The sequence below is a fragment of the Lonchura striata genome, chromosome 25 (assembly GCF_046129695.1).
Source record: "Lonchura striata isolate bLonStr1 chromosome 25, bLonStr1.mat, whole genome shotgun sequence".
NCBI classification, from domain to species: Eukaryota; Metazoa; Chordata; class Aves; order Passeriformes; family Estrildidae; genus Lonchura; species Lonchura striata.
This window is the reverse complement of record NC_134627.1, coordinates 7,891,511-8,025,882: the sequence shown is the minus strand read 5'-3', so window position 1 is coordinate 8,025,882 and position 134,372 is coordinate 7,891,511. Positions and strand designations below refer to the sequence as shown.

The window sequence follows — 134,372 nt, the reverse complement described above, 5'->3', positions numbered from 1 at the left end:
ATTGAAACCTGGATGGAAAACAGCGGGAAAAACCTCGGCATTCCCATAAAAAAACCGGGATTGGGCCGGACTGGGGTGGGACTGGAGGGTCCCTGCTCTGCTGGGGTTGGAGCCCAGGTGGAATTTCCTGGTTTTTTATTCCCAGAAAAAGGGATTTGTGACAGTCAGCGAGATCCGGGACAGCCTCAACTGGGAGACGGAGCGAGCCAAGCAGGCGCTGGTAGGTGGGAAACTGGGAATGGGAAACTGGGAAAATGGGAATGGGAAAGTGGGAATAGGAATGGGAGTGGGAAACTGGGAGTGGGAAACTGGGAATGGGAAACTGGGAAAGTGGGAATGGGAAAGTGGGAATGGGAATGGGAAAATGGGAATGGAATGGTAATGGGAACAGCAATGGCAGCTCAGCACATCCCAGTCCATCCCAGTCCATTCCCAGTCAGTCCCAGTCCATTCCCAGTCCAGGAGCACCTGCTGAAGGAGGGCACAGCCTGGCTGGCTTCCGGGCCCGTTCCCGTTATTCCCAATCCCAGTCCATTCCCGTTTTTCCAGGAGCACCTGCTGAAGGAGGGCACGGCCTGGCTGGCTCCCGGGCCCATTATTCCCGTTATTCCCAATCCCGTTTTTCCCGTTTTTCCAGGAGCACCTGCTGAAGGAGGGCACAGCCTGGCTGGCTCCCGGCCCCGTTATTCCCGTTATTCCCAATCCCGTTTTTCCCGTTTTTCCAGGAGCACCTGCTGAAGGAGGGCACGGCCTGGCTGGCTCCCGGGCCCGTTCCCGTTATTCCCAATCCCGTTTTTCCAGGAGCACCTGCTGAAGGAGGGCACGGCCTGGCTGGCTCCCGGGCCTGTTATTCCCATTATTCCCAATCCCGTTTTTCCCGTTTTTCCAGGAGCACCTGCTGAAGGAGGGCATGGCCTGGCTGGACGCGCAGGCTCCGGCCGAGCCGCAGTTCTGGCTGCCCGCGCTCTTCTCCGAGCTCCACGCCCAGGACGGCGCGGCCGGGCCCTGACGGCTCCGGGAATCCCCGGGAATCATCCCTGGAATCCCCGGGAATCATCCCTGGAACCTCGGCTGGAATCCCCGGGAATCCCCCCATGAATCCTGGCTGGAATCCCCCCTGGAATCCTTGGGAATTCTCCCTAGAATCCTCGGGAATCCTTCCCTGGAATCCCCCCAGGAATCCTCGGGAATCCCCCCTGGAATCTGGGCTGGAATTCTCAGGAATTCCCCCTGGAATCCCCCCTGGAATCCCCCTTGGAATCCAGGCTGAATTCCCCCCCTGAATCCCTCTTGGGATCCTTGGGAATTCCTCCTGGAGTCCTCGGAATCCTGGCTGGAATCATTCCCAGGATCCTCAGGAATCCTTCCTTGAGTTCTTGGGAATTCCAGCTGGAATCCCTCTGGGGATCCTCAGGAATCCCTCCTGGGTTCCTTGGGATCCCTCCTAGGATCTGTTCTGGGATCCTTGGGAATTCCTCTGGAATCTCTTCTGCAATCCTTGGGAATCCATCCCAGGATCCTTGGGAATCCCTCTGGAATCCCCCCAGGGATCCTCGGGAATCCTTCCTGGGGCTCCCTCCTGTCCCCGCAATCCCAGGGACGGCAGGATTGGGAATAAAAAGTTTTGTACCGAATTCCTGAGCTCGGGGAGTTCTGTGGGATCGATCCCTGCTGGATTCCGGGTGGGAACGGAATTTTGGCTCTGGAATTTTGGCTCCCAGCAGCGGGAGGAAGTCGTTATTCCGTAAGAATTCCCACTAAGGAACAGCCCAGGCTCTGTTCTGCCAAAACAAAACTTTATTGCACAAAGGAAAAAAAAACCAAAAAAAAACCCCTCCAAAAAAAACAGAAAAAACCCAAAAAAAAAAAAAAAAAAAAAAAAAAGGAAAAAAAAATCCCAAAAAAAGAACCGGAACTTTCTGTACAACAGAAAACCACCAGAGATCTCCGAGTGACTCGTGTGCATTTATTGTTCTCAGCTCCATTCCAGTCTCCAAAAATCCCTTCCTAAAACGCCTCTGCCCAGGGCAGCGCTGGAGGATTGTCACCGGGAAGGGACGGGCAATTCCCATTCCTGGAAAAGCTGGAAAAGCTGGAAAAGCTGGAAAAGCTGCCCAGCCCCGCCCCGGGGGTGACAAAGGTGACAGCGAGGAGGTGGCACCGATCCCTGCGGGAGTGGCAGCTCCGCCTCCCCTCAAGGGTTAAATCCAAACCAGCCCCGGCGTGGAGCAAGGGGAAACAATTCCCGAGATTTTGGGGAAAATTCCCCGTTTCCCAGCATGGAAATTCCCCATTTTCCAGCTCAGAAATTCCCATTTCTCAGCAAGGAAATTCCCCGTTTTCCACCTCAGAAATTCCCATTTCTCACCAAGGAAATTCCCCACTTTTCACCTCAGAAATTCCCCATTCCCCGTTCCTGCTGCTGCAATCCCGGGGGATTTGGGCTGGAATCCTCTGGGGGATTTGGGCTGGAATCGTCCCGGGGATTTGGGCTGGAATCGTCCCGGGGATTTGGGCTGGAATCCTCCGGGGGATTTGGGCTGGAATCGTCCCAGGGATTTGGGCTGGAATCCTCCGGGGGATTTGGGCTGGAATCCTCCGGGGGATTTGGGCTGGAATCCTCCGGGGATTTGGGCTGGAATCGTCCCGGGGATTTGGGCTGGAATCCTCCAGGGATTTGGGCTGGAATCGTCCCGGGGATTTGGGCTGGAATCATCCCGGGGATTTAGGCTGGAATCCTCCAGGGATTTGGGCTGGAATCTTCTGGGGATTTGGGCTGGAATCGTCCCGGGGATTTGGGCTGGAATCCTCCGGGGATTTGGGCTGGAATCATCCAGGGGGATTTGGGCTGGAATCCTCCGGGGATTTGGGCTGGAATCATCCAGGGGGATTTGGGCTGGAATCCTCCGGGGATTTGGGCTGGAATCCTCCAGGGATTTGGGCTGGAATCGTCCCAGGGATTTGGGCTGGAATCCTCCCAGGGCTTTGGGCTGGAATCCTCCAGGGATTTGGGCTGGAATCCTCCAGGGATTTGGGCTGGAATCGTCCCGGGGATTTGGGCTGGAATCCTCTGGGGATTTGGGCTGGAATCCTCCGGGGATTTGGGCTGGAATCCTCCGGGGATTTGGGCTGGAATCCTCCGGGGATTTGGGCTGGAATCGTCCCGGGGATTTGGGCTCCTGCCGCCCCTCGGGATGAGGATCCCGGCTGGGAATTTCTCCCAGCTCCAGCAGGATCCAAACTGGTGGGGTGGGAGGCGGGGGAGGACGAAATGTTCCATTTTTGTGTCCCCAGCGAAGCTCCTGCTGCCCCAACCTCTGCCACCTCTGCCACCCCTGCGTGCCACCCGCAGCTCAGGACCTGCTCCCGACATTCCCGGGGCTCCCAAAAACGCGGAATTTTACAATTTTGGCCGAGGAGTTTGTGCCAGAGTCCGGCCGGGGCTGTTCCTCCTCCCTGCGGCGTCTCCGTGGGGTGGTGGCAGCAGGGAGGGGACAGGAGGGGACACTGAGGCAGGGCGGGGAGCAGAGAATTCCAGGTGAGGAAAAACCCTCCCGGAAAGGCAAAATCCCAACGGAGGCTGACGGAAATAAACGCAAACGGATCCGGGAGCGCTCCCCTCCTCTCCGGCCGACGCATTCCTCCTCCTCCTCCCCTTCCCCAAACCTCCAGGGTGAACAAATCCACGGATTCCTGCAGTTCCCACTTGCCACATGAAGTCTCCAAAGTGCCCCCAGGGCTCGAGTAAAGCTTTGGGGAAGGAGCCCCAATTCCAGCAGTGAGAATTCCTTTATCTTTGGTCTGCCTAGAAGAAAGACACCAGGGAGGCCCCAGCTCTCCCAAATTCCACCTGGACACAGCCTGGCTCGTCCAAGCACCCCCGGAGCTGCGGGGAAGGGCTCCCTCCCTGCCCAGGGGCAGAAAAGCTCTCGAGGTTTTGCAGTCTAGAGCTCATTCTTTAATCGAATGGAGGGGAAAAAAAAAAATAAAACAAAAAAAATAAAACAAACCAAAAAACCTGAAAAAAAAAAAAAAAAGAGAAACAAAACAAAAAAAGATACCCCAACCAGTGTAGATGTTCTCCAAAAAAACCCCCAAAAACAACCTGATGCCACATGCCAGGAAGTACCTTTGTCCAAGAGGAGCCTGTCCCGAGCTGGGCTCTGTCTCTTTTTGGGAATTCTCCTCGGGGCATCCTCGGGAGCTCTCCTGGCGCTCGCTCGGTGGGTCGCTCGCAGGGAGGAGGAGGAGGGAGGGAAGGAGCCCGCGGCTCTCCCGCCCCGGCCTGGCCGTGCCGCAGTCCCGGGCCAGTCCCGGGCCAGTCCCGGGCCGGGCGGCCCCGCTAGGCGCGGGGGCAGCCGGGGGGCTTGGGCTCCGAGGAGCACCCCTGGGTTCCAGGCTCCGAGGAGCACCCCTGGGTTCCAGGCTCCGAGGAGCAGCCCTGGGTTCCAGGCTCCGAGGAGCACCCCTGGGTTCCAGGCTCCGAGGAGCAGCCCTGGGTTCCAGGCTCCGAGGAGCAGCCCTGGGTTCCAGGCTCCGAGGAGCAGCCCTGGGTTCCAGGCTCCGAGGAGCACCCTTGGGTTCCAGGCTCTGAGGAGCACCCTTGGGTTCCAGGCTCCGAGGAGCACCCCTGGGTTCCAGGCTCCGAGGAGCACCCCTGGGTTCCAGGCTCCGAGGAGCAGCCAGGGGTCTCGGGCTCCAAGGAGCACCCTTGGGTTCCAGGCTCCGAGGAGCACCCTTGGGTTCCAGGCTCTGAGGAGCACCCCTGGGTTCCAGGCTCCGAGGAGCACCCCTGGGTTTCGGGCTCGGGCTCCGAGGAGCAGCCGGGGGTCTCGGGCTCCGAGGAGCAGCCCGGGGGCTCGGGCTCGGGCTCCGAGGAGCTGCTCTCCGAGTCCATGTCGGCGCTGTCCTGCTGCTGCCGCTCCCGCAGCCGCGCCCGCAGCGCCTGCAGCCGCCCCAGCAGCGCCTGGTAGTCAAAGTGCCCCCGCTTCTCCCCGAACGGGTCCTGGGGGGCAACGGCGCCGAGTCAGGGCTGGGGCCAAACGCCAGCCTCGGGGGGCAGGAGGGCGGGAATCCACCGGGGAGCATCCTGGAATTCCCCTGGGGAGGATCCTGGAACTCCCCTGGAGAGGATCCCTGAATTTCCCCTGGAGAGGATCCTGGAACTCCCCTGGAGAGGATCCTGGAACTCCCCTGGGGAGGATCCTGGAACTCCCCTGGGGAGGATCCTGGAACTCCCCTGGGGAGGATCCCTGAATTTCCCCTTGACAGGACCCTTCCCTTGCAGAGAATCCCGAAATTCCCCTGGACAGGATCCTTAATTTCCCCCTGGAGAGGATCCTGGAATTCCCCTGGGGAGGATCCTGGAACTCCCCTGGGGAGGATCCTGGAACTCCCCTGGGGAGGATCCCTGAATTTCCCCTTGACAGGACCCTTCCCTTGCAGAGAATCCCGAAATTCCCCTGGACAGGATCCTTAATTTCCCCCTGGAGAGGATCCTGGAACTCCCCCAGGAGAGGATCCTGGAATTCCCTCTGTCTCCTCAAATTCCCCCTGGAGAACCAGGACCCCATCCTTGAATTCCCCCTGGTGCTGCACATCTGTCCAGGCTCAGCGCCAGCCCCAGCTGTGCCCCACAGCTGTCCCCAGCTGTGCCCAGCTGTGCCCCACAGCTGTCCCGTGTCCCCAGCACTGTCCCCCTCTGTCCCCAGCTGTGCCCCAGTGCTGTCCCCAGCCCCAGCTGTGCCCAGCTGTGCCCTCACCTGCATGCTCTGGCCCTGCAGGTGCAGCCGCTCCTTGCACACGCCCTCGTAGAAGTCCAGGTACTCCATGAAGGATTTCTCCATCACACCCCTGGGGACACGGGGGACATGGGGACACGGTCACCGCAGCCCTGGGGACACTCGTGTGGCACCCGGGTCCTGCTGGCACGGCCGGGGAGGGGACAGAGCCGGGGGGGGGACAGAGCCAGGGCCTCCCCTGTGTGTCCCTCCTGGAGCTGTCCCCAGCCCCTCCCGGTGTCCCCAGCCCCTTGGTGCCCTCAGTCTCCCAGTGTCCCTGGTGTCCCCCGTGTCCCCAGCTCCCCGGATCTGTCCCCATCCCCCAGATCTGTCCCCAATCCCCCCCAGATCTGTCCCCAATCCCCCCTGGATCTGTCCCCATCCCCCCGGATCTGTCCCCATGCCCCCGGATCTGTCCCCAATCCCCCCCTGGATCTGTCCCCATCCCCCTGGATCTGTCCCCAATCCCCCCCTGGATCTGTCCCCAATCCCCCTGGATCTGTCCCCATCCCCCTGGATCTGTCCCCATCCCCTGGCCGTGTCCCCATCCCCTGGCCAGGTCCCCATCCCCCTGGCCGTGTCCCCAATCCCCCCGGCCGTGTCCCCATCCCCCGGCCATGTCCCCAATCCCCCCCTGGATCTGTCCCCATCCCCTGGCCGTGTCCCCAATCCCCCCGGCCGTGTCCCCATCCCCTGGCCGTGTACCCATCCCCCTGGATCTGTCCCCATCCCCTGGCCGTGTCCCCATCCCCTGGCCGTGTCCCCAATCCCCCCCTGGATCTGTCCCCATCCCCCTGGCCGTGTCCCCATCCCCTGGCCGTGTCCCCATCCCCCGGCCGTGTCCCCAATCCCCCTGGCCGTGTCCCCAATCCCCCCGGCCGTGTCCCCATCCCCTGGATCTGTCCCCATCCCCCTGGATCTGTCCCCATCCCCTGGCCGTGTCCCCATCCCCTGGCCGTGTCCCCATCCCCCTGGCCGTGTCCCCATCCCCTGGCCGTGTCCCCATCTCCCTGGCCATGTCCCCAATCCCCCTGGCCATGTCCCCAATCCCCCTGGCCGTGTCCCCATCCCCTGGCCGTGTCCCCACCCCTGTCAGTGTCCCCGTACCGGAGGGGCTCGGGGCAGGGACACTTTCCCTCCAGCATGTCGCACACGGCCACGCGGATGGTCTCGTGCCGGATGCACTCGTTGTAGTTCTTGCTGTCCCCGGGGTGCCGCTCCTGGGGACGGCGGCGTCAGGGCAGGGCTGGCCTGAGCTCGGCCTGAGCCTGGCCTAAACCCGGCCTGAGCCTGGCCTGAGCCTGGCCTGAGCCTGGCCTAAACCTGGCCTGAGCTCGGCCTGAGCCTGGCCTAAACCCAACCTAAACCCGGCCTGAGCCTGGCCTGAGCCTGGCCTCAACGCGGCCTGAGCCTGGCCTGAGCCTGGCCTAAACGCGGCCTGAGCCTGGCCTGAGCCTGGCCTAAACCCAACCTAAACCCGGCCTAAACCTGGCCTGAGCCCGGCCTGCCCTGGGCCCAGCCTGACCAGTGCAGAGCTGAGGTCCCAGTTAATTCCAGGCTGGACCTGCGGTTAGGCCCAGCCTGGATCCCAGTTAGTCCCAGTTTGCCATCCCAGCTGGTCCCAGGCTGTAACCCCAGTTAGTCCCAGTTTGCCATCCCAGTCAGTCCCAGTCTGTAACCCCAGTTAGTCCCAGTTTGCCATCCCAGTCAGTCCCGGTCTGCCGTCCCGGTTAGTCCCGGTCTGCCATCCCGGTCAGTCCCGGTCTGCCGTCCCGGTTAGTCCCGGTCTGTAACCCTGGTTAGTCCCGGTCTGCTGTCCCGGTTAGTCCCGGTCTGCCGTCCCGGTTAGTCCCGGTTTGCCGTCCCGGTTAGTCCCGGTCTGCCGTCCCGGTTAGTCCCGGTTTGCTGTCCCGGTTAGTCCCGGTCTGCCGTCCCGGTTAGTCCCGGTCTGCCGTCCCGGTTAGTCCCAGTTTGCCATCCCAGTCAGTCCCGGTCTGCCGTCCCGGTTAGTCCCGGTCTGCCGTCCCCGCCGGCGCTGACCTGCTCGAAGCCGGGCTCGTTGTGGTAGGGGTTCTCGGTCATCAGGGACTGGATGGAGATCAGCACCGAGGAGATGCTCTGCGCCGGGCTCCAGGCCGGGCCCGTCCACGTGCTGGCCAACCCACGGGCAATTAGCGAGCCTTAATTACTGCCCTCCACCAGCACTCAGTAATTAATCACTCATTTATTAATCACCTCCCCACAGCAGAGCCCAAACACCTGGGGGAGCACAGCTGGGCCTGACCCGGGCCTGACCCTCAGCTGGGCCTGACCCGGGCCTGACCTGGGCCTGACCCTCAGCTGGGCCTGACCTGGGCCTAACCTGGGCCTGACCTGGGCCTGACCCAGGCCTGACCCTCAGCTGGGCCTGACCCGGGCCTGACCCTGGACCTGACCCTCAGCTGGGCCTGACCCTCAGCTGGGCCTGACCCGGGCCTGACCCTCAGCTGGGCCTGACCCTGGACCTGACCCGGGCCTGACCCTCAGCTGGGCCTGACCCTGGACCTGACCCGGGCCTGACCCTCAGCTGGGCCTGACCCTGGACCTGACCCGGGCCTGACCCTCAGCTGGGCCTGACCCTGGACCTGACCCGGGCCTGACCCTCAGCTGGGCCTGACCCGGGCCTGACCCGGGCCTGACCTGGGCCTGACCCTCAGCTGGGCATGACCTGGGCCTGACCCGGGCCTGACCCTCAGCTGGGCCTGACTTTCCCCTGGCACAGTCTGAACTCTGCTGTCCTTCTGTCCGGGCTCAGCTGGCCCGGCCTTACCCCAGGCCTGGTTTACCCCAGGATGCTGAGGCAGACCCTAAACCCAGCTCAGCCCTAGGCCTGGCTTACCCCAGGATGCTGAGGCAGACCCTAAACCCAGCTCAGCCCCAGGCCCGGCTTACCCCAGGATGCTGAGGCAGACCCTAATCCCAGCTCAGCCCTAATCCCAGCTCAGCCCTAGGCCCGGCTTACCCCAGGATGCTGAGGCAGACCCTAATCCCGGTTCAGCCCTAGGCCCGGCTTACCCCAGGATGCTGAGGCAGACCCTAAACCCAGCTCAGCCCTAGGCCTGGCTTACCCCAGGATGCTGAGGCAGACCCTAATCCCAGCTCAGCCCTAAGCCCGGCTTACCCCAGGATGCTGAGGCAGACCTTGCCGTTGCGGTAGAAGTTGGGGTTGAAGCGCACGGTGTTGTTGCCCGTGGTCAGCAGCTTGACGCGGGGCGGGTGGATGGGGTAGTCCGGGGGGCAGCGGAACAGGAACAGGAAGAAGCCGCCCTCGTAGGGGGTGTCGAAGGGGCCCGTGATCAGCGCGTGGATCTGCGGGAACACCGGGATCCGGAGCCTGCGGCACTGCGGACCCCACGGGGACCCCGGACCCTGCGGGGATCCCGGACACTCCGGGGATCCCGGACACTCCAGGGATCCTGAACCCTGCGGGGATCCCGGACACTCCGGGGATCCCGGACCCTGCGGGGATCCCGGACACTCCGGGGATCCCGGACACTCCAGGGATCCTGAACCCTGTGGGGATCCTGAACCCTGCGGGGATCCCGGACCCTGTGGGGATCCTGAACCCTGCGGGGATCCTGAACCCTGTGGGGATCCTGAACCCTGTGAGGATCCTGAACCCTGTGGGGATCCCGAACCCCACGGGGACCCCGGACCCTGCGGGGATCCTGAACCCCGCGGGGATCCCGGACTCCGCGAGGATCCCAGACCCTGTGACATTCCCAAACCCTCCAGGACTCCCGAACCCTGCAGCATTCCCAAATCCTCCATGGCTCCAGCATTCCCAAATCCTCCAGCATTTCCAAGCTTGCTGGCATTCCCAAACCCTCCGGCATTCCCAAAGCCTCCATGGCTCCAGCATTCCCAAACCCTCCAGGACTCCCGAACCCTGCAGCATTCCCAAATCCTCCATGGCTCCAGAATTCCCAGACCCTCCGGCATTCCCAAAGCCTCCATGGCTCCAGCATTCCCAGACCCTCCGGCATTCCCAGACCCTCCGTGTCCCACGGCCCATCCCGCGGGCAGCCGGGGCCCGGCCGTTCCCTCTCCGGGACGATTCCAGGCGGGAAAGGCCCCGGATCCGGGTCCGGCCCTCACCTTGGTCATGTCCTGGGGGTCGGGCACCACGAACATTCCCGGCGGCGGCTCCTTGTAAATGGACATGATATCCCTGGGAAAGCAGCGGGATCAGCCGGGATCCCGGCCCGCCGGGGCCAGAACCGGGACCGGCACCGGGGATTGGAACTGGGATTGGAACGGGATTGGGAACTGGGAACCGGGATTGGATCCGGGGATTGGAACTGGGAACTGGGGTTGGAACCGGGGATTGGAACTGGGATTGGAACCAGGGATTGGAACTGGGATTGGAACCGGGATTGGGAACTGGGAACTGGGATTGGATCCGGGGATTGGAACTGGGAACTGGGGTTGGAACTGGGGTTGGAAGTGGGGTTTGGAACTGGGATTTGGAACGGGGACTGGAACCGGGATTTGGGAGGCTCGTGCCTGGCTCAGGGGAGCTCCCGGAGTGGAGCCCCAAAAGCAGCCCAGGAATTCCAGAGCACTCCTGGAATTCTTGGGAATCCTGGCAGGAATTCCCCCTGGAATCCTCAGGAATCTCCCCTGGAATTTCACCACCTCCAGCACCAGGAATTCCAATAAAAATGAAAATCCAGCGGAATTCCCGCTGTGAATTCCCAGGGGAATTCCACAGGGACCCCAGGCAGAAATTCCAGGATTCCCGGGCAGGGTTGGGAGGAACCCGGGATAGAGCAAAGTGTCCCTGCCAAGGTCCCCCCCAACCCAAACCTGTCCCGGGACACCGGGAGGGACCGGGACCTGTCCTGGGTCACCGGGACCTGTCGTGGGTCTGTCCCGGGACACTGGAGGCGTGTCCGGGGTCTGTCCCGGGTCACCGGGAATGACCAGGAGCTGTCTCAGGGATTTTCCCAGGACACCGGGAGGGACCGGGACCTATCCCCGTGTCTATCCCGGGACACCGGCAGGCCCCGCCGCTGTCCCCGGGCCCGTGCCCGGTGCCGGGCCCGTTACCGGCGGCGGGGCCGAGGCGAACGCCAGGCCGCGCTCCGTGCCGGTTCCGCTGCCGGCCCCGGTCCCGGTCCCAGTCCCGGTACCGGTGCCCCGCCGGTGCCGGTGCCGGTTCCGGTATCAGTCCCGGTCCCGGTCCCGGTGCCGGTCCCGGTGCCGGTCCCTGTTCCGGTCCCGTTCCTGTCCCTGTCCCTGTTCCGGTCCCTGTCCCTGTCCCTGTCCCTGTCCCTGTCCCGGTCCCTGTCCCTGTCCCGGTCCCCCGGTCCCTGTCCCTGTCCCATCCCTGTCCCTGTCCCTGTCCCTGTCCCGGTCCCCAGCCCTGTCCCGGTCCCTGTCCCGGTCCCCATCCCCGTCCCGGTCCCGGTCCCGGTCCCGGTCCCTGTCCCTGTCCCTGTCCCTGTCCCGGTCCCTGTCCCGGTCCCTGTCCCGGTCCCCATCCCCATCCCTGTCCCGGTCCCTGTCCCCATCCCCAGCCCTGTCCCGGTCCCGGTCCCGGTCCCCGAGCCGCTCACCGCTTGATCCGCAGCAGGCAGGCCGCGCTGGGCCGCTCGCTGTCCCAGTCGCCGCTGACCGTGGGGTCCCAGAACGCCGAGTGCGAGAGCAGCGCGGCCCCCGCCGCCGCCATCGGGGCAGCGCCGCCGCCGCCGCCCGGTGCCGGGGCAGCGGCGCCGAAACCCGCGGCCGCCCACAGCTCGGCGGGGATGAACACGCCGGGGCTGCCCGCGGCACCGGCGGAGCCGCCGCCGCCCGCCGGCAGCAGCGCGGCCGGGGCCGGGGCCGGGGCCGGGGCCGGGGCCGGGGCCGGGGCCGGGGCCGGGGCCGGGGCCGGGGCCGGGGCCGGGGCCGCGTCCTCGGCCGCGGGGCTCTCCGCCATGGCGGCCTCGGCCGCGCCGCTTCCGGCCTCCGCAGCACCGAGAGCGCGGCCCGAGCGGCCCCGCCCCGCCCGAGCGGCCCGCCCCGCCCCAGCGCCCCCTGGCGGCTGGAGGAACACGGCGGCGGGACCGGGGGAGCGCAGCGGGGACTGGGAAAGAGCGGAACGGGAAAGGGGATTGGGAAAGGGGATTGGGGAAATTGGGAAACGGGAAAGGGGATTGGGGATGGAAAAGGGGGGATTTGGGAAAGGGGATTGGGGAAAGGGGATTGGGGAAAGGGGATTGGGGAAAGGGGATTGGGGAAAGGGGAGAAGGGGAAAGGGGGATTGGGGAAAGGGGATTTGGGAAAGGGGATTGGGGAAAGAGGGGAAGGGGAAAGGGGATTTGGGAAAGGGGATTGGGGAAAGGGGATTTGGGAAAGGGGATTGGGGAAAGGGGGGATATGGGATGGAAAAGGGGGGAATTGGGGAAAGGGGATTGGGGAAAGGGGGATTGGGAAAGGGGATTGGGGAAAGGGGGATTGGGGATGGAAAAGGGGGGATTTGGGAAAGAGGGATTTGGGAAAGGGGATTGGGGAAAGGGGGATTTGGGAAAGAGGGATTGGGGAAAGGGGATTGGGGAAAGGGGGATTGGGGAAAGGGGGATTGGGGAAAGGGGGATTGGGGAAAGGGGGATTGGGGAAAGGGGATTGGGGAAAGGGGGATTTGGGAAAGAGGGGAAGGGGAAAGGGGATTGGGGAAAGGGGATTGGGGAAAGGGGATTGGGGAAAGGGGGATTTGGGAAAGGGGGATTTGGGAAAGGGGATTTGGGAAAGGGGGGAAGGGGAAAGGGGGATTGGGGAAAGGGGATTGGGGAAAGGGGGATTGGGGAAAGAGGGATTTGGGAAATAAGGGATTTGGGATGGAAAAGGGGGATATGGGATGGAAAAGGGGGGATTTGGGAAAGAGGGGATTTGGGAAAGGGGGATTTGGGACGGAAAGGGGGGATTTGGGATGGAAAAGGGGGATTTGGGGAGGAAAGATGAGATTTGAGAAGAGGGAAATTGGGAAAGAGGGAATTTTGGAAGGAAAGGGGATTTGGGAAGGAAAGCGGGGATTTGGGATGGAAAGAGAGGATTTGGGAAGAGGGGATTTGGGAAGGAAAGGAATTCTGTATCCCGGGAATTCTGCATCCCATTTCCCAGGAATTCTGCATCCCTTCCTGGGGAGTCTGGGAATTCTGTATGCCATTGCCAGGCACACCAGGAATTCTGTATCCAGGGAATTCTGCATCCCATTTCCCAGGAATTCTGTATTCCATTTCCCAGGGACACCAGGAATTCTGTATCCAGGGAATTCTGCATCCCATTTCCCAGGAATTCTGTATTCCATTTCCCAGGGACACCAGGAATTCTGTATCCAGGGAATTCTGTATCCCATTTTTTTGGGAATTCTGCATCCCATTTCTCAGGAATTCTGTATCCCATTTCCCAGGGACACTGGGAATTCTGTATCCCAGGAATTCTGTATCCCATTTCCCGGGAATCCTGCATCCCGTTCCCGGCGGATAACTGTAACCCAGCCCAGGTGCCAGCGCTGTTCCGGAACATTCCCACAGGGCTGTCCCTGTGCAGGGTCTGGCATTCCCGCCCGGAATCCAGGGAATTTCGGGAATTTCCCCTCTCCCCAGTCCCTTCTGTTTCCACAGCCAGCTGGCTCCAAACCTTGGGGCTTTCCGAGTTCTCCTCAGCCCCTTCAGGAATTCCACCCATCCAAATTCCCAGGAATGTCCCCAAGCAGAGCCACCATTCCCTGTGTCCCATTCCCATCCCTGTGTCCTATTCCGTGTCCTATTCCCAGGAATGTCCCCAAGCAGAGCCACCATTCCGTGTCCCATTCCCATTCCCCGTGTCCCGTTCCCATTCCCTGTGTCCCATCCCCGTGTCCCATTCCCATTCCAAGAATGCGCTCCCATTCCTGTGTCCTAATCCCATTCCCTCTGTCCTGTTCCCATTCCCATCCCCGTGTCCCTTTCCCATTCCAGGAACATGCTCCCATTCCTGTGTCCCATTCCCACGTCCTAATCCCATTCCCAATCCCCGTGTCCCAGTCCCATCCCCATGTCCCATTCCCATCCCCATCCCCGTGTCCATTCCCATTCCAGGAACACACTCCCATTCCCATTCCCATTCCCATTCCCATTCCCATTCCCATTCCCATTCCCATTCCCATGTCCCGTTCCCATCTCCGTGTCCCATCCCCGTGTCCCATTCCCATGTCCATGTCCCATTCCCAATCCCCGTGTCCCATTCCCATTCCCATGTCCCAATCCCATTCCCGTGTCCTGTTCCCATCCCCGTGTCCCATCCCTCTGTCCCATTCCCATTCCCTGTGTCCCATTCCCTCTGTCCCATGTCCCATTCCCATGTCCCATCCCCGTGTCCCATTCCCATTCCCATTCCCATGTCCCATCCCCGTGTCCCAATCCCATTCCCGTGTCCTGTTCCCATCCCCGTGTCTCATCCCCGTGTCCCATTCCCTGTGTCCCATTCCCATGTCCATGTCCCATTCCCAATCCCCGTGTCCCATTCCCATTCCCTCTGTCCTGTTCCCAATCCCCGTGTCCCATCCCCATGTCCCATTCCCATTCCCATGTCCCATTCCCAATCCCCATGTCCCATTCCCATTCCCATGTCCGATCCCCATCCCCGTGTCCCATTCCCATTCCCATTCCCATTCCCATTCCAGGAACGCGCTCCCCTTCTCGGGAAGTTCGCAGCCGCTGCCGGAGGCTCTGGGCACCAGGCGCAGCCGCGCTAATTAATTTAATTACTTCCAGCAGGTAACGAGCCAAGCTCCCTCGGGGCTGCCTCTCCCAGAATCCCGGGATTTGGGTGGGATTCCGGAATTTCTCCTCCCGGCTTTCAAAGGGACGCGGCGTGGAGCAGCCGGGGTGAAAATCCCCTCAGCTCCGGGGTTTTTGTGGGAATTCTGCTCCGAGGAGGGACAGGACAGCTCCAGCTCCGGGCTGGGAATTCCCAGAATTCTGGGAATTCCCGGGAATTTGGGTGGGGAGGGGCCTGGAATCCCAGGCAGGGACAACTCCCAGGGTGCTCCGAGCTGGCCTGGGACATTCCAGGGATGGGGCAGCCACGGATTCCCAGGAATTCTCCCCAGTATCCGACCCCAAATTCCTCTCGTGGAGCTCTGCTCAATTTTGGGGGAAATTTTTATAGATTTGAGTTGGTTCCACCTTCATTTTCCTCTCTTCCCATTCTCATTCCCATCCCACAGCCGGGATTTTCCAGCCAGGCCACGATCTGTCCCAGAATGTGAATAATAAAGGTAAAAAAGCCCAAAAGCAGCGATTTCCATAGAGAAATCTGGGAATTCCATCCCAGCCCCCTAACCCAGTGCTCAACCCCAACCTCTGCTTTCCCAGGGTCCAGATTTGGGGGGATTTTTGCAGATTTGAGTTAACTCCACCTTCGTTTTCCATGCCAGACCTGGGATTTTGCACCCAGGCCAGGCTCTCCCCCAGAACGTGAATAAGAAAGGTAAAAACTCCCAAGGCAGCGATTCCGGAGGGAATTCCGTGGTTTCCTCTGGGAATTCCATCCCACATCCCAAAGGGAAAGAATTCTCTCAATGTCCAACCCCAACCTCTGCTTTCCCAGGGCCCAGATTTGGGGGGATTTTTACAGATTTGAGTTTTCCACGCCAGACCCGGGATTTTGCACCCAGGCCAGGCTCTCCCCCAGAACGTGAATAAGAAAGGTAAAAACTCCCAAGGCAGCGATTCCGGAGGGAATTCCGTGGTTTACTGTCGGGAGAGGAGCTGTCACATGGCGAAGAGGATCAGGAATGCCACCATGAGGCAGAAGAGCCCCATGGCCTCGGACAGCGCGAAGCCCAGGATGGCGTAGGAGAAGAGCTGCTGCTTCAGAGACGGGTTCCTGCCGGGGAAACTGGGAATGGGAACGGGAACGGGACAGGGAATGGGGAATGGGGCAGGGAACGGGCCAGGGAAATCGGGAATAGGGACTGGGAACGGGGAATGGGACAGGGAAATCGAGAATGGAGACCGGGAAATCGGGAATGGAGACTGGGAATGGGGAATGGAAACCAGGAACAAACATCGGGAATGGGGGCCTGGAGCAGGGAATGATGCCCCAAACCGGGGAATAAAACCAGGGAATAAAACCCGGGAATAATGTCCCAAACCAGGGAATGGCCCCAGAGAATGGCCCCTGGGAATGCCCCCAAATCCCAGGGAATGGCCCCAAATCCCAGGGAACGGCCCCAAATCCCAGGGAATGGCCCCAAATCCCAGGAAATGGCCCCAGTTCCCAGGATAAGGCCCCCAGGAATGCCCCAAATCCCAGGAACGCCCTGAGCCCAGTGCCCAGCAGTTTGGGTCCCAGCAGCGGGGGTCCCAGCAGTTTGGGTCCCAGCAGCAGGGTCCCCAGCAGCGGGGGTCCCCAGCAGTGGGTCCCACACTTTGGGTCCCCAGCAGTGGGTCCCAGCAGTGGGTCCCAGCAGTGGGTCCCAGCAGCGGGGGTCCCACACCTTGGGTCCCAGCAGTTGGGGTCCCACACCTTGGGTCCCAGCAGTTGGGGTCCCACACCTTGGGTCCCAGCAGTGGGTCCCACACCTTGGGTCCCAGCAGTGGGTCCCACACCTTGGGTCCCAGCAGTGGGTCCCAGCAGTGGGTCCCAGCAGTGGGTCCCACACCTTGGGTCCCAGCAGTGGGTCCCACACCTTGGGTCCCAGCAGTGGGTCCCAGCAGTGGGTCCCAGCAGCGGGTCCCAGCAGTGGGTCCCACACCTTGGGTCCCAGCAGCGGGGGTCCCAGCAGTGGGTCCCAGCAGTGGGTCCCACACCTTGGGTCCCAGCAGTGGGTCCCCAGCAGTGGGTCCCAGCAGTTGGGGTCCCAGCAGTGGGTCCCACACCTTGGGTCCCAGCAGTGGGTCCCAGCAGTGGGTCCCAGCAGTGGGGGTCCCACACCTTGGGTCCCCAGCAGTGGGTCCCACACCTTGGGTCCCCAGCAGTGGGTCCCACACCTTGGGTCCCCAGCAGTGGGTCCCAGCAGTGGGTCCCAGCAGTTTGGGTCCCAGCAGTTGGGGTCCCAGCAGTGGGTCCCAGCAGCGGGTCCCAGCAGTGGGTCCCAGCAGCGGGGGTCCCACACTTTGGGTCCCAGCAGTGGGTCCCAGCAGTGGGTCCCAGCAGTGGGTCCCAGCAGTGGGTCCCACACCTTGGGTCCCAGCAGCGGGGGTCCCACACTTTGGGTCCCAGCAGTGGGTCCCAGCAGTGGGTCCCAGCAGTGGGTCCCAGCAGTGGGTCCCACACCTTGGGTCCCAGCAGCGGGGGTCCCACACTTTGGGTCCCAGCAGTGGGTCCCAGCAGTGGGTCCCAGCAGTGGGTCCCAGCAGCGGGGGTCCCAGCAGTGGGTCCCAGCAGTGGGTCCCACACCTTGGGTCCCAGCAGCGGGTCCCCGCAGCGCCCACCTGGCGTAGCCGATGATGAGGCTCCCGAAGACGGTGCCGATCCCCGCCCCCGAGCCCGCCACGCCCACGGTGGCGGCGCCGGCCCCGATGAACTTGGCGGCCGTGTCGATGTCCCGGGACAGCGCCGTGCTCCGGAACGGCCGGGACAGCACCGGCAGGGACAGCTGGGGACAGCGACAGTCAGGGACAGGGACAGGGACAGCCAGGGACAGCGACAGTCAGGGACAGGGACAGGGACAGCCAGGGACAGCCAGGGACAGCTGGGGACAGCGACAGTCAGGGACAGGGGACAGTGACAGCCAGGGACAGCCAGGGACAGCTGGGGACAGCGACAGTCAGGGACAGGGACAGGGACAGCCAGGGACAGGGAGAGATCAGGGACAGGGGACAGGGACAGTCAGGGACAGCCAGGGATAGCTGGGGACAGCGACAGTCAGGGACAGGGACAGGGACAGGCAGGGACAGCCAGGGACAGGGAGAGATCAGGGACAGGGACAGGGACAGCCAGGGACAGCCAGGGACAGGGACACGGAGAGATCAGGGACAGGGGACAGGGACAGTCAGGGACAGCCAGGGACAGCTGGGGACAGCAACAGTCAGGGACAGGGACAGGGACAGGGACAGTCAGGGACAGGGAGAGATCAGGGACATGGGGACAGTCAGGGACAGCTGGGGACAGCGACAGTCAGGGACAGGGACAGGGACAGCTGGGGACAGCGACAGTCAGGGACAGGGACAGGGACAGGCAGGGACAGCCACGGACAGGGAGAGATCAGGGACATGGGGACAGTCAGGGACAGCTGGGGACAGGGACAGTCAGGGACAGGGACAGGGACAGTCAGGGACAGCCAGGGACAGCCAGGGACAGGGACAGCGACGGACAGGGAACAGTGACAGTCAGGGACAGAGGACAGGGAGAGCTCAGGGACACAGGGACAGCCAGGGACAGGGACAGATCAGGGACACCTGGGGACAGGGACAGCCAGGGACACGGGGAGAGGGAGAACTCAGGGACAGGGACACGGGGACAGCCAGGGACACCTGGGGACAGGAAGAGCTCAGGGACACCTGGGGACAGGGACAGGGCAGGGACAGCTCAGGGACACAGGGACAGCCAGGGACAGCCAGGGACAGGGCAGGAACACCTCAGGGCTGGCACCCAGCATGGCAAGGGGGCATTGGTCCTGATCAGCAGCAGGAGGATGGAGATGAAGGATGAAGGAGCAGGACGGGGATGAAGGAGGATGAGGACGGGGACGAAGGAGCAGGATGGGGATGGGGATAAGGGATCAGGATGGGGACGGAACCCAAGCCCACCCGTCTCACCTGGGCGCTCTCCTCAGGCCTGCTGAGCACAGCCACGGACACCGGCCTGGCCAGAGCCCGGGAGCAGCAGCGGAGCTGCAGGGACAGGACAGGGATGGGACAGGGACAGGGACAGGGGACAGGGACAGCGGGTCAGCCCTGCCCAAACATCCCCAGCACAGAGAGCCTGTTTCCAAAACCCAGCCCAAACCCCTGCACCCCCAAACCCAGCCCAAACCTCTCTGCACCCCCAAACCCAGCCCAAAGCCCCCTGCACCCCCAAACCCAGCCCAAAGCCCCCTGCACCCCTAAACCCAGCCCAAACCCCTGCAGGGGTCCCCAAACCCAGCCCAAAGCCCTGCAGGGACCCCCTGGGAGCAGAGATCAGCGTTCCCAACCCTCAGGAACCCCAGAGTTTTTGTGGAGTGCTGGAATGCCCCTAAAACATCCCAAACTGACACAAAACCCGGAACCCAGAGCGCTGTCAACGCAGGGGGCTCCTATTGCAGCCCCCTGGATCAACCCCACACCCCCCGGGCTGAGCACAGCCCCAGAAATTCCCCTTCTCCCACTTTTCCACGTGTTCTCCTCCTGGGAAGAAAGGGATTCCCATGGAAATCCCGTGGAAATCTGGGAATTCCTGCTGGGAGCAGCGCTGGGCCTGCAGCCGAGTGCCAGCCACTCACATGGTGTCACCAGAGGTCACCTTGTTCCCTTCTTGCCTAAAGCAGGCTCAAAACCCCGGGATCCCAGCTCAGCAGTGCCACAAATCCCAAATTCCTGTGGGAATTCCCAGGGAAGCACCTACCAGCGCCGGGGAGCTGAGGAGAGCCACGGGGGCCGGCATCCTGCTGGGTCTGCGGGGGAAAAGCACAGAAATGTCACAGGAATAACCCAAAGGGACAGGATCCGTGTCACACACAGGGACAGGATCCGTGTCACACACACACAGGAATAACCCAAAGGGACAGGATCCGTGTCACACACAGGGACAGGATCCGTGTCACACACAGGAATAACCCAAAGGGACAGGATCCGTGTCACACACAGGGACAGGATCCGTGTCACACACAGGGACAGGATCCGTGTCACACACACAGAGGAATAACCCAAAGGGACAGGATCCGTGTCACACACACACAGGAATAACCCAAAGGGACAGGATCCGTGTCACACACAGGGACAGGATCCGTGTCACACACAGGGACAGGATCCGTGTCACACACACACAGGAATAACCCAAAGGGACAGGATCCGTGTCACACACAGGGACAGGATCCGTGTCACACACAGGAATAACCCAAAGGGACAGGATCCGTGTCACACACAGGGACAGGATCCGTGTCACACACACACCACAGCTCCTCCGCTGTCCCCTCCGAGGGGCACCAGCCCCAGGGTCGTGTCCCCAAGATTTTGTCCCCAGGGTCGTGCCCCCAGGGATTTGTCCCACTGACCCTCTTGTGTCCCAAGGTTTTAACCCCACTGTGATCCCAACTGTCCCCAAAGGTTTCACCCAATTGTGTCCCCAAAACTTTAATCCCATAGTCACTGTCCCCAAGGTTGTGTCCCCAGGGATTTGTCCCACTGACCCCAGCGTGTCCCCAAGGCTTTAACCCCACTGTCCCCAAAGCTTTAACCCCACCGTGTCCCCAAATGTCCCCAGGGTCCTGTCCCCATGGATTTGTCCCACTGACCCTCTTGTGTCCCAAGGTTTTAACCCCACTCTGTCCCCAGCTGTCCCCAAAGGTTTAATCCCATAGTCACTGCCCCCAAGGCTTTGTCCCCAAGGTTTTAACCCCAATGTCCCCAAGGCTTTGTCCCCAGCCATGTCCCTAGCTGTCCCCAAGGCTTTAACCCCAGTGTCCCCAGCTGTCCCCAAAGGTTTCACCCAATTGTGTCCCCAAAGGTTTAATCCCACAGTGACTGTCCCCAAGGTTTTGTCCCCAAACCTTTAACCCAGCTGTGTCCCTGACTGTCCCCAAGGCTTTAACCCCAGTGTCCCCAGCTGTCCCCAAAGGTTTCACCCAATTGTGTCCCCAAGGTTTTAATCCCACTGTGACTGTCCCCAAGGCTTTGTCCCCAAGGTTTTTACCCCAGTGTCCCCAACTGTCCCCAAAGGTTTCACCCCACTGTGTCCCCAAGGTTTTAATCCCACAGTGACTGTCCCCAAGGCTTTGTCCCCAAGGTTTTAACCCCAGTGTCCCCAAAGCTTTAACCCCACTGTGTCCCCAAAGCTTTAACCCCACTGTGTCCCTAAGCTTTTAACCCCAGCGTGTCCCTGACTGTCCCCACCGTGTCCCTAGGGTTTTAACCCCTCCATGTACCTGATTGTCCCCAAAGTTTTAACCCTCCCGTGTCCCCAAGGCTTTAACCCGCCATGTCCCCGACCCTCCCCAAGTCTTTAACCCCCTCGTGTCCGTGTCCCCGACCCTCCCCAAGTCTTTAACCCCCTCGTGTCCGTGTCCCCGACCCTCCCCAAAGCTTTAACCCCCTCGTGTCCGTGTCCCCGACCGTCCCCAAAGCTTTAACCCCCTCGTGTCCGTGTCCCCGACCCTCCCCAAGTCTTTAACCCCCTCGTGTCCGTGTCCCCGACCCTCCCCAAGTCTTTAACCCCCTCGTGTCCCTGACTGACCCCCCCCGTGTCCCCAAGTCTTTAACCCCTCCATCCCCCCCGTGTCCCCGGCTGTCCCCCAGCCCTCACCCTCCCCTCCCTCCCCCCTCCCCGTGAACCCCCGCTCGCTGCCTCCCCTGGCTCCCTCGCGGCTCCCCGAGCGCATGGCAGGCGCAGGGCCCGGCGGGGCCGCTGGGGGCCGGGCGGGGCCGCTGGGACCGGGCGCACCTGGGGCTCCGCTCGGGCCGGCGGCGGCGGCGCCTCTGTGGGCAGCGTCACCTTGGCCGTGTCCCCGCCGGCGTCCTCCGCGCCCATTGGCTGCCGCCGCGCGCGCGCGCCCGCGCCCGCCCTCCCCATTGGCCGGCCGCCGAGGAAGCCCCGCCCCCCCGCATCCGGGGCACGGAGATGGGGGAATGGAGGGAGGGCGGTGATTGGTGGGCTGGGGAGGGTGGGAGCGCGGTGATTGGGTGAGGCGGGTGTCAATCTGGCAGGGGGCGGGTCGGGATGGGGAAAAGGGCGGGAGGGGAGGGGAGGGGATTTGGGATTTGGGATTTGGGATTTGGGATTTGGGATGGGGATTTTGGGATCTGGGATGGGGATTTGGGATTTGGGGTTTGGGATGGGGATTTGGGATGGGGATTTGGGATTTGGGGTTTGGGATGGGGATTTGGGATGGGGATTTGGGATTTGGGATTTGGGGTTTGGGATTTGGGATGGGGATTTGGGATTTGGGATTTGGGATTTGGGGTTTGGGATTTGGGATGGGGATTTGGGATGGGGATTTGGGATTTGGGGTTTGGGGTTTGGGATGGGGATTTGGGGATTGGGGATTTGGGTTCTGGAATCGGGATTTGGGATGGGGATTTGGGATTTGGGGTTTGGGATGGGGATTTGGGATGGGGATTTGGGATTTGGGGTTTGGGATGGGGATTGGGGTTTGGGATTTGGGATCTGGGATCTGGGATCTGGGATGGGGATTTGGGATGGGGATTGGGGTTTGGGATTTGGGATGGGGATTGGGGTTTGGGATTTGGGATTTGGGGTTTGGGATTTGGATTTTTTTGGGGGGGGAATTTTGGGATGCTCAGAGCCCCTCCCCGATCCCACGGAGAGAAATTCCAATATTCCAGCAAGAGAAAATCCTTTATTTCGGGAAGGGAATTCCATGGAAATCCTGGAGCTACGCGGCCCTGCTGAGGAAAAACCCAAAATTCCCAAAAATCCCCCGGAATTTCCATTTAAAAAACCCCCAAAAATCCCCCCAATTTCCATTAAAAAACCACCCCGAAATATTTTAAAGGGTTTTTAAAAATGGGATTTTTAAAAAGGGGAATTTAATAAAAGGGAATTTTAAAAAAGGGGATTTAAAAAGGGAATTTTAAAAAGGGAATTTTTGAAGGGATTTCCTGCAGGACAGAGCTCAGGGTTCTGGGATTTTCCTGGGATTCTGCTCCTCCCATTTTCCCAGAATTATCCAGATCCCAAATATCTTATTCCCAATTTTCATATTATTTTAAATTTTTTTGTGTTTTTTTGGGGTGGTTTTGTGAGGTTTTTTGGTTTTGTTTTGGTTTGTTTGTTTGTTTGTTTTTTTAGTGGGAATTACCCAAAATAATTGTGGAAACTCAATCAAAACCCAAAATCCTGAGTTTGGGTTGGAAAAATCCCAAATCCCATCCTTCTTTGGGCACTCCCAAGGGGAAAAAAATTCCCAAAAAACCTCGAATTTGGGGGGATTTGGGGCATTTTGGGCACTCACGTGGCCCCGCAGCGCTCGCCCGACTTCAGCCGGGTCAGGAACTCCTGCTCCAAAAACTCCCCCAAAATTTCCAGAGCTGGAAAACTGCAGAGAAAAAAAAATAAAATTCAGTGAAAATGGAATTAAAGAGGAAAAAATTCCCGATTTTCATGTCCTAAATTCGGAGGGATTTTGTTGGGTTTTAATATTTCTCGCTGGGGTAACGACCCCGAAAATGTGAATTTTGTCTGGAAATTCGTGGGGTTTTGGGAATCCCAGGGTGGGGTTTGGCCCCAAAAGGGGAAAAAAGCTGGAAAAACAACAAATCCCCCCAAATTCCATAAAAAACGACAACCAAAAAATCCCAAAATTCTGTGAAAAAACCCAACAAATCCCCAAATTTCTGTGCAAAACACAACAAAATCTGCGAATTCTGTGAAAGAAGCAAATAAATCCTCTAAATTGTGTAAATCCCCCCAAAATCTCCACAAATTTTGTATAAAATCCAAATAAATCCCCTCAAATCCCATTTTAAAAAACCCCAAAATACCCAGAAATTCTGTACAAATCCCCAAATTCCATTTAAAAAACACCAACAAATCCCCAACAAATCCCCAAATTCCATTAAAAAACCCCAAAATATCCTGAATTTCCACAAAACCCCAAAATCCCAACAAGTCCCCAAATTCCATTTTAAAAAGCAAAAAAACCTCCCCAATTTCCATTAAAACCCGAACAAATCCCCAAATCCCATTAAAAAACCCCAGAAAAATCCCCCCAATTTCCATAAAAATCTCAACAAATTCCCAAATTCCATTAAAAAACCCGTAAAAATTCCAATTTCCATTAATATCCCAACAAGTGCCCAAATTCCATTTAAAAAACCACCCCCAAATATCCCGAATTTCCACAAAAACCCCAAAAAAATCCCCAAATTCCACTAAAAAAACCCCAAAAATCCCCCCCAATTCCCATTAAAAATCCCAACAAATCCCCAAATTCCATTAAAAACACCCCAAAATCTCCCAAATTTCCCCCAGTTCCCCCATCCCGATCTCCCCCCGCCTCGCCTCTGCTTTTCCCGGATTTTCCGGAGCCATTCCCGGAAATCTTCGGCTCCCGGCGCCCCCAGGTCCGATCTTCCCCCATCCCCGGCCTCGCTCCCGGGGTCGCTGGAAAGGAAAACCGGGAAAATCCCAAAATTCCAGCCGAGGCTGCCCCAACGTCGCTTCTCCAAAATCCCGCTCCGAGGAGGGAAAACTCCACGGATTTGGGGAAAAATGGGAAAATCCCAATCCCGGTGTTGGCCGAGGGAAAAACAGCCGGGATTGGGAATTTGGGGATTTGGGGAAATTGGGAATTCAGGAAATATGGAATTTGGGGATTTGGGAATTAGGGAATTTGGGGATTCTGGAATTGGGGAATTTGGGATTGGGGGGTTTGGGAATTCAGGAAATAGGGAATTTGGGGATTTAGGAATTGGGGAGTTTGGGAATTTGGGAATTGAGGAGTTTGAGAATTGGGGGAATTGGGAATTCAGGCATTTGGGGATTCAGGAATTGAGGAATATGGGAATTGGGGAATCCAGGAATCTGGGGATTCAGGAATTGGGGAAATTGGGAACTGGGGATTCAGGAATTGGGGCACGTGGGAATTGGGGATTTGGGAATTGGGGAACTGGGAATTGGGGACTGGGGATTTGGGAATTTGGAAATTGGGAATTGGAAACTGGGGATTGGGGAACTGGGGATTTGGGAAGTGGGGAAAGGGATTTGGGAAGTGGGAAATGTGGGATTTGGGAATTTGAGAATTCAGGAACTGGGAATTGGGGAACTGGGATTCGGGAATTGGGGAACTGGGAATTTGGGAATCGGGATTCGTGAATTGGGAATTCAGGAACTGGGGTTCGGGGACTGGGGATTGGGGATTGGGGATTTGGGAATCGGGATTGGGGAATTGGGAATTCAGGAACTGGGGTTCGGGGACTGGGGACTGGGGAACCGGGATTGGGGAATTGGGAATTCGGGAATTCGGGAATTCGGGAATGGGGAGCGGGCTCACGCGCTGTCCCTCTCGCGCCGCTCCAGCAGCCAGCGCACGAAGCTGCGGCCCAGCGCGCGCTCCACGCTGCGGCTGTAGTCGCTGGCCAGCGCCGCCTCCGAGTACCGGCGCCGCACCGGCACCGGAACCGGCACCGGAACCGAGCCCGGCACCGGAACCGAGCCCGGCACCGGCACCGCCGCCGCGCCGGGCCTGCGGGACCGGCACCGCTCAGCCCGCGGGTACGGGAATGGGGTCAGCTCATCCCGGGATGGGGTCAGCTCATCCCAGGATGGGGTCAGCTCATCCCAGGGGAGATCCCGGGAGATCCCGGGATGGGGTCAGCCCGGTCAGGGGTCCCGGGAGATCCCGGGATGGGGTCAGCTCATCCTGGGATGGGGGTCAGCCCGGCCAGGGGTCCCGGGGAGATCCCGGGTCAGCTCATCCCGGGATGGGGTCAGCTCATCCCAGGGGAGATCCCGGGAGATCCCGGGATGGGGTCAGCCCGGCCCAGGGGAGATCCCGGGAGATCCCGGGTCAGCTCATCCCGGGATGGGGTCACTGCTCATCCCGGGGTTTGGGCTGAGAGCCGATCCCATTGGGATTTGGTCACTCCCGATCCCATTGGGATTTGGTCACTCCCGATCCCATTGGGATTTGGTCACTCCCGATCCCATTGGGAGACCCCTGGACACATTCCCAGTTCCCTGCCCACCGTGGTGCCATTCCCAGTTCCCGGGGCCATTCCCGTTCCCGGTGCCATTCCCGGTTCCCGGTGCCATTCCCGGTTCCCTGCTCACCCCGGTGCCATTCCCGGTTCCCGGGGCCATTCCCGTTCCCGGTGCCATTCCCGTTCCCGGTGCCATTCCCGGTTCCCCGCTCACCCCGGGGCCATTCCCGGTTCCCGGTGCCATTCCCGGTTCCCAGTGCCATTCCCGGTTCCCGGTGTCATTCCCGGTTCCCCGCTCACCCCGGGCTCTCCTCCGCGCACATCACGCCCAGCCCGGCCAGCAGCAGCGGCAGCGCCCACAGGGACCTCAGGGACATTTCCCGGGCGGAATTCCTCGGGATAACCGGGATAACGAGCGGGATAACCGGGATAACGAGCGGGATAACCACCGGGATAACCGGGAGCTGCAGCGAATCCAGCGGGATCGGGCTGGGAATTCCCCCCGTGCCACGAAGCTCCCGCCCCTGGCAGCCGAATCCGTCCTTCCCAAAATCCTCCCAAACTCCTTCCCAAAATCCTCCCAAACTCCTTCCCAAAATCCTCCCAAACTCCTTCCCAAACTCCCAAAGCTCCTTCCCAAACTCCCATTTCCCCAGAATTCCCATTCCCCCAGAATTCCCATTCCCCCAGAATTCCCATTTTCCCAGAATTTCTCACCTCCCCAGAATTCCCATTTTCCCAGAATTTCTCACCTCCCTGTGCGGATTCCCGGCAGCTCTGCAGCCCCGGGGCCGCTCGGGGCCGTTTTTATCCCGATTCCAGAGGGTGACCAGGAAATCCAGGCGGGAATTGGAGCAATTCCCGCAGGAAATCGCCTCGGGAATTATTGACATTAACGGCAATTAAACATTTCTGCCTCAGGGCGTTAATCAGGCTGTTCCAGCCCTAATTCCATGGAAAAAAACCCCCCAGAATTCCCATTTTTTTCTAGGGAAAAACCCCAGCCTGCTCCTTCTCGGTGAAATCCTCGGATCCTGTCGCAAATCCAGGGATCTGCCAGCCCCAAATCCAGAATTTCCTCCCCAAAAATGGGAGCTGCAAAAGGAGATTTGGGATGGAGAGGGGCAGATCCAGTGTGGGATTGAAAAATCCCAGTTTGGGATTCCCAAATCCCAGTTTGGGATTGCCAGATCCCAGTTTGGGATTGCCAGATCCCAGTTTGGGATCCTCTTTTGGGATTCCCAAATCTCTTTATGGAATTGCCACGGATACCCCGTTCCCGGATCCCAGATCCCATTCCCAATCCCAGATCCCTTCCTGCTCCATGGATATCCCATTCCCAAATCCCAAATCCCATCTCCCAATCCCACCCTGTTCCCTGGATATCCCATTCCCATTCCCATATCCCATTCCCTGGAAATCCCATTCCCTGGAAATCCCATTCCCTGGATATCGCATTCCCATTCCCATTCCCCATTCCCATTCCCTGGATATCCCATTCCCATTCCCATTCCCATTCCCATTCCCATTCCCGTTCCCATTCCCATTCCCCATTCCCATTCCCATATCCCATTCCCATTCCCTGGATACCCGGTTCCCAGGGAACCCCGGATCCCGAGGAGCCTCCGGGGTGATTAATTGGGGTAATTAGTGCCTAATTACCCTCCGGGGAGCCAATTAACCCCGCTCCCTTCCGAGGCCCGGCTGGAAAAGCGGGAATGTTGATCCCGGGATCGTTCCGGCCATCCCGCTTTGCCCGGAGTTAATGGCGTGAGGAATTTCCAGCTGGAGCCCCGGAAACCCCCAGGTTGTTTTTGGGGGGTTGTTTCAGGGTTGTTTTTGGGTTGTTTTAGGGTTGTTTTGGGGTTGTTTTGGGGTTGTTTTTGGGGTTGTTTTTGGGGTTGTTTTGGGGTTGTTTTTGGGGTTGTTTTGGGGTTGTTTTTGGGGGTTGTTTTTGGGGTTGTTTTTGGGGTTGTTTTAGGGTTGTTTTTGGGGTTGTTTTGGGGTTGTTTTGGGGTTGTTTTGGGGTTGTTTTGGGGTTGTTTTTGGGGTTGTTTTTGGGGGTTGTTTTTGGGGTTGTTTTTGGGGTTGTTTTAGGGTTGTTTTTGGGGTTGTTTTGGGGTTGTTTTGGGGTTGTTTTGGGGTTGTTTTTGGGTTGTTTTTGGGGTTGTTTTGGGGTTGTTTTTGGGGTTGTTTTTGGGGTTGTTTCGGGGTTGTTTTGGGGTTGTTTTGGGGTTGTTTCGGGGTTGTTTTTGGGGTTGTTTTGGGGTTGTTTTTGGGGTTGTTTTTGGGGTTGTTTTGGGGTTGTTTTGGGGTTGTTTTGGGGTTGTTTCGGGGTTGTTTTTGGGGTTGTTTCGGGGTTGTTTTTGGGGTTGTTTTTGGGGTTGTTTTTGGGGGTTGTTTTGGGGTTGGTTTTGAGGTTGTTTTAGGGATTGTTTTGGGGTTGGTTTTGGGGTTGTTTTTGGGGTTGTTTTTGGGGTTGTTTTGGGGTTGTTCTCCAAGGCTTTTCCAGGGATTCTCCAAGGCTTTTCCAGGGGTTCTCTCTGGGTTCTCCAAGGCTTTTCCAGGGGTTCTCTGTGGGTTCTCCAAGGCTTTTCCAGGGGTTCTCTGTGGGTTCTCCAAGGCTTTTCCAGGGGTTCTCTGTGGGTTCTCCAAGGCTTTTCCAGGAGTTCTCTCTGGGTTCTCCAAGGCTTTTCCAGGGATTCTCCAGGGGTTCTCCAAGGCTTTTCCAGGGATTCTCCAAGGCTTTTCCAGGGGTTCTCCAAGGCTTTTCCAGGAGTTCTCTGTGGGTTCTCCAAGGCTTTTCCAGGAGTTCTCTCTGGGTTCTCCAAGGCTTTTCCAGGGATTCTCCAGGGCTTTTCCAGGGGTTCTCTGTGGGTTCTCCAAGGCTTTTCCAGGAGTTCTCTCTGGGTTCTCCAAGGCTTTTCCAGGAGTTCTCTCTGGGTTCTCCAAGGCTTTTCCAGGAGTTCTCTCTGGGTTCTCCAAGGCTTTTCCGGGGGCTCTCCAGGGGCTCTCCAGGGCTCGCAATTTTGGTGGTTATCCCACGAATCCCGTGGGTCATTCCCAGCAAAAGCCACGGGAGAACGTCGGGAGAGGAGGAGCCGCTGTGGGTGGGGGTTGTGGGAAGGCGGCTCCGGGCAGGGCCGGCGGCATTCCCAGGATCCCGGGCTGTCATTCCCAGATGGCGCAGCGCAAGATCCGGGACATCCTGGCGCAGGTGAAGCAGCAGCACCAGAAGGGCCACGGCGGCCAGAGCCAATCCCGGAGGAAATAGGGAACCCCGGAGGCCAAATCCCGGGAAAACGAGGACACGGCACGGCCGGGCCGGGCTCCGAGAGCTGGGAATCAGTGACCACAGGGATGGGGATCCGCAGGGATCGGGAATGGGCAGGGATTGGGAATGGAAAGGGATGGGAATGGACAGGGATGGGAATGGGCAGGGATGGGAATGGACAGGGATGGGAATGGACAGGGATTGGGAATGGACAGGGATTGGGAATGGACAGGGATTGGGAATGGGCAGGGATTGGGAATGGACAGGGATTGGGAATGTGCAGGGATCGGGAATGGGCAGGGATGGGAATGGACAGGGATGGGAATGGACAGGGATCGGGAATCCACAGGGATTGGGAATGGGCAGGGATGGGAATGGACAGGGATGGGAATGGACAGGGATTGGGAATGGACAGGGATGGGAATGGACAGGGATGGGAATGGACAGGGATGGGAATGGACAGGGATGGGAATGGACAGGGATGGGGAATCCGCAGGGATTGGGAATCCACAGGGATGGGGAATGTGCAGGGATCGGGAATGGGCAGGGATTGGGAATCCATACGGATCAGGAATCACTTCCACAGGGATTGGGAATTTCAACCCCCAGCGGAATTGGGAATTCCATTGGGAATGGAACACCAGACATTTTCCCTCATTTTTCCCAATTTCCCCTTTTTTTCTCATTTTTCCCAATTTTCTCTATTTTTTACCAATGAAAATTCCCACTGTGGAAATGCTCACCTTTCCTCATAATGAGGAAAATTAATCCTGGGAAAAACTTTCTCTTTTCCCTTTGGGAACAGCAATAAAACCACCCAAAAATTCACCAAAAAAACCCCCAAAAATGGGTAAAAGGGAAAAAAAATCCCCTTTTTTTGTGAAAAAAACATGGAATTCCTCAACTCCATAATCATAATTTGGGAAATCTGTGCAGGAGGGATTGGGGAGAGCTGGGCTCCTCATTCCCAAACCCATCCAGCCTGGAAAAAATTCCCAAAAATTTAAGGGCTAAAAATATTTGGTTTTTTTCCTGATTTAAGGGAAAAAAAAAAAAAATCCCCAAATTCCTCATTTCTGTGGGAAATTCCCAGTTCCCAAGGGAGAAAAATGTGGATTTTAGGAATGGCAGCGGGCGCTGATTCCAGGGTGGGGTTGGAAGGATTTGGGATTTTGGGAATATTTTGGGAAGTGCCCGAAGCTGCTGCTCCCCACCCAGGGCTGGGCTCCCGGAATTCCAGCCCCAAAAATGGGGATTTCCCGGGGTTTTCCCCCAAAATGGGGAGGACGGGAAGGGCAAATTGGGATGGAATTGGAGGAAAAGCTGGGAACGATGGGGAAAAATGAGAATTCGGGAGAAAAAGGGAAATTTGGGATGAGTTTGGAGGGACGGGAACGGCGGAAGGAAAGCTGGGATGTTCCCACGTGAAAAAGTGGGAATTTGGGGCAAAGTGGGAAAAATGTGGGGAAAAAAAGTGAAATCGGGATGAATTTTGAGGGAGAAGGGTGATGGGAGGATTCCCAGAAAAGACTAAAAATTGGGAATTTGGGGGAAAAAAAAAGGGAAAGTGGGATGAATTCTGAGAGAGGATGGAAGGGCTCCCAAATGGGGTTAAAAAGTGGGAATTTGGGAGAGAAAAAGTGAAAGTGGGAGGAGATTTTCGGGTGGGAGTGATGGGAGGAAAATCGGGATGAGACAAAAAATTTGGGAATTGGAGCCAAAGGCGGCCCCGGCCATTGGCCGTGGATTGAACGGAGCCCAGGCGGGAATTCCGGGGAATCCTCCCAAAAAAACGCCTGGAAAAGCAGGAAAAGCAGATCCAGGGAATTCCCTGGAATTCTGCCAATCCAGGGCGACAAAAAAAACCCGGGAATGACAAAAAACCACAAAAAAAGCTCAAAAAAAGCTCAAAAAAAGCTCAAAAAAAGCTCAAAAAAAGCTACCTCAGGTGCGATTACCTCAGCTATGGGATATTCTGATTTTTGGGGGCTGTTTTCACTTTATTTTGGGGTTTTTTCGGGGCTTTTCGCTGATATTTTATATAAGAGGTGCTAACGGGGAGATTTTATTTTTTTAATGAAAAAGAGAAAAAAAAAAGAGAATTTGTTGGAATTTTTTTAATTTTTAAAATAGAAGAATCCCGGCGTTCCGGAGAGAACGTCGGGAATTCTGGACCTAGTGGAAACGATGGCAGCAGCTTCCTTATTTTTGATATTTTTATGGAATTTTTCTGCCCTTTCCCAGAGGAATTTCAGCTCTCAGGCATCGTCGCTCTCCAAAAAAATCCGGGAAAATTCCAAATTCCATTTTCCCAGTGGAAAAAACTTGAATTTTTTTTCCTTCTTTTTGTTTTTCCTTTTTAAAAAAATGTTTTCTTTTAAATTTTTTTTTTTATTTAAAAAAACTATTTTTTAGAAAATTTTTGATTTTTTTCTGGGAATTTCAAGCCCGAACCCGGCGCTGCCTGAAAGGATTTTCCCAATCGGATCCAGCCCAATCCGTGAATTTTTGGGGGAATTTTTCCACTCCTGGGCAGCGTTTTCTATGCAAAATGGGGTAAAAAAAGGGGATTTTGATGCTGGTTTTATTTTCACACTCTCAGAAGCCATAAAGAGATTTTTTTCTATATTTGATAGAAAATTCCTAAAGATCCCAGAATCCCAAGGCGATCCCGGAATTCCAGGGGGACGGTGTCGATCCGTCTTCTCCACTATGGTGCTGTGAAAATGAAAATAAAAAATGAAAAAAGAAAACAAAACAAAAAAAACCCACCAAAAAATTTATTTTAAAAGAGATTTTTTTTTTTTTTGCCTCCGTTTTACCGAGGGGGGAAAAAAAAAATAATTAATTAAAGGAAGAAATGAATTCAAGAAAAATGAAATGCAAATGTTAATTTAAAAAAAAAAAAAAAAAAAAAGGAAAAAATTATTTTTAAAAAAGGGAAAATCATTTTAAAAAAAGGAAAAATCATTTCTTAAAAAGGAAAAATCATTTCTTAAAAAGGAAAAATCATTTTTAAAAGGAAAAAATAATCTAGAGAGAAAAAAAAAGAAAAAAGTAATTAAAAAAAAAAGAAAATAATATCTTAAAAATAGGGGAAAAAAGGCTTAAAAATATTCAAAATAATTTAAAAAGACATAGGAGGAGGGAGAGTAATTAATTAATTAAGGGATGAATTCCTTCGTTAGGCGGGAGCCCACCCAGCCCAGCCTCTCCCTGCTCCAGAACCTCACAGCTGATTGTTCCTGGGGAAATCCCAATTTTTGGTCAAATCCCAACTTTTCTTGGTCAAATCCCAATTTTTGGGTCAAATCCCAATTTTTCTTGGTCAAATCCCAATTTTTCTTGGTCAAATCCGCTTTTTCCTTGGTGAAATCCTGATTTTTCTCAGTAAAATCCTTTTTTTTTTCCCCATTTTTTTTAAATCCAAATTTTTGGATGAAACGTTCAGCAAAAAAAAATTCCCAAATTTCCCAAAGGAGCCAATTTTGGGGCTGTTTCCCCCCATCCCCATCCCGAATATTTGGGATTGGGGAATGTGGGATCCCCCCTCCGGCGGGGGGGGAGCGCTGAGCTTTTATTCCCAAAAAAAATTTTTGGGAATAAAATGAAAGGAGCCGGATTTGGGCTCGGCAGCTCCCGTCCCTCGGGGGCGTTTTCCCGGTTTTCCTTGGAATTTTTCCCAGGGAAAACGGGTTGGAATACTTGAAATTCCCGTTCCCGGCAAATCCCCATCCCAAATTTTCCCTCCCCATTCCGAGGAAATCCGGGAGCAGCCGTTCCCAAATCCCGTCGCTGGGATCTCTGGGAAGATCTCGACCCAAATTCCCAAAAATTCCGGGAATTTTCGCTGCTTTTCCCGCCCTTTCCCCATCCCCGCGTCCTCTCGGCGCTGTCGGAATTCCGAGGGGGAATTCCCAGAGGGAAAATTAATTTATATCCAAGAGATTCGTGGGAAGGAAGAGACCTCGGAGCATCTCCCGCTCTTCGCTGGAAAAAGCTGGAAAATCGGGAAAAGCAGGAAAATGGGAATGAGATGGATCCGGAATGGAATGGAAAACCAGGAGAAATTCCCTAAAAACAGCAGGAAAATGGGAATGAGATGGATCTGACTTGGAATGGAAAAAATTGGGGAAAATTCCCTAAAAACAGCAGGAAAATGGGAATGAGATGGATCCGCCTCTCGGGGTGAATTAAATCCGGGAAATCCGCGGGATCGACCGGAAGCAGGGCGGGAATTCATCCTCAGGAATCCACGATCGTCTCCTCGGACGCGCATCTGGATCCAGAATTCCTTGGAATTCCAGGAGCAAACTCGGCCTTGAGCCAGGACCCCGCTGCTCCAGGTTTGGGATCCGTGAAATCCCGGGAATCAGGAGGGGAGCGGGAGATGATTCCGAGAGTCTGGAATGTGCAGCGGTGCCCACGGAGCCGGGAATGATCCTGGAATGATCCTGGAATGATCCTGGAATGATCCCAGGATGATCCTGGAATGATCCCAGAATGATCCGAATGATCCTGGGAATGATCCTGGAATGATCCTGGAATGATCCTGGAATGATCCTGGAATGATCCTGGAATGATCCCAGGATGATCCTGGAATGATCCCAGGATGATCCTGGAATAATCCCAGGACAATCCTGGGAATCACCCTGGGAACAATCCTGGAATGGTCCCAGAACAATCCCAGAATTATCCTGGAATGATCCCAAGAATTATCCTGGAATGATCCTGGAATGATCTGAGAATGATCCTGGAATGATCCTGGAATGATCCCAGGATGATCCTGGGAATGATCCCAGAATGATCCGAATGATCCTGGGAATGATCTGAGAATGATCCTGGAATGATCCCAGGATGATCCTGGGAATGACCCCGGGAACGATCCTGGAATGGTCCCGGAATGATCTGGGAATGATCCCAGAACGATCCCAGAACAATCCCGGACTGGTCCTGGAATGATCCCAAGAATTATCCTGGAATGGTCCCAGGAATGATCCTGGAATGATCCCAGGAATGATCCCAGAACGATCCCAGAACAATCCCAGAATTATCCTGGAATGATCCCAAGAATTATCCTGGAATGATCCCGGGAATGATCCCAGGATTCCTCATCCACAACCAATCCCGATTTTTTATCTACCTCTTAGCCATAGGTGACTCTAGGTAGGGGCGACTCCCCGGGCGTAGTTTTAGAGAGAAAAGGAAAATTAAATAAAAAAAAATAATAAAAAAAATTTTAAAAAAAAAAAGCTTAAAAAAAAAAAGTTTTAAAAAAGTAAAAAAAAAAATCTACACTTTTTCCAAAGAAAACGTTCTTTTACAAAAAAATAGGATTTTAAAAAGCTAGGTTTTAAAAAAAAATAGGATTTATGGGATTGCTTTCCCTCAGGGAAAGTTGATTTTTAGTCCTTGGAAGCTCCAGACCTCACCAGTCCCAGATTTGGGCTGTGACTGATTTTATTTTTATTTTTATTTTTATTTTTATTTTTATTTTTATTTTTGTCTTTATTTTTAATACTCGATTTTTGTTTTGTTTTGTTTTTCCTTGGATTTTTCCTCCTTCCCTCTCACCCCTCCGGCCTCCCCGCAGGACTGGGGGAATCCCAGCTGATAATTTGGGTTTTTTTCCTATTTTTCCATTGGTTTGGGGTTTTTTTTGGGTGATGGCAGCAGGGGGGGAGGGGGTGGAGCTGAATTTTGGGAGCATCCAAAGGTGCTGCTTTTCCCAGGAAATTTCAGGCTCTTTAGGTAAAAATTGTGATTTCTGGGGTGTCGTTTTGCCTCTTTTTTGGGTTATTTTCACCTTTTTTGCCCCTCTTACCTCTCCTGATCCACGTCCTTCCCTTTTCCCGGGATTTGGGATGGATGCGGGCTCCGTTCCTTTTCCGGGGAGGAGGGTTTTCCTTAGTATTTTAATTTTTTTTGGCCACAAATCGCTCTATTTCCACTGTTTCGCTGTGAAAAAATAAAAGAGCAAAAACAGAGAAAGAAGCAAAAAAAAAAAAAAAAAAAAAAATTCCAAGTGTTTGTGTGGATTTGTGGGATTGGGGCGGGAAAAGGGGGAAAAGAAAAAATAAAGGGGATATGTAAAATTAAAAGGGAGACAATAGAGGGGAAATAGGAAAATAAAAGAGGAAAAATGGGAGGAAAAAAAATAAGGGGAGAAACTGAAAAAAAAGAAATTGAGGGGAAAATAAAGAAAAAATAGAGAGGAAAGAGAAATAATGGAGGTAATAAAGGGAAAAGGGATCAATATAGGGAAATTAGGAAATATAGGGGGAAATGGAAGAGACATAAAGGGAAATAGAGGAAAAAACTTTGAAAAATTGAAAATAGAGGGGGAAAATAAGGGGAAGGGAAGAAGAAAAGGAGGAAAAGAGGATAAATAGGAAAAGAAATAAGAACTGGAGGAGAAAAAGGAATAAAAAGAGGAAAATGGACGGGAAATTGAGAAATTAAGGGAAAACGGATTGCAGATGAAAAATAAATGGGGAAATGTTAAAGGAGAAATAGAAAGTTAAATGAAGGGAAATGGTGGGGGGGGAATAAAATAAAGGGGAAATAGAGAAATAAAATGGGGGAAAAACGGCAAATAGAGCAGGAAAAAGAAATAAAAGGGGATAAGGAAAGGGAATAGAGGAAAAACAGATGAATAAATGGAAAATGGAGTGGAAAATAAATAAAGTGGGAAATAGAGAAAAACAGAGGGAGAAAAGGGGAGAAATAAAGGAAAAACCCCAGAGGAATTAAGGCAGAAATAAGTTTAAAAATCATAAAAAATGAGTTTAAAAAGCCAAAAATAAAGGCGGCAATCAGCGTGCCGGGCACGAGGGCTGCAGGAGGGGCCGGCGCGGGGGGGGAACGGCGGCGGCCGCGGGATGCCGGGGGGGTTGGAGGGGCGGGGATGCTGGGAATTGCCGGGATTCCCGGGAATTCCGGGATTCCGGGAATTCCGGGAATTCCGGGATCCCGGGAGCGCCGCGCCCCGCGGCCGAGCACAGGGAGGCGGCGCGGCGGCTCCCGCTACACCCAGCGGTCCCATGGTGTAATGGTTAGCACTCTGGACTTTGAATCCAGCGATCCGAGTTCAAATCTCGGTGGGACCTCGCGTCTCTTTTTGCCGGCGGCCGCCGCCGCGGGGCCGAGAACGGGCGAGGAAAGGAGAGGAGCGGAGCGGAGAACGGGGACAGGCCGCGGGGGCCGCCCCGGGAGCGCCGCGCCCGCCCCGGGCCCGCCGAGCTCCATTTTGTGCGGGGGCGCCCGCGCGTCACGGCGCAGGCGCGGGGGAAAGACGGCTGATGGAAGCCCGAGGGCGCTCCCCGTGTTCCGCCGCTGATTGGCTGAGCGGCGTGTCACTCTGGAAATCCTGTATTTCTATTGGCTCGCTGCGCGCTTCGCCCCGCCTTCCACCGGCGAGGCGCGGAGCCCTCGGGAGATTCGCCGTCTCGGTTTTCCATCGCTGATTGGCTGTTCGGTCTGTCACTCTCACATGCTCTTATTTTTATTGGCTGAGCGCGCTCTTTGCACCGCCTCCTTCTTCCACAATCCATATCCCCCGGAGGGGCTTCGCGCTCTCCGTTTCCCACCTTTGATTGGCCGTATCTACTGTCACTCTCTCAACATCGCATTTCTATTGGCTGAGACCTTACTCTGCACCGCCTCCCACTTCAGCGAGCCCCCGGAGCGGGTCCGCGCCCTCCGTCCTCCGCCGCTGATTGGCTGAGCGGATGTCACTCCGCCAATGGCGCGTTGCTATTGGCTGGGAGCGCGCTTCGGCCCGCCCCCCCCTCAGCAGCGCGGAGCCCTCATCATGGCGGGTTCGCCCCGGATCCCTCAGAGGCGGCTTAGGCGGCCCTGACGCACCTTCCGGCCGTTTAACGGCGATTAACGGGACAATCCCTCCGGCCACAGCCCGGTTATCGCCGGGATTAGGGGCAGCTCAGGCCCCGGGAGGTCTGATCGCCTCAAAGCCGCGACAGGAAAATCTGGTTTTTAATTCTTTTTTTAACCTGGATAGCCCGACATGGCCTTGGAGCGGTGCCCACGAGAAGAAGCGGCGCCTTTGGGTGCGCCCCAAGTGAATTTTGGAGCATCTCGCGTTCGGCTCCGTCACCCCCCAAAAAAACCCACAAGCTCCATCGAAAAATGGGATTCTGCACTCCCAAAAAATCCCCCCCTCCAAAAAAAAACCCCAAAAACAAACAAAACCAACCAAACAAAAAAAACCAAATAAACCCCCGAAACCAAAACAAAGCCAAAAACAACAACCAAAAAAAAAACACCCAAAAAAACCCACAAGCTCCATCAAAAAATGGGGTTCTGCACTCCCAAAAAATCCCCCCCCCAAAAAAAACCCCAAAACAAACAAACCCCAAACAAACAAACAAAAAACCTAAATAAAGCCCCAAAACAAAGCAAAAAACAACCATAAAAAACAACCACCAAAAAACCCCACAAGCTCCATCGAAAAATGGGATTCTGCACTCCCAAAACCATCCCCCCCCCAAAAAAAAACCAAACAAAAAGTAAAACCAAAACCAAAACAAAGCAAAAATAACCACCAAAAAAAAACCTACAAGCTCAATCGAAAAATGGGATTCTGCACTCCCAAAAAATCCCCCCCCCAAAATCCCCAAAAACAAACAAAAAAACCCAAATAAACCACCAAAACAAAGCCAAAAACAACAACAACAAAAAACCAACCACCAAAAAAACCACACAAGCTCCATCAAAAAATGTGATTCTGCACTCCCAAAACCATCCCCCCCACTAAAAAAAAAAAAACAAACCCAAAAAACAAAACAAAAAAAACCCCAAAACCAAAACAAAGCCAAAAACAACCAAAAAAAATAACGACCACCAAAAAACCCCAGCAGAACCATCAAAAACTCCACCAAAAAGCAGGATCCAGCCCCACTGTGCACCCAAGTTTTAAAGGCAGTAAAAGGGAGAATTAAAAGAATAATGTCAGTCTCAGCTGTAGCGAATAAAATCCACCTCAGAGCAGAAAATAAACCCACAAATTCTGATTTTTTGGAGAGTATTTCCTGCAAGAAACAGAGGCCGTGGCGATGCTGGCGGGTTTATTGAGCAGCTGCGAGAAAGAGCAAAACCACCTCGATTTTGGGGGAGTTTGGGGGATTTTGGGGGGTTTTGGGGGTTCTGGCAGAACTGGGGGCTCCCTGCTGGAGGAAAATCCATTTTTTTCTGATTTTTTTCTCTCTTTTTAGGGTGTGGGGAGCGCTGGGGCTGAGCGGGGATCCAGAGGCAGAATTCCAGGTGGGATCCGGAGGGATTTCCTTGGGATTTACCGGGGCTGGGAGGGGAGGAAGAGTGGGACAGCACCTCGAGGGACTCCCAAATCTGAATTTCTGAATATCTGCTGCCTCTCTTTTGGGGTCGATGGTCTTGGGGCAGTTTTGGGAGAGTTTTTCCTCGAGATTAAATGGAAAAAAAAAAAAATCCGGGAATGGGATTTTTTTAAAAAAAAGCAAAACGTTTCCGAACAGCGAACCTACCCCATGGAATTCAGGAGCTGGCTGTGCCTGGGTTTTTTGGGTTTTTTTTTCTGTCAAGCAGGGGATTAAATATGAATTTATCCCAAAAAATCCCCGCTGGGGGCAGCAGGGATGCTGCAGGTCACAGCGCTGATTTTCCAGGCGTTTTCCCGAGGGAAAAGCCAGGAAAAAAGGGAAGTGAGGAGGAGGTGAGGCGGTGCTGGTGGCATCTCCCTCCTTCCCAGCCGGAATCGCGAGGATTTGGGGATTTTGGGGATAAATCACAAAGCTGGGATCCCCGCGGGGCTGTTTCCCCCATCCCCGCTAGCTCGGGCTGCTGAAAATGTGAAAATGCAGAAGTTTTGCCTTTTTTCGGTTTGTTTTTTGGTTTTTTTCTCGCGGGAAGCCCAAGCTCCGACAGCAGCGGGGTGGGTGGGGTGGGGATTTTGGGGCTGTTCCTGATCTTGTTTTCGGGGTGTGCTTTTCCTCCTCTCCAGGTGGAGCCGGGGCTCAGCTGATGGCGCAGCCGCCCTTCTCCTTGAAGGGGTTCTTGTCCTCGGGGACGCCCTTGAGCAGCGGGTCCTCGCCCGCCATCGACTCCATGTACTCCTTCATCTCCTTGCCCGTCTTGGACACCTGCCCGGGGGAGAGGCGGCTGCGGGGGATCCACCCAGGGGATCTGACCGGGATCTGACTGGGATCGGACTGGGATTGGACTGGGATCCAACTAGGATCGGACTGGGATTCACCCGGGATCTGACCAGGATCCGACTGGGATTGGACTGGGATCCGCCCGGGATCTGACTGGGATCTGACTGGGATCTGACTGGGATCCGCCCGGGATCTGACTGGGATCCGCCCGGGATTGGACTGGGATCCGCCCAGGATCTGACCGGGGATCCGACTGGGATTGGACTGGGATCTGCCCTGGATCTGACCGGGATCCAACTGGGATCAGACTGGGATCCGCCGTGGATCTGACCGGGATCCAACTGGGATCAGACTGGGATCCGCCGTGGATCTGACCAGGGATCCGACTGGGATTGGACTGGGATCCGCCCAGGATCCGACTGGGATCCGACCGGGATCCACCCAGGGTCTGACTGGAATCTGACCGGGATCCACCCGGGATCCGCCAGGGGATCCAGCCCAGGGACATCCACCCAGGGAACCCAGCCCAGGATCCGCCCAGGATCTGACTGGGATCCACCAGGGGATCCAGCCCAGGGATCTTCTGGGGGATCTGCCCGGGGAATCCGACTGGGATCCAGCCCGGGAACCCAGCTCAGGGATTCAGCCCAGAGATCCACCCGGTGGATCCACCCAGGATCCACCAGGGGATCCAGCCCAGGGATCTGCCCCAGGGATCCAGCCCAGGGCCACAATGGGCAAGTGGGACACGAGCCTGGGCTGGGGTATCCCAAAACCGCCCCTGGGGTGTCCCAAATGATCCCTGCGGAGTCCCAAAACCGCCCCTGTGGTGTGCCAGAACCATCCCTGGGGCATCCCAAAACCGCCCCTGGGGTGTCCCAAATGATCCCTGCGGAGTCCCAAAACCACCCCTGGGATTTGCCAGAGCATTCCAAATATTCCCGGGGTTGTCCCAGGGCATCCCAGAGCTTTAGGGGCAGCGTGGGTGCTCCTGCCTGGCTTTGGGGGTGGATTTCAGGGCCGGGGTTCTTTTCCTCCCCTCGGGTGGATTTTGGGCCTGGGGTTCTTTTCCTCCCCTCGGGTAGATTTTGGGCCTGGGGTTCTGTTCCTCCCCTCGGGTGGATTTTGGGCCTGGGGTTCTTTTCCTCCCCTCGGGTGGATTTTGGGCCTGGGGTTCTTCTCCTCCCCTCGGGTGGATTTCGGGGGCCGGGGTTCTTCTCCTCCCCTCGGGTGGATTTTGGGCCTGGGGTTCTTCTCCTCCCCTCGGGTGGATTTTGGGCCTGGGGTTCTTCTCCTCCCCTCCTTTTCCCTCCCTGCAGTGAGGGACTCACCATCTGCCTCTCGTTCTTCACCTCCTTCTTCAGCTGGTCCAGCTCCATCTTCAGCAGCTCCTTCTCGGTCATGTCCTGAGCCATCGTGCCCTGGAACTGAGGCATTATTTGGGTCATTGATTTTTGGGATCACTGCTGTGTGCCAGTGGATTGTGACCCCCCAGCAGCCCTGACCACTGCCTAGGAACATCCTCCCAGCTTTTTGAAGGAATAAAACATCTCAGCTTTCATTCCCCCAGCTTTTCCCAGCACGGCTCCTCCATCGCCCTGAGCTCCGTTATTTGCGCTGCCCTGAGAGTTTTTGGCGTGTGGAGGCTGGGGAAACCCAAATCTTTTTTCCCAAAAAAAAGAACGCGCCCAGACATCCCTGGGGACACCGGCAGCCCCGGGAGCTCCCAGAAGCGGGGGAAGCGGCTCCCGGTGCCCCGGGGCACTCACCGGGGCGCCGGGGCCGCTCAGAGCCCCATGGAGGCAGCGCAGAGGCTGCGGGCCGGCGCTGCCCCCGAGCAGCAGATGTCTTTGCTGCTAAGCTGATAATGGGCTCAGCAGCCTAAGCCGGTCAGGTGTTGGGAATTAGCCCCAAAGCCCGGCCTAATCGGGCCGGGGAGGGGCCGGGCCGGGGAGGGCCGGGGAGGGCCGGGCAGGGAGGGCGGGGGGGTCCGGCCGGGAGACCCCGGGAGACCCCGGGAGACCCCGGGAGACCCCGGCCCTGCACTGGGCAGTGTCCGAGCCCGGGGAGTGTCCGAGCCTGGGCAGTGTCCGAGCCCGGGGAGTGGCCGAGCGTGGGGAGTGTCCGAGCCCGGGGAGTGTCCGAGCCCGGGGAGTGTCCGAGCCCGGGGAGTGTCCGAGCCTGGGCAGTGTCCGAGCCCGGGGAGTGGCCGAGCCTGGGCAGTGTCCGAGCCTGGGCAGTGTCCGAGCCCGGGGAGTGTCCGAGCCCGGGGAGTGGCCGAGCCCGGGCAGTGTCCGAGCCCGGGGAGTGGCCGAGCCCGGGGAGTGTCCGAGCCCGGGCGGTGTCCGAGCCCGGGGAGTGTCCGAGCCCGGGGAGTGGCCGAGCCCGGGGAGTGTCCGAGCCCGGGGAGTGGCCGAGCCCGGGCAGTGTCCGAGCCCGGGGAGTGTCCGAGCCCGGGGAGTGTCCGAGCCCGGGCAGTGTCCGAGCCCGGGCAGTGTCCGAGCCCGGGGAGTGTCCGAGCCTGAACAGTGTCCGAGCCCGGGGAGTGTCCGAGCCTGGGCGGTGTCCGAGCCCGGGGAGTGGCCGAGCCTGGGGAGTGTCCGAGCCCGGGGAGTGTCCGAGCCCGGGGAGTGTCCGAGCCTGAACAGTGTCCGAGCCTGAACAGTGGCCGAGCCTGGGGAGTGGCCGAGCCTGTGGCAGGTCTGGATCCTGCCCGGAGTGGCGGGAGTGACCACTGGAAGTGACCCCAGGAGTGGCTACTGGGAGTGACCATGGGAATGAACCCTGGGAATGATCCCTGGGAAAGATCACTGGGAGTGACCCCAGGAGTGCCCCCTGGGAGTGACCCCTGGGAGTGACCCCTGGAGTGACCCCTGGAGTGACCCCTGGGAGAGATTCCTGGGAGTGACTGTTGGGAGTGACCCCTGGAACTGACCCCAGCACTGACCCCAGCACTGACCCCACCACTGACCCCGGTACTGACCCCAGCACTGACCCCCGGGAGTCCCGGCTGCTTCCCCCGGGTCGGGAGGGGTCCCGGGCCGAGGGGGCTCGGAGCGGTGCCGGGGCTCGGGGAGCGGTGCCGGGGCTCGGGGAGCGGTGCCGGGGCTCGGGGAGCGGTACCGGGGCACGGGGAGCGGTGCCGGGGCCGCTCGGAGCGGTACCGGGGCTCGGGGAGCGGTGCCGGGGCACGGGGAGCGGTGCCGGGGCTCGGGGAGCAGTGCCGGGGCTCGGGGAGCGGTGCCGGGGCACGGGGAGCGGTGCCGGGGCTCGGGGAGCGGTGCCGGGGCTCGGGGAGCGGTGCCGGGGCCGCTCGGAGCGGTGCCGGGGCCGCTCGGAGCGGTACCGGGGCAACCCGGAGCGGTACCGGGGCTCGGGGAGCGGTGCCGGGGCTCGGGGAGCGGTGCCGGGGCTCGGGGAGCGGTGCCGGGGCAACCCGGAGCGGTACCGGGGCTCGGGGAGAGGTGCCGGGGCTCGGGGAGCGGTGCCGGGGCTCGGGGAGCGGTGCCGGGGCTCGGGGAGCGGTACCGGGGCTCGGAGCGGTACCGGGGCCGCTCGGAGCGGTGCCGGGGCTCGGGGAGCGGTGCCGGGGCTCGGGGAGCGGTGCCGGGGCTCGGGGAGCGGTACCGGGGCACGGGGAGCGGTGCCGGGGCTCGGGGAGCGGTGCCGGGGCTCGGGGAGCGGTGCCGGGGCTCGGGGAGCGGTGCCGGGGCTCGGGGAGCGGTGCCGGGGCAGCTCGGTGCGGCACCGGGGCCGCTCGGAGCGGTGCCGGGACACGAGGAGCAGGAATTCCATCATTTCCCTCGGGATGGGCTCAGGAAGCGCCCGGCCCAGCGCTGGGGACACGGCCCGGGAGGCTCCCGGGGAGCACCTGGGGGAGGAGCAGGAGCAGAGGAGAGGTGGAGGGGCTCTCCGAGCCCCGGGGAAGTGGGAATTTCCTGCGGGGATGTGAAACGTCCCGAGCGAAGGACGCGCTGTCGCCAGCCATGGGGGCCGGGCACCTCGGGGGTCACCGGAGCGCCGGGAGAGGCTGTCCCGGGAGGGGCACCGGGAGCGTCCCGGCATCCAGGAACATTCCCTGCCCTTCCTTTCCCTTCCCTCTGCCCTCACCGGGCGGGCGAGGCGCGCAGCCAAGGGCAGCGAGAGCTCCTGAGAGCTCCGAGCAGTCCTGGATGTGCCCCAGCCCCGGGAGGGCGGCGCTGGCTCCTGGCTGGTGGGCACAGGTGGCAGGGCCGGGGCCGGGATGGTGTTAGGGTCGGGGTCCTTTGGGGGTCGGGATCCTTCTGGGGTCGGGGTCCTTTTGAGGTCTGGATCCCTCTGGGGTCAGGATCCTTCTGGGGTCGGGATCCTTTTGGGGTCTGGATCCCTCTGGGGTCGGGATCCTTCTGGGGTCGGGATCCTTTTGGGGTCTGGATCCCTCTGGGATCTGGGTCCTTCTGGGGTCAGGGTCCTTCTGAGGTTGGGATTCTTCTGAAGTCAGGATCCTTTTGGGGTCTGGATTCTTCTGGGATCAGGATCCTTCTGAAGTCGGGATCCTTTTGGAGTCTGGATCCTTCTGAAGTCGGGATCCTTTTGGGGTCTGGATCTTTTTGGGGTCTGGGTCCTTTTGGGGTCTGGATCCTTCTGGGGTCAGGATCCTTTTGGGATCAGGATCCCTCTGGGATCAGGATCCTTTTGGGGTCAGGATCCTTTTGGGATCAGGATTCCTCTGGGATCAGGATCCTTTTGGGGTCTGGATCCTTTTGGGATCAGGATTCCTCTGGGATCAGGATCCCTCTGGGGTCAGGATCCTTTTGGGTTCTGGATCCTTCTGGGGTCAGGATCCTTTTGGGGTCTGGATCCTTTTGGAGTCTGGATCCTTCTGGGATCTGGATCCTTCTGGGGTCAGGGTCCTTCTGAGGTTGGGATCCTTCTGAAGTCGGGATCCTTTTGGAGTCTGGATTCTTCTGGGATCAGGATCCTTCTGAAGTCGGGATCCTTTTGGGGTCTGTGTCCTTTTGGGGTCTGGGTCCTTTTGGGGTCTGGATCCTTCTGGGGTCAGGATCCTTTTGGGATCAGGATCCCTCTGGGATCAGGATCCCTCTGGGGTCAGGATCCTTTTGGGATCAGGATCCCTCTGGGATCAGGATCCTTTAGGGGCCGGCATCCCTCTGGTGTCGGGACCCTTTCGGGGTCACTCCCGCCCTGCAGCCCCGGTTCCCGGTGCCTCTCCGCCCTCCCCGCTGCCGTCCCCGCCGCGCCCCGGGGCTGCTGTCCCCACGGCCGCGGCCCCGCTCGTCCCCGGCGGGGCGGGGTGTCCCGGGGGCACGGGGACACCGCGGCGCCCGCGGGCCCTGCGTCAGCGCCGGCAGCGGCTTCAAAAGGCGGCCCCGGGGAGGAAGCGGCAGCGGAGCCCGGCGCGATGTCGGAGCTGGAGCGGCTGCGGCTGAGCGACATCCCCGCGGGCCGGCAGCGGCTGCGGGAGCAGCACGGCAACCTGCTGCGGGTGGCCGACTACTGCCACAGCAACTACCTGCAGGTCAGCGCCGCGCCGGGCCGCGCCGGGCCGGGCCGGGGCGATGCCAGCCCCGCGGGGCGGCGGCTGGAGCTGTGCCCCGGGAGCCCGAGCATCCCCGCCGGCTCCCGGCCCGGCCGCCCTGCGCTGCTTGCCCGTGCCTCGGGCTGGCCTCTGCTCCCCAGCAGCTCTCGCAGAGGTCTGGGTGGAGGGAGGGATCTCCAGGGCTCGGTGGAGCCTTGGCACAGGGCTGGGGAGGTGGCACAGCGTGTCACAGGGGCTGGGAGGTGGCACCTGGCAGGGCCTGCGCACGCAGGGCGAGCGTGAAGCTCTGCTGGTGCATCCCTCCTCATCCTCATCCTCCTCCTCATCCTCATCCTCCTCCCTCTCTGGCCCATGAGGGTCGAGTGCAGGAGCTCAGGCGATGAAGTCAGAAGGAAAATGCCCGCTCGGGCCCTCCCTGCCGGGCAGGGGTCCCGGTGTGCCCACCAGGGCCGTGGCCGTGGCTCCTCCCGGCCCCGAGGCGGCTCCCAAGGGCCCGGAGCCAGCGGGGCAGAACCGGAGGGAAATGAGCTGAGCTATTCCGAGAGCTGAGAGCCCCGGCACGGCCGAAGAGAGCCCCGGTTCGGCTGACAGAGCCCCGGTTCGGCTGAGAGCCCCGGTTCGGCTGACAGAGCCCCGGTTCGGCTGAGAGCCCCGAGAGCCCCGGTTCTGCTGAGAGCCCCGGTTCGGCTGACAGAGCCCCGGTTCGGCTGAGAGCCCCGGTTCGGCTGAGAGCCCCGAGAGCCCCGGTTCGGCTGAGAGCCCCGAGAGCCCCGGCTCGGCTGACAGAGCCCCGGTTCGGCTGAGAGCCCCGGTTCGGCTGAGAGCCCCGGCTGAGAGCCCCGGTTCGGCTGAGAGCCCCGGTTCGGCTGACAGAGCCCCGGTTCGGCTGAGAGCCCCGGCTCGGCTGAGAGCCCCGAGAGCCCCGGTTCGGCTGAGAGCCCCGGTTCGGCTGACAGAGCCCCGGTTCGGCTGACAGAGCTCCGGTTCGGCTGAGAGCCCCGAGAGCCCCGGTTCGGCTGACAGAGCCCCGGTTCGGCTGAGAGCCCCGGTTCGGCTGAGAGCCCCGAGAGCCCCGCTCGGCTGCTGCCACCCCCAGCTGTCCCGTGGCTCCTCTGGCTGTCCCCAGGGGTGGCCGGAGGCTGAGCCGGGCACTCGGTGCCCTCCGGCCGTGCCGGGGCATCATTCCCGGCAGGAACCCCGGGTTACCCCGGGCTGCTCCCCGCAGCCGGGGCTCAGCGTGAGGAGGCATTTGGAAAGCAGAAGCAAACTCCTCCGGCGGCGGCGCCGGGCGGGGAGGGCTCGTCCCACGGCCGGCCGTGTCCCCCGCAGGCCGGCGACAAGAGGAAGGCGCTGGAGCAGACGATGGCTCTGAGCACGCAGTCCCTGGCCAGCGTCGCCTACCAGGTCCGCAGCCTGGCCGGCGCCTTCCTGCGCCTGCTGGAGCTGCAGGCGGCCCAGCTGCGCCGGCTGGAGGCCGACATCGCCGGCGTGGCACAGGTGGGACCGGCCGGGGGCTGCGAGCGCCGGGGGAGCCACCTCCGGGACGGGCAGGGGTTGGTGCCGGGGCGGTTTTCCCATCCCAAATCCCAAACCGCCCCCGAGTCTCCGAGCGGGAGCTCAGAGCTCGGAGCATCGTCCTGCTGCAGAGCCCCGCGGCCACCCGGGCTCCTCCCGGCGCTGGGGCCGCCCCGAGCCCCGAGCCCCGAGCCTGTCCGGCCGCGGGAGGGGACAGGACCCTGCGGCCCCGGGGGTGGCTGAGCCCCACGTCCCCCTCTTGGGGCAGCGCCCCCCATTCCCGGCTTTGGGACGGGTCGGCCCCGCTGCGGTGACATCGGGGCTGTGCCGGGGCAATCCCGACCCCCATCCCCGCCCTGCCTCCCCCCCGGGCAGGGACACGGGGCTGGCAGGGACGGTGGCACCCGGGGCAGGGGGGGACAGCCTGGGGTGGCATTTTGGGGCCGGTGTCACCTCGGCAGAGCGTGGACGTGCACCAGGAGAAGGTGTCGCGCCGCGGGATCGGCGCGCTGACCGTCGCCACGAGGTTCCTGAGCTGCCAGAAGGTCGTGGCTCCCCCAAACCCCCCCGTGCTGGAGCCCTATTACAGGAAACCCCTCAACTTCAGCGTGCTGGACGGCATCGGCCACGGGGTCAAGGTCAGCACCGGGGGTCCCACAGGGGGCTTGGGTGGCGCTTCTCTGTCCCCGGTGTCCCCGGTGTCCCCAGCACCCCCTGAGGGGCTCACAGGTGGCTCAGGTGCCTCCTCCACGGGGCAGTGGGCTCTGTCCGTGCCCGCTCAGCTCTGGGGCACCCCACAGAGCCTTTCCCAGCTGGGCTTTGGGAGCCTCAGAGCCCCATGGAGCCTTGCCCAGCTCTGAAAGGTTGTCCACAGAAGGGTTTTGGAGGCCTCTCAGCCCCACGGATCCTCCCCCACTGAGGAAAACCCCACAGGAGGGCTTTGGAAGCCTTGCAGCTCCTTTGATCCTCCCCCACTCCAGAAGGCACCCACGGGATGGGTTTTTGGAGCCCCACGGATCCTCCCCACTGCAGAATCCCCCACGGGAGGGTTCAGAGGCCCCCAGCCCCACGGATCCTCCCCACTGCAGAAATCCCCCACAGAAGGGTTCACACGGGAGGTTCAGAAGCCTCCAGCCCCACGGATCCTCCCCACTGCAGAATCCCCCACAGAAGGGTTCACACGGGAGGTTCAGAGCCCTCCCAGCCCCACGGATCCTCCCCACTGCAGAAATCCCCCACAGAAGGGTTCACACGGGAGGTTCAGAGGCCCCCAGCCCCACGGATCCTCCCCACACCAGAAATCCCCCACGGGAGGGTTCACACGGGAGGTTCAGAGGCCCCCAGCCCCACGGATCCTTCCCCACACCAGAAATCCCCCACGGGAGGGTTCACACGGGAGGTTCAGAGCCCTCCAGCCCCGGCAGAAGCGGCGCCGCGGTGGCCGCGGTTCCCACGGTGCCGCTGCCTCGTGGCCGCCCCCGCGGCCCCGGCTCCTTCCGCTCGCTCCCCCGAGCCCGGGGCCGCTTCCCTTTTTGGGGGGAATGTCACAGCCCTGGCGTGCCCGAGGTCACGGGGCAGGGATGTCACCTGCGCGTGTCCCCGTGTCTGTGTGTCCTCGTGTCCGTGTGTCCCCGTGTCCCGTGTCCGTGTCCCGTGCCCAGGACACCAGCACGCAGCTGTCCCGCACGGGCACCCTGGCTCGGAAAAGCACCAAGTCCTGCTCGGCACCGGCTGCGGGAACGCTGGGGTGAGACGGGCCGGGGCGTGGCACCGACGGGGGTGGCACGTGGCGTGGGCTGTTGGGGTGCCATCGCATCCCGTTGATCCCATCCCATCCCAATGATCCCATCCCATCCCATCCCATAGATCCCATCCCATTGATCCCATCCCATCCCAATGATCCCATCCCATCCCACTGATCCAAATCCATCCCATCCCATTGATCCCATCCCACTGATCCCATCCCATCGATCCCAACTCATCCCATCCCACTGATCCCATTCCATCCCATCCCATTGATCCCATCCCATCCCATAGATCCCATCCCATCCCATCCCATCCCATCCCACTGATCCAAATCCATCCCATCACATCCCAATGATCCCATCCCATCCCACTGATCCTGATCCCTCCCATCCCACTGATCCCAAACCATCCCATCCCATCCTATTGATCCCATTCATCCCACTGATCCCATCCCATCCCATTGATCCCATTAATCCCATTGAGCCCATCCTATCAATCCCATCCCATCCCATTGATCCCATGGATCCCATCCCATCCCATCCCATCCCATCCCATCCCATCCCATCCCATCCCATCCCATCCCATCCCATCCCATCCCATGGATCCCATCCAATCCCATTGATCCCATTGATCCCATTGATCCCATCCCATCCAATCCCATGGATCCCATGGATCCCACCCAATCCCACGGATCCCCGGGATCCCATGGATCCCATGGACCCCACCCAATCCCACGGATCCCCGGGATCCCCCGCAGGAGGAGTGGCCGTGTCCCGGGGCCGGTGCAGCCGCCCGTGGTTCCCGGGGGGAAGCTCCCGAGCGGCTCCTGCAGCTCCTCCCCGCTGCCCCTCCGGTACGGGGGCGGCCCAGGGTGCGGGGTGGGGCAAATGCGGGGTTTGGGGGGGTTTGGTGTGCCTGGGACACAGGTTTGGGGCAAATGAGGGGTTTTGGGGGGTTTGGGGCAAATGAGGGTTTTGGGGGGTTTGCTGCCTCTGGGATGTGGGGTTGGGGCAAATACGGGGTTTGGGGGGGGGTTTGCTGCCCCCGGGGCACGGGTCTGGGACAAATACGAGGTTTTGGGGGGTTTGCTGCACCTGGGATGCGGGGTTGGGGCAAATACGGGGTTTGGGGGGTTTGCTGCCCCCGGGGCTCGTGTCCAGAGCAAGGGCGTTCCTTAGGGAGAGGGGGAATGGTGGGAAAAGGTGGGAAATAAATGGTGGGAAATGGTGGGAAACGGGGCACGAGGTGGGAGGAAATGCACGGGGTGGGGAAGGCCTTGCACAGCTGCAGTCTGGTGCCACGCGGTGCCACCTCGTCCTGGCACGGGACAGTGTCTGAGCCCGTCCCCGCTGTGACGCTGCTGCTCCTCACCCACAGCTCCGGCGGCGCCCCGGCAGCTCCCGGGGACGGAATTCCTGCCCCGCCACCTCTGCCAGGGCCACCCCCGCCTGCCAGCGCCATCCCAGCCCCGCCACCTCTGCCAGGGCCACCCCCGCTGGCACCGTCCCCTCCGGAGCCACCCCCGCCTGCCAGCGCCATCCCAGCCCCGCCACCTCTGCCCGGGGACCTGCTGCCACCCATCCCCGAGCCACTGCCACCCATCCCTGGGGACCTGCTGCCACCCCACCCCGGGGACCTGCTGCCACCCCACCCTGGGGACCCGCTGCCCCCTGTCCCTGGGGACCCGCTGCCACCCATCCCCGAGCCACTGCCACCCGTCCCTGGGGACCTGCTGCCACCCATCCCTGGGGACCCGCTGCCACCCATCCCCGGGGACCCGCTGCCATCCCACCCCGGGGACCCGCTGCCACCCTGGGCTGGGCCTGACTTTGGGGACCTGGACCTGCCACCGCCACCAGACACAGAGGAGCCTCCGTGGGCCCCAGAGAGCTACCTGGAGAAAGGTACAGAGAATCCTAAAATCCCTAAAGAGAGGTATGGAATATCCCAAAATCCCTAAAGAGAGGTACAGAATATCCCAAACCCCTGGAGAAAGGTACAGAGAATCCTAAAATCCCTAGAGAGAGGTACAGAATATCCTAAAATCCCTAAAGAGAGGTACAGAATATCCCAAACCCCTGGAGAAAGGTACAGAGAATCCTAAAATCCCTAAAGAGAGGTACGGAATATCCCAAAATCCCTAAAGAGAGGTACAGAATATCCCAAACCCCTGGAGAAAGGTACAGAGAATCCTAAAATCCCTAAAGAGAGGTACGGAATATCCCAAAATCCCTAAAGAGAGGTACAGAATATCCCAAACCCCTGGAGAAAGGTACAGAGAATCCTAAAATCCCTAGAGAGAGGTACAGAATATCCTAAAATCACTAAAGAGAGGTACAGAATATCCCAAAATCCCTAAAGAGAGGTACAGAATATCCCAAACCCCTAAAAAGAGGTATGGAATATCCTAAACCCCTGGAAAAGGTACAGACAGCTGGGAATGCAGCAGGGTGGGAGCTGATCCCGGGGGCAGTCCTGGATTCCAGCTCTGGATCCCAGCCCTAAATCCCATTCCTGGATCCCAGCTCTGGATCCCAGCCCTAAATCCCGTTCCTGGATTCCAGGTCTCAATCCCAGCCCTGGATCCCAGCCCTAAATCCTATTCCTGGATTCTAGGTCTCGATCCCAGCTCTGGATCCCAGCCCTAAATCCCATTCCTGGATTCCATGTCTCGATCCCAGCTCTGGATCCCAGCCCTAAATCCCATTCCTGGATCCCAGCTCTGGATCCCAGCCCTAAATCCCGTTCCTGGATTCCAGGTCTCAATCCCAGCCCTGGATCCCAGCCCTAAATCCTATTCCTGGATTCTAGGTCTCGATCCCAGCTCTGGATCCCAGCCCTAAATCCCATTCCTGGATTCCAGGTCTCGATCCCAGCCCTGGATCCCATTCCTGAATTCCCAGCCCAGAACGGGACCCTGGGCACGGAGCAGAGCTGCTGTCCCCGTGGGCTCCAGAGATGCTCCAGCCCCAAACCCCCACCCCAAATCACCCCCTGACCCCACCCTGCTGCTCCAGGGATGCTCCAACCCCAAAACCCATCCCAAATCATCCCCCTGACTCCACCGTGCCACTCCAACCCCATCCCTCAGCCCCCAGGACAGACCCCAACCCTGATCTGTCCCTGTCCCGGATCTGTCCCTGTTCTGGATCTGTCCCTGTCCCGGATCTGTCCCTGTCCCGGATCTGTCCCCAGCCCGGATTGTCCCCGGCCCGGCTCTGTCCCCATCCCTGATCTGTCCCTGTCCCGGATCTGTCCCTGTTCTGGATCTGTCCCCGTCCCGGATCTGTCCCCATCCCTGATCTGTCCCCATCCCGGCTCTGTCCCCACCCGGCTCTGTCCCCATCCCAGCTCTGTCCCTGTCCCGGCTCTGTTCCCATCCCGGCTCTGTCCCTATCCCGGCTCTGTCCCTATCCCGGCTCTGTTCCCATCCCGGATCTGTCCCCATCCCGGATCTGTCCCTATCCCGGATCTGTCCCTATCCCGGCTCTGTCCCCATCCCGGATCTGTCCCTGTCCCGGATCTGTCCCTGTCCCGGATCTGTCCCGGATCTGTCCCCATCCCGGATCTGTCCCGGATCTGTCCCCATCCCGGATCTGTCCCCATCCCGGATCTGTCCCTGTCCCGGATCTGTCCCGGATCTGTCCCCATCCCGGATCTGTCCCGGATCTGTCCCCATCCCGGCTCTGTCCCCATCCCGGATCTGTCCCGGATCTGTCCCCATCCCGGCTCTGTCCCCATCCCGGATCTGTCCCGGATCTGTCCCCATCCCGGCTCTGTCCCCATCCCGGATCTGTCCCGGATCTGTCCCCATCCCGGCTCTGTCCCCATCCCGGCTCTGTCCCGGATCTGTCCCCATCCCGGCTCTGTCCCCACTCGGATCTGTCCCCACCCGGCTCTGTCCCCACCCGGCTCTGTCCCCATCCCTGATCTGTCCCCATCCCGGATCTGTCCCCATCCCGGCTCTGTCCCCATCCCGGATCTGTCCCCATCCCGGATCTGTCCCTGTCCCGGATCTGTCCCTGTCCCGGATCTGTCCCCACCCGGCTCTGTCCCCAGCCCGGATTGTCCCCGGCCCGGCTCGGCCCCGCTCTCCTTTCTGCAATAGAGCAGCTCTGCCTCCGCCGCACCGATTTGTATCTTTAATTCCATGGCTTTGAGTTCCACACAGTCGAGGAGGAGGAGGAGGAGGAGGAGGAGGAGGAGGAGGAGGAGGAAGGACGAGGTGGAGGGGCTGGGACAGGGGAGGCACAACTCGGGGCTGCTTTGGTTATTTCCTGCTGGGGTTTGGGGGGTCAGGGCCGCCCTTAAGGCTGCGGACAAACCCAGGATAAACCCGGGATAAATCCAGGAGGAGCCAAGCCCAGAGAGCAGCGGGCCCTGGAGGTGCCCCCTGCAGAGTGCAATTAGAAGGGGTAATTAATATAATTAATACTGCGCTGGGGAGGGGGACACGCACGGCGCGGGGGGGGTTTGGCCTTTGGGGACCAGAAGTGTCCCCGGGGGGATTTTGGCACTGGCAGCGCCCAGGTCAGGGGGAATTCCCTGGGGATGGAGGGACCCGGCACGATCCAGGGAATGGCTCGGGGCAGGAGGGACACGGGGACAGCCCGGGACAGCCCGGGACAGCCCGGGACAGCCCGGGACAGCCTGGGGACAGCCCGGGACAGCCCGGGACAGCCCGGGACAGCCTGGGGACAGCCCGGGACAGCCTGGGGACAGCCTGGGGACAGCCCGGGACAGCCCGGGACAGCCCGGGACAGCCCGGGGACAGCCCGGGGACAGCCGGGGGACAGCCCGGGACAGCCCGGGGACAGCCGGGGACAGCCCGGGACAGCCCGGGGACAGCCCGGGACAGCCCGGGACAGCCTGGGGACAGCCTGGGGACAGCCCGGGACAGCAGCCGGGCTGGCACGGGCGAGGCCAAGCCCTGCTCCTGCTGTGCCCGCGGGACGGGGCTGGAGAGGCTCTGCCCCCTTCCCAAAGCTCTCCCGGTGCTCCCGGCACGGGTTATCCCGGGAATCAACCCCCGGGGACAGGCTTGGGGGGGCCAGGGAGAGGGGATCTCCCATCCGGAATTCCCGGTGAGATCGGGAGCTCAGGGAGCAGGGATTTCCCAGTGGGAGCAGGGATCTCCCAGCCAGAATTCCCAGTGGGAGCAGGGATTTCCCAGTGGGAGCAGGAATTTCCCAGCTGGATTTCCCAGTGGGATCAGGAGCCCAGGGAGCAGGGATCTCCCAGTGGGAGCAGGAATTTCCCAGCTGGATTTCCCAGTGGGATCAGGAGCCCAGGGAGCAGGGATCTCCCAGTGGGAGCAGGAATTTCCCAGCTGGATTTCCCAGTGGGATCAGGAGCCCAGGGAGCAGGGATCTCCCAGTGGGAGCAGGAATTTCCCAGCTGGATTTCCCAGTGGGATCAGGAGCCCAGGGAGCAGGGATCTCCCAGTGGGAGCAGGGATCTCCCAGTGGGATCAGGGATCTCCCAGTGGGATCAGGGATCTCCCAGCCGGAATTCCCAGGGCCAGGCAGGCCAGGAGGAGGACGGCAGGAGCAGGGACGTGCCCAGCCCACGGGGAGCCGGCTGCTGGATTTTTGGGAATTCTCTTTCGAGCTCGGGAGGAAAAGGAAGAGAAAACCGCCGCAGCAATCGGCAAAGGGCGCGGGGGCCGCCGGCTCCGGGGCCGGGCAGGGCCGGGGCCCGCGGGAAGCCGGAGCGGAGCTGGGCAGCGCCGGGAGCGCCCCGGGAGCGCGGCCGGGCCGGGCAGCGTGGCAGCGCTCAGCATTCCCCGCGGAGCAGCTCCTGCAGGTACCGCGCCACCTCGGCCGCCGACTCCCAGGGCACCACGGCGGCCCGGAAAGCGCCGGGCTGCTTCTCGCGGCTCTCCTGGATCAGCCGGTGCATGGGGAAGCCCTTCCTGGGGAACGCCACGTCGGCCGCCCGCAGCGCCCCGGCGGGGCAGAAGTCGTTGGCGCCGTCGCCCACGTAGAGAACGCTCCGGAACTCGGCGTCGTCGCGCGCCCGCTCCGCCAGGTACTCGCCCAGGATCTTCCCCTTGCACATGTTGGGCGGGCACCGCGGGCACGTGTGGCTGTGGTAGGGCCCCAGCACGAGGACGCCGCGGCGGTCGAAGCCGGCCGGGTTGCTGAAGATCTTGCGGAAGAGCGAGAGCGCGCCGGCCGCCCGCAGCTTGGCCTCGATGCCGAAGGTGTTGGCGTCGGAGATGAGCACCAGCTCGAAGTGCTGGCGGTGCTTGGAGAGGAACTGGAAGAGCTCGGCCACGCCGGGGGCCAGCGGGATGTTCTCGTAGACGGCGCGGAGCTCGGCGGGGCGCAGGCCCTGCTCGCCCAGGAAGGCCAGGACGCGCCGCATGTGCTCGTTGTAGGAGCCGCCGGCCGGGCCGTGCCGCAGCGCCGCGGGCAGCGCCCGGCCCCGCGCCACCGACTCGTCGCTGTTCTCGTCCACGATGGTCTCGTCGAAGTCGAACACCAGCAGGAACCGGGGCGGCCGCGCGCCAGCCATGCCCCCGCCCTGCGCGGGACGGACGGACAGACAGACACCGGTGTCACCGGGACAGACACCGCTGTCACCCAAACAGACCTGCTGCCACTGGGACAGACAGACAGACTCACTGTCACCGGGACAGACAGACACCGCTGTCACCGGGACAGACCCGCTGTCACCAGGACAGACCCACTGTCACTGGGACAGACAGACACCGGTGTCACCGGGACAGACCCACTGTCACTGGGACAGACACCGGTGTCACCGGGACAGACAGATTGACCCCACTGTCACTGGGACAGACAGACACCGCTGTCACCCAGACAGACCCGCTGTCACCAGGACAGACAGACACTGGTGTCACCAGGACAGACCCGCTGTTATTGCGGTATGGGACAGGCAGACCCTGCTGTCACCGGGACAGACAGACAGACTCACTGTCACTGGGACAGACAGACACCAGTGTCACCGGGACAGACAGATTGACCCCACTGTCACTGGGACAGACAGACAGACCCCACTGTCACTGGGACAGACAGACAGACTCACTGTCACCAGGACAGACAGACCCCGCTGTCATCGGGACAGACAGACAGACACTGGTGTCACCGGGACAGACAGACAGACCGACCCCGCTGTCACCGGGACAGACAGACCCCGCTGTCACCGGGACAGACAGACCCCGCTGTCACCAGGACAGACAGACCCCGCTGTCACCGGGACCTGGTGGCCACCGGGCCGACCCCGCCCGGGGCTGCCGAGCCCAGCCGGGCAGGGAGGGGTTAATCCCCGCCGCCAGGCCCCGCCTAAAGCCTCATCCCGCCGGACCGGAACCGGGACCGGGACCGGGACCGGGACCGGGACCGGGACCGGGACCGCCCCGCCGGGATAATCCGGGCCGGGAAGCCAGCGGGGACAGAGGGACAGAGGGACAGGGGGACAGAGAAGGGACAGGGAGGGGACAGAGGGACAGGGAGGGGACAGAGGGGACAGAGGGACAGGGAAGGGACAGGGAGGGGACAGGGAGGGGACAGAGGGACAGGGAGGGGACAGGGAGGGGACAGAGGGACAGAGGGACAGAGAAGGGACAGAGAGGGGACAGAGGGACAGAGGGACAGGGAGGGGACAGGGAGGGGACAGGGAGGGGACAGAGGGACGGGACAGGGAGGGGACAGGGAGGGGACAGGGAGGGGACAGAGGGACAGGGAGGGGACAGACGGACAGCCCCGCCTGCTCCTCCGGTGCCACCTCTGGGACAGGGGCGCGGCCCAGGGGGCTCGGGTGGGATTTTAGGGACGAGTTCCTCCTGCGGGGGATGGAACAAGCCCCGCAGAGCTCCCCGGGGATGCCCAGGGTGGGGTTTTGGGGTGTCCTGCAGGGCTGGGGGACCCTGGGGGACCCTGGGGGATCCTGGGGGATCCTGGAAGGTCCTGGGGGACCCTGGGGGATCCTGGGAGACCCTGGGGGATCCTGGGGGACCCTGGGGGACCCTGGAAGGTCCTGGGGGATCCTGGAAGGTCCTGGGGGATCCTGGGGGATCCTGGGGGACCCTGGGGGATCCTGGGGGATCCTGGGGGATCCTGGAAGGTCCTGGGGGACCCTGGGGGACCCTGGAAGGTCCTGGGGGACCCTGGGGGACCCTGGGGGATCCTGGGGGATCCTGGGGGACCCTGGGGGACCCTGGAAGGTCCTGGGGGATCCTGGGTGACCCTGGGGTCCCTGGAAGGTCCTGGGGGACCCTGGAAGGTCCTGGAGGTCCCTGGAAGGTCCTGGAGGACCCTGGAAGGTCCTGGAGGTCCCTGGAAGGTCCTGGGGGATCCTGGAAGGTCCTGGGTGACCCTGGGGTCCCTGGAAGGTCCTGGGGGACCCTGGAAGGTCCTGGGGGATCCCTCCCTGCTCCCCTCAGCCCTTCCCGGCCGCCCCAGGCTGGAATTGTGCGTTTCGGGGTCCCCTGGGGTGGCAGGAGGTGGCACTGACCTTAGAGAGGCATGGCAGCCCCAGGGCCGGGCAGCACCTCCTCATGGCAGCGCCATCCCCGCGCCGAGCGGAAAACCGGGAATTCCCTCAGGGCCGGGCTTTTCCCTGGATATTCCCGAGTTTCGGCAGCCTCTGGTCCGGGCTGGGGGAGCTGCAGGAGAGCGGGACCCGCGTGAGGCTCCGATCCCCCCGGATTCCCCCTGAGGGCAGCGGGGGAACAGCGAAAAAAGAAAACAGAAAAACCGGGAAGAGCAGAAACCCTGGGAAGAGCAAAAGGATGGGAGCAACAGCAGCAGCAACAACAACAACAACACAAAAAACCCCAAACAAACAAGAAAAAAACACACACACACAAAAAAAAAAAAAAAAACAAAAACAAACGGGAACAGCAAAAATAATAAAAAAAAGGAAATAGCAAAAATACTGGGAGCAGCAAAAAAATGTGATTAGCAAAAAAAACTGGGAACAGGATAAAAGTGAGAATAGCAAAAAAAGCCGGGAATAGAAAATAATAATTAAAAAAAAAAAAGGAAACAGGAAAAAAATGGGAATAGCAAAAAAACCTGAGAACAGGAAAAAATGGGAATAGCAAAAAAAAAAAAAAAAAAAAAAAAAAACCCGGGAGCAGCAGCCCTGCTCCAAACCCCTCGGTTTTCCTCCAGTATAATTAATTCGGGGTGTTCCATAATTAATTGGATGGAGCGATTCCCCTGGGATGACACCGGAGCGGAATTCTGCCTGGCGGTCCGCGGCGAGGGGAAACCTCTCCAAAAATCACAGAGCCGGCTGGAAATTGGGGAATTCCCGCTGGGAATCGGGCCGGGATTTGGCAGCAGCTGAAGGGGATTTGTGCGGGATTTGCTGGATCCGAGCCCGGCTCGGATTTTGGGCACGAACGCGACCTGGAATAAAATCCCGCGGCTGCGGCGGCACCTGGGCGGGGAAACCGAGCCCGGGCTGGGACCTGGCCTGGAAATGTTGGAAAAAATCTCTTTTTTGTGAGGCCGGGAACCGCACGCTGGGTGTTTCTTTGCTAAAAAAAGCCCCCAGAAGTTGAGGGTTTATTTACAGACAGAATCTGGAGCCAAACAACGCCACAGCCGGGCTGGGAGATGGAAAAAAATAGGGATTAAACAGGAAAGGGGAACTGGGATTTTGGGCACTGCTTGGTCCCAAATAGTTTGGGATGAAGCCTCAGGGAGAGTCCGTGGTGCCGGGGGACACCGGGGACACCGGGGACACCGGGGACACCCGGAGCTGCGGGGGCAGCGGGCACGGGGAGTGAAACCGCCCCAAAACCTCCTCGGGGCCCCAGGGTTTGGGGTTTGTGGGGTGGGAAAAATTCCAAAACTTGGGATTTTGGGGCCGGTGAGGTCACACAGAGCCCCTGGGGACCCTCCCACGGAGCCTCTCCCGGGGGCTTGTCCCGGACATCCAAACCCGGGCCGAGCTGGGCCAGAGCGCCCCGACCCCCCGGCCGGAGAGGATCCCAAATTTGGGTCTGGAATGGGACAGCGAAAAGGGAAATCCCGGCCGGAGAGGATCCCAAATTTTGGTCTGGGATGGGGCAGAGGGAAGGGAAATCCCGGCGGGAGCGGATCCCAAATTTTGGTCTGGGATGGGGCAGAGGGAAGGGAAATCCCGGCGGGAGCGGATCCCAAATTTTGGTGCGGGATGGAGCAGCCGGGAGCGGATCCCACACAGGAATAAAAGGGGCGCCCCGGGAAGCGAAGCTGCCGCATTCCCCCAAAATCGCGCAGCCGGAGGGACGGAGATCAAACGGGATCCCTGCTCAGGAATAAAGGTTTCAACGCCCCGAGCTCGGGCTGAGGTCGGAAAGCGGCCGGGAAGTGCCGGGAATCCTTTCCCGGGCCCGGTTTCGGGGTTTCGGGGTCCCCCTGATCCCCGCGGTTCCCCGAACTCGGCCCCGCCGCGCTCGGTCCCGCCCCGGTACCGGAGAGCGGCGGCCGCGGGGAGCGGGACCGGGATCGCTGCCGGGGCCGGGCAGTTCCGCGCCTGGAGGTGCCGGGATCCCGGGAGGATTCCCGGGGCAGCGGCGCCCTGGCCCCGGCGCTCTCGGGCCGCGCCCGGTTTGGAGGTTTTTAACCCCAAAGCCGATGTCGGTGCGTTAAATATTCGGGATTTTATCGCACTCAAACGCCGCTTCTGCCCTCGAGCGGATCCCAGCTCCGGGGCAGAATTCCCGGGAAACCGAGCGGGGGGATGCCCGCTGCCCCAAAAACCGCGAGGGGAGAACCGGGACCGGGACGCGATCCCGCTGCAATGCAACCCGCCCGGCTCCCGAAAGAGGACAAAATGCGGGAATTAACGGGAACCCCGGGAAGGAGCGCTCGGAGCGGGTCCCGCCAGCCCCGGGGTCCCCTCGTCCCTTCCCGGGCTCCGCTGTCCCGGTGAATCCCGGCACGGGCGCGGGCAGAGCCTCCCGGGTCACCCCGGGTGACGGGGCTGCTCCGGCGTTTCCCGGTGCTTGTTCTTCCTGCCGGGAACCCGCGGCGCTGCCGCAGCCCCGGATCCCGGATCCCGCCGCGGCTCTGGCCTCCAGCGGCAGCGGCTCCGGTACCGGCACAGCCCCGGTACCGGCATAGCCCCGGTACCGGCACAGTCCCTCCCCGATCTCCGCCGCTCCCCCCGGTACCGGAGGGACTGAACCGCGGCCGCTCCGTGCCCGGGTGGCACCTCCCGGTACCGGCAGCAGCCGCAGCGGGACCGGCAGGGTCCAACCGGGGGGGGACCGCCCCGGTACCGGCAGGGTCCAACCGAATCAGGACCCCCCTGTACGGGCAGGAGCTGCAGGGTCCAACCGTATCGGCACCCCCGGTACCGGCACCATCCGATCCCGGCAGGGTCCAAGCAGGGAGAAACCCGCCGGTACCGGCGGCAGCCGTGGCGGATCCGGCATCTCCCGGTACCGCCGCGGTGCCGCCTCTCGCCTCCTTACCGGGTCGGAACCTGCCGGGATGTCCCGGCCCGCCCCGGTGCCGGAGTGCGCGGGGGCGGCGCGGGGGCAGCCCGGGCTCGGGGCCGCTCCGGGGCCGCTCCGGGGCCGGTGCCGCCGCCGCCGCGAGCGCGGCCCCTTTAAAGCGACGCCACCGGGGCCGCGCGGAGCCGCCGCAGTGCGCCGACGTCATCGCCCGCGCAGCCAATGGCGGCGCAGCTTCCCCGCCGCGGAGGGGCGGGGCCACGCGGGGCCACGCCCCCTTCCCGCGGGGCGGGGGGAGCGCCCGCGCGGGTCCCGCCCCCGCCCCGCTGCCAAAAGTTGCCAAATCGGGAAAAACCAACAAAAACCAACAAAAACCAACAAAAACCAACAAAAACCCGCGGTCCCCCCGCCCCCCGGTACCCGCTCCCTGTGTGCCACCGGAGCCGGTTGGGGGGGGGGGTCACCCCCGGAGCCAAGCGCGGCGCCGAGGCTCTGAGTGAGCAAAACGCCCGAATTGTCCCCAAAATAACGGCGGGGACGGGCGGGGCGGCCCGGCCCGGCCGCAGCGCTAATTCTGGCAGCCGGGCCGGGCGATTGCAGGGTGGCGGTGCCAGGGCACAGCCGCCGGCCCCGCCCGGGCTCCGCCGGTATCGCGGCGCCGCAGGAGCCGCCGAGATGAGAGCGCCCGGGCGGCGCCCCGGGGCCACCGGGAGCGGCGGCGGCAGCGCCCGAGCCCCGCGCAGCCCGCGGCTTTTTGCTGGTTTTTAATTAAAAACCTCCCGGAGGGGAAAGGCGCGGCCGGGATTCCAAAGGTCGGGAGAAGCCGCGGGGCGGCCGTGCCACGTTGTCCCCGTGCCGCGGGCAGAGCCCCAAACTCGGGGTTTTGCTCCATTTGGGAAAAATTTTGCTCCATTTGGGAAAAATTCGCTCGCAGGGCAGAGCTCGGAGCGGTCCTGGGAACTTCCCGGTTCCCCCGACCCAGCGCCACTGGGGAATGGCAGGGAATTCTGTCAGGGAATTCTGTCAGGGAATTCTGTCAGGGAACCCTTTCGGGCAGTTATTTCTGGGAATTCTTTCGGGGCGTTCTTTTATTCCCTCCTCAGCCCGGGACTCTCCGGCTCCGGGATTCGCTCCCGCTTCCCCCGGGACATTTCCCCGCCCTGGAGTCGCTCCAGCCCCGAGAATCCAAAGGGGGAATTCCCCCAGGGCTCCTGCCCCTTCCCACCGGGATCCAGGGGGGCGAAGAGCACCCCGGGATCATCCCGGATCCATCCCGGGATCATCCCAGACCCAGCCCGGACCCATCCCGGGCTCATCCCGGACCCACCCCGGGTTCATCCCGGGCCCATCCCAGACCCAGCCCGGGTTCATCCCGGACCCATCCCGGGATAATCCCGGACCCATCCCGGGATCATCCCGGATCCATCCCGGACCCATCCCAGACCCAGCCCGGGATCATCCCGGATCCATCCCGGGATCATCCCGGATCCATCCCGGGATCATCCCGGATCCATCCCAGACCCAGCCCGGGCTCATCCCGGACCCATCCCAGACCCAGCCCGGACCCAGCCCGGGATCATCCCGGATCCATCCCGGGATCATCCCGGATCCATCCCGGACCCACCCCGGGTTCATCCCGGATCCATCCCAGACCCAGCCCGGGCTCATCCCGGACTCATCCCGGATCATCCCGGGCCATCCCAGTCCCGGGAGCCCGGGCCGGGCGCTCCCGGTGATTTTCCACTGCGGAGAGCCGCGGGGAGCAGGCGAGGACAGAGCCGGGCCGGGCGCTCTCGGCAGCTCCTGGGAAGCCACGGGAACCTTTCCCAATCCTTGGAATCTCCTGGATTCCCGCAGGGGCCGGGCCAGCCCCGGAATAGCCACGGGAGCCTTTCCCAATCCTTGGATTCTCCTGGATTCCCGCAGGGGCCAGCCCCGGAATAGCCACGGGAGCCTTTCCCAATCCTTGGATTCTCCTGGATTCCCGCAGGGGCCAGCCCCGGAATAGCCACGGGAGCCTTTCCCAATCCTTGGAATCTCCTGGATTCCCGCAGGGGCCGGGCCAGCCCCGCTGGCTCCAGGTTTGTCCTGGATTTTGGGATCGCGGCCGCTGTCCCCGCGTCCCCCCCGAAGGTTTGGAATCCTGGGGGTCGGTGGGATCAGAGCTCCCGGGGCTTCGGAGGGAATTGAGGCTTCCCGAGGGAATTCCTGCGGCTCAGGGAGGGATAAGGAAAATTCCAGCTGCAGCCACTCCCCTCCTGCCGCCACCAAAACGACTCCAAAATCCAGGATTTCCATTAGAGCAGCACATTCCCGGCGGCTGGATAAAATTCCCTGATCAATAGGAGGGGAAAAAACTCCGGAACTGGCAAAAAAAAGGGCAGAAAATTCCGGGAATTCCCGAATTCCCCCAATTCCCCCTGCGGAGCTGGGGTTCAGTCAGGGCCCGCCGGGAATCCGAGTTTTCCATGGAATCATGGAATGGTTGGGGTGGGAAGGGCCTCAAAGCCCACCCAGGGACAATTCCCAGCACCCCAGGGTGCTCCAGCCTGGCCTGGGACATTCCAGGGCAGCCACGGATTCCCTGGGAATCGCATCCCAAAATCCCGCCCTGCTCTATCCCCGTTTGTTTTCTGCCCCACCAAACCCCCGGGAATCGGGAAATGATGGATTTTATCCCTCGGGAAGAGCTCCGAGCCAGCCCCGCATTCCCGGTTCGCCGCTCCGGCCGGGAATGCTCCTCCTCCATGGGAAAGGCAGAAACCTGGGAATTCTCCTTCTCCTGCCGCTCCTCCAACACCTGGAGCACATCTGGATGCGGCAGGGCCGGCCGGGGCTGCTGAGAAATTCGGGAGAAATTCGGGAGGAGAAGGAGCTGCGGGATGTGCCCGCGGGAATTCCCAGGAATTCCCGGCCTGGAGGGAATTCCCGGAATGTCCCGGCTGGGATTTAGGGTCCCTTCCCACCCAAACACGCCGGGACTCCCCGAGGAGGAATTATTTATTTAGGAATCATTTAGGAATTCTTTAGGAATTCTTTAGGAACATCGGGAACGTTCCCGAATCCAGGGAATGCTCCAGGAGCGATCCCGGTGGCTCCACCTCCCCAAAATGGGGCTCGGGGTAAATCCCAACCCTTGGATTAAATCCCAACCCTTGGATTAAATCCCAAACCTCGGGGTAAATCCCAAACCTCGGGAAGGAATTCCCGGGAAAAGCGCGGAGCTCTGGGGGAGCCGATCCCGGGTTCCACTGGGGAATAAAATGGGGAAAAGCAAAATAAATGGGGGAAAAAAAAGGGGCAAAATAAATGGGGACAATAAGGCAAAGTAAAGTGGGAAAATAAAGCAAAATAAAATAGGGGAAAAGCAAAATAAAATGGGGTGAAAGCAGCAAAATAAAATAGGAAAAGAAAGCAAAATCAAATGGAAAATAAAGAAGTGGCAGGTGCAGAAAGGAGGGAACACCCGGAGAAATCCTTTGGAGTTTCCCATCCCTGTGGAATTCTGTGGCTGCAGCAAAAATGGAAATGGAAGGATTAAGAAACCACAACAAATCCCAGCCTTGGATTTCCTCCGTTTTAAACCAAATTTCCCCTTTTTTTTTTCTTTTCCCTTTGGAAAGGATCTCCCCCTGCCCTCCCAGCACCTCACACCACGGCCAGACCGGGAAGAGGGGTTGGAATTTTTAATCTTCTTCCACAGAAAGGAAGTTCATAAATTCTCAGAATGATCCGATACAGAGCGGAGCTGAAGAGCAGGAAAAAAAAAAAACCAAAACCAAAACCAATCCCAGATTCTGGAATTCTTGGAAGAGCCGCCTGGAATGCTGGAGAATTTATTGAGGAAAAAAAATGGCTTTGGAAAAACCCAAACAGAAATGATGGATCGTTCGTTTTGGGGCTTTTCAGCATTTAAAAATGGGATTATCCCAGGTTATCCCGAGCAGGAAATTGTGGCACCACTGGAGGCTGCAGGGGGGGAATGCAGAGAATTCCAGGGAATTGCAACGGTTGGTTGGGAATTCAGGATTGGAATTTTTTCCTGCCAAAAGGGGAAGAGGGGGATGAAAAGCATCTGGAGGAAATGGTTAAAAAATGGCATTTCTGTCATCGGGAGGGGCTCATTGTGGAAAACCCGAGTCCAGGATTAGGAAAAGGCTGGGAAAAAATCCAGGGAGGAGCAAATTCCAGAGGTTTTCCCCACGCAGCTTTGTCCTGGGGAGAATTCCACCTTTTCTGGCTAAAAATGAATCCCAAAAGCCAGAGCAGGGCAGAGCTCGCCCTGAGCGGATCCGGGAAAAGCGGCACAAGGAGGAGGAATTCCTGGGAATCCCCGGGAATTCGGGATAAAGAGGAGGAATTCCCGGGAATCCCCGGGAATTCGGGATAAAGAGGAGGAATTCCCGGGAATCCGGGGCCTGGGACAGCTTCATCCCTGAATCTCCCAAACCCCAGGCAGGAGCTCCCGGGAATTCTCAGCCCTGATCCTCCCCCTGGAATTCCCTCTCCCCATCCCACTGCATTCCCTCTCCAGGAATTCCAGGAATTCCCTGATCCCACTGCATTCCCTCTCCAGGAATTCCAGGAATTCTCTGATCCCACTGCATTCCCTGCTCCAGGAATTCCCTGATCCCACTGCATTCCCCTCTCCAGGAATTCCAGGAATTCTCTGATCCCACTGCATTCCCTCTCCAGGAATTCCAGGAATTCTCTGATCCCACTGCATTCCCTGCTCCAGGAATTCCCTGTCCCTGATCCCACTGCATTCCCTGCTCCAGGAATTCCCTGATCCCACTGCCTTCCCCTCTCCAGGAATTCCCTAAATGCGGAGAGCAGCACTGGATTAATCCCTAAATTCACGGATCCCATGGAAATCCTGACTCAGGAGACGTCGCTTCCCCCTGCTGGCAGATCCCGCTTTTTCCCGGCCTTCCCTTTCCCAAATTTCCCGAATTTTCAGGACGGAATCCCCCAAACCCCAGTAAAATTCCCGCCCATTCCTTCCTGGAGCTGCATCCCCAACAGCTGAGGAGAAACCGGGAAAAGGGAAATAAAAAAAACACCCCAAAAAAGCCCTAAAAAAATAAATTAAATCCAGGAATCGCCGCCGGTTTTGGGTGACTTTTCCAGAAACCTCTGGGATTTTTTTTTTCCTCTCTTCTCCGAAGCACCTTGGAGTCGTGGAGTCGGGGAATTTGGGAAAAGCATCTTTGAGGAATCACATTGGGGCCGATTATAAAAATTTCTCTATTGTACAACAGAGGTGCAGCTACACTGAAAAAAATTACACCGTTTATGGAAATACAATTATTATTATTATTATTATCATCATCATCATCATCAAGTTTGTTTTTTTTTTTTTTGGCTTTTTGTTGTTTTAGAAACAGACTCTACTAAATAGGATCTATACAAAAAACCTCTAAAATAATTTCTGTAGTAAAATAAAGAAGTGTGTTAGGAGAGCTACACAAAAACAACGGGAGGGGTTTTTTTTTACTTTTTTGTTTTTTTGTTTTTTTTTCTTTTTTGCTTTTCTGGGTGAATGCTCCGAGCTCGGGGTGCTGAAAGGAATCATTACGTACACAGTGATCATTAATGCTCTGTATTAATTAACTCACAGCCTTTCCCATTAGTACAAAGAGCCCGGGCCCGCCTCCTCTTTGAGGAGGGGCCGGGGTATAAAAGCCAAGCAAACCTCGTCAGCTGATACGGAATTAAAAACCCGCCGGGAGTCACGGGAAACTCCGATTTGGGCGTTCCGGTGCCGGGGGGAGCGGGGCGGGAGGGACCCGGGTCGGATCCCGGATCCCAGAGCTGGATCCCAGAGCAGGATCCCAGAGCAGGATCCCGGATCCCAGAGCTGAGTTCCAGATCCCAGAGCTGAATTCTGGATCCCAGAGCTGGATCCCGGATCCCAGACCCAGATCGGATCCCAGAGCTGAATTCTGGATCCCAGAGCTGGATCCCGGATCCCAGAGCTGAATTCTGGATCCCAGAGCTGGATCCCAGAGCTGGATCCCAGATCCCAGACCCGGATCGGATCCCAGATCCCAGATCTGAGTTCCGGATCCCAGAGCTGGAATTCTGGACCAGATCCTGGGTCCCAGAGCTGGATCCCAGAGCTGAATTCTGGATCCCAGAGCTGGATCCCAGAGCTGGATCCCGGATCCCAGAGCTGGATCCCGGATCCCAGACCCAGGTCGGATCCCAGAGCTGGATCTCAGATCCCAGATCCCAGATCTGAGTTCCGGATCCCAGAGCTGGAATTCTGGACCAGATCCTGGGTCCCAGAGCTGGATCCCAGAGCTGAATTCCGGATCCCAGAGCTGAATTCCAGATCCCAGAGCTGAATTCTGGATCCCAGAGCTGGATCCCAGAGCTGAATTCTGGATCAGATCCCAGAGCTGAATTCCAAATCCCAGAGCTGAATTCTGGATCAGATCCCAGACCCAGACCAGATCCCAAAGCTGGATCCCAGATCAGATCCCAGACCCAGACCAGATCCCAAAGCTGGGTCCCGGATCCCAAACTGAGATCCCAAGCACAGCGTGGGGTGGCAGGAGGGCAGATCTCAGACCCCATCCCAGATCCTGGATCCCAGACCTGGATCTCAGACCAGGTCTCAGTCCTGGATCCTGGATCCCAGACCCAGATCTCAGTCCTGGGTCCCAGACCCAGATCCCATCCTGGATCCCATCCTGGATCCCAGATCCCACCCCAGCCCGTGGCCGTGCTGGCCTGGCCTCGTCCAGGTGTGCCCGAGGTGGTTCTGGGGCTCGATCCCGTCCCAGATCCCAAACCCTGACCCCAAGCACCAAGTGGGGCGGCTGGAGAGCAGATCCCGGATCCCGAGCCGGGGTGGCAGAACCCAAACCCGGATCCCAGAGGGGATCCCAGAGCCCGATCCCAGCGCGGCCGTGCCCGGCTGGCCCCGCCTTGGTGCCACAGGGAGCCTTTGCTGTGCTCCAGGGTCTGGATGCCATCCCAGATCCCAAACCCGGATCCCAGAGCCCGATCCCAGCACGGCCATGCCCGGCTGGCCCCACCTTGGTGCCACAGGGAGCCTTTGCTGTGCTCCAGGGTCTGGATGCCATCCCAGATCCCAGACCCGGATCCCAGAGGGGATCCCAGGGCCTGATCCCAGCACGGCTGTGCCCGGCTGGCCCCACCTTGGTGCCACAGGGAGCCCTTGCTGTGCTCCAGGGTCTGGATGCCATCCCAGATCCCAAACCCGGATCTCAGGGCCCGATCCCGTGCCCGGCTGGCCCCGGCTGGCACCGCAGGGAGCCCGTGCTGTGCTCCAGGGTCTGGATGCCATCCCAAATCCCAAACCCGGATCCCAGGGCCCGATCCCGTGCCCGCCCGGCGCCGCAGGGAGCCGATCCCACAGCGGCTCCATCCCCCGGCAGATCCCATCCCGGATTCCAGAGCCCACAGCCGGATCCCAGCTGCCGGCCCGTGGGAGCCGTGCCCGCGGCGCTCCAGCCCCGTCCCGGAGCCCGTCCCGGAGCCCATCCCGGCCCCCAAACCTGGCTGCCGCCGGGGTCAGTGCGGCTGTGCCGGGCCGCCCTTGTCCAGGTGCCGCAGGAAGCCGCCGCCGTCGCCGTGCCCGTGGCCGTGCCCGCGGTGGTTCGGCGGCTCGCTCTTGAACAGGGCGGGGGGCGGCGGCAGGTGGGGCACGGGGGGCACGGGCAGGTGCTGCCCGTGGGCGCCGTGGGCGTGGGGCGGCAGCGCCAGGGCGCCGTAGGGGTGCGGGACGGGGCGCGGGGCCGGGCCCAGCCCCAGCGCGGCGCCCGCGGCCGGCGGCGCCGGGCAGGGCCCGGGCAGCAGCGCGGGGCCGGCGGGGCCGGGGCTGGTGCCGGGGCTGGTGACGCGGAAACATTTCTCCTTGTGCGCCTTGAGCATGTTGGAGAAGCGGAAGCGCTGCCCGCACACGTCGCACGGGTACGGCTTCTCGCCCGTGTGCGTGCGCCGGTGCCGCTTCATGTTGGGCCGGCTGGTGAAGCTCTTGCCGCAGATCTCGCAGATGAACGGCTTCTCTCCTGGGCCGGCACACAGAGAGGGGGTCAGAGCACCTGGAGAACCCCTGAGGTCCCGGAGAGCCCCTGGGAAAATCGCCTCATCCCTGGAGAACCCCTGGGAAAATCGCCTGAGCCCTGGGAGAACCCCCTGAGATACAGGAGAATCCCTGGGAAAATCATCTCATCCCTGGAGAACCCCCTGAGGTCCGGGAGAGCCCCTGGGAAAATCGCCTGAGCCCTGGGAGAACCCCCTGAGATCCAGGAGAATCCCTGGGAAAATCATCTCATCCCTGGAGAACCCACTGAGACCCGGGAGAAACCCTGGGAAAATCGCCTGAACCCTGGAAAACCCCAAGATCTGGGAGAACCCCTGGGAAAATCATCTCATCCCTGGAGAACACCCTGAGATCCTGGAGAACCCCTGGGAAAATTGCCTGAGCTCTGGGAGAATCCCTGGGAAAATCACCTGAGCTCTGGAAAATCATCTGAGCCCTGGAGAACCCCTGGGAAAGTCGCCTCATCCATGGAGAATCCCAGGGAAAGACCCCTGACCACTGCCTTTGGGGATCAACAGGGGTCTAGGAAATCCTGGCTCCCCTGAGGATTTGGGGTAAAATGTTCTGGAATCCTGGCTCCCCTCAGGATTTGGGGTAAAATGCTCTGGAATCCTGGCTCCCCTCAGGATTTGGGTTAAAAGGCTCCGGAATCCTGGCTCCCCTCTGGATTTGGGGTAAAATGCTCTGGAATCCTGGCTCCCCTCTGGATTTGGGGTAAAATGCTCTGGAATCCTGGTTCCCCTCTGGATTTGGGGTAAAATGCTCTGGAATCCTGGCTCCCCTCAGGATTTGGGGTAAAAGGCTCCGGAATCCTGGCTCCCCTCTGGATTTGGGGTAAAATGCTCTGGAATCCTGGCTCCCCTCTGGATTTGGGGTAAAATGCTCTGGAATCCTGGCTCCCCTCAGGATTCGGTCTAAAAGGGGCTTCTCCAGACCAAAACACCCAGGCAATAATTCCCATTTCCCCCCATCAAGGGAACCCTGCTCCGGGCAGAAAGGGATCCAAGGCAAGGAGTGAAGCTCTCCCAGCCGCTTTTCCAGCCCCAAATCCCGAGGGAATGAAAGCTGTGGGAATGTCCCTGCAGGGGCTTTTCCCAGCCCTTACCAGTGTGGGTTTTCATGTGCTCGTCGAAGTACTGCTTCATGTTGAAGTCCTTGCCACACCACTGGCACATGAACTGCTTGTGCCCGATGTGGATGCTCATGTGGGAGCGCAGCTGGTACTTGTACTGGAACCTCTCGTCGCAGTTCTGCCGGGAAAAAACGGGAATTCCGGGAATTCCGGGCATTTGGGAAGCTGGGAGCCAGCCCTGGAGGGGCTGGGCAGCAACAGCTCAGGAAAAAGAAGGGATGGAAATGATTCGCTGAGGGCTGGAATGAAGGTTTGGATCGGGAGGGTGGAAGGGCTGGGAATGTGTGGGAACAGCTGGAATTGTGTGGGAACAGCTGGGATTGTGTGGGAACAGCTGGGATTGTGTGGGAACAGCTGGAATTGTGTGGGGACAGCTGGGATTGTGTGGGGAAAGATGGAATTTTATGGGAATAGCTGGAATTGTGTGGGGAACAGCTGGGATTGTGTGGGAACAGCTGGAATTGTGTGGGAACAGCTGGGATTGTGTGGGAATAGCTGGAATTGTGTGGGGACAGCTGGGATTGTGTGGGGAAAGATGGAATTTTATGGGAATAGCTGGGATTGTGTGGGAACAGCTGGGATTGTGTGGGAACAGCTGGAATTGTGTGGGGAACAGCTGGGATTGTGTGGGAACATCTGGAATTGTGTGGGAACAGCTGGAATTGTGTGGGAACAGCTGGAATTGTGTGGGAACAGCTGGGATTGTGTGGGAATAGCTGGAATTGTGTGGGGACAGCTGGAATTGTGTGGGAACAGCTGGGATTGTGTGGGAACAGCTGGGATTGTGTGGGGAAAGATGGAATTTTATGGGAATAGCTGGGATTGTGTGGGAACAGCTGGGATTGTGTGGAGAACAGCTGGAATTTACCCCATGGATTTATCCCATGGATTTACCCCATGGATTTAACCCCTCAATCCCCACAGAGACCCCAGCGGAGGAGCTGTGCCGGCACCACCCCTCGGTGATGGGAATTCCCAAACTCTGACGGAACCGCCCCCGCTCCGGCCCATCCCAGGCCATTCCCGGTTTCCCGGGGCCGTTCCGGGCCGGAGCAGCCTCACCTCGCAGCGGAAGGGCTTCTCCCCCGAGTGCTGCAGCGAGTGCACCTTCAGGGACATGCTGCGCTTGAAGGACTTGCCGCAGGTCTCGCAGGTGAAGGGCATGTCCTTGGTGTGCGCTGCGGAGGGCAAATCCCGGGAAAAGCAAATCCCGGGAGAACGGCGTGGAGCGGCGCTGCCGAGGCTCCCACGCCCTCGTTATTGACACCTCGCCACGCGGTTTATGTTCCACACGTTATCTTAATTCCCCCGGTTATTTTAATTCCCCCGATTAATTCAGTTCACCAATAATTTTAATTTCCCCCCCCAATAATCTCAATTTTCCCCCCAGTAATTTTAATTTCCCCCCCAATAATTTAAATTTTCCCCAAATAATTTCAATTCCCCAATAATTTAAATTTTCCCCAATAATTTCAACTCCCCAATAATTTCAATTCCCCCCAATGATTTCAACTCCCTGATAATTTCAATTTCCCCCAATGACTTTATTTCCCCTGGTAAATTTAATTTTCCCTGAATATTTTAATTCCCCTGAATATTTCAATTTCCCCCAATGACTTTATTTCCCCTGGTAAATTTAATTTTCCCTGAATATTTTAATTCCCCTGAATATTTCAATTTCCCCCAAGGACTTTAACTCCCCTGGTAAATTTAATTTCCCCTGATAATTTTAATTCCCCTGAATATTTCAATTTCCCCCAATGACTTTAATTCCCCTGGTAAATTTAATTTTCCCTGAATATTTTAATTCCCCTGAATATTTCAATTTCCCCCGATGACTTTAACTCCCTCAGTGATTTTAATTCCCCTGATAATTTTAATTCCCCTGAATATTTCAATTTCCCCCGATGACTTTAACTCCCCTGATAATTTTAATTCCCCTGAATATTTCAATTTCCCCCGATGACTTTAACTCCCCTGATAATTTTAATTCCCCTGAATATTTCAATTTCCCCCAATGACTTTAACTCCCCTGATAATTTCAATTCCCCTGAATATTTGAATTTCCCCCGATGACTTTAATTCCCCTGATAATTTCAATTTCCCCCGATGACTTTAACTGCCCTGATAATTTCAATTCCCCTGATAATTTCAATTTCCCCCGATGACTTTAACTCCCCTGATAATTTCAATTCCCCTGATAATTTCAATTCCCCGCGGTGATTTGACTGCCCGGTAATTTGGATTTCCCCTGCCAGCCACTCACCAACCATGTGTTTGCGCACGTGGGCCATGGTGTAGAACTTCTTCTCGCAGATCTCGCAGGAGAATTTCTTCTCGGCGTAGCCGTGCACGATCTTGATGTGCTCGTGGAGGGACCAGAGCTTCTTGAAGGATTTGTTGCAGGACACGCACTGGGCGACACAGAGGGGAGCCGGGTTAGGGGAAACTGAGGCTGGGAGCGCCAAAAAAGGGCCCAAACGGTGAAAAAAGTGCCCGAGATTGTGGATTTGGGGGGTTACACCTGGGAGGAGGCAGTGAGAATGGATTTTGGGATTACACCTGGGAGGAGGCAGTGAGAATGGATTTTGGGATTACACCTGGGAGGAGGCAGGGGGAATGGATTTTGGGATTTACTCCAGAGGGGAGGCAGTGGGAATGTGGATTTTGGGATTACACCTGGGAGGAGGCAGTGAGAATGGATTTTGGGATTACACCTGGGAGGAGGCAGGGGGAATGGATTTTGGGATTTACTCCAGAGGGGAGGCAGTGGGAATGTGGATTTTGGGATTACACCTGGGAGGAGGCAGTGAGAATGGATTTTGGGATTATTCCTGGGAGGAGGCAGTGGGAATGTGGATTTTGGGATTACAACTGAGGGGGGGCAGTGGGAATGGATTTTGGGATTACACCTCAGAGGAGGCAGTGGGAATGTGAATTTTGGGATTTACACCTGGAAGGAGGCAGTGGGAATGTGGATTTTAGGTTTTACACCTGGGAGAAGGCAGTGAGAATGGATTTTGGGGATTTACACCTCAGAGGAGGCAGTGAGAATGGATTTTGGGATTACACCTGGGAGGATGCAGTGGGAATGAATTTTGGGATTTACACCTGAGGGAGGCAGTGAGAATGGATTTTGGGATTACTCCTGAGTGGGGGGCAGGCACTGCTGGTGTTCCGGTGCCTCCTGATCCCCAAAATCCAACAGCACGGGAGGGGCACGGGGACAGCTCCACAGGGCCTGGGAGAGTCCGGCCCTGGAGAGGGAAAATCCAAACCCTTGGACAGGGAAAATCCAAACACTTTGTGAGAAGAATCCAAACCCTTGCAGAGGGAAGGATCCAAACCCTTGGCGTGGGAAAATCCAAACATTTTCAGTGAGAAGGATCCAAACCCTTGGAGTAGAAAGAATCCAGACCCCCTGGAATGAGAAGGATCCAGACTCTTGGAGGGCAAAGAATCCAAACCCTTGGAGTGGGAAAATCCAAACCCTTGGAGAGGGAAGATCCAAACCCGTGGTGCAGAAAAAAATCCAAACCCTTGGAGCAGAAAGAATCCAAACTCTGGAGAGGGAAGAATCCAAACTCTTGGTGAGATAAGAATCCAAACCCTTGGAGTGGGAAAATCCAAACCCTTGGAGTGAGAAAATCCAAACTCCTGGAGAGGGAAGAACCCAACAGAGCTGGATGAGGCCGACACTGTAAATTCCCAAAATCCCATCCAGCCCTTCCCAAATGCAGGTGGGCCAGTCCAGGCTCTCCCATCCCTCTGGATCTCTGTGGGAAGCAGCTCCCATCCCGCCGGACGCTCCGGGATCAGCTCCTCCTGCCGCGCTCTCTGCGTTCACTGAAGGTCCAAAGTGGCACTGGAGGGTGAGAATTCCTTCCCAAAACTCCTCTGGGATGTCCAGGGAATCGCCCCCGCCAGGATTTCAGGCAGCTCTTCCTTTTCCCAGCAGCTCTTCCCAAAAACTTCCTTAAAAATTCCGTGTCCGGTGCGGAAATTCCAGGTGGAAGTCCCGGCGCGCGAGGAAACCGGATCAGCTCCAGCTGGGAGGGCACGGGGAGGAGCTGTGCTGCTCCGGGGATTTTTTGGGATGTTTGGGGTTTTTTGGGAGAGCTCCACTTCCCAGCCCACCCATTCCCACCCTTCCCCCACCGTCGGGAGGGCTGGGTGCTGATTGATGAATTAATTAATCCGTTCTGCTCGTCAGGAGCTGCGCTCCTCAGCGGGTTTGGGAATTCTGCTGCTTGGGAGGGCAAAAAATTCCGGGAGAGCAAAGAAATTCCAGGGAAGCATCCCCAAAATGCTCGGATTGACAGAGGAAGGAGCCCGGGGAGGGGCCAAGCCCACCCCAGAATTCAGGATTTAAATCCCAGCACAGAGCTCATGGTGACGACAGAAACCGGGTGAAGGTGGAAAAAGCAGAAATCACCTGGAAAAACAGATTTATTCCATCCCCAGGATGGAAAACCGGGAGGAGCCAGCCTTGGTTCTCCTTTCAATCCGATATTAAACCAGTTTTATTCCAGGACAAAGCTCCCCCTTGACACATTTAACCCCGAATTAAGGGAAATTTTTAATTTTCCCTCAATCCTATTGGCAACTGGGATAAAACCACAGCAACAGGCAGCTGGAAAACGCATCCCAAAGGTCAGGACAGAACAAGAATTGCTGGATTTAGTCTTGGATATTGAGGACCTGAAGGTGACTCTCAGTGCTGCTGGCACTGGGACGTCTCTGGACCAGATTCCTCTGAATTTAAATCATAATTTCTATAATTCCTCCTTTTCTTGTCACTTTTGGACGCACGTGTAGATGGATACAGGATATTTCACCATTTTATGTGTTCAAAATATTCACAAATTCCTGATTACATTTTTAATTCCTGCTTAAATTTTTTGCTGTGAATGAACCCCCTGCATGCTGGGGCATCTCTTGAATTCCCATTTAAACCCTCCCTGCTGCACTGAATTTGTCAAATATTTCTTTCAAAAGCTGCAAAAATGAAATTTATATTAATAAATCCTTCCTTGAGCTGAAACTTATGGGGAAAAAAAAAAAAAAAAAAAAGCAGCCCAGAGCTACACAGAGCTGGGAAAAGAGCTTGGAAAAGAGAAATTGCAATAAATATTCCACGTCTCCCACGCTGTGGGAGCTGAGGATCAACCCAGTTCAGCATTGAAAGCAAACAAACAATGAAAAATATTCAATCCTTGCGCTCCAACTCTCACACAAAAAACCCTCCTTGCCCTACAAATTCCAGCTGCCCAGAAATCCAACCGGAGCCGCTGCTGCTGGCAGGATTTCTGGGGGAGGTGGGTGAAAATGAGGCCAAAAAAGCAGATTTGGGGTGCCAGGGAAAGCAGCAGTGCCCTGGCATGGAGGGACCAGGAGCTCTGGAGTTCTTCCACAGCTCCCAAAACCTCCCAGCAGAGCTGCTCCTCCTACTCCTGGGAGAAATCAGCACTGCTGGGGAGAAAAAATTGAGATTTTTGTGGTTTGGGGGAGATTTTCTGGTGTTTCCTGCCGGGGAAGGGGCAGGCTCGGGGTGCAGGTGCTGAATTCCAACCCTTGGGAACCACTCTGGGAATTCCCGTGGTCTCAGAGGAGTTTAAAGCCCATTTTAACCCCAGCTCAGATCCTGACTTTAGGTGAAAAAAAAAACCACCAAAAAACCCCAAAAAACCCAACCAAAAACCCAAAACCAAAACTGCTGCTTCCCTGGGATCTCACAGCTTTCCCATTCCAGGCAATCCCTGGAATTCTCTGCCCTGGAAACCTCACCTGGCCACCGTGGGACAGTACTTCCAGACACTGGAATTCCAGACTGGAATTCTAAACTCAGTGAGAGCTGCGGTGCTCGGCAGGAGCAGGAGGAGGATTTACCACAGAACTTCGGATTTTTGGGACCAGTTACTCCAGATTCCGACCCAGCTCAAGGAGCTTTGTGTTCCCAACTCACAGTTTACTCCTGGAGTAACTGCTCAGAGCAGCTGAGCACTCTTTTCCCTGCCATCCCCTCCTTTTGGGAGACCCCGGAATGTGGGAGAAGGCAGAGCCCAGGCCCGGCTCAGCACCCGGGGCCGTGCAAAATGAGATTTATTTTTTTTTCCTCCCCCGTGAAGCGTCCACCAGGCGGATCCAGGGCACGCCAGGAGGTGTGGGGACCTGGCCAGCAGGCGAGCAGACCTACCTGGATGTTTTTTTCACAGTCAGTTTGCTGGTGGAGGGACAGCTCACTCTCTAGCACAAATTTCTTCCCACATTTGTCGCAGATCTGCATCCGCCTGTGGGTGACGTTCATGTGCTTCTCCAGGTACCAGCGTGTGTTAAACACCCTGGGGCACTTCTCACAGGTCAGAGTCTCCTTCTCTTCACACTTGGATTTCTGCACAGGTGCCTTGGGCTCCTTGGCAGCTTTCTTCTTGCGCTTGGGGGGCTCCGCGCTCTTCCTGCGCCCCCGCGTCGCTCGGGGCGCCGGGGAGGCGGCGGCGGCCGCGGCGGAGGCGGCTCTCCTGCTTCTCCTCTGGCCAACACTGACCTTCTCCACTCTCTTCTCCTTTTTCTTCTGCCTCTCATTCTCCTCGTAATCATTACTGTCTTCCGTGGCCTCTTCCCCACTGTCACCCTCCTCTTCCTCACTGCTGCTCTTAAGGACAGCAGTCTCTTTGGACTGGGAGGGGACACCCTTCTCCCCTTTGGACACATTTAAGGTTTGGTTGTTAAGGTTTACCTCCACTATAATCTGCTCCCTTTTGTAAGTCACTTCATCTTCCTCCTCTTCCTCCTCCTCAGAGTCGTCAGAGTTTTCCCTGTCTTCTTTCACAGCCCGGACCTCTCCTACCGCTCTGCTCTCCCTGAAAAACGGCTGCTCCTCCCTCTCGTGGAGGTGGCCCTTGCTCACTTTGCTGTCCACCAGCACCGAGAAGGGGCTCCCTGACTCCCTCTTGTACACCTTGGTGGACAGGTCGAGCTCCTGGCTGGGGTAGAAGGCGGGCGGCCCCTCCTGCGCCATGCCGGCCCCGGGGGGCTCCCCCTTGGCTGCCTGGCTCATCTGGGGGGGCTCATGGGGCGCCCTCCGTCCCGCGGGGCTGCGGCTCGCGGGGGCTGCTCCGGCCCGGCGCCTCTTCCATCGGAGCCCGGCGGGGTCGGGGGTCCTGGCTGGGCTGGGGGTCGGGATCACGGCAGGGCCAGGGCGGGGGGGGATCTTCGGCAGCAAGCGGAGCCCTCCAGCATCTTATCTGCAAGAGAGAGACACGGAGAGAGCGGCGTCAGCGGGGAACGGCGGGGGCTGCTCTGCGGGGACAGCCCGGGACAGCCCGGGGGATAGCCCGGGACAGACCGGGGACAGCACCGGGACAGCTGGGGGACAGCCCGGGATAGCCCGGGGGATAGCCCGGGACAGACAGGGGGCTGCTCTGCGGGGACAGCCCGGGATAGCCCGGGACAGACAGGGGGCTGCTCTGCGGGAACAGCCCGGGATAGCCCCGGGGATAGCCTGGGACAGCCCAGGGACAGCCCCGGGACAGCCCAGGATAGCCCAGGGACAGGCCGGGGGACAGCCTGGGATAGCCCAGGTCAGTTTGGGACAGCCTGGGGGCAGCCTGGGGCAGCCCGGGGACAGCCCAGGATAGCCCAGGTCAGTTTGGGACAGCCTGGGGCCAGCCTGGGCCAGCCCAGGACAGCCCGAGATAGCCCGGGGGACAGCCCGGGACAACCTGGGGACAGCCTCCCTGAGGAGCTGAGGGTGCCAAAGGGAGGGACACACAGCGGGGAGCAGAATTCCCAGCAGGAATTCCCAGCAAGGAATACTCTCCATCCACCAGAGATAACCACAACTATTCCTCCTGGATTTTTGGGAGCACTGACAGCTCCACAAACAGCAAAATCCAGCAAGGAATACTCTCCATCAACTGCTCCACAAACAGCAGGGAGCAGGAGAATTCCCAGCAGCAGGCTCACAGGGAATGGAGATCCAGCAAGGAACACTCTCCATCAACCAATCCTCCTGGATTTTTGGGAGCACTGACAGCTCCACAAACAGATTGGCAGGAGATTCCCAGGGAATGAAAAGCCAGGCAATGAATACTCTCCATCCACCAGAGATAATCACAATCATTCCTCCTGGATTTTTGGGAGCACTGACAGCCCCACAAAGAGCAGGGATCAGGGCTGGCAGCAGATTCCCGAGGAGGGGAAATCCAGGCAAGGGATGTTCTCCACCCCCCAGACCAGCACAGCTGTTTCTCCTGGGTTTGTGGGAGCCCTGCTCTGCCCCACAGACACGGGGCACACCCACCCCAAAACACCCCGGATCCCCCAGCCCATCCTCCAGAGCCACATTCCAACAAGGGAGGAATTCCCTGAGGAATTCCCTGAGGAATTTCAGCGGAGCTGTTCTCACCTCCAGCACTAGACCAGGCCGGGAACACCCCGGAGATGCTGGATTTTGAGGGATTTGAGGAATTCCTCCTTTGTCTCTCCCTCCCTTCCCCCAGCTCCTTAATCCCCAGGGCACAGTTTTGCCCATCCAGGTTTCCCGGGCGGTTTTCCCAGCTGGAATTTGCCCGGGACTTTGCTGCCACTTCCTCCTGCAGGAAGCGCCACGTGTTCCCTCATGGACACAAAGCCGTCAATCCCTCACGTTTCTCTTTTTTTCTTTTTCTTCCCACCGGGACAATTCCAGTTTGGGAGCTGGGGATGGCAACGGCGAGCCCAAAGTTTTGGGCTGGGCTGATCCCATCGGGAACAGCCTGGGAATTCCTGAGCTATACCCAGAGCTAAAGCTGGGATCAGAGGGTGCAGGGGAGAATTAAGGACAGGGACACCCCAGGATGGGATAAAGGGACAGCAAATCCCACCCAGGAGCACCTTCCATGATCCCAGAGCGCTCCAGCCTGGCCCGGGACACTTCCAGGGATGGAGCAGCCACAGCTTCCCCGGGAATTCCATCCCAGCCCGGAATTCCTGCCCAAAATCCACCCAATCCTCCTCTCTTCCAGAGATTCTTGTGTCATCGTTTCTGTTCCACCAGAATTTCCCTGCCTTGGGAGTGAATTTTAACTGGACAGGAGATGAAGTAACCAGTGCCTGAATAAGTAATATTAATTATTAATAACAATAAAGAGAATCTTTGTGAAGTGGCACACTGGGGAAAGAAAGGGAAAAAATAACCAGTGCGATGATGAACTTCATTAAAACACTCAAGCACTTCTCCGGGGTTTCCAAATTACTCCAAATTAATTTCCTGGAGGTGCCTGGCAGCGACGGCAGCCTCAGCAGCACAGCAGGGCCCATTCCCACTGCTCCATCCTCAAATCCCACAGGAAATCCCGGGAGATGGGCTGCTCATTCTGGACTGTGGGCACAACCCACATTCAGATGGACAAAGCTATAAAAAATTATGAAATCAACTGGTTTTGGCCAGATGGAATTCCCAATCCTACACCCAGGAAGCTGTGGGAAGGATGAATCCCAGTTTAGCGTTTTCTTTGAGTGGGATGGATTATTCAGGAGCTCAGGAAATTCCCAGTTCCGTGTAGAAAATACCTGATTATTTCCTCATCATATCAGGCATCTCTAGGAAGCTGCAGAAGGAAATCAGGAATTCCACTGCACAGCCAGGAAAGCACAAAACTTACCAGGAAAAGGAAATTTCACCTTTTCCCCCATTGACCAAACAGCAAAAAATTCCTGCCAATATTTCACCTTCACTCACTAAAGGGATATTGTGTGTAAAAAAACCCCTTTTTATCAAGAGGTACTACCTCAAATCAAGCCCACAGTGGAGTTTATTCTGAATTATCAAAGCTGTTTGCTCTGAAAACCACTTCACTCTGCAGCATCAGCGGCTACTGTGGCTTTGAACCTTTCACTGCCACCCTCAAGGGACCCACAACTTCCAAAACCATTATTTAAATAAAAAACAAATCCCTCCTTGGCCATTTAGTACAAACAGCAGCTCTGAAATACTGCCCTAAAAACGCTCTTAAAACACATTTCCTCCCCACTTTTAAATTTCTACTCCCAAAGCAGCGTTTGGGTGTTTTTAATCCCAAAGCACCCAAGGGTTTTGTTGTTGTTTTAAAGGTGAATTTAATTTTGTCAAGGCAGATTTTTCCACAGACCGAATTCCAGTCACGCTGCCAAATGAGAGATGCAGGCCGCGATTAAGATGTAAAAAGGAAACAAGAGTTTCAAAGCGATTTTTGATGCTTATCAAACGCCAAACCTGGGGAATATCTGCAGCAATCAAAGGTTTGCAAAGACTCTGAGGCGAAAAGAAAAGCTCGAGCTCTGAAGAAAATAAAAGAAAAGCACAATTTGCAGACAAAAGAGTGGGTGGAGGAAGCTGGTGAGTGTGTGGGAGCAGCTTCACACCGAACTTCTGAAGAAAAACCGCAATTTTTGGTGTTACCGGCGCTAAAAATAGAGAGATTTGGGCTCGGCCCGGCCTAGGCCCGGCTCGGGGAGTGGGGAAGGAAAAGGTGAGGAAAAACTGAGGGAAAAATGGGAAACTGAGGGAAAAGTGGGGAAAACTGAGGGGAAAGTGGGAAAACTGAGGGGAAAGTGGGGAAAACTGAGGGGAAAGTGGGGAAAACTGAGGGGAAAATGGGGAAAACTGAGGGGAAAGTGGGGAAAACTGAGGGGAAAGTGGGGAAAACTGAGGGGAAAGTGGGGAAAACTGAGGGGAAAGTGGGGAAAACTGAGGGGAAAGTGGGGAAAAGTGAGGGGAAAGTGGGGAAAACTGAGGGGAAAGTGGGGAAAACTGAGGGAAATTGGGATTTCAGGAGAAGGTAAGGGTGTGAGGGAGCAGGATTTGAGGAAAAGTGAGGAATAGCTGAGGAAAAACTGAGGGTGTGAGGGAAAAACTGAGGGAAAACTGAGGGTGTGAGGGAAAAATCTAGGGTAAGAGGGAAAAATCGAGGAAAACTGAAGGTAAGAGGGAAAATTTAAGGAAAAACTGAGGGTGTGAGGGAAAAATACAGGAAAAACTGAGGGTGTGAGGGAAAAATTGAGGAAAAACTGAGGGTGAGAGGGAAAAATTGAGGAAAAAGTGAGGGTGTGAGGGAAAATTTAAGGGGAAAAAAAAAAAAAAAAAAACAACCAAAACTGAAAATCTGTTTTTAAGTGGGGAAGTTTTGTCTCCCAGAGCCGCACTCCGGTGCTTTTGCATTTCCATGGGAAGTGCTGGAGCTGCCTGAGCCCATGGAAATGCAAAACAAATGCAAAATAAATGTAAAATAAAGCGCTGAGTGCTGCTAACGACCCTATTCCCATTCCCAAAGCTCGGGACCCACCCGAGCAGCTCAGCAGAGCCTCAAATCATCAGGAAAATGAGAAATCCCATTTACTGGGAATGGTGCTGGAGCAGCATTCCCAATGCCTGCGGGAAAACAGGGACATCAGAACCCTCCTGGGATTCCCAGATTCCCTTGGAACAGCTTTTCCTTCCATTCCAGAGAGCCCTGGGGAAGAGGGGATAAATCCTATAAATCCTGTAATTCCAGAATTTACACAATTCTGTGTTCCCACCGCACCTGACCCTTTTTTTCCAGCTTTTTTCTTTAGCATTCCTAAAATAACCAAGGGTAGGGGCAGGAGAGCCTGGGCAGGGACACAAAACCCTGGGGAAGAGGGGATAAATCCTGTAAATGCTGGAATTCCAGCTCCCACCTCATCCCGCTGCTTTTTGGCCATTCCCAAAATAACCCGGGCTGGGTATTTTGCTGACTAAGCAGGCTGCACATTTTTATTTTCATTTTTATTTCCCCCTCCACTCTGTCTGGAGCTGGGAATTTCCTTCCACGTGTTCCACAGGCTCCTGGAAAATCAGATTCCCAAATCCCAGAAAAACACCTATGAAATCCTGCCACTAAAAGTGAAAAACCACGAGGAAGAGCCCCTCAGGGTTTTCCCATTTTTCCAGAGGAACAATCAGTCTGGCTGCATCCAGATTTTTGGGAGACACAAAGCCTTTCCAACCAGCGGTTCCTGGATTTTTTTCAAGCATTATCTCCATGAGAAATGCGTTCCAGAGGTTTCCATCTGGGAATTCAGCATTAAAATCCCTCGGATTTTGCAATAAACGAGTGGTGTTTTATTGAATCTAAAGGAGTTTGAGATCTAACAGCCTCAAACTCAACGTTTTTCTCAAAGTAGAAAAAAAAAAAATCTTAAAATAACTTCGAGCTTTTTACCCTCAAATCACAACTCCAGGCTCTTCCCACCACCTGAAATACCTAAAAATTAAAAACATTGTGACTGAATTAGGAAATTCCAGGTATTCCAATCTATTCCTACATCTTTTAATGCAAAACAAACAAACAAACAAACAAAAAAACCCACCAAAAAAACTGAAAATAAGATTAAAACACATCCAGATGGTTCCCTGGTTCACATTTTCCATTTGTCACTTATCTATATTTGATCATTTTTAGATGAAAAAAAAAAAGCTTTTCATGACCATATTAAAAGGTCTTTTAACCCTTTAAATTTGTAAAATTGTCCAAATAAATGCCAAAATTCCTCTTTTTCCTTTAAAACCTCTTATTTTCATCCCTCTCTGGTGATGTATCTTCAGGAAAACTAAAGCTGCACTACGATTTTATACAGATTTTATTTCAATTATGGCACTTCCCATTGAGCACCGCTGACCCCGAGGTCCAGGAACGGTGGAAGCTCCAAAAAGGAAATCTGTCATCAAGATCTCTTGCCCAAAATTAGCATTTTTCCCCCCAAAGAGGCCCCGGAGGTGTCTCTGTGTCCTTGGATATGCAGAGGTGTAAATGAAGTGTGAATACCCTGCCTCAAAGCCACCTTGGAATTCCTACCTGGACATTTCACCGGCAGGAAAAATCCTATTTCTAGGGGGGAAAAAAATCCCTATTTCCAGGGGAAAAGAAATCCATTTCCAAGGGGAAAAAACACCCATTTCCAGGGGAAAAAAAAAAAAAATCTCATTTCTGGAGGGGAAAATTCCCGTTTCTAGGGGAAAAAAAAAATCCCATTTCCAAGGGGTAAAAAATCCTATTTACAGAGGGGGAAATCCCATTTCCAGGAAAAAAAAAAAAAATCCATTTCCAAGGGGAAAAAAACCATCCATTTCCAAGAGGGAAAAATCCCATTTCTGGGGGAAAAAATCCCATTTCCAGGGGAAAAAAAATCCCATTTCCAAGGGGAAAAAAATCCCATTTCCAAGGGGAAAAAAAACCCCATTTGCAGAGGTGGAAAATCCCATTTCCAAAGAGAGCAGGCCCAGCAGAAGGTGCTGGAAAAGCTGCCGGGAATTGCTGGGAAAATCCCAGTGCGAAACCTCCCGAGGGAAGGGTGTCGGGAAGGGCAGGAGCTGCTGCTGGCACCTGCCAGGGTTTCACTCCCTGCTTTTTATTTATTTAATTTTTTTTTTCCTCTCCAGGGAGGAGCAGCCCACAAAATTCCAGGTCCCAAAGCAGCTGGAAAACGATGGGAATTTGGGAATTGGGCCTGGGAGTTTGGGGTTGGAGGGAAGTCTGTCTCTCGTGCTGTGCTGACTGGCAGAAAAACAGGAATTCTGCCCCCAAATCCTGGGAAAACTCCCTGAAAAGGCACAAATTGGGGTGGAATTTGCCTCGTTTCTATGGGGACGTGTTAAAAAAAATCAGGTTTTGATTTAAATGCTCTTTGAGGCATCAAAGCCCTGACAGATCCCACCCAAAACACCCCTTGGGTCCAGATTTTTAAATTTTGCCCCAACCCAGGAGCTGCTGGAAGGGATTTTAAGGCCTTGTGTTTACAGTTGGGAACGAGGCACTGGGATCCAGGGAAGAATGGGTTAAAAAACCCGCTTTTTTGGGGGAAAACACTGGGAAAATTCAACCTCACATTCCCGTGAGGGAGCTCAGGACAGAGCAGGGCGATCTCACCTGGATCTGCTTTAATATATAAAGGGTGAAACTTCAGGAGAATAAAATGAACTTTGCAGGACAAAAAAATCCACATTTTTCCCTCATTACTGTGGGGGAGAAACCTCCAAATACTCACTTAGTAAAATTCTGAAAGGACAAACAGCACAGATCTAGCAAAATGCAAATGAATGCTGTTTTGAAAAGTAAAATTATCTTTAAAAATTGACTTAATCTCCCTTTTAGAGGTCCTGGATCTCGCAAGGAGAGAGCAGAGCAGGCTGAGAGTCTGTGCTGAAGGAACTGAACCAAGAAAAGGAAAATATTATATTTTATACGCCATGCATCATACAATATATGACAAATTATAAAGAATATAATACATAATATATAGTATATAATGTGTAATATATTATCTCTCTAATAAATTATATATTAACATGTAATATGCAAAATATAATGCTATATATTAAATAATAATAAAATAATTATTGACAGAATATCAGAGAAATCTCCCTCTCCTCAGCTGCCTGCTGCCTCTTTTCAGTTCTGCCTCTTCCCTTTTTTTATGGAACCAGGAATAAATTGAATTATTTTTTTGGCCAGGCCCCTGAGAGCTGCAGAGAGAAATAGGTCAGCGAGGAGAGGAGTTTTGTAAGCACCTGAAATCCACCTGTGCCATCCCAGGTGTGCTCTGGGCACGTCCCTGCTCCTCCTGTTTACTGCAAAAATCCATCTCGGAGCTCTGGGAATCCTCCCCAAGGCGTTCCCACAGGGAATCTCCTGCTCTGAGCCCAAAAGGGGTCTCTGGATAGATAAAAACTTTACATTTTTAGGTGAAGTTGCAGCTCTCGGGGTAAAATCCCCGCATTTCGTGACTCTGGCAGAGAGGAGGAAAGCACAGCACCCCAATATCTTCTATTTTTTGGATGATTTAGCCCCATTTCCTCCCTTCCCACAGCAAGATTTCCTCTGAAAACATCACTCAAAGGCTCCCTGTGGCATTATTAGATAATAAAGTCAATGAAACCCTTCAAAACTCACAATCACCTCCAACACCAAAGCATCTTCTGATCAGATCAATATTCCAAAGGTGTTTTACCAAACAATCCCAGGGGTTTAATTCCTGCAAATCCCATTCCTGCAGCAGAAAATAAAAATTCCAAAGCAGCCCTTGACCCCCTGGCAGCCCAGGAAACACAACAGCTTAGCTGGAAAAACCAAAAAAGCCGTCATGAATTTGCACTTTTCTTTCACACAGCCTCTGGAAAAGCTCTCGGAATCCCGTCCCTGTTTGCCCTGCCGGTTTGTACCAAGATTTTGGGATCACATCTGGAATTCCTGCCCGGGGCAGGGATGGGCTCCGCATCTCTCCAGGCTGCAGGAGATGGGGTAAGGTAAAAACCCACAAAAGCAGCAAAGAAAATCATGCAGGTAGGGAGGTGTAAAACCAGGCTAAATTATCAGGTGTGATAAACACGAGGGAAATGATCAGATATCAGAGACACAAAGCCCTTTGTAAAAACACACTTGGCAACCCCACAGCCCTTTCGAAACCATCTTAAAAAAATAAAAATAAAATAAAATCCATTTTTTTAGCAGAGATCAGGCGGCGAGGGGGAGAACCAGAACAGAACTTCCAGCTGGGAAGAGCCCGGGTGCTTCCCAAAGCTCATCCCCCAGCGCTGCCGGGAGGAGCAAAAGCTCCCATCCTCACACCCCCGGCACCTCCGGGGCTTCTCCCTCCACCCGCTTCCACCCAGCTCGGCCGCGGTTGAAGCTCTCCGTGCGACCCGGCCAGCCCGAGCAGATGCCGCTGTCGCTGCCCCGCACCGGGACACCCAGAGCGGCGCGGAGGGCGCTCAAAAACCACGGCCAAAATCCCAACCCCGGGGCGCACGCAGCGCACCGCGAGCCGGGAGCGCAGGGAAAAGGGGAAAAGAGCTGAAGGAAAAGGCTGCGAGCGAGAGGAACCCCCCCCAAAAAAAATTCACACCCGGAGCACGGTACCGGGCACCGCCGCCGAGCCCCCGAGCCGAGCGCGACCCCCGGGGGGCACCGGCCGGGCACGCTCCGCGTCCCGAGCTCAATCCCGCAGGAATGCGGGGCTGGGACAGAGACCCCCGAGCCCCGGGAGAGCCCCGGGGCTGGGACAGAGCCCCCCGAGAGCCCCGGGGCTGGGACAGAGACCCCCGAGAGCCCCGGGGCTGGGACAGAGACCCCCGAGAGCCCCGGGGCTGGGACAGAGACCCCCGAGAGCCCCGGGGCTGGGACAGAGACCCCCGAGCCCCGGGAGAGCCCCGGGGCTGGGACAGAGACCCCCGAGAGCCCCGGGGCTGGGACAGAGACCCCCGAGAGCCCCGGGGCTGGGACAGAGACCCCCGAGCCCCGGGAGAGCCCCGGGGCTGGGACAGAGACCCCAGACCCCCGGGAGAGTCCCGGGGCTGGGACAGAGACCCCCGGGAGAGCCCCGGGGCTGGGACAGAGCCCCCAGACCCCGCACAGAGCCCCCCGACCCCCGGGACAGAGCCCCTCGAGCTGGGACAGAGACCGCAGACTCAGCACAGATCCCCCCGACCCCCGGGACAGAGCCCCCGGTAACCGGGCAGAGCCCCCCGAGCTGGGACAGAGCCCCCCAACCCCCGGGAGAGCCCCGGGGCTGGGACAGAGCCCCCAGACTCCCGGGAGAGCCCCCCGAGCTGGGCAGAGGCTCCAAGCCCGGTGGAACTCCCCCGGTACCCGGGCAGAGCCCCGGAGCCCGGGCAGAGCCTCCAAGCCCGGTAGAACCCCCCGATCCCGGGCAGAGCCCCCAGCCCCGGGGGACCCCCCCGGATCCCGGGTCCAGCCCCCGGCCCCCTCCTGCTGCCCGGTGCCGCCGCTGCCCTCCGGGCCGTGGGGCGCCCGTGCCCCGCTCCCCCCGCCGCCCACCGCCGGCCGGGCCTAGCGCTGCTCGGCGGCGCCGCCAGGCCCGGGGCAAGGAAGGGGAAGGGGCCCGGCGGCCGCGCGGCCGGCCCGCACTCACCCAGGCCGGTGCCCTCGGGGCCGCCCCCGCCGCCGTCCATGCCGGGCGGCGCGGGGAGGGGGGCGCGGGCGGGCGCGGCGGCGGAGGGCGGAGGGCAGGGCGGCCGGGGCCCTCCCTCCGTGCCTTCCCTCCGGCCCCTCCGCTCGGCCCCCGAGCTCCGGTGCTGCCCGCCGCCGCCGCCTCGGCGCGGGGCCGGCGCTCGGGCCCAGGCGCTGCCGCCGCGGGCGGACGCGGCTCCCGCTGCCCCTCGGCCGCCGCCGCCGCAGCGCTACGTGGCCGCCGCCGCAGCCGCCGCCGGTCCTCGCGGGGGCGCGCGCGCGCGGGGTTCGGTGAGGCGGAGGTTGGGGGGGGGGGATGGCGGGGGCGCGCCCCGGGGCTGGACCGTGGCGGGGGGGGGGCGGGTTAGAGCGGGAGCGCGGCCGCGCGGCGGCGGGAGCGCGCGCGGGCGAGGCCGCGTTGAAGGTTGCGGAGTGGGGGGGGGGGGTTAGTGAGTGTGCAAGTGCGCGTGTGCGGGGAGGGAGCAGACCGTGCTGCCGAGGGGGGGAAAGGAAAAACCCCCCCCGGTATCCCGGCCCGGGGGCAGCGGGGACGGCAGGAACGCGCGGGCGGGACGGAGGCTGACACACACACACAAACACAGAGAGAGGCGCGGGAGCGCGCACGGGCGGAACGGGGCACCCGCGGGGCGCGCGCGCACCGTGCTGGCGGGGGAGGGCGCCGCGCGCATGCGCCGCCGGGGCCGCGCCCGCCCCTTTCCCGCCGCCGCCGCACCTGAGGCGCGCGGGGCGCAGGTGAGGCGGGGCCGCGGGGCGCATGCGCGGGGACAGCGGCGCGCGCTCGTTACCCCGCGCCGCTAATTAGCGACCGCGCCGTCATTAGCGCCGGCGGTTGTGTGAGGGGCTTGATGCAGCGCCCCGGCTGCCCCTCAGCCCATTGCTAAGCGCGGGTAATCAGCGAGCCCGCCGTTAATTGGCGCGGCCAGGTGAGGCGGGCAGGTGGAGCCCTCACGAAGCTCTCACGGGGCCCTCGGGGCTGCCCCCGGGCGGGGCCGTGCGGGAACCGGTGCCAAGCCCCGGTTCCCGCTTTCTCAAACCTTCCTCTGCCCTTAACACGCCGATAACCGCTGAGCTCCGGCCGGCGGTTCGGGATCGCACCCCGGGCAGCGAAGGCTGTGCCACAAGGAGCACACCTGCGGCAGGTACCCGGTGCCAGGTGTGGGCACCCCGAGCAGCGCAGGCCATGGGACAAGGAGCACACCTGGGCACACCTGTGGCAGGTACCTGGTGCCAGGTGAGGGCACCCCGAGCAGCGCAGGCCATGGGACAAGGAGCACACCTGGGCACACCTGTGGCAGGTACCCAGTGCCAGGTGCGGGCACCCCGAGCAGCACGGGCTGTGCCACAAGGAGCACACCTGCGGCAGGTACCCGGTGCCAGGTGCGGGCACCCCGAGCAGTGTATGCCATGGGACAAGGAGCACACCTGCGGCAGGTACCCGGTGCCAGGTGTGGGCACCCCGATCAGCGCAGGCCATGGGACAAGGAGCACACCTGGGCACACCTGCAGCAGGTACCCGGTGCCGGGTGCGGGCACCCCGATCAGCGCAGGCCATGGGACAAGGAGCACACCTGGGCACACCTGCAGCAGGTACCCGGTGCCGGGTGCGGGCACCCCGAGCAGTGCAGGCCATGGGACAAGGAGCACACCTGGGCACACCTGCGGCAGGTACCCGGTGCCAGGTGCGGGCACCCCGAGCAGCGCAGGCCATGGGACAAGGCGCACACCTGGGCACACCTGTGGCAGGTACCCGGTGCCGGGTGCGGCGGTCCCGCTGCCCCTCGCCGGGCTCCCGCTGCTCTCCGCAGGTGCCGCCTGCCCTGCGCAGCTGCAGAGCCCCGAAAGCGCTGCTGGGCTGCGCAGGAGGCGGCGGCGCTGCCGCGGTTTGGGTCTGGAGCCGTGCAGGAGCCGTGCAGGAGCCGGGCACGGAGCCCGGGACCTCGGGGCTGTGCCAGCTCGGTGATCCCGAATCCTCCACCATCTCCAGCGTGGTTTGCTTCATGGCCTGCAAGTGCCCCCCGCGGCGGAGGGCGCGGGGTTTGGGATCCTGCCAGAACGCCTCAAATGCCAAATTCCAGAGGGTTTGACTTGCTCTGGATCCCTGAGCCTAAACCCCGGAGCTGCCGAGGGTTCTGGGGCTGGCAGAGGCGAAGCTGAGGATGGAGTGGAAGGGGCAGGGCGGGCTGGGGAAGCCCCGGGCGGGATCGGAACGACGCTGCCCCTTCTCCCCCGTGCCCCAGCTGCTCCTGCAGCAGCAGGGGACGCGCTGAGCCAGCCAGAGCTGTCCCTGGCGCTGCTGGAAATGCTCACTGGTCACCCTGCGGTGCCCAACAGCCCTGGGACAGCGTGCTGGGGCAGGGGATGTGCTGGAATTCCCTGCCTTGGAGAGGGGAGGAGGAAGAGTTCTGGGGATTTTTTGTTCCTTGGAAGCTGCATGCGATTCCTCCTTCCCCAAAAGAGAAGAGCCCTGGGCGCTGCTCAAGGATCCTGGGAAGGGAAACTGAGGCACGGGCCGTGCTGGCGCCTCTGCAGCCCAGCCAAGCTCCAGGTTTATCCTCCAGATCTGCTGCTCAGGATGCCCTGCAGCGACGGGAGGGGAAGCAGAAGGGGAACAAAGGGATTTTCCTGCTGGGTTCTGCCACAGGAAGCCCTGGGAGCCACCACGGAGCTTTGAGGCCGTGTCCCCGCAGAGGAGAAGCTGCAGCAGAGGAAATTCCTGTTCCCTTTCCCAATCCAAAGGTACAATTAAAGATTAATTGCCTCCAAGCAGCAGAGCTGGCAGCCAGCAGCATCTCCTGGTGCTGGGGAGTGCTGGCAGCTCCGTGTGGGGCTGCTCCTTTGGGTCCCGGGGATCACGAGTGCACCGTCAGAGCCATGCACAAAAAACAGCAAAAAATTAAATTCCCATTGCTTAGCCTCGCCTTTGTGCCTTTTTTTTTTTTTTTTTTTTTCCTTTTTAAGTTAGGGGTGCAGGATGGGTCCTTGGCTGGGGAACAAACTGGTTTAACTGGAGTCCTTCCTCTGCCCATCTCCCTGGGACCTGGGACATCATTCCTGCTCCCCTCTGTTTTTCCCAGGACATTTTCTGCTGGATCCCCTCAGGTACAAACATGGCAAAGGAAGCCGTGAGGAAACTCCTCCCCACCCCTGCTCTGCCGGAGCTGCTCCAGAGCAGGAATTATCCCGGGTTAGAGCCCTGCCCCACCTGGGGGATGGTTCCAGCTGGCTCCAGGGCAGGAATTGTCCCGGGTTAGAGCCCTGCCCCACCTGGGGGATGGTTCCAGCTGGCTCCAGGGCAGGAATTGTCCCGGGTTAGGGCCCTGTCCCTCCTGGGGTTGCTCCCTGCTGCCCCAGGTGCTCCTGGCAGGTCCCCTCAGCGCTGTCAGTCCCTGCTCAGGGCTGGGGGGAGGCTGAGCACGGAGGCAATGGGCACTTTCGGTTTCCTGTTTGTTTTTGGGGAACAAAAGCCCGGCCCAGCCCTGCAGAGCTCCCGGCCTGGTGGCAAGGAAGGAAAACGAGGGAAAAGCCTCCCAGGAAGCCGAAAGCAGCCTGTGCTGCCATCAAGCACCAAAACCACGGCGCTGCCGAGCCCTTCCCTCCAGCACGGATCAATCCCAGCGATCAGAGCTCAGAGCTGTTTGCAGCATCCAGCTGCAGCTCTGGAGCCACTGCCAGGGGCTCCCGGGGAACCTGGGGAACCTGGGGCGGGGGGAAGGAGCAGAACTCGGGGGGTCCTGGGGGAACCTGGGGGGGAAAAGGGGAGAAAAAAAGGGAAAAAAGTGGGGAAAAGGGGGAAGGAACCTCTGGAAACAGGCACCACAGAAAAAGATGAGAAAAGGGGGGAAAAGGGAACTCCTGGAGAAGAGGGAAAAAGGGAAGCCCTGGAAAAGGGCACCTCCTCCCATCGTTGCCATCACGGTGAGCAGCAAAGCTGCTCCAACTGCCTGGAAAGGGGCAATTCCCAAACCTCACCTTCTGAATTCCCAAATTTTCCTGACCTCCCAAACTCAGAGTCAGTGAAGGCAGCGCCGTGACCGCACAGGGGAGGAACCGCAGGCCTGGCGTCGCGAGCGTTCACTTTTATTTGACTACCATTCCAAAAATTTCCGTTTCCTCCGCGAGGAAATTGCAATGATTTTTCTTTTTCCTTTTTCCTCTCCATTTCCCCCTCATTTTCTCTCTGTTTTTCTTGGTGTTTGTGTCCGGCCGGGCTCACTGGGGCAGCTGCAGCAGCACGGACTGCCCCGAGGGCAGGTAGGTGATGTTGCGGGAGCGCGAGAGCTGGTAGGCGATGTCCTCGGCCGCCTCCAGCTTGCGCAGCTCGATCAGCCCGTCCCCCGCCGTGGCCAGCGAGTTGGCAATCAGCTCCGCAGCCTTGGAGTCGCCCTCCGCGGAGATCACGGCCGCCTTCTTCTGCTGCTCGGCCTGCGGGACAGCGGGGAACGGGATGGACGGACGGACGGAGCTTCCCCCAGCCCGGGCCAGCCGAACGGGTTGGGGTTTGGGGGCTGCTCTTGAAACTGGGGATAAAAAATAACCCGCTTCCCTACTGTGGGAAAAGGAAAAAAGGCAATTTCGAGCTGAGTTTTGGTGATTTTCGGTCTGTCCGTCCCACCCGGGGATCCCCGTTGTTCAGCATTCCCTGGGGATGCTCCTGAACCCAGAGGTGTGCAGTCAGCTGAAACGTGAGCTGACACGAGAGATGGACACCCCACTCTGCTGCTGGAGACCCCCAGAGATGATCCAGGGTGGATCCAAGCAGGGGGGAGCCCAGAGCAAACTGAGCACGGCTGCAATCAGCACTGTGGGGCAAGGAGGAGCCTTCTCCAGCCGGGCTCACGTTGGATATCAGGGAAAATGGCACAGGATATTCAAGGAAAAAAACCCTGGAGAGGTTTTTCCTTGTGTCCCCCAGAGATGATCCAAGCAGGGATGAGCCCAGAGTGACCACGGCTGCAATCAGCACTGTGGGGTGGAAGGAGGAGCCTCCTCCAGCTGGGCTCACGTTGGATATCAGGGAAAACAGCACAGGATATTCAAGGAAGAAGCCCTGGAGAGGGAAGGGGAGAGCAGAGCAATCCCAAACCCCGGGAGCAGCAGCAGTACCTTCTCCACGATGAACCTGGCCCGCTCTGCCTCCTGCTGCGCCACCTGCTTCATCTCCACCGCCTCGGTGAACTCCTTGCCGAAGGTCAGGTGGGTCTGGGGGACAAAGAGAGCCAGGTCACAGCAGGGACCTGCCAGCAGCTCTGCTGTGACACCCACGCTGCCACGGGGACAGGAACCCCACCCCGAGCGGGGCAAAGCTCCAGAAACAAACTGTCCAAATCGCCCTCGGGCAGAAACAAAGTCACCTCCCGCACAGGCTGCGCTCCCAGTGGGATCAGTTTTAATTCTAGGGGAGCTGGGAGGGCAGAGCTCCCTCCTTGGATATCTTAGCGGCGGAACCAGTGGGAATTTCCCCTCCTGGTGCTTCCAGGGGTGCCTGTGGAGCTGCTGCCCCATCCCAAAGCAGCTCCTGTGGGGTGACAGATCCCAGCACGGCAGGGCTGAGGCACCGGGGGCTGCCCGAGTGACGGGGCAGCGGCAGAGCCGCGTGTCCGAGCGTCCGAGTGTCCGAGCGTCCGGCGGGGCTCACCAGGGACACGTCGTCCAGGATGAGCCCGAAGGTGGCCGCGCGCTCCGTCAGGTCCTCGCTGACCTGCCTGGACACCAGCTCCCGCTGCGTGATCAGCTCGCCCGCGTCGAAGCGCGCCTGGGGGCACGGAGGGACGGAGGGAATGGGATGGAAACCGCTGGGAATGGGATGGGCACCCCCGGGAATGGGATGGGAACCCCTGGGAATAGGATGGGCACCCCCAGGAACAAGATGGAAACCACTGGGAATGGGATGGAAACCGCTGGGAACGGGATGGGCACCCCTGGGAATGGGATGGGCACTCCTGGGAATGGGATGGGCACCTCCGGGAATGGGATGGGCACCCCCGGGAATGGGATGGAAACCGCTGGGAATGGGATGGGCACCCCCGGGAATGGGATGGGAACCCCTGGGAATAGGATGGAAACTGCTGGGAATGGGATGGGCACCCCCGGGAATGGGATGGGAACCCCCGGGAATGGGATGGAAACCGCTGGGAATGGGATGGGCACCCCCGGGAATGGGATGGGCACTCCTGGGAATGGGATGGGCACCCCCGGGAATGGGATGAAACCAGAGGGAAATTACTGGGAATGGGATGGAACAGAGGAAACAGGAGGGAAAAGGAGGGAATGGGATGGAAACTGCTGGGAACATGAGGGAAACTGCTAGGAATGGGATGGAATGGGATGGAAACTGCTGGGCACAGGAGGGAAACTGCTGGGAATGGGATGGAATGGGACGGACACTGCTGGGAACAGGATGGAATGGGAGGCACCAGGAGAGAGCACGCTGCCAGGAGCGCCGGGGCAGCGCGGGCGCTCACCACCACGGACTTGAGGATCTCGGTGGTGATGGAGGGCAGCACGCGCTCGTCGTAGTCCTCGCCGATGCTGGTGAAGATGCGCGGCAGCTGCGCCGTGACGGGCCGGAACAGGATGCGCAGGGTGATGTTGACGTTCTGCAGGTCTGCGGAGCGGCAGCGGCGCCTCGGGAGCGGGGCCGGGCTCCCCCGGCGCCCCCGGCCCCGCTCCGGCAGCAGCACGAGCTGCCGAGGATCCCCGATCCCCCCCGGCCTGCCCGGCGCTGCTGCGGGGAGAATTCCAGCCCCGCCACCTCACCTGGGCCAGGTGAGCTCCAGGGACCCCTCCCAAACCCCAGGTGAGCTCCAGGGATCCCTCCCAAACCCCAGGTGAGCTCCAGGGATCCCTCCCAAACCCCACCAGTGTCACTTGGGCCAGGTGAGCTCCAGGGACCCCTCCCAACCCCAGTGAGCTCCAGGGACCCCTCCCAAACCCCAGGTGAGCTCCAGGGACCCCTCCCAAACCCCACCAGTGTCACCTGGGCCAAGTGAGCTCCAGGGACCCCTCCCAAACCCCAGGTGAACTCCAGGGATCCCTCCCAAACCCCACCAGTGTCACCTGGGCCAGGTGAGCTCCAGGGACCCCTCCCAACCAATAGATTTAGTCCTCACAAACAGTGTATTTTAAATAAATCAGAGTTTCACTCTCACAGCCTTCTGATCTAGTCAGAGTCTCTTCATTCCCGTCCTGCTTCAACAACAACACCCCTGGACACCCCTGGGTGCCCCTGGACACCTCTGGGTGCCCCTGGATGCCCCTGGAGACCTCTGGACACCCCTGTGTGCCCCTGGGAGCTCCGGGGTGCATCTGGACACCCCTGGGTGCCCCTGTGTGGCCCTGGACACCCCTGGGCACCCCAGGGCGCCTGCACCCACCTTTGCTGCCGGTGATGACGGGGACGTTGCGGGGCCGCGAGCGGCAGTCGAAGATGATGGGTTTCTGCACCCAGGGGATGAGGAAGTGCGTGCCCTCGCCCACCACGGCGTCCTGCACGCCGCGGAAGCGGTCGAAGATCACGGCCCTGTGCCCCGCGTCCACTGCGGGGGGAGAGAGCGCGCAATTAGCGGCACGGCGGGAAATTAACGGCGGAGTTAATCAACCCAGGCCGGAGGAGCTGCGGGCGGAGCTGTGGGGCCCCCGGGGCAGCTCCGAGGCTTTGGGAGGAAGGAGCTCCCGCGGCACTGCATGGACTCGGTGTGGATTTATCGGGTGATAAAGCACGGGGAAAACAGGATTGGGGCAGAAACACAGACCCGGGGCACTCACCGAGTCCCACTCACCGAGTCCCACTCACTGAGTCCATCCCACTCACCCAGCCCCACTCACCGTTGTAAAGCGCCGAGTTCACGACTCCCCCCGCCACGGCCAAGCCCAGCCCGAGCTTCCCGATGCTCTCGAACACCTTGGCAGCCATCTCACCGCTCCAGAGCCCGCCTGCGACGCCCCGCAGCGCTCAGCCCTGCCCGGGGGTCTCCCCAGCCCCAAGAGTCCCCCCCCAGCCCCAGGGGTCTCCTCGGCCCTGTGAGTCTCCCCAGCCCCGGGGGTCCCCCCCATTCCCGGGTCTCTCCCCATCCCGGGGGTCCCCCCATCCCTGGGGGTCTCCCTCCCATCTCCCTCCCCGGGTTCGGTCCCGCCGCCCCCGGGGCCCCCCGCACCCCCCAGGCCTCCCCCTGCCCGCTCCCTCCTAGGCCGCTCGCCCGCAGCAGGGGCCCGCCAGGGGGCAAGGCCTGGCTGTGTGCCCGGTTCCCGATTCCCGGTTCCCGGTCCCGGACCCACCGCCGCCCCCCGCCCGCCGCTCCCGCCGCGCCGCTGACCTCCACATGAATCCGCCGCCGCCCCCCTGCCCAGCGCGCCTGCGCGCCGCGCCAAGACGCGCCCTCCTCATTGGCCCGCGCCCCCCGGGGCTCTCTGGGATATGTAGTTCTCTCTGCCGCGCCCGCTGCCGCCCGGCCTATCGGCTCCGCTGTGCCCCGCTGGCTGAGCAAGGCCGCGCGCTATTGGCCGGAGCGGCGCGCTGCCTCTTGGGAGGTGTAGTCCTGGCGGGGGAAGGCGCTTGGGGGGCTCGTGGGGACCGGCGGGGGACACGGGCGGGGACAGCGCTGCCCGCCCCGGAACGCCAGAGCAGCTGGGCAGGGACCCCCGAGGTCACCCGGGCAGGGCCACCTGCCCAGGCAGGGTCCCCGCGGGGTCGGAATGTCCCCCGGCCCTTCCTGGTCACCGGTCCCGGCCACCCTCGGGGCCAGCTCCGCCTCCTGCCGAGGGGGACTTGGGGTTCACTTCTGGCCATCTGAGATATTTCCATCCGTTGGTGGGATCCCATTTCCAAAATGAGAGATTTCCATGCATATCTGAGATATTTCCAGGCATTGGTGGGATCCCTTTCCCAAAATGAAAGATTTCCACGGATATCTGAGATATTTCCCAAAATGAGAGATTTCCACGGATATCTGAGATATTTCCAGGCATTGGTGGGATCCCTTTCCCAAAATGAGAGATTTCCACAGATATCTGAGATATTTCCATGTGTTGGTGGGAATCTCTCCAGTCGCAGATTTCCGTGGATATTTGCGATATTCCCGTGGATATTTGACATATTTCCATGGATATCTGAGGTGTTTTCATGCAGTGACGGGATCCCCTCTGCAGTGACAGATTTCTATGGATATTTCACATATTTCCACAGAAATGTGGGATATTCCTGCTCTCAGCCTTCCCTCCTCCGGTCTACCCTTCCCTCTCTCCGCTCGCCCGAGGTTTTCCAGACCCCAAATCATTCCCGTGGCCTCCCTCGGGCCCTTCCCAGCAGCTCCTGGAGCCGCGGACCCCGGGATTCGCTGTCCCCCCTTGTCCCGGGGCCGTTCCCGCTCCGGTCCCCTCCTGTCCCGGGGCCGCTAGAGGGAAGCAGCGCTCTCCCTTTGGCTCCGGGAATCCCGAAAAACGGGGAAAAAAGAGGGAAAAAAGAGGAAAAAATCCCCACGCCGCCCCCGCGCCCGCGGCGGGTTCCGCTGCCAGGTGACCCCGCTGGATCCAGCGGGGAAATCCCATTAAATCTGGGATTTACGGCTCGGGATTTGCAGCGTCCTCGTTCCTGCCGGGGTCGTGTTGCTCATTCCCGTTTCTATTCCCATTCCCATTCCTTTTCCTACTCCTGTTCCCATTCCCATTCCCGTTCCCATTCCCATGCGGGATGAGCTCTCCCCATTCCCACATTTCCATTCCCATTCCCGTTGCCGTTCCCGTTCCCATTCCCATTCCCGTTCCCACATTCCCATTCCCATTTCCCCATTCCCATTCCCACATTCCCATTCCCATTTCTCATTCCCACATTCCCATTCCCACATTCCCATTCCCACATTCCCGTTCCCAAGTGGGATGAGCTCTCCCCATTCCCGTTCCCAGCTGCGAGGGGCTGGAGATTCCCAGGAAGGGCCAGGGGGACATAGAGGCCCCCAAAATTGAGCTGAGAGTGCGTTCTTGGGGTTGCACCCCAAAATTGGGCTGGGATTGCTTTTTTAGGGGCTGGCTGTGGGATTGCACCTTCAAAACAGCTCCGGAACCACATTTTTGGGTGGTGGCACAGAACCGCACCCCAGAACTGAGCCATAACCCCAATTTTGGGTGGTGGCAGCAGAACCGAACCCCAGAACTCAGCCAGAACCCCATTTTTGGGTGGTGGCAGCAGAACCGAACCCCAAAACAGCTCCAGAACCCCTTTTTTGGGTGGTGGCACAGAACCGCACCCCAAAACAGCTCCAGAACCCCATTTTTGGGTGGTGGCACAGAACCGCACCCCAAAACAGCTTCAGAACCCCGTTTTTGGGTGGTGGCACAGAACCGCACCCCAAAACAGCTCCAGAACCCCATTTTTGGGGGGTGGCACAGAACCGCACCCCAAAACAGCTCCAGAACCCCGTTTTTGGGTGGTGGCACAGAACCGCACCCCAAACCAGCTCCAGAACCCCGTTTTTGGGGGGTGGCAGCAGAACCGCACCCCCAAACCAGCTCCAGAACCCCGTTTTTGGGTGGTGGCACAGAACCGCACCCCAAAACAGCTCCAGAACCCCGTTTTTGGGGGGTGGCACAGAACCGCGGCCCAGAGCCGCGCGGGGCCCCTCCCGGCCCTTCCCGGGCCGCTCCGGTTTTGGGGATTTCCGTCGGGCCAAGAAGGGCTCATTGTCCCCCGGGCTGGGAACAAAGCGCCTCCTCTTCGCCTCCGCCGCTCCCAAATCCCCGCGGCACGAACGCGCCGGGGCGGCCCCGGGGCCGGGGGGACCCGCGGGGACTCCGGGCCGCGGCCACGCCCGGGGGGGGCGGCGGGATTTGGGGTTTTTCCACCCCAAATCCGGTGTGGGGCTGGCGCTGATCCCACTCCCACCCAGCCCGTCCTTAGGGGGGGTCCCGGCTCTTCCCGGGGGTCCCAGCCCAGCCCAGCCCAGGGGTCTCAGCCGTTCCTGGGGGTCCCAAACCTTCCCCGGGGTCCCAGCCCAGCCTTTCCCGGGGGTCTCAGCCCTTCCCGGGGGTCTCAGGGGTCTCAGCTATTCCTGGGGGTCCCAAACCTTCCCCGGGGTCCCAGCCCAGCCTTTCCCGGGGGTCTCAGCCCTTCCTGGGGGTCCCAACCCAGCCCAGCCCAGCCCGGGGGGTCCCAGCCCAGCATTTCCAGGGGGTCCCAGCTTTTCCCGGGGGTCTCAGCCCTTCCTGGGGGTCCCAGGGGTCTCAGCCTTTCCTGGGGGTCCCAGCCCAGCCCTTCCCGGGGGTCTCAGCCCAGCCTTTCCCGGGGGTCCCAGCCCAGCCCGGGGGGTCCCAGCCCAGCCCCGCGCCCGGCACAAACCCGAATTAAGCTCAATAAGCGTTGAAATTCAATTAGTGAAACTGCATTAAAGCCCTGCGAGGACACGGCTCGGGGTGGAAACGGCCTTAATGTGATTTCGGCCGCGTTCCCTGCCGCGATTTGCAAGTCAGAGAAATCGAATTACGGCTGTTTGCATTCTGAGCTCTGGCCCCGCAGTGCAGCTTAATTAATCTGCTTTAAAAGCCAGCCTGCCTTCCGCTCAGCCAGCCCCGGGCGAGCCAAAAATCCCCCCGGGCGGGCACCGGGACCCCGGGCGGGCACCGGGACCCCGGGCGGGCACCGGGACCCCGGGCGGGCACCGGGACCCCCGGGCGGGCCAGGTTTGGGGTGGGTGGGAGGATCGCGGAGGTTTTGGGGAGCAGCGGGACCGTCCCCGGTGCCAGCGGGGATAACCCGGGTGCAGCCCCGAGCGGAGCCCCCCGTGCCGGGCTGGGCGGTGCCCGCAGCGCCGCGGGGGCAGCGGGACCGGCCCGTTCTGCCCGCCCGGGGCTGCCCGGTTCTCCACGGTGCTACCGGCCCTTAACGGTGCTTCCATTCCTGCCCTCCCGGGGACAAATCCTGCCTTCCTCGGGACAAATCCTGTCCTCCCGGGATAAATCCTGCCCTCCTCGGGATAAATCCTGCCCCCTCCAAGACAAATCCTGTCCTCCCAGGACAAATCCTGCCCTCCCCGGGACAAATCCTGCCCTCCTCGGGATAAATCCTGCCCTCCCCGGGACAAATCCTGCCCTCCCCGGGTAAATCCTGCCTGCTCCAAGACAAACCCTTCTCTCCCCGGGTAAACCCAGCCCTGTGCCGGACAAAGGCGCCTCAGTGCGGCCGCCCCAGCTGCCGGTGGGGCCGGAGCCGCTTCCGCCGCCGGGGGGGCTCGGAGGGCCCCGGTGCCGCCGGTGCCGGCCGGGCTGAGCATCCCGATCCCGGTGCGGCCGTTTCCAGGGATACCGCCCGGGGGTCAGCCGGAGGTCTGGGATGTTCCAGCCCTGCCCTAGCGCCCTTAATTGCTCATTTATTCCCTGCAATTAGTCCCAGGTGCTCGTCCGCGGCCGGGTGACCCCGGCGGGTCCCTCCTGAGCCCGTTCCGAGCCCCGGGATCGATCGGGCCCCGGCCAGGGGCGAGTCCCGCTCAGGGCCGGGCCAAGGTCACAGCCCCGCCCCGGGACCGGTCCTGGCCCTGTCATTGTCCCGATCCTGATCCCCATCCCGATCCCTGTCCTTGTCCTTGTCCCTGTCCCTGCTCATTCCTGGGCAGGAGGGATGGGATGGGATCCATGGGACGGGGTGGGGTGGGATCCATGGGGTGGGATCCATGGGACGGGGTGGGGTGGGATTCATGGGTGGGATCTGTGGGGTGGGATCCATGGGGTGGGATCCATGGGACGGGGTGGGGTGGGATCCATGGCGTGGGATCCATGGGATGGGGTGGGATCCGTGGGGTGGGATCCGTGGGGTGGGATCAATGGGATCCATGGGGTGGGATCCCTGGGGTGGGATCCCTGGGGTGGGATGGGATCCATGGGGTGGGATCCCTGGGGTGGGATCCGTGGGACGGGGGACGCTGTGCCCCCCGGGATGCGCACCCTCTGGGGCACGGGACCCGCCCGGGGCACCCCCGGGCCCGCAGGAATCCCTGGAAACGCCCCCCCCCCGTTTTCCGGTGTCCGCAGGGGCAGCGGCGGCCGCCGGGGGGAACAATCCGGGGCTTTGTGGAGCCGGAGCCGGCCCGGGGTCACCGAGCCCCCGCTGCCTCCGGGCACAGCCCCGGGGGGAGGCTGGGAACGGGCCGGGATGGGCAGGGAGCGACGGGCCACGGATACCGGGGGTCACGGATACCGGGGGTGACAGATAATGGGGGTGATGGATATCGGGGGTCACGGATATCGGGGGTGATGGATATCGGGGGTCACGGATACCGGGGGTGACAGATAATGGGGGTGATGGATATCGGGGGGGTCACGGATATCGGGGGTCACAGATAATGGGGGTCACGGATATCGGGGGTCACAGATATCGGGGGTGATGGATATCGGGGGGTGACAGATATTGGGGGTGACAGATATCGGGGGTGACAGATAATGGGGGTCACGGATATCGGGGGTCACGGATATCGGGGGTGATGGATATCGGGGGGGTCACGGATATCGGGGGTCACAGATAATGGGGGTCACGGATATCGGGGGTCACAGATATCGGGGGTGACAGATAATGGGGGTCACGGATATCGGGGGGGATCACAGATATCGGGGGTCACAGATAATGGGGGTGACGGATATCGGGGGTCACAGATATCGGGGGTGACAGATAATGGGGGTCACGGATATCGGGGGGGATCACAGATATCGGGGGTGACGGATATTGGGGGTGACAGATAATGGGGGTCACGGATATCGGGGCTCACAGATATCGGGGGTCACAGATAATGGGGGGTGACAGATATCGGGGCTCACAGACATCGGGGCTCACAGACATCGGGGCTCCCTCCCGGGGGCTCCCATCCCCTGCTTCCCCCCAGCGCAGCCTCTTCGTTCCGCAGCGCTGCCGGGCCCGCGGGGGGTTCGGTGGCCCCGGGAGGTTTCTCCGGCCCCGGGCCTGTCTGGGCCCCCCCGGCGCTTCCATTTGGCGGCTGCCAGGCCGGGGCCGTTCCGTGCCAAACGCGCCCGCGGCGCTCCCCGGGCCTCGCTTCCCGCATGGCTCCGGCCCAGCGCTGCCATTCCCCGGCACCGGCGGCGGCCCCGCCGGGACCTCCCCGCCGCCCGCCCGGTTCCGGGGCGCGCTAATTGCCCGCCGTTGATCCCCCAATTCCCCGCTGACTCCCGGCAGGGCGGGCCGGCGGCTCCTGGGGAAGGGGAGGGGCGCGTCCAGCCGCGCCCGGAGCACAATCGAGGGGGGAGAAGGTGAAAAAGGCAATTTTGGAGGTGGGGGTGCAGGAAGGGATCCCCTGGGGCAAAGTTTGTGTCCCCCAAAAGCTGCCCTTGGCTGCGGGCAAACCCTTGGGTCACTCGGAGGAGATGGAGCCCCGCACCCGAGCTGTCCCTGGGGAAAAGCAGCCCCCGGCACTTTGTTTTTGGTCGTTTTTTGGAAGGAGCTGCGGATGGCGCGGGGCATTCCCAGCCCTCGGAGCGGCTCCCGGGGCCAGCACCGGGCAGGGGTTTTGCCCGGGAGGCAAAAATCCTTTTTGAGCCCTGGGAAACGCCGGCTGAGGATGCGGGGGAGCCCCCGGGCTGCCCCCGAGCCCTCGGCGGGGACGGAGCCGCCGCTGCCCCGGGAATTGTCGGGCCCGGCAAACCCCGGCCCCTCCCACGGCTGGAAGGAGCCCGGAGCAGCTGGGTTGATAATGACGATTGATAAGCGATTGATGAATGATTGATTGACAAATGATTGATAAAATCGGCTCGCGGAGCACAGACCCAGCACCAGAACCTCCCCAGGGAGGGTGACGCCCCAAATCCGGGCTGATCTCCCTGGAGGAGCCCACCCAGCTCCTTCCCGGCCCCCTCCCCTCATCCCCGGCTGCTGAGGGGGATCCAATCCCCCCAGGAGCGCCCCTGGATGAGTCAGGATGAGCCCCGGGGAGCTCGGCACGGATCAAAGCCCCCAGCAGCTGAACTCGGGGAAATCACAGCCCAGATTTCCGGATTTCTATATCCCAGCAGCTGGAATCGGGGAATTTCCAGCCCAGATTTGCAGATTTCTATACCCCAGCAGCTGGAATTGGGGAGAGGATCCGCGGTCCCAGGAGAGCATCCCCGGCCCCGGGAGAGCATCCCCAGTCCCGGGAGAGGATCCGCGGTCCCAGGAGAGGATCCGCGGTCCCAGGAGAGCATCCCCGGCCCCGGGAGAGCATCCCCAGTCCCGGGAGAGGATCCCCGGCCCCGGGAGAGCATCCCCAGTCCCGGGAGAGGATCCCCGGCCCCGGGAGAGGATCCCCAGTCCCGGGAGAGGATCCCCAGTCCCAGGAGAGCATCCCCAGTCCCGGGAGAGGATCCGCGGCCCCGGGAGAGGATCCCCGGCCCCGGGAGAGGATCCCCGGCCCCGGGAGAGGATCCGGGCCCCGGCGCGGCTGCGGAGCAGGTTGCAGACGGGCAGGGAAGGGAGGCAGGCAGCGCTGCCGCTCGGGGCCATAAATCACCTCCAGCTTTCCTAATGGGACCCTGATTTATCTCCTGCTCTGTCTGGACTAATTGAGTTCATTCCGCTGGGTGATTCATGCCGTGGAAATGGGTTCCAGGGAAGATGGGAGCTCCAGCGGCCTCAGCAAATCCCGGCGCTGCCGGTCTGGGAGCTGCGAACGCTTCCCGGAGCGGCGCTCGGCGGGGAGGCGGCCCCGGCCCGTCCGTCACTGCCAGGGCGCGGCTCCGCTCCCACCGGGGATCCCTCTTTAAACCCCCCCAGGCACCCCTGGGTGCTCCCAGGAGCTTCTCCCTGCTCCAGGCCCTCCTCCCCTCGGCCGCTTTCCCCGTGGCTGTCACGTCCCGGCCCTCATTAAATCCCTGCTACAATCGGATAAAATCGCTTTTACCCAATTTCCTCCTGGCTGTTTGCTGGCTCGGAGAATTCCAGCGGGGCCGAGACAGCGCTGCCCGTCCCAATGCGATTATCCCGGCCCGATCGATCGATCCCGGCTGCCCGGCCCTTGGCAAACTCGCGCCCGGCTCCCGGAGCGGCCGAACCCTCCCCGGGCTCCTCCCTGCACCGATCCCCACCGGGAACCCGGGAATGAAAATAAAACCAGCAGCGGGAATGAAAATAAAACCAGCAGCGGGGTCATTGAGCTGGGCAGGGAGCGGCCCCAGGATCCCTCTGGATGTGCCGGGACACGGGGCCGGGGCCGGGCTCCGCTCCCGCAGGTGCTCGCGGCTCATTTGCATAAGGGATGAAGGCAGCAATTAAATTCCCTCATCATCTCGGCGGGCTGGGAAAAGAGCTCCCCCCGCTCCTGCGTCTGTCACTGCTGGGAAGAGGCTCTGGAGAGGCGAAATTCCCACCCGGAGGTGAAATTCCCACCCGGAGGTGAAATTCCCACCCGGAGGTGAAAATCCCACCCCCGCTTCCACAGGGGAAACTGAGGCACTGCTGAGCGGGCAGGCAATGGAGAACATCCCGGCCTGGAGTGGGCTGGGAGGAGCCCAAAAATCCACTGGATCTCCTCCGGGCTGCACAGTGGGATTAGAGGGTTGTTTTAGGGCCCTTCCAGTGGTAATATTCTATTCTATTCTATTCTATTCTATTCTATTCTATTCTATTCTATTCTATTCTATTCTATTCATCTCTATTCATCTCTATTCATCTCTATTCATCTCTATTCTATTCATCTCTATTCTATTTACCTCTATTTTATTTCTAGTTCATGTCTATTTTATTTCTATTTTTTCTATATTTTTTCTCTTTTTTCCTATTTTATTTCTAATTTATTTCTATTTCATCTTTATTTCATCTCTATTCCGTTCTACTCATCCCTCTTCCATTCTACCTTTATCTCCTTCTACTCCAGCCGAGCACCGAGTCAATTAAAACAAATCCCCACCCCCAAACGAAAACCAAACGCAGCGAAAAGCGCAGCCCTGAGCCGAGGAAGATAAAAAATCTCTCGGCCGGCTCGTCCCCGCTGACACTCCGCTGCCGGCAGCGGAATTCCCGATCCATCAGCACCAACCCCGGGATCAATGGGCCCCAAAGCCGGCCCGGGGAGGAGGAGCGGCCCCGGCGCGGGGGGATCGATCGATCATCGATATCGCCGCTGCCGCTGCCGGGCGTGGCCCGTGCCTCCTCCTGCCCGTCCCCCGCCGCCGGGATTTTCTCCCCGGGGCTGCCCGGGCCCCGCTTTCTCTCCGGGCTTTGTTTTTGCCAGCCCGGCTCGGCTTTCCCGGCCGCTCCTCCAGGCCGGCCTTATAAGGGCCCGCGGAGCAGGGAGAGATTCATGCCCAGTCCCCCCTGCTGCCGGCAGGGTGATGGATCGCGCTGCGAAACACGGGAAGAAAGGGAAAAAGGGAAGGGGGGAGGCCGGGAGCTGCCGGAGCGGGGCAGGGACGGGGATGGAGGCAGGAACCGCCGGCCTGGAAAGCGGGAGACAATCCCAAAGGAGAGCGGGACCCCCGAGGGCACGGGAGCCGCGTTTGGGGGGCTTGGGGAGCGCTGGGGAGCTCGGGGCTTTGGGGTGACACCCCCATCCCTGTGGGAATGACAGCCCCGTTTCCATGGGAAAAATAGTCCCATTTCCATGGAATAACTGACCCCATCCCTGTGGGAATGACAGCCCCATTTCCATGGGAATAACAGCCCCATTTCCATGGAATAACTGACCCCATCCCTGTGGGAATGACAGACCCATTTCCATGGAATAACTGACCCCATCCCTGTGGGAATAACAGCCCCATTTCCATGGGATTACTGACCCCATCCCTGTGGGACTAACAGCCCCATTTCCATGGGAATAACCGACCCCATCCTATAGGAATAACAGCCCCATTTCCATGGAATAACTCACCCCATCCCTGTGGGAATAACAGCCCCATTTCTATGGGAAAAACAGCCCCATTTCCATGGAATAACTGACCCCATTGCTGTAGGAATGACAGCCCCATTTCCATGGGAATAACAGCCCCATTTCCATGGAATAACTGACCCCATCCTATAGGAATAACAGCCCCATTTCCATGGGATTACTGACCCTATGGGGAATAACAGCCCCATTTCCATGGGAATAACTCACCCCATCCTATAGGAATAACAGCCCCATTTCCAGGGAATAACTGGGCCCCACTTCCATGAAAAACTGGGCCCCATTTCCATGGAATAACTGGCCCCGTTCCTACAGGAATAACTTCCGAGCTGTGTTATTAATTCATCCTCATTTCTGTCTCGCCCTCACCGCAGAATCGGCTGTGTCGGGAAGGGAATTTCACCCGGTTTGGAGTAAAAGCCGTAAAACCTCCGCAGGCCCCGAGTGTTTAAGCCGGGCTCGCTCTGGGGGCTCTTTCGGAGCCCCCCGGCGTGGAGGGAGAGGGGAAACATCCCCTGGAGCCCCCCGGGCGATCTGGAGGAGCCCGAAGGGAGATAACGAGGGGGTGAAAGCGCTGCGGGGCCGGGAGGGGCTGCACGCGATGTTTCACCCAGTTCTAATTGCCCTTTCGCTAATTAATCCCGCCCTTTCCGCGCTCCCTCCAGCATGGGAGCCTCTGCATGCGTGACCCCGTCAGCCTGAGGGGAGCTCGGGAGCCGCCGGGGAAATCCTGTAAAATCCATGGAAGGATTTTTTTGTGATTAAAAGCGGGGCCGAGCCCTCCCTGAGCTGCTCCCAGTGCACAGACCCAGCCCTGGCACCGCCCCGCCGTGCCCTGCTGGCACCGGGAGCCGATTTTGGGTCCCCCCCGATGGCCACGAGGCTTTTGGGGACAGTGATCAGCCCCACCCCAGAGCCAGTGGCAGGTGGGTGGATTTTGGGGCGGCTTTAGGGGTTGCAAGAGTTCAATTTCCCCCCCCACAAAAAAACCCCGGAGCCTTTGGGTTTAATTCCAGGAGGTGACACCAGAACTTCGGGAGGTTCTTTGTCACTCACGGAGCCGGGAAAGCGCCACAGCTGTTTTGGGGACGGGAAAAAGGAGGCGCGTGTGATCCGGTGAAGAATTCCGCGAGTCCCTTCTCCAGAGGAGCCGCGGGGGCTGGGATGGGAGCGGGAATTTTCCCTCCCAGCCCGGCGCAGATGGAGCCCGGCTGGGCGGGACGGGCTCTGCCAGGGCTGCGGCTTTTCCCGGGATGCTCCCCAGACTCCCACCGGGACACGGCGGCGGCGGGGACGGGGCTCGGGGACCGCGGGCCACGAGCTCGGTGTCCCCGGCACGGGCAGGACGAGGAGGAGGAGGAGGGGGAGGAGGGATTTATCCAAGGGCCCGAGGAGAACATCTGGATTTGCCACTTGCTGCGGTGAATTAATTGCGGGATCCCGCGGCTGCTCCCTGCTGTGCCAGCCCTGCCTCGCGTCTGCTCCCGGGAATGTCCCCAAGGGTGGTGTCCCTTTGTCCCCTGCAGCCGGGGGAAGCTCGGTCACCCCTTCCCATTCCACTGGGGCTGCGGTGTCATCGGTGATCCCAGAAAAAACCCTTAAAACGCTGGGATTATGGCTGGCATCCCAATCCTGGGTGGGCATCCCAATCTTGGGTGGGCATCCCAGCCCCCGGGTGGGCATCCCAGCCCCCGGGCACCTCCCAGCCCGTTCCCACCTGGCCCCAGCGTGGCTTTTTTGGCTGCGAACGCTTCTCCATGTGGCTCGCAGATGTTCTGCCCGTGACGAGAACAAACGGCAGCTTTGGCTCGGCTTTAATCCCACGGAAAAGCTGCGAGAGAGGGAATTCCGTGAAGCCCTTCCCGGGCTGAGCCAGCGGCAGCAGCCGGCCCTGAGCACCTCGGAGGCTCCAGAATTGGCTTTTCCAGAGGAAATCCAGCGGAGTGGCGCTTTCCCACCGTGACCCGCGGGATTTCGGGGCTCCGGTGGCTGCAGGGCTGGGAACTGCTGGATTTTGGGAGCCCCAAAAGCACCTGCAGAGCCCGGAGCGGGGAGGAAACACCTGGAGCTGGACGCACACGAGGCCAAATCCGCTGTGCCGTGGCCACCGCGGCCGCAGGAGCCAGCCCGGGGCAGCGACAGCGAGGCGGGGCCGCTCCCGGTGGCACCGGTGCCCGGTGCCGCGGTTGGGTGGCCCCGCGGAGCCGTGCCCGGGGCTGACGCAGCGCTGCGGGGTGGGGAAGGAGCCCTGGCATTGCCAGCTGCGGGCACTGCGGGCCCGGCGAGGGCAGGAGGCCAGGCAGAGTCACCCTGGGGCGCCGGGACAAAGGAGGGCGGCACGCGGGGACCTTGCAGGGCCCACGGGGAGCCCAGATGGGATTTCTTTGTGTGGAGGGCAGAAATACAAAGATTTGATTCAGTCCCCGCCGCGTGCCCCCCTCGGGGGCCTCTGGGTGACACCGCCCGGCTGGGACGGGCCCGGGGTGTCCCCGGGCCGGGGATTTTGTCCCTTGTCCCCAGCAGCCGGGGCAGGTCTGGTCACCCCATCCCGCCCCTGGGGCCGCGATGGCAGCGGTGACGCCACCCCGGGGCCGGGGACAGACAGACGGACCGGGGGAGGAGGGGGTGCCGAGGGGGCTGGAGGACGGGCAGACGGCACAGGAGGCAAAGCCGTGGATGGGCTGAAGAGCCCCGGCTGGGCTGGGAGCGAGCGCGCCCCAGAAACGCTTCGTGGGCGGGCGGCGGGGCCCGGGGGGCCCGGGGGGACCGGGGGGGCCCGGGGGAACCGGGCTTTGTGTGGCGGCGGCGGAGGGTGCGGGCTCGGCCGCTCCGTGATGCTCCGGGGGCGGGGAGGAGGAGGAGGAGGAGGGGGAGGAGGAGGAGGGACTTGCAGCTCTTTTCTGGCCGCCGCCGCGGCGGAGAGCGGCAGAGCCAGGGCAGCCCGGCCGCGCTCCGGCTTCCGGGGCTGTCACCGGCCCCGCTCCGCTGCCCCCGCCATGGCCGGGCTCCTGCCGCTGCTGCTGCTCCTGCTGCCGGCGGTGAGTGCGGGGAGCGGCGCCCGGGGCAGCCCCGACAGCCCCGGCGGGGAGGGGATGCGGCGTCCCGGGGGCACCGGGAGCGTCCCCGGAGGCACCGGGGGATGGACAGCCCCGAGGCACCGGGCGGGGGTGGGATGGAGGGGCCCGGAGGCTTCACACGGGGGTGTCCGGAGGGTCCCGGGGACCCCGGGGTGGGAGCCCCGCGGGTGAGGGGCAGCGGACAGCACAGGCAGGAGCGGGGTCCCCGCCGTGCGGGGCTGGAGGATCCCGGGGGCACCGGAGAGCCCCGGGGAGGCGAGCAGAGCTCTTTGGGGTGCGGTGGGAGGGGGCGTGGGGAGCTGGGTGGGGATGGGGTCCCGCAGCCCCTCCGGTGCCGCTGCCCCGAGCTCTGCCACTGCAAAGAGTGACGGAGCCCCAGCCCGGGGGGAGCCCCCCCAGTGCCTTCATCACCTGCCCCGCACGCACCCCCCGCAACCTCTCGCAGACTTTCCCGGCTCCCAGGTGCCCCACAGCTGAGGCTGAGAGCCTTTTCCTCCCGGCAGAGCCCTCGCCGTGTGCCCCAGACAAAAAACTTCAGGGCAGGCTGGGGTGGGGGGGCCAGCAGAGAGGGGAGTGCCCGGAGTGGGGCCGGGGGGCTCCGAGCCCGCAGCTGGGGCAGGAGCGGGGCTGTTTGGGGGGCAGGATTTGCCGGGGGTCCCAGGGGGGCCGTCAGGCAGCCGGACACCCCTCGGGCAGGATATTAAAGGCGGAGTTGAGCGGCTCCGTGCAGGAGCGGAGCGGGGCTGGCAGCGCCGTGCCGGGGGGTCCTTTCCCCCACAGCCCCCCGGGATCGGGATCGGGATGGCCAAAGCGCCCCGGGATAGCGGGACAGCGGCCGGGGGGGCCCGGAGCTGTCCCAGCCAGATGGATCCCAACCATTCCCCCCCCAGGGCATCGCCCTCTCGCCCCTCCCCGGCTGCTGCAGCGGGGCCGGGCTCTGATGTCCCCAAATCGCCGCTTCCCTGCGCCGGGGTCACCGCGGGGAGCTGCTTCTGCCCTCCGGGACCGCACCTGCGGGGCTGGGAGTGTTCCTGGGGGGGGACAACAGGGACCCCGGCTGTGCTCCCCCAGCTCCGCGCACCCCGGGACCCCGCAGCCCGGGACCCCCGCAGCCCGGGACCCCGCACACCGGGACCCCCGCAGCCCGGGACCCCCGCAGCCCCCGCAGCCCGGGACCCCCGCAGCCCCCGCAGCCCGGGACCCCGCACCCCGGGACCCCCGCAGCCCCCGCAGCCCGGGACCCCCGCAGCCCCCGCAGCCCGGGACCCCGCAGCCCCCGCAGCCCGGGACCCCCGCAGCCCGGGATCCCCGCAGCCCGGGATCCCCGCAGCCCGGGACCCCCGCAGCCCCCGCAGCCCGGGACCCCGCAGCCCGGCCCGCCGCGCTCGCCGCTCGGTGCCTGCGCTGCTCGGCCCGGGAGCGGCGGAGCCTCCCAGGGCCGGCCGGAGCCGCAGCGCTCGGACGCGGCTCCCCGAGCTGCCCAAAGTTCGGGAGGCGCCGGGAGCCGGGATTTGGCCTCTCCCAGACGCGGTGCTCGGCCAAGAGAGGCAGAGCGCGCCCGCCGGGCTCGCGTCTCGCAGCCGGGCTCGTCTCCAGCTGGAGCATCCCCTCCTGGTGCCGGGCGCTCCGCGGTGCCAGACTCCGAAATCCCGCTCGGAGCGGCTCTGTCCTCCCCCGGCAGCGCCTGCCCGGGCTCCGACCCCCCCGGCACGGCTCCAAAAAGCAATTAAGAGCTTCCAGAGGTGTCGCCTGCGCCCTCCGGCCGCGGCCGGGCCGGGCCAGCTGTCAGGATGCTTTACGGCGTTAATAGCCGCGGCTTTGTCACCGGGAGCCGCGCTAACAGCGCGCGTTTCCGCAGCCTAACGCGGGCCAGGTGCCGTGCCCGGCCGGGGGGCTCGGGAAAGCCCCGGAGCGAGGGGCCCGCGGCACCTGGAGCCGGGAATTGGGAGCGCTCGGGGCGCGGGGGCGGGAGGGGACAGGACAGGTGGCCCGGGAGCGGAGCCGGTGGCCCGGCCAGGCCCGGCCCACGCGGGACCGCCCGCAGCTGCCTGCGGCGTGGGGGAGCTGGAATGGGAGACTGGGGAAGGGCTGGGATCGGGGAAGGGCTGGCATCGGGGAAGGGCTGGGATCGGGGAAGGGCTGGGATCGGGGGAAGGGCTGGGATTGGGGAAGGGCTGGGATTGGGGGAAGGTCTGGGATCGGGGAAGGGCTGGGATCGGGGAAGGGCTGGGATCGGGGAAGATCGCGGATCAGGGGAAGGTCTGGGATCGGGGAAGGGCCGGGATTGGGGAAGGGCTGGGATCGGGGAAGGGCTGGGATCGGGGAAGATCTGGGATCGGGGAAGGGCTGGGATCGGGGAAAGATCCGGGATCGGGTAGGGGCTGGGATCGGGGAAGATCTGGGACTGGGGAAGGGCTGGGATCGAGGAAAGATCTGGGATCGGCGAAGGTCTGGGACTGGGGGAAGGTCTGGGATCGGGGAAGGGCTGGGATCGGGGAAGGGCTGGGATCGGGGGAAGATCTGGGATCAGGGGAAGGTCTGGGATTGGGGAAGGTCTGGGACTGGGGGAAGGTCTGGGATTGGGAGAAGGTCTGGGATCGGGGAAGGGCTGGGATCGGGGAAGGTCTGGGATCAGGGAAAGATCTGGGATCAGGGAAAGATCTGGGATCTCTGGATGCTCTGGGATCTTTAGAAGCTTTGAGACTGGAGGAAGATCTGGGATCCCTGGAAGCTCTGGGATCCCTGGAAGCTCTGGGATCCCTGGGATCTCTGGATGCTCTGGGATCTTTGGAAGCTCTGGAATTGTGGGGTGCTCTGCGATCAGGGGATGCTCTGGGATCCCTGGAAGCTCGGGGATCCCTGGAAGCTCAGGGATCACAGGATGCTCTGGGATCTCTGGGATCCTTGGATGCTCTGGGATCCCTGGAAGCTCTGGAAGCTCTGGGATCCCTGGAAGCTCTGGGATCCCTGGAAGCTCTGGAAGCTCTGGGATCCCTGGAAGCTCTGGATGCCCCCGTGTCCATCCCGGTCACTAGTCACAGCCAGGCACGCCCGGCTGCCCCAGCCCCATTCCCAGCCTCTGGAATCACTTCCCAGGGAGCCGTGAGCTCCCCAAACCCTGCCCGAATGGAGCAGCGGGATGAGCTGCGGCCAAAATCCCCAAATGTGCCCCCACGAGCGGCGCATGGCATCACCCCAAACCCTTCCCAGGGGATATTTGGGGGTACTGGGAGGATTCCCGATATTCCAATCCCTCCTGCCCACCCAGAGAGGGAAAAGGGTCTGGGAAAAGAGTCTAGAAAAGGTTCTGGGAAAATGATCTGGAAAAATGGTCTGGAAAAGGTTCTGGGAAAAGGGTCTGGAAAAAGGGCCTGGGAAATGCTTCTGGTAAAAGGGTCTGGAAAAAAGGCTTGGAAAAAGGGTCTGGAAAAAGGATCTGGAAAAAGGGCTTGGGAAAAGGGTCTGGGAAACGGGCCTGGGAAAAGGGTCTGGAAAAATATTCTGGAAAAAGAGCCTGGGAAAAGGGTCTGGAAAAGGGGTCTGGAGGAAGGGGCTGCCAGCGGGCTGGCGGAGCCGGGCGGGGAGGGGCAGCGGCCGCCTCGCAGCGCAGGGTAATTGGAGCACTTTGTCATTCAGCTGCCTGGAATTGGCGCTCCATTGTCTCGGCCCCGCCGGATGCGGCGCGGGGCTCCGAGCGCCGCACCGAGCGCGGGGACGCGGCCAAGGCGCTGACGAGGCCGCCAGATGCTCCCCCGAGCCTCTCCCCCCTTCCCCAAAATCAGCCGTGGGTGGGTGGCCAAGGGACGGCGCGGCCCCGGGGCTGCGGCCAGCGGGAGCGGGAGGAGCGCTGGGACCTGCGGGACGGGGTTCCTGGGTTTTGGGGGGCAGCTCGGCCCTCCCCGGGCTGCAGAGGGGCCCGTGGGGGTGCCCGTGGGATGTTCGTGGCTCTCGGGGGTGGTGACACGTTGTGCCAGCAGGGACACCCGGTGCCGGCGCACAGCGAGGTCCTGCCGCTCCCTCAGCTCCTCATTGCCGGTGCCCGCGGGTTTTGGGGGGCAGCGGTGCCAGCCAGGCTCTCCAGAGCCCCCGCCGAGGCAGGAATTTCTGCTCTCCTCTCCCGTTCCCCAGGCTGGGAAGGGCCGAGCCCCCCGGGATGGCGCAGAGCCCTCGGGGGAGGCGGCTGAGGAGCGACAAGGACAAACCGAGGCCACAGCACCCCAAAACACCCCTGGGCGCCCCGCCGTCTCCCTCCAGCCGCACAACTCGGCAGGGCTTTCCCCGAGGAGTGAATTTTGCCCGGAAAAGCGCTTTTCCCTCCCAGATCTGCACGTAGCGCGAGCGGGGTGTCCCCGGAGCGGGCCCGGCCCCGGCTGTCCCATCCCCCGGGCGGCAGGAGTGACCTCCCGGCTCTGCTCTCCCCAGGGCCCCGCCGGCGCCTCCAAGGACGATTGTTTCTCCAAGCTGTTCACGGCCAGCGGGGAGTGCTGCCGGGTCTGCAACGTGGGCGAGGGCGTGGTGCAGCCCTGCGGGCTCAACCAGACGGTCTGCGAGCCCTGCCTGGACAGTGAGTGCCCCCAGCCCCGGGCAAGGCCGTGCGCCCTGCCCGAGCATCCCTCCTTCCCTCCGGGCAGCGCCGCAGCGATCCCGGCCCGCCCCTCCGCTGAGCCAGGGCCGGGTTCTGGGGACAGGATTGCTTAAAACGGGAGATTCTTGCCCCAAAATGGGAGTTGGGGCACGGGGAGGGGCACAGCCCCACAGCGGGGTCTGGGCAGCGCTGCCAGGCACCGGGAGGGGGTCGGGATGGTGCCTGCACGGGAGGATCCTCGGGACTGGGATATTCCCGGATTCCCTGAGCCCTGCAAGCAGCCAGGGCTGCTCCGGGAGGAGATGGGAGAGGGGCAGGGCTGGAGCGGGGCTGGGAGGGAGTGGAGAGGAGGCACAGGAGGCTGGAGGAGCCAGGGCAGGGCTAAAAATACCTCAGCGTCCTGAGAAATCGATGGACGGCTCTGCCTCCCTGAGCCCGGCCGGGAAACGGGGCTGGACCCCAGAGAGGGACGGACCCCAGAGAGGGATGGACCCCAGAAAGGGATGGATCCCAGAGAGGGACGGATCCATGTGAGGGATGGATCCCACCAAGGGATGGATCCCACCAAGAGAAAACCTCCTCCCCACCCTCATCTCTTCCCTGAGAGGGATTTTGGGTGTGGAGGAAAGGAAACCTGCAAACACAGCAGCCATCCCTTGCTGGGATGGGGAGAGGACCCCTGTGGCCCTGGATCCCTCTGGAACCCCCTGGATCCTTCTGGAACCCCCTGGATCCCTCTGGAACCCCCCAGGATCCCTCTGGAACCCCCCAGACCCCTCTGGAACCCCCTGGATCCCTCTGGAACCCCCTGGATCCCTCTGGAACCCCCCAGGATCCCTCTGGAACCCCCCCGATCCCTCTGGAACCCCCTGGATCCCTCTGGAACCCCCTGGATCCCTCTGGAACCCCCCAAATCCCCCCGGATCCCCCCGATCTCCCCGGATCGTGCCGCCGCGGGCCGGGCAGGTGGAGGCAGCCCCGCTGCTGGCACAGCCGGTGCCCAGGAATGCGGGCACGGCCCAGGGCCGAGGGTCCCCACCTGCACCCGGGGCTGCCTTCTCCGAGCACTCCCTTGGACGCGTTCCCGACCCTCCGGGGGAATTGTTCCGGAAAAAATCTGCTGCAACCAAAGCCCGGCCCCCGCCAAAGCCCGGGGGGCTGCCAGAAACCACCCCGAGAGGGGGGGTGCTGCTCTAATTCCCCCGTTCCCCCCATTGCGGCCCTCCCCAGGGCCCGGGTGCTGCCTCATGATTTATTTATCCCTCGCAGCCTCCGGGGGAGGGAGGGATGGGGCCGAGGGGCCGCTTTGAATCTGGGCTGTAATTGCTCAGCTCAGATACCTTCGGCTGCCACTGCAAATGTGCCCACTCAGCCGAAAGCCTTTCCTGGCCACTTCCCCGCTCTAATGGCGCCCATCAATAATTCAGGATAATGCGAGGGATGAGCCCAGGTTAATGGGAGCCGCGTGTGCCGCCCCGGGGCTGCTCCGGCGCTGCTCGCCCGGCCGGGCACGGGGCAGGGGCTGGCAGCGGCGGGGACGGCGTGCCCAGCGCGGCCGGGCTGCCCCGTCCCCGGGAGTGTCCGAGGGTGGCACACGGAGCAGCCTGGGGTAGCGGGACGTGTCCTTGTGCAGGGACTGGGTGGGGTTTGAGGTCCCTCCTGGCCCAAACCATTCCAGGATTTTGGGATTCCACATCCCCTGCAGGTCCTCAGCACACGAGGGCACCGGCACAGGGTGAGGGAAGGTGTTGGGGATGGGAAAGATCCGCCGGCGAGGCTGGGATGGAACCTCCCACCCTCCCACCCGCCCGTTCCCGGGGTTTTGGGGCGCTTCATCCCCTCTGGATCACCCCGAAATTCCCGTCCCACACACTCGGTGTCCCCGGGGGAGCCGCTGGGAGCAGGATCCATTCCCAGCTCGGCACGAGGCCCGGCAGCGCAGGGACCGGGCCGGGCTCCCCGGCCCCTTCCCCGTCCCTGCGGCTGGAATTTCCCCGGGACGGGGCCGGGCTCCGGGCGGATCACCGGGAGGAGCGGGCAGCGCGGGGGCCGCGGCAGCTGCGCCCCCCGGGACGGGCTCCGCTCGCTCTTCCGGGGCTAAAAATACCCCGAGCTGCCGGGGCAGCGGCAGAGCGCGGCGGGGATTGATTTCCCCGGCAGCAGCGTCCTGCGGGATGAAACCGGAGCGCCGCAGCCGCGGGCTCGGGCGCAGTCAGCGCTTCGGTCACCGCCGCGCTCCCGCGGCCGGGCAGGGGGCGCGGGGGACCCCCGGGAGGATGCGGAGGGCAAGGTGACGGGATGTGAGGAGCGGGCAGGGCCGGAGGGACCGGCGGGAGGTCGGAAATGGGAATACAATCAGGAATTCGCGGCGGGAGGAGAGCAGGGAGCGCGGGGGCAGCGCGGCCAGACTGGGCCCCCGCGGAGCCGGGGATTGAGGCGGGGATGGGGTGAGGAGGCGGAATGGGGGCGATGTTCATGGGAAAGGGAGGCTCGGAGCTGGGAATTGGGGTGGGAATAGTGCAGGTGTCACGGGAAAGGGAGCCTGGAAGGATGCTCCAAACTGGGAATTGCTGGAATGGGGAAGGTGTGAATGAGCCTGGAAGGATGCTCCAAACTGGGAATTGCTGGGGAATGGGGAAGGTGTGAATGAGCCTGGAAGGATGCTCCAAACTGGGAATTGCTGGAACGGGGAAGGTGTGAATGAGCCTGGAAGGATGCTCCAAACTGGGAATTGCTGGAATGGGGAAGGTGTGAATGAGCCTGGAAGGATGCTCCAAACTGGGAATTGCTGGAATGGGGAAGGTGTGAATGAGCCTGGAAGGATGCTCCAAACTGGGAATTGCTGGAACGGGGAAGGTGTGAATGAGCCTGGAAGGATGCTCCAAACTGGGAATTGCTGGAACGGGGAAGGTGTGAATGAGCCTGGAAGGATGCTCCAAACTGGGAATTGCTGGGGAATGGGGAAGGTGTGAATGAGCCTGGAAGGATGCTCCAAACTGGGAATTGCTGGAATGGGGAAGGTGTGAATGAGCCTGGAAGGATGCTCCAAACTGGGAATTGCTGGAATGGGGAAGGTGTGAATGAGCCTGGAAGGATGCTCCAAACTGGGAATTACTGGAACGGGGAAGGTGTCAATGGGCCTGGAAGGATGCTCCAAACTGGGAATTGCTGGAATTGGGAAGGTGTCAATGGGCCTGGAAGGATGCTCCAAACTGGGAATTGCTGGGGAATGGGGAAGGTGTGAATGGGCCTGGAAGGATGCTCCAAACTGGGAATTGCTGGAATGGGGAAGGTGTGAATGAGCCTGGAAGGATGCTCCAAACTGGGAATTGCTGGGGAATGGGGAGGTGCCGACAGGCCTGGGAGACGTGGAGCTGGGAATTCCTGTGGAGCTGGGAATTCCTGTGGGAATGTGGAAGGTGTTAAGGAGAACCTGAGGCTGAGGGGGGCCGCAGAGGGGGGACCCCTCTCCCCCTGAGCCCAGAGGGAAACGCTGGGATCGGAAGCCGGGATTTGATCCCAAGCAGCTCCCGGCCCCCGCAGGCGTCACCTTCTCGGACACGGCGAGCGCCACGGAGCCGTGCAAGCCGTGCACGCAGTGCGAGGGGCTGCAGAGCATGTCGGCGCCCTGCGTGGAGACCGACGACGCCGTGTGCCGCTGCGCCTACGGCTACTTCCAGGACGAGGCCAGCGGGAGCTGCCGCGAGTGCCGCGTGTGCCAGGCGGGCTTCGGCCTCATGTTCCCCTGCAAGGACTCGCAGGACACCGTGTGCGAGGAGTGTCCCGAGGGCACCTTCTCCAGCGAGGCCAACTTCGTGGACCCCTGCCTGCCCTGCACCACGTGTGAGGAGAACGAGGTGCTGGTGCGGGAGTGCACGCCCGTGGCCGACGCCGAGTGCCGGGGTAAGAGCCGAGCCGGGCGTCGCGGTGTCCTTGTCCTTGTCCTTGTCCTTGTCATTGTCACGGCTCTGCTGCCACCGCAGGGATGTTCCCGGTGCAGCTGCTGGGGGAACATTCCCCGTGGAGCTGCTGGGGGAACATTCCTTTTGGATCTGCTGGGGGAACATTCCCGTGGAGCTGCTGGGGGAACATTCCCGGTGGATCTGTCAGGGGAACATTCCCGCTGGAGCTGCTGAGGGAACATTCCCGGTGGAGTTACTGAGGGAACATTCCCAGTGGATCTGTCAGGGGAACATTCCCGGTGGATCTTCCAGGGGAACATTCCTGGTGGATCTGTCAGGGGAACATTGCCATGGAGCTCCTGAGAGAACATTCCCGGTGGAGTTACTGAGGGAACATTCCCAGTGGAGCTGCCAGGGGAACATTCCCAGTGGAGCTGCCGGGGGAACATTCCCGGTGGATCTGTCAGGGGAACATTCCCAGTGGAGCTGCCAGGGGAACATTCCTGGTGGATCTGTCAGGGGAACATTCCCAGTGGAGCTGCCAGGGGAACATTCCTGGTGGATCTTCCAGGGGAACATTCCCGGTGGATCTGTCAGGGGAACATTCCTGGTGGATCTGCTGAGGGAACATTCCTGGTGGATCCGCCAGGGGAACATTCCTGGTGGATCTGTCAGGGGAACATTCCTGGTGGATCTCGGCCTGGCTTTAGGGAGCCGCGCTGGGATCTGGCAGTGCTGGGCCAGAGAAAGGAGCCGGGGTTTCCTGCCTGTCCCTGTTGGCATCCCAAGCACAGCTCCAGCCCCTGGGAAAGGGGGAAAGGGGGGAAATAGGGGCAGAAAAGGGGAAAAGTCAGAGCCGGGCTGAGCTCCTGGAGGAAGCAGGGCTGCTTCAGAGGGGCTTCTACACCCAGGGCTGCTCCAGAGGGGCTGCTCCATCCAGGGCTGCTCCATCCAGGGCTGCTGCATCCAGGGCTGCTCCATCCAGGGCTGTTCCAGAGAGGTTGTTCCATCAGGGCTGCTCCATCCAGGGCTGCTCCAGAGAGGTTGTTCCATCAGGGCTGCTCTATCCAGGGCTGTTCCATCCAGGGCTGCTCCATCTGAGACTACTCCATCTAGGGCTGCCCCCATCCAGGCTGCTCCATCCAGGGCTGCTCCATCCAGGGCTGCTCCATCCAGGGCTGCTCTGCCAGGCTCCTCGGCAGAACCAGCGGCGTTCCTCGGGCAGGAGCGGCGCCAGCCCCTGCCCCGAGCGCGGCGGGGAGAAAAGCGCTTTGTCCCGGGCGCCGCCGGGCCGGGCAGCGGGGCAGCTCCCGAGGAAGGGTCGAGTAAATGGAGCCACAAGTCAAGGACACAGGGCCGGCTTTGTCCGCGCCCGGCTCGGGAGCGGCTCCCCAAGGGCAGCGGGGGCCGGGACACGGCAGGGCAGGATGCCACCAACCCCCTGACCCCCCTGCCACAGCGCTGCCGCCCCGGGGCCCTCGGGGCTGAATTCCAGCCTGGCACAATCCCAGCTCGGCACTATCCCAGCCCAGAACAACCCCACTTTGGTACAATTCGAACCTGGTACAACCCCAGTTTGGTACAACCCCAGTTTGGTACAACCCCAGTTTGGTACAACCCCAGTTTGGTACAATTTGAACCTGGCACAAACCCAGTTTGGTACAGCCCCAGCACGGCACAATCCCGGTTTGTTTACAACCCCAGCATGGCATATTCCCAGTTTTGTACAATCCCAGCTCAGAACACTTCCAGCCTGGCACAATCCCAGTCCAGCACAACTCCAGTTTTGTACAATCCCAGCTTGGTACAACCCCAGCCTGGCACAACCCCAGCCCGGCGCTGATCCCAGGGGCTGGCAGGGGGTGGCAGGACGAGGTCCCGGCTCCTGTCGCTATTCCCGGCTCATTCTCGCTCCGGGATGGGCTGGGGGACGTGGCCCGGCCCTGGCACCGGGCAGCGGCTCAGGGAGGGCACAGGGAATTTGGGATGGGATGGGCACCCAGGCGTTATCCTGGGGCAAGACCAGAGGCATCCGCTGCTCGCGGGACGCGCCCGGGTGCGGCAGGAGCGGGGTCACTCCCGGACGGAGCCGGCAGGGCAGGGAAGGGGCAAATCCAGGCCCTGGGGCTGCGGGGCGGCTCCGTGCGGGGCGTGGGCGCCCGGGCTGCCCCAGCCCCACCCTGGGGTGGATTTGGGGGCTGGCAGTGGAGCTGAGCCCCAAGGGCGCTGTGCTGGACAGCGCTGACAAAGCCACGGCCACCTCCAGCCACCCCGGGCCAGGGGACAGCTGCGGGCCAAGCCTGGGGACAAGCCTGGGGACAAGCCTGGGGACAAGGAGACGTGGGTCCTGTCACCTCTGCCGTCCCTCAGCCTCGGGAAGGGGATCCCTGGGGAAACACCCGGCCTGATCCCGGTTCCCCTTCCCCTCCGCCCCGGCAGGGCTCCACCCTCGCTGGACAACGCCCGCCCCGGCCCCGGCGGCCTCTGAGAGCCCCGAGCCGGTCACCGGGGAGCCGCCGGGCACCGAGGCGGGGGCCAGCACCGCCGCGGACACGGCCACCACCGTCATGGGCAGCTCGCGGCCCGTGGTGACCCACGGCACCAGCGACAACCTCATCCCCGTCTACTGCTCCATCCTGGCCGCCGTGGTGGTGGGGCTGGTGGCCTACATCGCCTTCAAGAGGTACCGGGGCAGGCAGGGACAGGGACGGGGACGGGGACAGGGACAGGGATTTGGGGAGGGGGGAACAGTGGGAGCCCCGCTCCGGATGTCCCACAGCCACAGCTGTCAGCACCGAGGGCACCAGGCTGGGCGGATTTCCAAAATTGTGTGAGGGGTGAGGAGGGAGGTGGCAGCAGGATGGGGGACCCAGTGCACGTCTGTCCCTGTCCTTGTCCCCGTCCCTGTTCCTGTCCCCATCCCTGTCCCTGTCCCTGTCCCTGTCCTGGCACCAGGACAGAAAACAGAAACTGGGAGAGACCCCGGGGAAGGGGACAGACCCCGGGGAAGGGGACAGACCCCGGGGAAGGGGACAGAGCCGTGGCAGCCCCGGGGAAGGGGACAGACCCCGGGGAAGGGGACAGAGCCGTGGCAGCCCCGGGGAAGGGGACAGAGCCCTGGCAGCCCCGGGGAAGGGGACAGACCCCGGGGAAGGGGACAGAGCCCGGGGAAGGGGACAGAGCCCTGGCAGCCCCAGGGAAGGGGACAGAGCCCTGGCAGCCCCGGGGAAGGGGACAGAGCCCTGGCAGCCCCGGCGATGGCACCAGCGTGTCCCCGTCCCCGCAGGTGGAACAGCTGCAAGCAGAACAAGCAGGGCGCCAACAACCGCCCGGTGAACCAGACGCCGTCCCCCGAGGGGGAGAAGCTGCACAGCGACAGCGGCATCTCCGTGGACAGCCAGAGCCTGCACGACCAGCAGCCCCCCGGGCAGGGCACCCAGGGGCCAGGTGGGACCCGCCGGGGTGGGCAGGGGGCGGGCAGGGACAGCCGGGGTGGACAGGGACACCAGGGGTGGGTGGGACAATCAGGGGTGGGCAGGGACAGCCGGGGTGGGTGGGACAGTCTAGGGTGGGCAGGGACACCAGGGATGGACAGGAAGGATGGGCAGGGACACCCGGGAACGGGTGGGACGATCGGGGGTGGGCAGGGACACCTGGGATAGACAGGGACGCCGGGGGTTGGGCAGAGACATCTAAGGATGGGCAGGGGTACCCAGAGATGGAGAGGAACACCAGGGGATGCACAGGGACACCTGGGAACAAGCAGGGAGGATAGACAGGGACCCCGAATGGGCAGGAAGGACAGACAGGGACCCCTGGGACAGACAGGGACCCTGAACGGGCAGGAAGGACAGACAGGGACTCTGAATGGGCAGGAAGGACAGACAGGGACCCCGGGATGGGCAGGAAGGACAGACAGGGACCCCTGGGACAGACAGGGACCCCGGGATGGGCAGGAAGGACAGACAGGGACCCCTGGGACAGACAGGGACCCCGAACGGGCAGGAAGGACACACAGGCACCCCGGGACAGGCAGACAGGGACCCCGGGATGGGCAGGGAGGACAGACATGGACCCCTGGGACAGACAGGGACCCCGGGATGGGCAGGGAGGACAGACATGGACCCCTGGGACAGACAGGGACCCCGGGATGGACAGACAGGGACCCCAGGACGGGCAGGAAGGACACACAGGGACCCCGGGACGGGCAGGAACCCTGGGATGGGCAGGGAGGACAGACAGAGACCCCGAACGGGCAGGAAGGACACACAGGCACCCCGGGACAGGCAGACAGGGACCCTGGGATGGTCAGGGACCCCGGGACGGGCAGGAAGGACAGACATGGACCCCTGGGACAGACAGGGACCCTGGGATGGACAGACAGAGACCCTGGGACGGGCAGGAAGGACAGACATGGACCCCTGGGACAGACAGGGACCCCGGGACAGGCAGGGAGGACAGACATGGACCCCTGGGACAGACAGGGACCCCGGGATGGGCAGGAAGGACAGACATGGACCCCTGGGACAGACAGGGACCCCGGGATGGACAGACAGGGACCCCGGGCCGGGTCTGAGCCCCTTCCCCCTCGCAGCGCCCAAGGCGGACGGGAGCCTGTACTCGGCGCTGCCGGCCAGCAAGCAGGAGGAGGTGGAGAAGCTGCTGGGCAGCTCGGCCGAGGACACGTGGCGGCAGCTGGCCGGCGAGCTGGGCTACAAGGAGGAGCTGCTCGACGCCTTCGGCCGCGAGGAGAGCCCGGCCCGCGCCCTCCTGGCGCACTGGGCCAGCCGCGAGTCGGCCACGCTGGACGCGCTGCTGGCCGCCCTGCGCAGGGCCCAGCGCGGCGACATCGCCGACAGCCTGGCCAGCGAGTCCACGGCCACGTCCCCCGTGTGAAGGGCGGCCCGGGGCGGCTGCCCCCGGCCCCTCCGGGCTCCCGGGACCGCCCGCTCCCCGCGCCGAGCCCGCCCGGCAGCCCCTGACGGTGTCGGGGGGCTCGTCCCCGCCCCGATCCCAAATCCCGGCCGCGGCCGGAGCGTTGCCGGCCCCGGGAGGCTGCGGGACAGACGGACGGACGGACAGATGGACGCGGCAGCGACCGCCGTGCTCTCAGCGCTCTTCTCTCCCCCGTTCCAGCCCCTTCTCCCCGGGGCTCCTCTTCCTCCCGCCCCGCCCCGTGCCCCTCCAGCGCCCCCAAATCCGGCCGCTTTCCCCCAAAAGCGGGTGGAGGGCGGGGCTGGAGCGCCCCGGAGCCGCTGGCCCGGGATTTGGGGGCTCTGAGGGGCTGGGGAGGGGGCCCGGCCTCCTACACTGTGAAATTTGGGGTGCGGCCTCCCCACGGCCCTGCAGGGATTGTTGGGGGAGCACCCGGGACACTGAGGAGCAGATTTTGGGGTGCCACCACCCCCTGTGGGGGCTGCAGGGACACCGAGGGGACACCGAGGGACACGGAAGGTGGAGAGCGCTGACCAAGTGCCTGCCCCGCTGCGGGGCCACCCCCGGGCCCCGCTCCTCCCTCCCGCCCTGTCCCCGCTGTCCCCGAGCCGCGGGGACCGGCCCGAGGCCACCGTGCCACGCCTGCACTGTCCCCGCTGTCCCCACCCTGCTCCAAAGGGCTCCTGCTGCGCCAGCGCCGTGAGGGGCTCGGCAATGTCCCCGCGGGTCCCCGTCCCCCTTGGGTGACCCCGGCACCTCCTCCTGCCACCTCCCCGGGGAGGGGACATCGCTCAAGGGGCGTTTGGGGACGTTTCGGCCCCGGCTGGGTGAGCTGGGGAGTGTCCCCTGGCCCGGGGAGTGTCCCCTGGGATGTCATCGAGCTCCCGGGGATGTCCCCTGGGCTGTCATCAAGCTCCTGTGATGTCCCCAGGGCTGTCACCAGCCTGGGAAGTGTCCCCTGGGCTGCCACCAAATGCTTGGTGATGACCCTGGGCTGTCACCAAGTTCCTGTGATGTCTCCTGGGCTGTCACCAAGCTCCTGGGGATGTCCTCTGGGCTGTCACCAGCCTGGAGCGTGTCCCCTGGGCTGTCACCAAGCTCCTGTGATGTCCCCTGGGCTGTCACCGAGCTCCTGTGATGTCCACTGGGCTGTCACCGGGACCCCGCTGGTGTCCCCAGCCCTTGGCCCGAGGTGGCCGCGGCAGAGGCTCCGGATTGATCCCGAAATTCCTCCCCGAAGGCAGAACGGGAGACATTTGTGACCAGGAGCCGCGGTGGCTCCGTGTGACCCCCCTGGGGACAGCCCTGTCCCCTCGCCACCTCCAGCCGGGAATTCCCATCCCGGCCCTTCACTCCCGCCCCATTTCTGGCCCTAAAGACTCCAAAACTTCCCCAAAACAGCTGCGGCGGGGTCGGGATGGTCCCGGGAGAGCTCCGAGACTCCGGGGCTGGAGCTGCCTCCGAGGGGTTCCGGATCCCCCAAATCTTCTGGAAATTCCCCCCACGCTGCACTCTGCGAGATGGAGACGCTCGGGCTGGATTTGGGGGATTCCCGGGAGCTGGAAGTGCTGCAGATCCCAAATCCCAAACCCAGACCCCAAATCCCAGCCCCAAACTCCTCCCAGCACCCAAATCCAGGGAAATTTGCCCCAGATTTACAGCCCCACTCGCAGCAGGGGTTGGAAACTCCCAGCTCCTGCCATAACGAGCCACTTGATGGGATGGATTTGGGGTGATTTGGGATGGATTTTGGGTGATTTGGGGTGAATTTGGGGGGATTTGAGGTGGATTTGGGGTGGATTTGGGGTGGATTTGGGATTAATTGGTGGCAGATTTGGGGTGGATTTGGGATGAATTTGGAATGAATGTGGCATGACTTTGTGATGGATTTGGGATGAATTTGAGATGACTTTGGGATGGATTTGGGGTGGATTTGGGATGGATTTGAGATGACTTTTGGATGAATTTGGCATGACTTTGGGATAGATTTTAGATTAATTTGGCATGGATTTGGGATGGATTTTGGATTAATTTGGCATGAATGTGGCATAGGTTTGGGATGGATTTGGGATGAATTCCACCACTGGCCATCTTCAGGTAATTCCCATTGCTCTGGGATTTTTGGAAAAGCGACTCCAGGACAAGCTGAGGGTGCCTGGGTGGAGGTGCCCAGATCCAAACCCGATTTCCTGGCCCAGCCTCTCCCGCTGGGAATTCTTTTCCTCAGGACAGCTCTGCCTCACTCTCAGGTTTTCATTGCCATGGGAAGGGGATTTCAGCACCCGCAATCCCAAAAATCGGATTTTCAGAGCCGAGGGAATGGGGACAAACTCAGCATCCAAAGAGGAGCCGGGGGCTGCCTCAGACGTGGAAGTAAAATGGCAAAAAAACACACACACACACAAAAAAAACCCAAACAAACAAACAAACAAACAAAAAAACCAAAACAAAAAAACCAAAAAAATAAAACAAAAAAGCCAAAACCCCAAAGCCAGGAGGGAAACCCAAGCCAAAGTCAGAGCTCGTTTCGTGTTGTACCAACCCCGTGTGTTCCTCCACCCCCCACTCTGTAATTCCAGGGCCGATTTTGTAGGAATAGAAGGATTTTGGGGGGGTTGGGGGCAGCATGAGCCGGGGGGGATGCACGGGGGCGGCCCGGGGGGTGGAATTTGTCCGTGTGTATCCTCGCGATGCCAATAAAGAGCATCGTTGTCGTTGTCCCGCTGGCTTCTTCCCGCTCTCCCAAAAAAACCCCTGGGAATCTAAGGTGGGAAAAAGCCCTTAACACCTTCCTGACGGGATTTTCCCCCTTTCCCTTCCCATTCCCGTCCCCGTTTCCCGTTCTGATCCCAAAGAGCAGGAGAAGCAGGAAACAAGGAGAGCTTCGTGTGTGGGATCAGGGACAGCAGCCAGATTTATGGGGAGAGAGGGAAAAAAAAAAGGGAAAATTCGGAATAAGGTCTGGAAGGGAGCCTGATGTTCGCATGGGCTGCGGGAAATCCCTGGAAAAGCTCCTTCCCCTTTTTTATGGGAGCCTGGGGAGGGCCAGAGCTGCTTAACCCCACATCTGCTGCCAGGGGGGCGACGGGGACAGATCCCTGCTGGATCCGCCGGGAAAAATCCCAAACCCCTCCCAGCCCCAGTTCCTGGGAAAATGCAGCAACCACTGGGAAAAAAAACCGGGGGAAATTTTCCAAATTTAACTCCACCGAGGCGCTTTTCACTCACCCCCCCAGGAGGAGCGGGACGGAGCTGGGAAAGGAAATCTGGGAAGGGAAATTCGGATTTCCCGGGGAGCAGCGGCTGCAGCTGAAATCCCAAATCTCCCCGGGATTTCCTCCCGTCCCCCCCGGCTGCCCCCAGGATCTGCCCCGAGACCCTTGCACGTTTTCCCGCAGGTTTCTCCCGGCTGTCCGCCCCGGATTTTGGGGATTTGGAGACGTTCCCGATCGCAGCGGGATCCCCGGGCGGGATCGGTTCCCCTCCCCCGATCCCCCCCGATCCCCCCGGGCCAAATCTGCCTCCCAGATGGAGCCGCATTCCCAAATAATGGGAAGCAGTTGGAGCAAAGGGCGCTGCTTCATCCCCCCGGGCCGAGCTGGAGCCAAAGGTTTTCCAAAATATCCCTTGGGAAGCGCATCCCGGGCACGCGGGACCCCCTTGAACCCTTCCAGGACCCTCGGGGGAGCCCCCCGGCCCCCCCAGCCCGAGCGCTGCCCCCTCTGGAATGGGATTTGATTCCAATTTCCTCCTTCAATCCCCGCAGCGAGGGGGTCCCGCCCCGGCACCGCCTCCCGACCCCATTCCCGATCCCATTCCCGATCCCATTCCCGGTCCCGGGGGTCCCCTGGGGGAGGGGACCCTGCCCCGGCCCGGCGCGGGACCCCGGGAGCCCCCGGGATGGGGGAACCCACGGAGCCCCAACACCCACCCGGGAGGGGCAGGAGGGGTTTGGGATCTGGAGGGGTTTGGGATCCGGAGGAATTTGGGATCTGGAGGAATTTGGGATCTGGAGGGGTTTGGGATCTGGAGGGATTTGGGATTTGGAGGGATTTGGGATCTGGAGGGGTTTGGGATCCGGAGAGATTTGGGGTCTGGATGGATTTGGGATTTGGAGGGATTTGGGATCCGGAGGGGTTTGGGATCCGGAGGGATTTGGGATCTGGAGGAATTTGGGATCTGGAGGGGTTTGGGATCCGGAGAGATTTGGGGTCTGGATGGATTTGGGATCCGGAGGGATTTGGGATCCGGAGGGAATTTTCCTGCTTTGCTCCCCCAAGCCGCCCTTCGGGGTGTGGGGCTGCAGCTCCAGGGAATTCCTTTGGGATGCTCCGCCCCGGATTTCCAAAGCCCCGGGAAATCCCGGCTGCAGCCCCGGGAACCCCGGGGGAGCCCGCGGCCGGTAAATCCCGGTCAGCTCCTCCGCAGCCTCCTGGAAAAGGAGGATTTTCCCAGGAAAAATTCCCTCCTCCAGCTCCCCCCACACCTCCCACGCTCAGGGGGAGCTCTGGACGCACCTGGCGGGGCCGGGATGGAGGGAGGGATTTGGGAATTTCGGGGGGATGCGGGCTCGGGACTGGGATCCCGTATCCTTTGGGAAGGGGCCGGACCCCCAATTCCCTGGAATGGGATCCCTGGGATGGGATCCGCAGGGATCTGCAGCGCCCTGGCCGGGTTTGTGCGGGAATCGGGGCTCAGGACGGGATTTTGTGGGAATTCCCAGGCTGGAAGGAGCTGGGAGGGCTTTCCCTGCCCCGCCGGGATTTGTGCCGGAAGGAAGGAAAAATCCCGGAGCTTTTCGGCAGGAAAAACATCCCAGCTGGGGATGAGGGAAAAGCTGCTGGGTTTTAGCGCTCCATAAATCCCGCCCGGCCCGGGATCATCCCGGGAAATCATCGCCTCCTCCCAAACAAAGCCCGGCACCGGCACCGGGCGAAACCTTATCCCGATTTCCCTCCCCGTTCCCCCCCCCGGGGGAGGTTTGGGGGAATATTCCCAGAATTGGAGTTTCCAGCAGCTGACACTTCCCTGCTTTCTGTCAGCTGCGGAGTCTCGGATTCCCAGGGAAAGGAAGAGACAAAGGAATTTCAGCTCCCTAAAAACGGCCCTGCCCCGAGGAGATCTGGGGTGAAATGGAAACCCGGCATCCTGTTTGCCAAAAAAATCCGGGAGAGGGGGAGAGGCGGGAGCCGGCGCAGCTCCCGAGCTTCCCTGGGCTCCGATCCCGGCGTTTGTGGGCAGAAAAGAGGGAAAAGTGGGAGCAGGGAGGGGATGAACGGGGCTGGGAGCAGGAATCCCATGGGATGCTCCTGTTTTGGGGTGCTCCCCTTTCCCCCATTCCCTGGGGATCCCGTCCCGGCTCAGCTTCCCGGGAATGTCCCCCGGGATCGGAGCCTGGCCCAGCTTCTCCGGAGCTCTGCCGCCGCAGAAAATTCCCAGTTTTCCCTTTCCCCGCTCCCGGGGCGATAATTGGCTCTGGATTGATTGGAGCCGTTTCCTGGGGATAAATCCTGCGGGATCCATGGATGCCCGGGAATTCTGCTGCCCTCAGCAGGAGCTGGAGCAGCCCCGCCGCGAATCCCTAATTCCTGCCAGTTCACCCTGAGGAGGAGGAGGAGGAGGAGGAGGAGGAGGAGGAGGAGGAGGAGGAGGAGGAGGAGGAGGAGCAGCAGATCCCTGTGCCAGGACATGGAGATCCCAGCCAGCCCTGGAGTCTGGGAAAGTGTTCAGCTCCATCCCAGTTCATCCCAGTTTATCTCAGCTCTGTCCCAGCTCATCCCAGTCCATCCCAGTTCATCCCAGTCCATCCCAGTTCATCCCAGTTCCATCCCAGTCCATCCCAGTCCATCCCAGTTCCATCCCAGTTCATCCCAGTTCATCCCAGCTCATCCCAGTTCCAACCCAGGTCATCCCAGCTCATCCCAGTTCCATCCCAGTCCATCCCAGTCCATCCCAGTTCTAACCCAGTCCATCCCTGTCCATCCCAGTCCATCCCAGTCCATCCCAGTTCATCCCAGTCCATCCCAGTTCTAACCCAGTCCATCCCAGTCCATCCCAGTTCCATCCCAGTCCATCCCAGTCCATCCCAGTTCTAACCCAGTCCATCCCAGTCCAATCCCAGTCCATCCCAGTCCATCCCAGTCCATCCCAGCTCCACCCAGGAGCACCCCTGGGATGAGGCTCTGCAGCCCCACTGGTCCCGGCCCATCCCAAAAACACCCTCCAAAGGAGCCCGTCCCTGTCCCAGCCCAGCTGGGACCCAGCCAAGCCATTTCGGGGTGAATTCCTGCAGATATTCCCATTTTCCCGGGGAGCTTTTGGGATATTTTCTCGGGTTTCACCCTCGGCACCTTCCCGGCTTTGGGGGCAGCTCGGGAGAGGGGCGGGAAGGGCTCCGGTGGCTCCCAAAAAACAGGGAGAGGGGAGAGGCTCCAGCTGGAAAACCGACAGAGGGAAAGGGAGGAGGGAGGGGATGGGATGGGAAGAAGATTCCTGCTGCAAACACAGGGAATCCATTGAAATTCCCACTGAAATGGAGCAAAACCCAGTGAAATTCCCACGGAAATGGAGCAAAATCCAGTGAAATTCCCACGGAAATGGAAGGAGGGAGGGGAATCCAGTGAAAATCCCGCTGGAACGGCCGCAAATCCCGGGAATTCCAGGTCTCCTGGCTCCCAGCCCTTTCCCACCCTGCAAATCCCGGGATTTGGAGCCGGGCTGTGCCAGCGGCTGTGCACAGCTGGAGCCAGACCCCGGGAAGGGGAAATTCCCTCTGGAATTGGGGAAATTCCCTCTGGAATTGGGGAGATTCCCTCTGGAATTGGGAGATTCCCACTGGAATTGGGGAAATTCCCTCTGGAATTGGGAGATTCCCACTGGAATTGGGAGATTCCCTCTGGAATTGAGGAGATTCCAGCTGGAATTGGGAGATTCCAGCTGGAATTGGGAGATTCCTGCTGGAATTTGAAGATTCCCTCTGGAATTGGGGAGATTCCCTCTGGAATTGGGGAGATTCCTTCTGGAAATGGCTCCAGTGACACCAATTCCCTCAGCCCCCGCCATCCTGGGAATGGGAAAAATGAGGAAAACTTCCCTAAAATCCATAAATCCCTGGGAGAGGATGGACATCTCCAGAGCCTGGAAAATCTTAGGGTGACATCAATCCATCCCGGGATTAATTGGATTAATTACCCGTGTTAATTGCCAGGACACGATCCCGCTTTTTACCTGGAAAAACCATCCCAGCTTCATCCCAGCACACCTCGGGGGGAGGAAGCTCCATTTGCCAGCCAGGAAAATTCCATTTTTTTCCATGGAATTTGGGTTTTCCCTGCCCTGCTGGGGGCTCCTGGCGGCCCCGCTGTTCCCCCAGAGCGTCCCCGATATTTTGATGTTTTTCCCACAGAAATTCCCCAAGATTTTCCCTGAATTCCCAGCTCAGGGAGCTGCCAGGCCTCGGACAGATGTTTTCCATAAATAACCAAACAAGGAGCGCACGGGAACAGGGAAAGCAAATCCAATTAGGCTGGAGAAATTCTCTGGAAAAGAGAAAGAGCTTTAATCAGCTCCGTATCAAAATAACAGATTTTAGCTCCAAATTCAGCCTTTTGTCCTGACAAAGCCTGGCTGGGAGCACGTCCCCGTCCCGCTCTCCCTAAATCTCCATCCAATCTCCTCATCCCGACCCTTTGGAAAAGAGACCGGGAACAGCTGAGCCAAAAGAAAAAGGCAGGGAGAAAAAAAAAAAAAAAAACAACAACAAAAAAAGGGTTTTGCCGACAGAAGGCAGAAAGCTTCAGAGCCCGCTCGATTTTCTCCAATAAAAATTGATTTTTTCTCCTGCTGCTGGCTGGGAATTTGGCTCGGGATGGGGATCCCCTGGGACGGGATTCGCGGTGTGGGTTTGCACAAATGGACAATTTGTTGCTTTAATTGGCCAAAACCTCAAAAGCCGCAGGAGGAGCCGATCCCGCCCTTCTGCAGGGCCTGGGGCTGGCGGGGGCCTCCCGCCCCCACAAATCCCCCCGGATTTTGGGGCTCCAGCCCCCAAACCCAGCAGCCGAGCGGGGGATGCTGAGGAGGAGCCCCGGGGCTTGTTCTGGAGCTGGAGCGGGAATTGGGGGAAGGAGGCTTGGAACGGGATGGAAAATTAAAAAATGAAAAATCAACAGAGAAATCCGCCCCGAAATCACGGAGCGAGGCTGGGACCGACCTGGGGCAGCCCGGGATTGTCCCGGCTCCAGAGGCTCCGGGTGGGTTTTGGAGAAATGTGGGAACAGGCGCTGGCCTTTCCTTTCCTTTCCTTTCCTTTCCTTTCCTTTCCTTTCCTTTCCTTTCCTTTCCTTTCCTTTCCTTTCCTTTCCTTTCCTTTCCTTTCCTTTCCTTTCCTTTCCTTTCCTTTCCTTTCCTTTCCTTTCCTTTCCTTTCCTTTCCTTTCCTTTCCTTCCCTTCCCTTCCCTTCCCTTCCCTTCCCTTCCCTTCCCTTCCCTTCCCTTCCCTTCCCTTCCCTTCCCTTCCCTTCCCTTCCCTTCCCTTCCCTTCCCTTCCCTTCCCTTCCCTTCCCTTCCCTTCCCTTCCCTTCCCTTCCCTTCCCTTCCCTTCCCTTCCTTCCCTTTCCCGGTTTTTTCCCGGGAATTCGATCCCGGCCGGGCTGAGCTCGGCCAGCGCCGGCCGCCCCCGCCCTGGAGCATTCCCAGGTTTCTGCTGGAGAAGAGCCGCGACCCCGCGGAATTCTGCCCAGCGCCCCCGGCTAAGAGCAGCTCCAGCCGCAAACCGGGAATTTGGGGAATTTTGGGACTGGGAGGTCGCCGGCCGGGCTTTGTCCATCCCAGATCCTTCTCTTCCCAAGGGCCGAGAATTCCCGAGGTTTGCCCGGGTGCTTTGGATCCCGCGGTTGCTGTGCCAGGAACCCCTGGAAGGGTCTCTGGCCCTGAACCCTTTTAATCCCGGATTTCTCTTTTTTATCCCGGATTTCTCTTTTTTATCCCGGATTTCTCTTTTTTGTCCCGGATTTCTGTGTTTTTATCGCTGATCCCGGCGGGAATGGGCCGGGATGGGCTCCGGATCTCCCGGGAACCGCCTCCTCCCCAAGGCTCCCTCCCCGCAGGACAGGCAGGAAAATGGGATTTTCCCCCCTGAGCTTTTTGGTTTCGAGGCTCCGGGTTTGGAGCAGCAGCTGGCACTGGCTCTGCTGTGCCAGGGGAGGAGTTTTGGGTAAATTCAAGCATTATTTGGGAAAAAACTCCGCATTTTGTGCTCAAAACTCATGGAAGTGCTCACGGCCCAAAGCTCATCCCTGCACAAACACTCCCCTGGCACGGCTCTGCTTTCCTTGGATTGCTCCTCCCCGGAGAAGCGGCTCTGGCTGCCTCTCGGGTTGTTTTTAGGGAATTCTATTCCCCAAAACTCGGTGGGAAGGGAAATTGGAGCCGCCGGTCCCCACTCGGGGGGAGCCACGGGGCCCCGCAGCCGGATCCGGCCGGGATCGCTCCGGAGCCCCGGAGCCGCAGCCCCGAGCTCGTCCTGCCCCAAAAAGCAAAGGGGGAAACCCAAAACGCTCCGGGATGGAAAACGGGCGCAGGGGAACGGGAGCGGCTCAGCCACGGTGCCCCCGTTTCCCGGGACAAAAGGATCGTGCCTCAGTTTACCCCGGAAACCACAGGGTGGGAGGGGCTCGGGAGGGGCAGCCGCTGATCCCAGGCTGGGATCCACTCCAGACTGGGATAAACTTCTGAGCTGGGATCCACTCCTGGGCCGGGATCTACTCCCAGACTGGGATCCACTCCAGACTGAGATCCACTTTAGGTTGGGATCCATTCCCAGGCTGGGATCCACTCCTGGACTGGGATCCGCTCATGAACTGGGACCCACTCCCTGCCAGGATCCACTCCTGGGCCTGGATCCACTCCTGGCTGGAATCCACTCCGGACTGGGATCTGCTCCCGGGATCAGGGTCCGTGGGAGCTTCCCAGAGGGAAATCACAGAATTCCAGAAGGGTTTGGGGTGGAAGGGCCTTAAACCCCATCCCCTTCCGGCCGCCAACAAATCCCCAAACCCACCCTGCCCCCAGGAACCCCCCAAATCCCCCCTGCCCCCAAGAAACCCCCAAAACCCCCCTGTCCCCAAAAACCCCCCAAATCTCCCCTGCCCCCAAGAAACCCCCAAAACCTCCCCAGGAAACCCCCCAAACCCCCCGTGCCCGCAGGAAATCCCCGTTCCCGGCCGGTTCCGTCTCTCCCATCCCCGGTTCTGTCACACCTCGTGAGGAAAACGCTTCCCAAAAGCAGAGCCGGGAACGGGGAGCGGCTCTGGGGCTCCCCGAGCCCCTCCGGCCCCCGGCCCCTCCTTCCCCGGCCGGGCTGAGCCCCCCAGCCCCGGCCGCTCTTCCCAGCGCCGGGTCCCGCTAGAGGGCAACAGAAAACCGGGAAAGAAGCGCCGGGAAAGGGCCTGGCAGCACCGCCAGGGCTCCTCGGGGCTCGGCTCCACCTCAGCGGCACCGGAGCCCCGAGGTGCCCCCCTGGACCCCGGCCGAGGATCAGTCTGCACCCCCAAACCCAGCCGGGATACGGGGAACGGTCCCTGCCCGCCGCACGGGGGATCGGGATGAGTTTTGAGGTGCCTGCCCCCCCAAACCGCTCCAGGATTCCATGAAAACCGGGCAGGAGGCGAACCCCCGCGTCTGCGGGAAAAGAGGTTTCCCAAAAAAAAAGCAGGAATTTGTGGCGGAGCAAAGGCAGAGCCGAACCCTCGGCACGGACGGAGCCCATCCTCACGCAGAGGCCGGATCCCGGGCCAGGACCCTGCTGCGGGAAAGAGCAGGAAAATTCCCTTTATCCACCCCACTGCTCCCAGTCCTCGTGGAATTCCCGGGCGTTTGGAAGGAAGCTGACCCGAGCTCCGGCCCGGACGCGTTCGGTGCCGCCCCGGGGCTGCCAGGAGGGAGATCCCGGCCCCTGGATGCGCCGGGCTCCGGAGGGAGCCGGAGCTGCTCCCGGGTCCATCCCGGGTTGTTCCACTCCGGCCCCGGGGAAGCGACGTTAAAGCGTTTTTATCCCTCCTCATCCCCGCAGGACCCCAAAACTGCTCCCCGAGGGATTCCCAAATCCAGCTCAGCCTGGGACGGAGGGACGGAGCCGGCAGGGCGGGGGAGCTCCGGGAATGCGGAGATGGCTGAAAACCGGGAATGCCCGAGCGCTGGGAAGTTTGATGGGGATCTTTGATGGGAATCTCGGCAGCCCCTGAGGGGATCCCGGCCGCTGCCGCCGGATTTCCTCCAGCTCCGCGTTCCTTCGGCTTCTGCGAGGCTCCGGGGTCTGCTCCTGAGGGAATATTCCGGAATTTACCTGCCCTGGATGCCAGGGAGGGTTCCTGGGGGGATCCGTCACTTTTTGGCTCCCATTGGCACAGGAACCGGGATCTCCTTTGGGATTAAGGAGGAGCCTGAGAACCGCAGGCTCAGAAAGGCTGGGAAGGACCCCGAGGCCCTCAAATCCACCTTTCCCTAAATCCATTCCCCATCAGGCGCCACATCCCCCCGGCCTCCCGTGTCCCCAAGTGCCACCGTGCCGGGGAAGCTGCTCAGGGAATAAAACCCGATCCAGCTGCCGGGAAATTCCTGCCCAAGGTCGGATTTCCAGTGGGATTCGGCTTTCCAAGAATTGCAGGAGGAGCTGAGCAGCGCTGCAGGAACCCAACCTTCCTCCCCTGCCCGAAAATCCCCGTCCAGGCGCGGTGGGAACCTGGCCGGCCCTGCTGGGCAGATGGGGCCGGCGGGGCTCCAGCAGCTCATCCTGCACCACAGCGGGATCTTTCCCGGGAATTGGCTCCATTTTTAGCGTCCTTGCTTCCCAAAGCAGCTCAGGGAAAGGGGGGATGAGGGAAGGATGTGGAGAGGAACACAAAGGGATGAAAGGAAAAGGGATTTTCTCCTCAGGGCGGGAGAATCCCGGGTTTGATCCCAGTCCTGCCCATGGGAAGTTAATTCCCAGTATTCCAACTTCTCCTGGAAGGTGGGGAAAGGAGAACTGCTGCCCTCCATGGGCTAAAAGGCATCTCAGATCCCAAACATTTCTAAGGGATCCCTGTCCTTCCTTTGTGGATAAACTGGGAGCCGAGGTGACCGGGGGCTTCTGCCCTTCCCTGGAGCGGGGGGATGGGGCAGAGCCGATCCCGGCGGGACCAGAACCGATCCTGGGCCAGAGGGCGATGCCGGCGACAAGGACAGAGCCGGGGACCCCCGCGGGTCCCCCTTGTTCCCCATCCCAGTTCACGCCAGTTCTCCCAGTTCTGCCCCAGCCTGGGCTGCCGCTCCCGAGGGAGCCACGGGGGCTTTGCCAGAGCCCGCTGAGCCCCCCAGGACCCCCCCCAGCCGCCAGGGACCCCTTCGGGGGGCTCTGCTGGGCCGCGGGCACCAAAGGGTTACTCCGGAGGTGCCGCTCGGCCCCGGCACCTGGCGGGGGAGGCGGGAGCGGAGCCGGAGCGCGGCCGGAGCGAGCAGGGATGGAGCGAGCCGGGGATGGAGCGGAGTTTCCCTGAGACTCCGGCGAGCGGCGGGCGGGGGAGCGGCCGGGGGGACAGGGGAGGGGACAGCGAAGGGGACACGGGGACGGCAGCGGCCGCAGGTGAAGCCGCCGCGCCTCGCCCGGAGCGGCCCCGCGGGGCGGGAGCTGCCGGGGCCACCATGGGCCGGGGCGGGCCGTAGGGAGCCGCTCCGCAGGGGGACCCCCCCTTCCCCTCGCTGACGCTGGAGGAGAAGGGAGGGAAAGACGGAAAAAGGAGGAAAATCCCAGCGAAACCCTCCCCAAACCGGAGCCGCGGAGAAGGCGGCGGCGCCGGCTGGAAAATGCATCTTCCTCGGAGCTGCGTCCTCCTCTTCCTCCAGGGCAGCATCGCGCTGCTGGTGAGCGCCGGGAGGGCAGCGCAGGGGGTCCGGGGGCTGCGGGCACCGGGGGTCGCGCAGCCACGGGGATGGGGCGTGCGGGCAGCCGGCAGCGATCCCCACAGCCGTCCCCGCATCCCCGCCCGCCCCCGGGAAAAAACCGCGTCCCAAAACTTCTGTTATTTGGCCGCGGGGAGCGGGCAGGGCTGGCGAGGAGAAGGCTCCGGATCGCCCCAGAAATCCGCACGCCCCCAGCCCCGCGCGGCAGCCCGGGGAGGGCTGGGGCAGCGCCGGGGCCGGGCCGGCTCCGGGCTCCGCTTCCCGGGGCTCCCTCTGCCTCCCGCTGCCTGCTCGGCCGGGTCAGCCCCGGGCACCCCGCGGCTTCTCCGGGTCCCCCCGCCCCGGCCCATGGGGCTGCAGCCCCCCGGGCGCCCCCAGCCCCCCAGCAGCCTCTGGCGGTGGCGGTTTGGGGGTTCCGGGAGCGGAGCGGAGCCCGGGGCAGCTCCCCGGGTGACAACTCCGCTCTGCGGTCCCTTGTCCTGTCCCGGCCCCCTGGCCCGGGTGTCCCCAGGCCTGGCGGGGTCGGAGGGGCCGTGCCGGGGGCAGGGGTGGGGGTGAGGGCACGGGGGGTGCGGGAGCTGCGCCCCGAGGCAGCAGAGAGCGACTCGGAGCCATCGCGGCTGCTCGCACCCATTCCCGGAGCAGCCGGGAGGCAGGAGAGCTGGAGAAGGCGCTGCCGGGGGGAAACAAAACAGAGAATAAAGAGAAAATCGGGGGAGAGAGGCTGGGAAGGGCTGGCAGGGCTCGGTGACCCTGCGGAGGGGCTGGCAGGGCTCGGTGACCCTGCGGAGGGGCTGGCAGGGCTCGGTGACATGGGGAAGGGGCTGGCAGGGATGATGACCCTGGGGAAGGGGCTGGCAGGGCTCGGTGACCCTGGGGAAGGGGCTGGCAGGGATGATGACCCTGGGGAAGGGGCTGGCAGGGCTCGGTGACCCTGGGGAGGGGGCTGGCAGGGATGATGACCCTGGGGAAGGGGCTGGCAGGGATGATGACCCTGGGGAAGGGGCTGGCAGGGCTCGGTGACCCTGGGGAAGGGGCTGGCAGGGCTCGGTGACATCCCCAGCCCGCAGCTCCTCCATCCCCGCGTCCAGGTGTTCTGCGCTCCAGAGGAACTCGGGCAAGGTGCGGGTCCAGGCGAGCCCCGGGCCCGCGGGAGAGCCCCGGGGCCGAAGCTGCGGGAGCTGCTCTTCCCAAAGCCCCTCCCGAGCCTGAGCCCGGCCCCGCCGCAGAACCGGACCCTCCCCGCGCTGGGCAGCGGCTCCCGGGAGCTCGGGGGAGCCCGGGAGGGCCGGGCCGGGCCGGACCTGCGCCCGCGGGCGCAGCGGGAGCCGCGGCCGGCCCCGGGCGGGCTGCAGAAGCTTTTCGGCTGGGGCGATTTTTACTCCAACATCAAGACGGTGAAGCTGAACCTGCTGATCACGGGCAAGGTCGTGGATCACGGCAACGGCAGCGTCAACGTCTTCTTCCAGCACAACTCCACGGGCCACGGCAACATCTCCGTGAGCCTCGTGCCCCCCACCAAGGCCGTGGAGTTCGACCTGGAGCAGCAGATCTTCATCGAGGCCAAGGAGTCCAAGGTGTTCAACTGCCGCGTGGAGTCGGAGCAGGTGGCCCGGGCCAGGAAGACCTCGCTGTGCACCTTCGACCCGGCCAAGACGTGCTCGCAGGAGCACACGCAGAG

The 134,372-nt window shown here is 60.5% G+C and overlaps 10 protein-coding genes, 1 long non-coding RNA gene and 1 other non-coding gene across 13 annotated transcripts in view; 5 read left to right on the top strand and 7 right to left on the bottom strand.

Annotated features, from left to right (window-relative positions):
- The window catches only part of SNF8 (SNF8 subunit of ESCRT-II), a 9,080-nt gene extending 7,446 nt beyond the window's left edge, over window positions 1–1,634 (top strand). Inside the window, exons 7-8 of the mRNA XM_077788331.1 lie at window positions 146–220; window positions 890–1,634. Coding sequence (XP_077644457.1) covers window positions 146–220; window positions 890–1,009 — 195 coding nt within the window. The 3' untranslated portion in view covers window positions 1,010–1,634. The remainder of the gene's footprint in view (window positions 1–145; window positions 221–889) is intronic.
- A 312-nt stretch (window positions 1,635–1,946) lies between these two features.
- LOC144247477 (uncharacterized) lies at window positions 1,947–2,953 on the bottom strand. The gene is made up of 2 exons (XR_013341170.1): window positions 2,347–2,953; window positions 1,947–2,301 (listed from the first exon to the last, which is right to left on the bottom strand). It is a non-coding gene; the product is annotated as an uncharacterized LOC144247477 (long non-coding RNA).
- A 9-nt stretch (window positions 2,954–2,962) lies between these two features.
- On the bottom strand, window positions 2,963–11,742 carry UBE2Z (ubiquitin conjugating enzyme E2 Z). The gene is made up of 9 exons (XM_077788391.1): window positions 11,381–11,742; window positions 9,918–9,990; window positions 8,941–9,128; window positions 7,821–7,932; window positions 6,888–7,000; window positions 5,763–5,853; window positions 4,791–5,005; window positions 4,130–4,710; window positions 2,963–3,805 (listed from the first exon to the last, which is right to left on the bottom strand). The coding sequence occupies exons 1-9, from the start codon at window positions 11,740–11,742 to the stop codon at window positions 3,354–3,356; spliced, it is 2,187 nt and encodes a 728-aa protein (XP_077644517.1). The 3' UTR covers window positions 2,963–3,353.
- Window positions 11,743–15,517: 3,775 nt separating this feature from the next.
- On the bottom strand, window positions 15,518–21,456 carry ATP5MC1 (ATP synthase membrane subunit c locus 1). Its single transcript, XM_077788330.1, has 5 exons — window positions 21,372–21,456; window positions 19,338–19,386; window positions 18,551–18,625; window positions 17,225–17,388; window positions 15,518–15,674 (listed from the first exon to the last, which is right to left on the bottom strand). The coding sequence occupies exons 2-5, from the start codon at window positions 19,374–19,376 to the stop codon at window positions 15,560–15,562; spliced, it is 393 nt and encodes a 130-aa protein (XP_077644456.1). The 5' UTR covers window positions 19,377–19,386; window positions 21,372–21,456; the 3' UTR covers window positions 15,518–15,559.
- Window positions 21,457–35,902: 14,446 nt separating this feature from the next.
- On the top strand, window positions 35,903–35,974 carry TRNAQ-UUG (transfer RNA glutamine (anticodon UUG)). The gene has a single exon. It is a non-coding gene; the product is annotated as a tRNA-Gln (tRNA).
- A 2,238-nt stretch (window positions 35,975–38,212) lies between these two features.
- Window positions 38,213–40,866, bottom strand: GNGT2 (G protein subunit gamma transducin 2). Its single transcript, XM_077788429.1, has 3 exons — window positions 40,786–40,866; window positions 40,348–40,443; window positions 38,213–39,001 (listed from the first exon to the last, which is right to left on the bottom strand). The coding sequence occupies exons 2-3, from the start codon at window positions 40,429–40,431 to the stop codon at window positions 38,876–38,878; spliced, it is 210 nt and encodes a 69-aa protein (XP_077644555.1). The 5' UTR covers window positions 40,432–40,443; window positions 40,786–40,866; the 3' UTR covers window positions 38,213–38,875.
- Window positions 40,867–44,387: 3,521 nt separating this feature from the next.
- Window positions 44,388–50,967, top strand: ABI3 (ABI family member 3). Of its 2 annotated transcripts, none has more exons than XM_077788427.1 (8): window positions 44,388–44,534; window positions 45,885–46,052; window positions 46,532–46,708; window positions 47,732–47,817; window positions 48,574–48,669; window positions 49,194–49,383; window positions 49,477–49,720; window positions 50,680–50,967. In XM_077788427.1, the coding sequence occupies exons 1-8, from the start codon at window positions 44,418–44,420 to the stop codon at window positions 50,709–50,711; spliced, it is 1,110 nt and encodes a 369-aa protein (XP_077644553.1). In that variant the 5' UTR covers window positions 44,388–44,417; the 3' UTR covers window positions 50,712–50,967. The 2 variants fall into 2 exon arrangements, with proteins under 2 accessions (XP_077644553.1, XP_077644554.1); XM_077788428.1 differs by lacking the exon at window positions 50,680–50,967 and adding an exon at window positions 50,433–50,541.
- Window positions 50,968–53,582: 2,615 nt separating this feature from the next.
- Window positions 53,583–59,357, bottom strand: PHOSPHO1 (phosphoethanolamine/phosphocholine phosphatase 1). The gene is made up of 3 exons (XM_077788426.1): window positions 59,254–59,357; window positions 56,295–56,445; window positions 53,583–54,344 (listed from the first exon to the last, which is right to left on the bottom strand). The coding sequence occupies exons 2-3, from the start codon at window positions 56,337–56,339 to the stop codon at window positions 53,592–53,594; spliced, it is 798 nt and encodes a 265-aa protein (XP_077644552.1). The 5' UTR covers window positions 56,340–56,445; window positions 59,254–59,357; the 3' UTR covers window positions 53,583–53,591.
- A 7,423-nt stretch (window positions 59,358–66,780) lies between these two features.
- ZNF652 (zinc finger protein 652) lies at window positions 66,781–75,636 on the bottom strand. Its single transcript, XM_077788390.1, has 5 exons — window positions 74,641–75,636; window positions 70,711–70,858; window positions 69,507–69,622; window positions 68,418–68,562; window positions 66,781–67,277 (listed from the first exon to the last, which is right to left on the bottom strand). The coding sequence occupies exons 1-5, from the start codon at window positions 75,499–75,501 to the stop codon at window positions 66,781–66,783; spliced, it is 1,767 nt and encodes a 588-aa protein (XP_077644516.1). The 5' UTR covers window positions 75,502–75,636.
- A 13,836-nt stretch (window positions 75,637–89,472) lies between these two features.
- PHB1 (prohibitin 1) lies at window positions 89,473–93,763 on the bottom strand. The gene is made up of 7 exons (XM_077788329.1): window positions 93,724–93,763; window positions 93,236–93,343; window positions 92,785–92,946; window positions 91,873–92,015; window positions 91,047–91,163; window positions 90,515–90,610; window positions 89,473–89,833 (listed from the first exon to the last, which is right to left on the bottom strand). Exons 2-7 carry the CDS (start codon window positions 93,321–93,323, stop codon window positions 89,621–89,623), a joined length of 819 nt encoding a protein of 272 aa, XP_077644455.1. The 5' UTR covers window positions 93,324–93,343; window positions 93,724–93,763; the 3' UTR covers window positions 89,473–89,620.
- A 12,431-nt stretch (window positions 93,764–106,194) lies between these two features.
- Window positions 106,195–119,714, top strand: NGFR (nerve growth factor receptor). Its single transcript, XM_021538469.2, has 6 exons — window positions 106,195–106,292; window positions 110,754–110,895; window positions 114,460–114,819; window positions 117,258–117,501; window positions 118,105–118,265; window positions 119,413–119,714. The coding sequence occupies exons 1-6, from the start codon at window positions 106,251–106,253 to the stop codon at window positions 119,712–119,714; spliced, it is 1,251 nt and encodes a 416-aa protein (XP_021394144.1). The 5' UTR covers window positions 106,195–106,250.
- A 12,699-nt stretch (window positions 119,715–132,413) lies between these two features.
- Window positions 132,414–134,372, top strand: part of NXPH3 (neurexophilin 3) — a 2,524-nt gene continuing 565 nt past the window's right edge. The window contains exons 1-2 of the mRNA XM_031507088.2: window positions 132,414–132,652; window positions 133,783–134,372. The exon at window positions 133,783–134,372 is cut by the window's right edge and continues 565 nt beyond it. Coding sequence (XP_031362948.1) covers window positions 132,596–132,652; window positions 133,783–134,372 — 647 coding nt within the window. The 5' untranslated portion in view covers window positions 132,414–132,595. The remainder of the gene's footprint in view (window positions 132,653–133,782) is intronic.

Bases quoted from the DNA above. Each gene is read 5' to 3' on its own strand.
- UBE2Z (XM_077788391.1), bottom strand. From the start codon at position 11,742: ATGGCGGAGAGCCCCGCGGCCGAGGACGCGGCCCCGGCCCCGGCCCCG. The intron at 5,006-5,762 runs GTGAGGGCACAG...GTTGCCCCCCAG, and splicing joins TGCAGGGCCAGAGCATGCAG to GACCCGTTCGGGGAGAAGCG. The intron at 3,806-4,129 runs GTACTTCCTGGC...TCTTTCTTCTAG, and splicing joins CAGGCTCCTCTTGGACAAAG to GCAGACCAAAGATAAAGGAA.
- ATP5MC1 (XM_077788330.1), bottom strand. From the start codon at position 19,376: ATGCCGGCCCCCGTGGCTCTCCTCAGCTCCCCGGCGCTG. The intron at 18,626-19,337 runs GTAGGTGCTTCC...CTGTCCCTGCAG, and splicing joins TCCTCAGCTCCCCGGCGCTG to CTCCGCTGCTGCTCCCGGGC. The intron at 17,389-18,550 runs GTGAGACGGGTG...CGCTGTCCCCAG, and splicing joins GGCCTGAGGAGAGCGCCCAG to CTGTCCCTGCCGGTGCTGTC.
- GNGT2 (XM_077788429.1), bottom strand. From the start codon at position 40,431: ATGGCTCAGGACATGACCGAGAAGGAGCTGCTGAAGATGGAGCTGGAC. The intron at 39,002-40,347 runs GTGAGTCCCTCA...TCCCCCGGGCAG, and splicing joins TGAAGAACGAGAGGCAGATG to GTGTCCAAGACGGGCAAGGA.
- ABI3 (XM_077788427.1), top strand. From the start codon at position 44,418: ATGTCGGAGCTGGAGCGGCTGCGGCTGAGCGACATCCCCGCGGGCCGG. The intron at 48,670-49,193 runs GTACGGGGGCGG...CCTCACCCACAG, and splicing joins TCCTCCCCGCTGCCCCTCCG to CTCCGGCGGCGCCCCGGCAG. The intron at 49,721-50,679 runs GTACAGAGAATC...CCTGGATTCCAG, and splicing joins AGAGAGCTACCTGGAGAAAG to GTCTCGATCCCAGCCCTGGA.
- PHOSPHO1 (XM_077788426.1), bottom strand. From the start codon at position 56,339: ATGAGGAGGTGCTGCCCGGCCCTGGGGCTGCCATGCCTCTCTAAG. The intron at 54,345-56,294 runs GTCAGTGCCACC...CGTCCCGCGCAG, and splicing joins GGCTGCCATGCCTCTCTAAG to GGCGGGGGCATGGCTGGCGC.
- ZNF652 (XM_077788390.1), bottom strand. From the start codon at position 75,501: ATGAGCCAGGCAGCCAAGGGGGAGCCCCCCGGGGCCGGCATGGCGCAG. The intron at 69,623-70,710 runs GTGAGTGGCTGG...TGCCCTCCGCAG, and splicing joins CGTGCGCAAACACATGGTTG to CGCACACCAAGGACATGCCC. The intron at 67,278-68,417 runs GTAAGGGCTGGG...GTGCCGGCCCAG, and splicing joins GCACATGAAAACCCACACTG to GAGAGAAGCCGTTCATCTGC.
- PHB1 (XM_077788329.1), bottom strand. From the start codon at position 93,323: ATGGCTGCCAAGGTGTTCGAGAGCATCGGGAAGCTCGGGCTGGGCTTG. The intron at 92,016-92,784 runs GTGGGTGCAGGC...GCCGCTCCGCAG, and splicing joins CGTCATCACCGGCAGCAAAG to ACCTGCAGAACGTCAACATC. The intron at 89,834-90,514 runs GTACTGCTGCTG...GCTGTCCCGCAG, and splicing joins CCAGGTTCATCGTGGAGAAG to GCCGAGCAGCAGAAGAAGGC.
- NGFR (XM_021538469.2), top strand. From the start codon at position 106,251: ATGGCCGGGCTCCTGCCGCTGCTGCTGCTCCTGCTGCCGGCG. The intron at 110,896-114,459 runs GTGAGTGCCCCC...CGGCCCCCGCAG, and splicing joins CTGCGAGCCCTGCCTGGACA to GCGTCACCTTCTCGGACACG. The intron at 118,266-119,412 runs GTGGGACCCGCC...TCCCCCTCGCAG, and splicing joins GCAGGGCACCCAGGGGCCAG to CGCCCAAGGCGGACGGGAGC.